We start from the raw sequence: 144,179 nt of genomic DNA, 5'->3' as shown, positions 1-144,179 counted from the left end.
GGTGTTTCTGTGTTATATGGGGAAAAAAAAAGGAAGTAAGACCATCCTGTATTAAAGATCAATATTTGGTCTTGATATTTGGTAAGATTCCGGAAGAGAGATTTTCCTTTTAAGCCATCAAATTTAGGAAGTGATCAGAAAGAATAAGATGGGCCAATCAATGGGTCAAGAGAAAATAAAGCAATGGGAAGGGAATAAAAAAGAGCTCTAATTATTGAAAGAAAGAAATAACATTTTAATGCAAAATAATGAACACATTTAGGAAAAACTGAAGAGGATGAAATGCTGTTTTTGACAAAAGTGAAGAACTTAAAGCATGAACTATGGAAATTTATTAATTTTTTTCTAGCACAACATAATTAGCATTCAAAAAGCGTAATGAAATGAGCACAAGGCAGTTAGCTCACTTAATTATGAGTTGGATTAATTCTGAATGGGAAAATGTTTTTTATTAGATAATTTAGAAACAAATAATTTACCATGTACTGATAAGTAAAAGATACACCAAGGACTTCTTGCTGTGATTTTAAAAACAAAAAGATTTCCTTTTGGAACCTGTATTTATGGGCTTTATGCTTCACAAACACTTTCAGAAATTTACATTTGAAGGGAAACGTAACAAACTGAAACAAAATGACGAGTGTTTTGGTTATCATTATTATCTTTTTCTTTCTATATACAACAGGGAGGCAATCTGACTCTTTGATGTAGCTTTACATTTAGAATAAGTGAATTTATCAAATGCATGTGGAATTAGCAACTTGAGACTTAGTCTTTTCAAAATATAATGTACAAAAGATACATAGATGTGTTTTAGTGAACATAGTGGACACTTAAAAATGCATTTTCTCAACTAGTTAGAAGGACTTATACTTGACGTCTCTAGTTTTTTTTTTAATAAATCATCCTAAAACATGAACAGCTACATGCCTCCCATCCCCATGTCAGGCCACAGTGAACTACCATGCTAATGATCATTTTTCAATCACACATTCATTTCATTAAATAATAGGCAGAAAGATTTCTGAGAATAAATTCTGTACATTCAATTTTTAAAAATAGTTCAAGTCAAAATATATAGAGAAAATAGAGCCTGGTCTCATTAAATTTAAAAATATATTTCTGGCAAGGGTTAGCTTACAACAATATTGGAAACTTGTTAAGGTAATTAAGAATAATTATATGACACTTTAAGTAGTTCCAAGGTAAGGGCCAGCAAGGATATTTTTTCTCTGAAAAATTTAAACCCATGCATATAAGGAATTTTGTTGTGTAGGTGTGTGTGCACACACAATTTTGTTTGTACATGCTTGGACATACCCTTGCTGGTACTGAAGAAGGAGAAAGGGAGTGATAAAAAGAAAGGTCATTACAGAAGAAACACAATAAAAAGTGAGGCAAAAATTAAAATGGAAAAATGTCAGAGGAAAGTTAGATACCATTTTGGGTATGTCATATACTTAAATTCAGATATAGATATATCATATTTGATTAAATCATTATTACTGCTATAAATTGTAGTTTTAGCCTCAACCACACAGTAGATTTTGCTTAAATTTTCTGTCTTATATGCATTTGCATTTTCTCTAGTTTCATAAAAGATTATTTTTTAACTTATCTTTGTGAAAGTTCCAAGTAGATTGTTTTTTCCAACTCTCTATCAGTCATAACATTCTTCCCAAAATGTTTAAAATTATCAGTCTGACAGGTTTTTCTTTGTATGTCGGTTTCCTGGTGATATGTATCCTGAAGTTATCTACCCTCCTGACTCAAACAATATCAAAAGCTGGGTAGGTCTGTTTCACAGATGTCTTTCTAGGGTTTTGTTTTTCCATTGTTCAAGAAAATTCCTTTGTCCTCTTTTCTACTGGAATTACTGAATCTATTTCCTGAATCTATTATGTTCCTATTTCTCATTTGTACTGTTTTAATGGAGTATATCCCCTGGGAGCTTCTGGGGAAAAGGTACCCGAAGTGGGTACCTCCTTTCTGCAGGCAGGTCAGCCTGACGAGTGTCCCACTCTCAGCAGAGAGGAGACCTGAAGTGAGTAGCTTCTTCCCACAGCTGGTTGTCCCTGTGTCTGTGACTGGCAGATTCCAGGGTTTTTATGGGCTCAAAAGGGAGGAAGTGTATGCTAATTGGGCCATGGGTGGTCATGGGTGAGGCCGGAAAAAGCACTCTAATATCTCACTCCTAGCTGCAGACTCCACTGGTACCTGGCAGCCCAGCCCCCAGGGTTCAGGCTGTCCCCAGCTTGAAGGTGAGGTTTCACCAGTGACTCACCCCTTTCTGCCCAGTGACCCACCCCTTTCTGCCCAGGGACCCATCCCTTTCTGTCCAGGAACATGTCTTCCTCTTGCCATTAACATGCCTTCCACAACACCCAGGCTGTTTGTGCTAAGGGGTGCCTCCATGTCTGGGATGAGCTGCCCTCAGCACCACCCCCCAAACACACACCCCTCCTCCTTCCCACGCTGGTCTGCACCCAAAGTCTGGAGGGAGCCAAGGTGGCAGGGAGCTGGAGTTTCAGTGCCGCCCCAAGCATGTGCACACCCAGCCATGTCATGACAGCACCCGGGCTCAGCCACTACTTTGCTTCACACAAGAACGGGTGCCGGAAGCAGGGAGAGGTCAGACAGTGGGAGCAGGCACTTATAAGCCTGCGGTGGCAGGGGCTTACTGGGCCCCCAAGAGCTCGGGGATGTCCAGGTCTGGAGCCATGGCTTGGCAGCTGCAGCTGTGCCCAAGAGTACAGGGCTCCCACCCCGTTAACTCAGTAGGAAGTGGGGCTCCCACTTGTTCCTGGCTTGCACCAGCCCTGCAGAGCATGCAATCCCAGCAGTACCTCCCTCACTTCCGCCAGTGTCTTCACAGCAGCTGTTCCAGATGGGCTGCTGCTGTCGTCACAGGAGCAATAGATTTAAATAACATCAAGGACATATATAACAGGAAAATGAATTAAAATAATTAGGAATTGATACGTTTGAATATATTTGCTGTTTTAAATATAATTTATTCAACAGTAACTTTATAATTTATTATTTAACCATAGCTCACAAAATTGCATGAAGTTTGAAGAAGTGGTTTTTATGAGCTAATATAGTTGGCTCCTACCCAATACTATCACCAATATTTCTTTTACTTTTATATATTTGTTAACAACATTTGAATTCCAAATGCTCTTAAATGTTTTCTAAATGTTTATTTAAATTAGTATTACTAGAAGTTTTATTATTATGTGTAATTTGTATGTTATAGTTGTTTTATCATTGAATTTTTGGTTCTGATTGATTTTGTTATTGTTTCATTGTGCCTGTTTCATTCTTGTCTCACATTAGAGATTTTTGCCAAGTAATTGGGGATTCTTGGGGGTTTGTTCAGGTAAAAAGTGCAACTTTATGAGAGAGACTGCCATCTCTGTGTGCATGTACTGTATAGGGATTGTTGTTTGAAAGGCAATGAAGTAGCAAGCTGCCTGTTTTATATAAAACAGCCTGTTTCTATATAAAGATCTACAAATGTCAGAATCTAAAGATTTTTTCATCTGGGCGGCTCAGTTAAAGTTTCAACATTATCCAGTATGCTAACACTTGTCAGTTTCCTTTTATTTACAATATTTTATTCCATTGTTATTTAATGCGTTCTTCACTTCGTCATTTGGAGTTTATGACTTTTTAAATACATTACTCTCATTTAGTTGTATTTTTTGGAGGAGTAAAAATAAATGTGTGCATTCCATCTGCCGTGTTTAGCAAAGATTGTCCAATTTATCTTCTGTTTACTTTACTCTAGATTTGTCAGCACTGCTCTACTGAAACGGATCTTTTTTGAGGTCAAATTGTCTGTTGCTAAATCCAGTGGATACCTCTTTGCCTCCAGTTTCCTTGATCTTTTGACAATATTTGGCACAATTTACTATTTTCATCCTCTTGAAATGTATAGATTATATGACACTGTTTTTGTTTTGTTTCTTAATTTTCTTGCTAATTCCTAAATTATGTCTGTTTTTCTCATTTAAGAAAATTCTGCTCCCACTTTTTTTCTCTATGGAAATCTAATTCACATCAGCATTTAAGAACATTACAGACAATTCTCAAATCTCCAGCCCTATACCTCTTCTGTGAACTCTACACTGCATGGTGTCTCCAAACTGTATCAGTTGATGGGCTTCACAACACTTTTATTTCCCATTCACCCTTAACCCACCCAATGAGATTCACCTTTCAAATTCGAAACCTGGCAATCAATCCTGATTCTTCTCTCTCCATAACTCCCATAACTGCAAGCCCCTTCTGTCTTCTAATATATAGATAGCACCCACTCATCTCTTACCCACACTCTTGCAACTAAACACTTCTTATTGTTCACTCTTGCTCCAATATCAATTTATTTCTTTTTCAATATCCTATATGATCATGAAATAGTCTTAAACATGACATAGAAGATTCAGCATTATTTATCTAAACTCTAGCCAGCTCCCCAAATTTCTCCTTTACATCTGCTCAATTCCTCAGAAAGATCAATTTTCATTTTTTTCTTAAATATGTTGTGCTATTTCTTTCAGGATTCTGTATATGAACTTTGTTAATTCTACTTTCTCTGCTTGTAATTCTCTTTTCCTCACTCTTAGAATGACTACAAACATTTTATCTTTCAAGATTCAGATCACTTAAGCACAGGGACTATTCTTAACCACCATCTTATTTTTTTTTCCTTCCTGGAATTTATTATTGCTGATAATTGTTTTATAAATTTCTTTTTAGTTAAAGGTCTAGGAGAGAAGGAACATTGTTTGCCTTCTATCTCTGATTCTTCAACAATTAGCACCCTGCATAACTCATAGTAAGTATTAATTAAATATTAGCCAATTTAATGCATAATATCAGAAACTGGTTTTTGATGAGTGGATGTAACATTTTATTATATCTTATTTTGTATTTTGTCTCTCAAAAAAGTAGATTTAATTCATGTGATTGTATCAAGTATTTATTCACAACGCTACTCTTTATCAAATAGCTTTTTAAGTAGAGAGAAGTGATAACTGATGATATCACGTTATACATTACCTGAGCTTTCAGTAATCTATGCTGTGTTAAACTTTTTACTGGTCTACATAGTCATATGTGGATACAACAGTAGTTCAGAACATATTTGTAATTGTATATAGTGTGTTTAGAAAGAGGAAGATAGAAAAAGAAGAAGGAGGAGGGGGGGAGGAGGAGGAAGAGGAGGGGAAGGAGGAGGAGGGGAGGAGGAGGAGGAGGGGGAGGAGGAGGAGGAAGGAGACGAGGAGGAGGAGGAGGAGAAGGAGGAGGAAGGAGAGGAGGACTAGGAATTAACCTAGCACACCCAATTCTATTGCATGTTGTTGCATAGTGTCTTTAGAGGCAGGAAGTTGTTATTGTTTCCTCTCTTTAAAAAAACTGTAATGATGTTCATAGATTTAACTCTTTCAATTGTCATCAGTCATTAGTGGACCCGAAAATTTAAGGTGGCACTATTTTGAGGCATCAATCTAAATCACATCCATCAATTTAGAATACATTTTATAGACTCTCTTAATAGTGAATGAATCAAATAATCTTTCAAGATTATCTTGTTATTTTTTTCTGATAATCCAGTCTCTGCACGTTATATGAGCTTAGTGGTTGCTTACACCTCAATAAGCATTTTATAATCCTTCAGAACATTCTCCAAAAGAATCACTTTCCCATGTTACAGGTGTCAAAGCATAAATGTAAGTTAGAAGAATAGTGTCTCAGAGTAGATGATGAACAGCTCTTAGAGCTGATTTCTGAGTTCTTGTCCCTTACTTTTATAGCTCACTACTTTACAAGTTTGGCAGGGGAAAAACTATGGCCCATGCACCTAATCCAGTTTATTGTCTATAAATAAAACTTTATTAAAAATATTCATCCTCATTTGTCTTCATATTCTCTGTGACTGTTTCTTTACTACAACAGTAAAGTTAAGTAGTTGCAACTGACATCAAAGGGCCCTAAACACGTAAAATATTTACTATATGGCCCTTTGCAGAAAATGTTTGCTGACCCCTGGTTTAAGATATTGACCTTGGCATCTTTCATGTGTGGGCTTCAGTTTCTCTGGCTTTAACAAAAGTGTTGGGTTATGTGAACCCTAAAACTGTTGCCGTCTCATATTCCTTTATCTTATATGCCTTTCTTTAGCTGTGTCTGGGTTTCTAGACCCAGACTACATTAACATTTACTATTTCATGTCAATAGTATAAATTTATGTTTCTGCTTTTCCCTTTCCTAGTTTGAAATATTAAATAAATATGTTATCATCAGTAGAGTAAATATTAACTGCATCAGGAATGAAGAATCAATATTTTCTGCCTCTGATTTATTTTTTATTCTACAGAGAAAGGTGAGGAGGGGCCATCAGGTGATAATAATCAATCAAAATTTGCGGCATATTATCAGAGCTATAGTTTTGGTTTATTTTACTTATCTTAAACATCTTTGGCAAAAAAATACTGCAATCAAGATGATACTAAATATCAATATGCACTTATTTCATTTCAATCTGCAACCAACTTTCCTAGTTTATAATGTGTAATATATTTTATTTACTTAAGTGCAGAAATAATTTTTGGTAAGCCTGTTTCTAAGAGGGAAGATATTTACATATACTAAATGAAAAATGAGTGAAGTTTACATGTAAAAAAATAGAAAGAACATTTGTAAGATTTCTATATTTGTAAATTTGTAGAATATTTGTAAATCAAGGCATCTTAAAATTTATGACAATGACAAAAATGGACCATGCTATTTATTTTCAGCCTTTTTCTTCCTTTGCACATTTTGTTTTCAACTTCAAAAAAATTAAAATCACACATAAAATTATAAAGTACAGAATATATTAAAATAATTTCTTCAAAACCTTATATTGGGCATATTCATCTAAATCAATTTTTAAAAGAATGTAGTGCTGAATGAATGGTCTCAACTCTGCCTTGCTTTGCCCTTGTAGCTGTGATGGCATTGCCTTGTGAAGACATGCCAAAACATGAGCCAATGGCTATATCCCAACAAGAATCCAAAGGCTGAACAATGACTTCTTAATGGAAGGCTTAAAAAAATAAAATCGGTTGCTTCATGCATAAGGAAAAAAGAAGTAACGTCCTTCATGGCAAACTGCTGTAGAGTGTCATCTTGATGCTATTGAAAATGAAGTTTTAACTTCATTCTTTATAGGGACGATGATAGAAATGTACCCTGAAAATTGTAATATAATATTCAGGAGCCAGAAGCCATGCCCTTAAATATTCAAGTTTTATATCAGTAAGATACTAACTTTAAAACAGAAATACTACTCAGATTTGCTTGATTCACAGGGTTTGTTTTTGCTTTTCTCAAACTTTTTAATCTTGTCTCTTAGCTTATTCTTGGTTGAACAATGTTTTCTTTGATAAGCTTTGGATGCCTCTAAGAGATTACAGTGATTTGCTGTCAAAGAGACATGTGCTGTGCTTCCCTTAAAAAGGAAGATGTAAATGTGAATGACATTAAAGGTCTTTATCCAAATCAGCTTCTTTCCTCCATCCTTCTCTTTCCGCAGGAGGAAAATCAGTCATGTCTGCACAAATCCCAATTCCATTAACCTTTCAGCTACTGCTGAGACATGGTTGTACTAAGGTCCCTAACATTATATATGTCAAAAATTGGCTGGCATGTCCTTTATAAGACTCTCTTGTAATATCGACTATTTCAGATAGTTCGTAGTTTTGTTACACAAGAATATTAAAGTGCAGTACAATTTTGACTTTTAGAATTAATACCTGAACTTGAAGTTCATTGGAGAGGTGAGGAGCAGCAAAGGCACACACACACACACACACACACACACACACACTTTTATTTCTCTTATGTTACGTTTTGTAAAACTTAAAATTTTCTACGTTTAAAGTTCATAGAAAGACAACAAACAGAAGAGTAGTGAACATTACTTCAAAACATATAAATGTATTCTCTCTCACACTCATTCTTGGAAATGATAGAAATATGTGTAAATTGAGCCCATGAGACAACACACTGTAGCAAATAAGAATGAGAACTCTACAACCTCATTGCTTAGTTCTCAATGTATTTTCACATTTTATAAAACATGTAGCTTGGGGAATATAACAACTTTTTTGTGTATCAGTTTTCTCAATTACAAATGGGTATAAAACTGACTAACACAGTTATTTCAATGATTGAATTAGTCAATATTTGCATAGAAAATAGCAAGCATTCACTCTATGGTAAATGTAATTATATTTACTCATAGATTCTAAAAAAAGTGATGGATAAAACTAATGTAACTTTTTTAATAATGAGCAATAAATATCTATTATAAAAGAACAAGCCTGGGCGTGGTGGCTCATGCCCGTAATTCCAGCACTTTGGGAGGCCAAGGTGGGTGGATCACTTGAGGTCAGGAGTTCAAGACCAGCCTGACCCACATGGTGAAACCATGTCTCTACTAAAAATGCAAAAACTAGCCAGGCATGGTGATGTGTGCCTATAGTCCCAGCTACTTGGGAGGCTGAGGCAGCAGAATCTCTTGAACCTGGGAGGCGGAGGTTGCAGTGAGCCAAGATCACACCACTGCACTCCAGCCTGGGCGACAGAGTGAAACTCCATCAGAAAGAAAGAAAGAAAGAGAGAGAGAAAGAGAGAAAGAAAGACAGAAAGAGAAAGAAAGAAAGAAGAAAGAAAGAAAGAGAGAGAAAGAGAGAGAAAGAAAGAGAGAAAGAAACTTATAATACAAAGTAAAAGGCAGGATTTTTGAGACCATTTTAGAATCAATAATAACTTTTCTCAAAATTATATTAACTCTTTTTGAATCTGATAATATTACCACCTTACGACTCAAATTACAGAACATCAAGCCACACTAGATTATGATATTTGCTTATCAGACACTCAAAAAATGAATGAATTATTTGCAGTGGAGAAAATGGAATGGATTCAGAAGGAAAGCAGAAGGAAAAGCAGATACAATGGTTCAGAGAAATACGAGTTTTGCAAATATCCTGTAATCCAATATGTGATCTTTTCTCTCTCCTGTATTTTTAGCCTTTTTATGCATAGGCTTCATCTTATTATCTAACATATTTGGTTAGAACAATTCCCTTGTTGAAAGAAAACTAAAACCTATCATCGTTTGTACTTCTTCATGCTACCAGTGTCTATTTGCTTTGAATACAAAATAATTTAAAATATGATTGACATCTACTTTTCCTCTTTAGATCCCAATAATTTTGTTTTCAATACAAAATTTTTTTTTTTTTTTTTTTATTATACTCTAAGTTTTAGGGTACATGTGCATATTGTGCAGGTTAGTTACATATGTATACATGTGCCATGCTGGTGCGCTGCACCCACAAATGAGTCATCTAGCATTAGGTATATCTCCCAATGCTATCCCTCCCCCCTCCCCCGACCCCACCACAGTCCCCAGAGTGTGATATTCCCCTTCCTGTGTCCATGTGATCTCATTGTTCAATTCCCACCTATGAGTGAGAATATGCGGTGTTTGGTTTTTTGTTCTTGCGATAGTTTACTGAGAATGATGGTTTCCAATTTCATCCATGTCCCTACAAAGGATATGAACTCATCATTTTTTATGGCTGCATAGTATTCCATGGTGTATATGTGCCACATTTTCTTAATCCAGTCTATCATTGTTGGACATTTGGGTTGGTTCCAAGTCTTTGCTATTGTGAATAGTGCCGCAATAAACATACGTGTGCATGTGTCTTTATAGCAGCATGATTTATAGTCATTTGGGTATATACCCAGTAATGGGATGGCTGGGTCAAATGGTATTTCTAGTTCTAGATCCCTGAGGAATCGCCACACTGACTTCCACAACGGTTGAACTAGTTTACAGTCCCACCAACAGTGTAAAAGTGTTCCTATTTCTCCACATCCTCTCCAGCACCTGTTGTGTCCTGACTTTTTAATGATTGCCATTCTAACTGGTGTGAGATGATATCTCATAGTGGTTTTGATTTGCATTTCTCTGATGGCCAGTGATGATGAGCATTTCTTCATGTGTTTTTTGGCTGCATAAATGTCTTCTTTTGAGAAGTGTCTGTTCATGTCCTTCGCCCACTTTTTGATGGGGTTGTTTGTTTTTTTCTTGTAAATTTGTTTGAGTTCATTGTAGATTCTGGATATTAGCCCTTTGTCAGATGAGTAGGTTGCGAAAATTTTCTCCCATGTTGTAGGTTGCCTGTTCACTCTGATGGTAGTTTCTTTTGCTGTGCAGAAGCTCTTTAGTTTAATTAGATCCCATTTGTCAATTTTGGCTTTTGTTGCCATTGCTTTTGGTGTTTTGGACATGAAGTCCTTGCCCACGCCTATGTCCTGAATGGTAATGCCTAGGTTTTCTTCTAGGGTTTTTATGGTTTTAGGTTTAACGTTTAAATCTTTAATCCATCTTGAATTGATTTTTGTATAAGGTGTAAGGAAGGGATCCAGTTTCAGCTTTCTACATATGGCTAGCCAGTTTTCCCAGCACCATTTATTAAATAGGGAATCCTTTCCCCATTGCTTGTTTTTCTCAGGTTTGTCAAAGATCAGATAGTTGTAGATATGCGGCATTATTTCTGAGGGCTCTGTTCTGTTCCATTGATCTATATCTCTGTTTTGGTACCAATACCATGCTGCTTTGGTTACTGTAGCCTTGTAGTATAGTTTGAAGTCAGGTAGTGTGATGCCTCCAGCTTTGTTCTTTTGGCTTAGGATTGACTTGGCAATGCGGGCTCTTTTTTGGTTCCATATGAACTTTAACGTAGTTTTTTCCAATTCTGTGAAGAAAGTCATTGGTAGCTTGATGGGGATGGCATTGAATCTGTAAATTACCTTGGGCAGTATGGCCATTTTCACGATATTGATTCTTCCTACCCATGAGCATGGAATGTTCTTCCAATTGTTTGTATCCTCTTTTATTTCCTTGAGCAGTGGTTTGTAGTTCTCCTTGAAGAGGTCCTTCACATCCCTTGTAAGTTGGATTCCTAGGTATTTTATTCTCTTTGAAGCAATTGTGAATGGGAGTTCACCCATGATTTGGCTCTCTGTTTGTCTGTTGTTGGTGTATAAGAATGCTTGTGATTTTTGTACATTGATTTTGTATCCTGAGACTTTGCTGAAGTTGCTTATCAGCTTAAGGAGATTTTGGGCTGAGACGATGGGGTTTTCTAGATAAACAATCATGTCGTCTGCAAACAGGGACAATTTGACTTCCTCTTTTCCTAATTGAATACCCTTTATTTCCTTCTCCTGCCTAATTGCCCTGGCCAGAACTTCCAACACTATGTTGAATAGGAGCGGTGAGAGAGGACATCCCTGTCTTGTGCCAGTTTTCAAAGGGAATGCTTCCAGTTTTTGCCCATTCAGTATGATATTGGCTGTGGGTTTGTCATAGATAGCTCTTATTATTTTGAAATACGTCCCATCAATACCTAATTTATTGAGAGTTTTTAGCATGAAGGGTTGTTGAATTTTGTCAAAGGCTTTTTCTGCATCTATTGAGATAATCATGTGGTTTTTGTCTTTGGCTCTGTTTATATGCTGGATTACATTTATTGATTTGCGTATATTGAACCAGCCTTGCATCCCAGGGATGAAGCCCACTTGATCATGGTGGATAAGCTTTTTGATGTGCTGCTGGATTCGGTTTGCCAGTATTTTATTGAGGATTTTTGCATCAATGTTCATCAAGGATATTGGTCTAAAATTCTCTTTTTTGGTTGTGTCTCTGCCTGGCTTTGGTATCAGAATGATGCTGGCCTCATAAAATGAGTTAGGGAGGATTCCCTCTTTTTCTATTGATTGGAATAGTTTCAGAAGGAATGGTACCAGTTCCTCCTTGTACCTCTGGTAGAATTCGGCTGTGAATCCATCTGGTCCTGGACTCTTTTTGGTTGGTAAACTATTGATTATTGCCACAATTTCAGATTCTGTTACTGGTCTATTCAGAGATTCAACTTCTTCCTGGTTTAGTCTTGGGAGAGTGTATGTGTCGAGGAATGTATCCATTTCTTCTAGATTTTCTAGTTTATTTGCGTAGAGGTGTTTGTAGTATTCTCTGATGGTAGTTTGTATTTCTGTGGGATCGGTGGTGATATCCCCTTTATCATTTTTTATTGTGTCTATTTGATTCTTCTCTCTTTTTTTCTTTATTAGTCTTGCTAGCGGTCTATCAATTTTGTTGATCCTTTCAAAAAACCAGCTCCTGGATTCATTAATTTTTTGAAGGGTTTTTTGTGTCTCTATTTCCTTCAGTTCTGCTCTGATTTTAGTTATTTCTTGCCTTCTGCTAGCTTTTGAATGTGTTTGCTCTTGCTTTTCTAGTTCTTTTAATTGTGATGTTAGGGTGTCAATTTTGGATCTTTCCTGCTTTCTCTTGTAGGCATTTAGTGCTATAAATTTCCCTCTACACACTGCTTTGAATGTGTCCCAGAGATTCTGGTATGTGGTGTCTTTGTTCTCGTTGGTTTCAAAGAACATCTTTATTTCTGCCTTCATTTCGTTATGTACCCAGTAGTCATTCAGGAGCAGGTTGTTCAGTTTCCATGTAGTTGAGCAGCTTTGAGTGAGATTCTTAATCCTGAGTTCTAGTTTGATTGCACTGTGGTCTGAGAGATAGTTTGTTATAATTTCTGTTCTTTTACATTTGCTGAGGAGAGCTTTACTTCCAACTATGTGGTCAATTTTGGAATAGGTGTGGTGTGGTGCTGAAAAAAATGTATATTCTGTTGATTTGGGGTGGAGAGTTCTGTAGATGTCTATTAGGTCTGCTTGGTGCAGAGCTGAGTTCAATTCCTGGGTATCCTTGTTGACTTTCTGTCTCATGGATCTGTCTAATGTTGACAGTGGGGTGTTAAAGTCTCCCATTATTAATGTGTGGGAGTCTAAGTCTCTTTGTAGGTCACTGAGGACTTGCTTTATGAATCTGGGTGCTCCTGTATTGGGTGCATAAATATTTAGGATAGTTAGCTCCTCTTGTTGAATTGATCCCTTTACCATTATGTAATGGCCTTCTTTGTCTCTTTTGATCTTTGTTGGTTTAAAGTCTGTTTTATCAGAGACTAGGATTGCAACCCCTGCCTTTTTTTGTTTTCCATTGGCTTGGTAGATCTTCCTCCATCCTTTTATTTTGAGCCTATGTGTGTCTCTGCACGTGAGATGGGTTTCCTGAATACAGCACACTGATGGGTCTTGACTCTTTATCCAACTTTCCAGTCTGTGTCTTTTAATTGCAGAATTTAGTCCATTTATATTTAAAGTTAATATTGTTATGTGTGAATTTGATCCTGTCATTATGATGTTAGCTGGTGATTTTGCTCATTAGTTGATGCAGTTTCTTCCTAGTCTCGATGGTCTTTACATTTTGGCATGATTTTGCAGCGGCTGGTACCGGTTGTTCCTTTCCATGTTTAGCGCTTCCTTCAGGAGCTCTTTTAGGGCAGGCCTGGTGGTGACAAAATCTCTCAGCATTTGCTTGTCTATAAAGTATTTTATTTCTCCTTCACTTATGAAGCTTAGTTTGGCTGGATATGAAATTCTGGGTTGAAAATTCTTTTCTTTAAGAATGTTGAATATTGGCCCCCACTCTCTTCTGGCTTGTAGGGTTTCTGCTGAGAGATCCGCTGTTAGTCTGATGGGCTTTCCTTTGAGGGTAACCCGACCTTTCTCTCTGGCTGCCCTTAACATTTTTTCCTTCATTTCAACTTTGGTGAATCTGACAATTATGTGTCTTGGAGTTGCTCTTCTCGAGGAGTATCTTTGTGGCGTTCTCTGTATTTCCTGAATCTGAACGTTGGCCTGCCTTGCTAGATTGGGGAAGTTCTCCTGGATAATATCCTGCAGAGTGTTTTCCAACTTGGTTCCATTCTCCACATCACTTTCAGGTACACCAATCAGACGTAGATTTGGTCTTTTCACATAGTCCCATATTTCTTGGAGGCTTTGCTCATTTCTTTTTATTCTTTTTTCTCTAAACTTCCCTTCTCGCTTCATTTCATTCATTTCATCTTCCATTGCTGATACCCTTTCTTCCAGTTGATCGCATCGGCTCCTGAGGCTTCTGCATTCTTCACGTAGTTCTCGAGCCTTGGTTTTTAGCTCCATCAGCTCCTTTAAGCACTTCTCTGTATTGGTTATTCTAGTTATACATTCTTCTAAATTTTTTTCAAAGTTTTCAACTTCTTTGCCTTTGGTTTGAATGTCCTCCTGTAGCTCAGAGTAATTTGATCGTCTGAAGCCTTCTTCTCTCAGCTCGTCAAAATCATTCTCCATCCAGCTTTGTTCTGTTGCTGGTGAGGAACTGCGTTCCTTTGGAGGAGGAGAGGCGCTCTGCGTTTTAGAGTTTCCAGTTTTTCTGTTCTGTTTTTTCCCCATCTTTGTGGTTTTATCTACTTTTGGTCTTTGATGATGGTGATGAACAGATGGGTTTTCGGTGTAGATGTCCTTTCTGTTTGTTAGTTTTCCTTCTAACAGACAGGACCCTCAGCTGCAGGTCTGTTGGAATACCCTGCCGTGTGAGGTGTCAGTGTGCCCCTGCTGGGGGGTGCCTCCCAGTTAGGCTGCTCCGGGGGTCAGGGGTCAGGGACCCACTTGAGGAGGCAGTCTGCCCGTTCTCAGATCTCCAGCTGCGTGCTGGGAGAACCACTGCTCTCTTCAAAGTTGTCAGACAGGGACACTTAAGTCTGCAGAGGTTACTGCTGTCTTTTTGTTTGTCTGTGCCCTGCCCCCAGAGGTGGAGCCTACAGAGGCAGGCAGGCCTCCTTGAGCTGTGGTGGGCTCCACCCAGTTCGAGCTTCCCGGCTGCTTTGTTTACCTAAGCAAGCCTGGGAAATGGCGGGCGCCCCTCCCCCAGCCTCGTTGCTGCCTTGCAGTTTGATCTCAGACTGCTGTGCTAGCAATCAGCAAGATTCCGTGGGCGTAGGACCCTCTGAGCCAGGTGTGGGATATAGTCTCGTGGTGCGCCGTTTCTTAAGCCGGTCTGAAAAGCGCAATGTTCGGGTGGGAGTGACCCGATTTTCCAGGTGCGTCCGTCACCCCTTTCTTTGACTCGGAAAGGGAACTCCCTGACCCCTTGCGCTTCCCAGGTGAGGCAATGCCTCGCCCTGCTTCGGCTCGCGCACGGTGCGCACACACACTGGCCTGCGCCCACTGTCTGGCACTCCCTAGTGAGATGAACCCGGTACCTCAGATGGAAATGCAGAAATCACCCGTCTTCTGCGTCGCTCACGCTGGGAGCTGTAGACCGGAGCTGTTCCTATTCGGCCATCTTGGCTCCTCCACAAAAATTTTATTGAAATTACTTTCTTCAAGATTACCAGTTATTTCCTCCAAATTGAATAAAAAGTTTTCCATTTTTATTGTTTGCTTGTGTTTTCCTCTCATCTTTTAGCTACCTGTAAGTGTTGGCTGGGAAACAGCTGATCTTGATCATCTGTGTTCCCAATATTGATAAGTATGGTTTGTCTCTTGTTCTGTGGTTACGATTACTCCTCTATCTCATTGTTCTAGACTCTGTGTTCTCTGGAGCCCTTAGTGCATGCAGCATCCACCAACATTACAGATATAGGACTCCATGTTTTGTTTAAAAAATTATTTTTTCTATGCATTGTATAGTATTATGACTTCATCTATCACATCTGTGCAAAGAATGAGAATGTCCTTGATATTTATTATGAGAACCAGTACATAGAATGATAGATGGAATGATTTAGTGGAGAAGAGACTGATGCTTTTTTGGTAAGAAAGGAGATACAGATGTAAACAACTTTTGTCCAAATCATCTCCTTTCTTCCTTCAGGAGGAAAATCAGTAAACAGAAATGACAAATAATGAGCCATTATTGCCTAAAATTGACCAGTTTCAAAATAGAATATATTATTCCCTTTTTCTGTAACTGGCTCTGTGTTTTTCCTAGAGACTCAGGCTTTAAGCTAGGAGTAACTTTCAGGTCTTCCCTTTTTCTGTCATATTTTATATATTCAATTGAAAATCAGTTTACCATTAATTCATACCCTACATTACCGAAAATTTAACTGTAGCTAATATGGGTTGAATTGTGTCCCTCAAAAGTTATGTTGAAGTCCTAACCTCTAGTACCTCACAATGTGACTTGTTTGGAAATGGGGTCATTGAAGATTTAATTAGTTAAGTCAAGATGAGTCCATACTTGAGTAGAAAATACTCCTAATCCAATGTGACTAATGTCCTTACAATAAGAGAAGAGACAGAAACACAGGGAGAATCCTGTGTGACAGCAAAAGGAAAGATTGGACTGATGTGGCTGCCAGTCAAAGGATGCCAAGGTTGTGTGGCCACCAACAGAAGTTAGGAAGAAACAATGAAGATTATCTTCTAGAGACTTCAAGACAACGTGATTCTACCAACACCATGACTTTGAGTTTCTGTTCTCCAGAACCGTGCAGCAATAAATTTCTGTGTTTAAGCTACCTAGTTTGCAATACTTTGCAGTGGCAGCCCTGGGAAAGTGATATAATGGCATTTCTCATTTCTCAATCACTAAACATATGTGAGCCCACATACTGTTCTTGGCTTTCTATTGAAAGTTATCTACTTGTTCAGATTCTAATTGTGGTTATGTTTATTTTTCTGTGCATTTTTCTCAGTTGTATCAGATACAGTGCATATATCATGAAGCTCTAATATTACATGCATACATGTTTAGGTCTTCTTGATGAATTGACTGCATTACTGTTATAAAATGATTTTTACATCCCTTGTGATATTCCTTTCTCTAGAACCAATGAAACATTCCAGTTTTTGTTTGATTAATGTATATTTATCCTGATATATTTTTATACCATGATATTAACATAGCATATTTCCTCCATTTTTATAATCTGTGTCTGTGATCTAGTCAACATATAGTGGTGTCACTTTTTTTTTTTATCAAATATGATAATACCTTCTTTTAATTGAGATGTCTAGATCATTTAAGTTATTGATGGTATAGTTCATTTTAAATAAATCACTTTGCTATGTATTTTCTTTTCTTTCTTTCTTTCTTTTTTTTTTTTTTTTTTTTTTTTTTTTTTTTTTTTTTGGAGACAGAGTCTGGCTCTGTCACCCAGGCTGGAGTGCAGTGGCGCAATCTCGGCTCACTGCAAGCTCCACCTCCCAGGTTCAGGCCATTCTCTTGCCTCAGCCTCCTGAGTAGCTGGCACTACAGGAGCCCACCGCCACACCCGGCTAATTTTTTGTATTTTTAGTAGAGATGGGGTTTCACCGTGTTAGCCAGGATGGTCTCAATCTCCTGACTTTACGATCTGCCCACCTCAGCCTCCCAAAGTGCTGGGATTACAGGTGTGAGCCACCGCACCCGGCCACTTTGCTATGTGTTTTCTATTAGTCATATCTGTTTTTTGTATACTTTTTGTTCTTTTTCTGTCTCTTGAAAATATATTGAGTGTACAATTTACTCTTGAACAACCTGGGTTTGAACTGCATATGTCTACATATATATGAATATTTTTCAGTAAATGCATTGGAAAATATTTGAAGATTTATGACAATTTGAAAACAATCCCAGACAAAACACATAGCCTGAAAATATAAAAAGTAAAAAAGATATGTCAGGAATGCATAAATTATATATATTAAGAGAATCAATGAGAAGAAAGAATATCTGCCTGACCAAGGTTTTCATACAGTGGAAAGTGCTCTATTCTGGAAAAATATCCCAAAAAGGACGTTTATGAATAAAGAAGAGAAGCTATTACCAGGACTTGAGGCAGAAAACTTTAAGCTAACTCTACTGTTTTGTGTAAATGCAGTTGGGTTAATGATAAAGGCTGTCCTCATTTATAAAGCTGCTAACCTCAAACCTTGAAGGGAAATGATAAACACTAGGTGCCAGTCTTTTCGTTATATAGCAAGAAGGCCTGACAAGAAGAACATTTCATCTGGATTGGTTCCATTGATGCCTAGCCCTTGAAGTCAGAAGTTCCTCAACAGTAAGGGATTGCCTTTGAAAATTCTTCTGGTATTGAACAATATCCCTAGCCACCCAGAACTCCATGACTACAATACTGAAAGTATTGAAGTGGTCTACTTGCTTCCAGATGCAATGTCTTTGATTCAGCCTCTAGATTAGGGGAGTCATAAGGCCCTTTAAGGTTCACTATAAATGATACAGTATGAAAGGATTGTCAACATTATAGAGAAGAACCTCGATAGAGAGAACATCATAAAAATGTGCAATGATTACACTATTGAAGATGCATTCTTGTTACAGAAAAAGCTGTGAAAGCTATCAAGCTCAAACCAATAAATTTCTGCAGGAGAACTGTGCCCAGATGTTGTGTGTGACTTCATCAGATTTACAACAGAGCCAGTCAAGAAATAATGAAAGAGACTGTGGATTTAGTTAAAAGAAAAAGAAAAGAAAATGAGTGTAAAGAGTTTTAAGATATGAATCTTAGAGAAATTCAAGATCTAGTAGACAACATACTACAGGAATTAGCAGAAGACAACCTGATTGAAGATGAGTGTGTCCAAACCAGTGCCAGATGGTGAGGATGTATAAGAAGCAATGTCAGAAAACAAATTGACATTAGACAATTTGGCAGGAACGTTCTGATTTTTCAAGACTTTTTACTTCTTTTACCACATGGACACTTCTGAGATGCAGGGAATGAAACTAAAGAAAATCATAGAAAAAGAATTGGTACCATATAGAAACATTTTTAGAGAAATGAAAAAGCAAAAACATCAGACAGAACTTATGATGTATTTATGTAAATTGACACAGCATGGACCTGCTTCCCCTTTTTACCATCACTCGTTACATCTCTGACAGCAAGATTAACAAATCTGGCTACCTAAGACAGCAAGATTAACCCCTTCCCTTCCTTCTTCTCCTTAGCATACTCAATGTGACAATGATGAGGATGAAGACCTTTATGATGATCTACCTCCACTTAATAAACAGTAAGTGTATTTTCTCTTTTCTTTGATTTTCTTATTTTTTCTTTACTCTAGCCTACTTTACTGTAAGAATAAAGTATATATATATATATGTATGTATATACACACACACACACACACACACAAAATATGCATTGTTCAATTGTTTTTGTTACCTGTAAGGCTTCTGGTCAACAGTAGGCTATTAGAAGTTAAGTTTTTGGGAAACTAAAAGTTATATATAAATTTTTGACTATTCAGGGGGCTGATGCAGCTAATCCTTGCATCATTCAAGGGTCAAATGTATTTTATTATTTTATTTTGTTTTTCTTTTTAGATTTTGGCAAATTTTTTGTTGTGTTACTTTATTGTTTATGTATTGTAGTGTACAAGTATAGCTTATCACAAGCTATATTCAAATGATATTTTACCTTTCTGTGTTTAAAATTAGAATTTATAACAGTCACCTTTCAGCAATTGTCATATGTTTTATTCTTACATATGTTGTAAAGAAGGATTAGTACACTGTATCCTGTGGGCCAAATTTAACAAACACCTGTTTTTTATAATCTCAGAACAGCAAAAAAAGTTTTTTTCTCCTCTAAAATGTTATGAAACAAACAGAATAATGTTCAACAGAGAAAAAACAGATTCTACGAAGCCTAAACCACTATCCTCTATCCCATTATAAATCCCTGCAATGCATTGCCATAGTTTTTCCCTTAAACGATAAATTAACTTTTAAAGAGCTTTGTTTTAAATGCCCATTGTATCAACATTTCTGATTTTCTTCACTCCTATGTGTAGATTCAGATTTTTATTCCGTATTTTTCCTTGCTACGTGAAGGACTCCTCATTATTTCTTGCAGTGAATATTTGCTGGTGATAAATTCTTTAAATTGTTTCAGCTTTTGTACATCTCAAATAGTCGAGTCTTCCCCCTAATTTCTGAAAATTATTTTCCCTGGTTTTAAAATTTTAGACAGTTAGTACTTTATTTTTTATTTCATTACTATATAGAGTTCTGCACTATCTTCCAGCTTACATTATTTCCAAACAAAAGTCAGCTGTCATTTTTATATTTGTTCATTTGTTCATTTTTTTATCTGACTGTTTTTGGAATTCTCCCTTTATAACAGACTTTCAATAATTTTATGGTAATTTGGTGTAGTTATCTTCTTGTTTCATGTGATTAATGTTCTTTAATTTGTGTATTTATAATTCTCTTCAATTTTGGACAGTAATTTTTTGAAATATTTCTTCCATCCTTGACCTCCTTTGAGGAAATCCAGTTACACATATATTAGGACACAAACATACATACCCAACACCTCACTTATGTTTGGTACTAATTAGGTGTGTTTGTTTTCTGGTCATTCTTTTCTGTCTTTCATGTTGGATTATTTTTATTACTTTGATCAGTAATACTTTTGGCTACAATAAATAACTTCTCTTAATTCTATCTAGTGTAGTTTTCATCTCCGTCATTGTGGTTTTCACTTTTAGAAGTTTCATTTGGGTCTCATTGTATTTTCCACGTCTCTAATTTACATGTTAAAGTTTTCCTCTAGCTTTGTGGACCTATGAAATACAGTTATATCAGTTTTCATGCCTCCTATGCTGATACCAACAGGTTTGTCATTTATGTCACTTTTGATTGATTAATATAATCCTTATGACAGGTTTTATCTTTCTGCTTCTTTTTATGCTTGGCCAATTTTGATTGGATTATAAACATTGAAAACTTTATGTAATTGATTGCTGGGCATGTTTTTATTCATACAAAAATGTTCCTGTAATCATACAGACAAAAATTATTTAGCTTTCTTCTGGGATGTGTTTAAGTTACTTAGAAAGAGTTTGATGCTTTTGTAACTTGAGGAGGTTTTTAAAATTTTTCGAGGGGGACAAGATAAAGATTTACTCTGTGTCCTTTTTCTCTGCTACTGAGGAAAGACTCTTCCGAGTGAGATAAGTAATGTGCTATAAATTATGAGGGTTTACCCTCTGCCTGGTAGGAACAGAAAATATTCCCAGACCTACAAAATCTTCAGATATTGTGCTCTCTAATCCTTGGGTGATTTTCCCCAGTCTTGAGTAGTTTCCTCACATCCATGCGCTGATCAGTACTCAGATGATTACTCAAAGTGTGTCCACTAAAGTAGGGGTTCCCAGCCCTAGGCTGCCTACCAGTACTGGTCTGTGGCCTGGTAGGAACTTGGCAGTGGAGCAGGAGGTGAGCAGTGGGTGAATGCGCATTACTACCTGAGCTCCGCCTCCAGCAGCGGCATTAGATTCTTACAGGAGTGTGAACCCTACTGTGAACTGCACAGGCAAGGGATCTAGGTTGCATGCTCCTTATGAGAATCTCATTCCTGGTATCTGAGACGGAACAGTTTCATCCCCAAACCATCTTCCTACCACATCTGTGGAAAAATTGTCTTCCATGAAACTGGTTCTTGATGCCAAAATGATTGGGGACTGCTGTTCTAAAGATCTCCGAGTTATCTCTCTGAGCAACTCTCTTTTCTGATACTAAGATCTGTTAATTGCAGCTTCCTTAGCTTCTCTAGACTGCCAGCTTCATCTCCTCATGTAAGGGAAACTCAGGCTGCATTTGTTTTCTTCCTTTTTGCAACAAAGCCTGAAAATATGGGGCAGTTGGAAGACTCTATTTGTTTTCAAAATCTCAGGTGCCATTGTCTTTTGTTGCTTTTTCCAATGTCTTAAGAACTATTGTTTCATTTTTTAAAAATTTTCTCAGTTGCTTCAAGCAGAAGTAAAAGGTTGGTGTCAATTTATCCGTCTTGAATGGACATACAATTTCTAATATTCTATTTTTAACTCAAATTATAGTGGATTATTAATATAATAATAGAATTATTCATGAAAAGAATTACTTTATCTGCAATCTATGTAAAATATATTACATTATGCTCCACTTCATCAAAAACACATTACTACCCCTAGAATATTTAGCTGAGTGCGAATAAGCCCACAAGTATGAGGAAACTACCAAAGGCTGAGAAAATTAAGATAACATTTAAGCATAATATACGTAAGTAAAAATATGACAGCTATATACTAGTCAATAACCAATAAGCTATTAGAATATATCTCAAGGCCTGAATATTTTCCTGTAGTTAGTGAAAGTCTCATTAAGAAAGTGACAATGGTTATCCACAATAGGAAAAACAACTTCCCTGATTATATAAAAGTCATTAATAAATACAGCTTTGAACAATAATTAATATATAAGGAATCTTTAAGACAATGAACATAAGATAATCATCATACATATTTTGGTGATAAGGCTTTTGTGTGACTCCTTCCTTTCATGCTTTTAGATTGCATGTAATAATGATGGAGTCAAGTAACATTCTCAAGTAACTAGAGAGGTTCTTTTCTGCATTCAATAAATATATACAGAAAAATAAATGGAAAAATTGTATTCAATCTTAGAATATTAAATAGAAGAAATGAGACTGTATCTACAATTAACTTCTTTAATATCATTCAAATACACTAAATACAGTAGATACACTAAATATAGTAAATGCACTTTTCTACAGACACTACTATCACCTTAGTTCATGGTATTCTCATCTCCTACTTTATCATTTTCATGGCTTACTTATTACTCTGCCTGGACCCAATCTTCATTCCAATTCATTCTGCACCTTCTTGCATAGTAATATTTTTAAATTCAAAGTAAAAAAGTATTTTTCTCACTGACGAATAACCTTCAATGAGTTCTCATTATCAGCAGGATAAAAACCAGCCTTTCTAAAATGATACTAAATACTCATCAAAATCCAGATCACAAATGAATGGATGAAAAAAAATGAATTAATCATATTAATTTTTTCATCCTCAAATGTTGGAATGGTGATTCACCCATAGTAGGTGCTCAAAATTATATATATGTCATGGTTGGATATTTAAAAGATAAGGACTTTTCTCTTTTTTAGTTTTTTTTTTTTTTTTTTAGCATATTGCTTTAATGAGGAAATACGTAAAAATTATTATTGTTCCAGAAGGTAGATGAAAAACAGCATTACTGAGCCAAGTACTGGGCCTGGCATAGCTTGCACCTAAGCAATGTTTATTGAACAAATGACTCTGCATTTATGTATTACTTGGATTAGTATTGCAAAAAATATGAAATTAAATAGTGTATACCCTGGACACTTAGCACCATTCACACAAATGTTGCCCAGGAGGTCTGCAGCATAGTTAACTCTAAATTTATTCAGCTCTTCTGCCTTCTTATATAAAATAGCACTTCTTTCAAGCTGAATTATCTTTTTGTGTCTTAATATGGTTCTTAACTTCTTTCATTACCTGCCATTATATTTATTATATAACATAATGTGAATGTAAGGATTTTATTATTTTATATACCACTACCTGTCCAATACCTAAAATAGCACCTAGAGTACAGTAAAGATTCACTAAATAACTGTTAAATGAGTGAATACATTAATGAAAGCTTTCAGAGACCTCCCTCTTTATTCTTCATTAACTTCCATCACTATTAGAGCAAGGACCCAATTTTGCAGTTAATAAATTAGATGAAATCTAGAAGACAGAATTGTGGGTGGAAGGGAAACATTCTCAATATCATTGCTGATCTTTGAAATTTTGAAGACATATCTTCACATATTTTAGAATGGCTATAAGTCTTTAATAAATGAAGTTCAAATACTATGTGCAAAAGTGTTTATCCTTCTGAAAGAATACCGGCATCATTAAATAAATTCTGCATCAAACTAAAGCCTATAGAATCTGTCACTTCTTGACACGGCGATTGTATTTACAAAAAAAAATTCTATTTTATATTTAAGTCTACTTGAAAGACTCTTGAATCTACTGGATCCAAGTCTGACCCTTTTCTATTTCTATTTTATAACTTATCTAATCACTAAAATGAAGAGTTCATGAGCGTAGATGGATAGCTAAAATGTGCCATATATTTGATCTCTCTTATTTGCACAGCTCAATATAATGGAAATAGATATACTAAAGAACCAAATAATGAAGTCACTCTGTCTGTCATAACACTGGCACTTGTATTTTCTTTGTTAAATACAAAACAAAAAGCAGAACATGAAAGGGTGAGAAACACTCATGTTAGTGTACTGACTTAACTGCCTTAAATTACAAAACACTCTACATTGTAGAAATTGTTTTCACATAGATGATCTCACACTTTTTAAAAAATAGATGGCTGGTGTCTGCTTTTAAATATGTAAAACTTAAGAAACAAGCTACTCAGTATATTTTATTCATTTAGCTGCCAAAGAATAATATTTTAATATGACAAGATTTAAAACACAAGAGTATATTTTTTACCTTTTCTTGTGATTAGAGATTTAATTGGTCTATATTGCTTTAAAATAGCCTGTGCTAGTTGCCCTATCCAATAATATTACTACTTGGGCAAAAGAGAGTAGGTTGAAATGAACTTTTATGATTTTCAAACATCATTTCGTCTTCATCACATTATTTGCAGCATTTGCTTGAAGTGAGTTCATTTGCCATCTTGTACCCTGCAGAGGCATCTTTATAAGGATGTCTTTTATTTAAAATAAGGAAATCACTTTCATGATAGGTTTTTATGTCAATTTCAAAATATCTTGTAATTGTCCAATGTGTTTAAACTTGTGTCTGCTTTAATTCTTACCCAGGATATAAATAAACACTTTCAATTAATGGATTAATGCAGAATTACTGTGAGTACTTCAGAGAGTTAAATTCCATTACATTTCCTAAGTGTTAATCAATTAGTCATTTCACTAGCTGTAGGTCATAAGATTGGAGTGCCCCTATGAATTGATTCCCTACTCTTTTCATGAACGAAAATATGCTTATTAATTCAATTCAATGAAATGTGTCACATCTGTGGCTAATTTTAGCTTTCCCTTTTCAATCTCACTGGAAAACTCCACCCCTCACCTTTGGACTGCACAAAAGCTAACCTCTACACATCCCCCCTGACATGTGATTAAACGTGCTTCAAACTGCTGGCATATGCTGTATACCAAATATTGTACCTATCAAGCTTTTACATGTTTTCATTTTGAAATTTCCATTTAAATGCAAATTCCGCCATTTAAATAGAGTCCTCCTGTTCTTTATTACACTATAATTACTACTTCCCATCTTCCTCGGACTGACTGCAAGAAAGGGCATAGGTCACTTTACGAGCCCTCTAAAAGTGCAGTTGAAATCAAGAAGTCATCATCGCCAGCATTTCTGAGTGACACCCATTTGTTCAGGGAGGCCTGAGGGACTGATTCAAACAGTGCCCTCAAACATGTCCTGTCCTATGATTTACAGGAACAAAAACAAACAAAGCCCACAGCTACCATTTCTTCAGGACCATGTGAGTTAAATAATGTAGTTAGGATTTGGCACAAGTAAATAGCAATTGAAACGCTGCCCTCATTTTGAAAGGAGACACATGCCAAGTGATACAAGCTAGTTCCAATGCCAAGAGATAAGCAAGAAATACAAATATATTTAGATATTCTCTATTCTGATTAAACAAAATGCAATCAATCATGAGTTAAACTGAATAAAAATATGTTAGAACTAATATTTTCCATAGGTCTGGTTAGTAATATCATTGGCAATAAAGTACAATGTATAAATTTAATACAAATTTGAAAGTCCTTAGGGTGTATGCGTATAAATAAAATTAATACTAGGAATTTTAGATGGTAAAACTACAGAGTAACAAAATCCATGAGATATAACATTTTGAATACTTAATTATTAGCATTTAATACAACCTTAAAATTATATATTTCACATATATATTTTGTGGCATTTTTTGGGGAAAGGTTGAAGGCGAGAAAGTGGGGTTGGGATGTTGTGAGTGTCAACCAGAAAAAAGCAAAATTCTATAAGCAGGTTATCTCCAAAAAGTTTACTTGAATCTCTGTTTTGATAGGCTGCATTATATAGTGGAAAAAAAAAGAATATTTGAATCAGATGAACATGGGCTCAAGAGGATTAAAATTATGAAATTGGTGTCCCTGAGCAAGATATTTAATCTTTTTCTGAAACTGGAAACTGAGATTATAAAACATCTCTGAGGGAAGCACATAGTAAGGGGAGAGAGAGAGATGGACAGATGGATTGCTTTAGGTAATAACATCATTGAACACAAGACAGCTAACTTCCACAGACATTGAAAATACCTATGCACTTAGTTCCACACTCATTGGAACATGTGTTAATATTTGATTACAGGAGAAAAACCCATCCCTTAACTCATAATTTCTTGATACTTAAGCCTCTCTATTAATTATGACAAGATTTGAAACACAATTGAATATATGTTTACCTTGTCTTGTGATCAGATAATTAATTGGTCTATATTAGCTTAAAATAGGCTATGTTGGTTGTCTTATGGGTAATATCACTGCTGTATTTTTATCCCAGTTCATTGGGTTACAAATTCTAGGACACTGAGTGAGAAACATTACACCAGCACTGAAGGAGCCAAACACAACCATTTATATACAGGATATCTTCAATTTGAGCCCTGTCATCTTTAACCATATCCTTTTAAAGTGCATTAAATCACCAACTAAAAATTTATTATTTGTTCTTCTGCTTGCTTTCAACTGGACTCCTTGTTATCTGTCTCTAAAATAGAGGTAAATCAGGCTTCATTTTCTAAGTAGAATCTGAATATCATACTTGCTATTAAGCCAACTTAAATGTTACTCACAAAGCTCTGATTTGGGTAGTCACTGGTCCATTCTGAACTTTGTAAAGTACGTCGTGCCAAAGTTGCTCTTTCTATCAATAATATTATTTATTCTCAGTTGTCATCTGGGATTATGTCCCATACCAATATTGAGTTCATATTTCCAAAATATTTAATGATCATTCAATTCTTTACAACTTCTCATTCAGGTAATTTATTATACTATAAAGTGCATGTATAAAAATATAAATATATTCTAAAACACAAAGCATTCCTCAGCATATGACATAGCTATTTAATAATGGGTATTCTTTTCTTTTTACAAAGTAATATAAAGATTTGGCTCTCTCTTTAGCCTAAAAGAGCAAATAACCAGATCCAATATTTGTAGCCATCTGGTTATACTTACATACCTGATAAGGCTGTGACTACAAGAGCCCATGGGGAACTTTTTGTCCAAACAGACCATAATGTTCAGTATTCTGACTCAGTGCATAGGTTTGGATTAATAAAATGTCACTCCTATTGAATGATTTAAATCCCATTTTAAATGTTGTTCACAATTGGTGAATCCTGTAAGTTTCAATTTTGCTTCTCAAACTGTTCATTACATTTTCTTCTAAGATTATGTTCTGGACGAATTTTTTACTTCTTACATTCATTTCTGGAAATTAATAGCATGGCCCAAGCACATTTTTTTCCATGTGAAAATATATATTCTTTAAGCCTTATGCTATGGATTTATCTTTACCCTTATTCTATTTTCCAGACAACAATATTTGAACTCCATAAATTGTTTCAAAATGTCAGCAGAACGCAATTGCTGTTGTCAAGATATTAACAATATCAATAATTGAATCTTTCTCCCTTCTCAATTCGTGGTGCTAGCTACATTATGACATCTCTCTAGTTTCTGGCAGTTCACCAAATTATTCCTTAACTTATTTCAACTTCAAAAAGTGGAGCACCTGTAGAAGATTGTAGTTACACCCACTTATATTTCATTCATTCATTTATTCTTTCACACAACACCATATCTCTTGAGTGCCCACTTTATGCCGGGTACTAATCAAGCACTAGGGATAGACATATAAGTGAGTCAGATAACTCTCTGCCCTCATTAATTCTTAATTTAGTGAGGAAAGGCATAGAATCATAACCAAATAAATATATTGCGTGATGTCAACCACTAGCACCACAAGCAAACTAGAGAGGACTAAAGTGAAAGAGAGTGGTGTGAGAGAGGAAGGAAAAGGCGTTAGAAATGGAGTGGGCCTGGCACAGTGGCACACACCTATAATCCCACTACTTTGGGAGGCCACGGTGGGTGGATTGCTTGAGTCCAGAAGTTCAAGAGGAGCCTGGGTAACATGGGGAAACCCCGTCTCTACAAAAACTAAAAAAAAAAAGTAGCCAGGCATGGTGGTGCACACCTGTAGTTCCAGCTACTTGGGAGGCTGAGGTGAGAGGATCCATTGAGCCTGGGAAATCATGGCTGCAGTGTGCTAACATTATACCATTGCATTCTAGTGTGGGTGACAGAGCCAGATCCAGTCTCAAACAAAAAAACAAACAACAACAACAACAACAACAAGGAATTTCAAAATATCTTTTACTAAGATATTAAGTTTGAGAAAAAACTAAAAACTTGACTAAGTGAATGAGAATCTTTGCAAAGATTTGGGGCAAAGGCTGTCCCAGGTAGAGAATAGCCCTGGAATAGGAACTATTTGTTGTGTTCAAAAAACAAAAATGCTGTTTGGTGCACATTGAGCAAAGGAGAAGATTGATTATAAATGAGGTTGGGAGGGGTCTCCCTGGGCTGCACCAAAGGGCATTTGAAATTCAAAGGAAGGGCTTTGAATTTTGATCTGTGTGATGAGAAATTTTGTTTTCAGAAAGATCCCTGTGCTATTATCTGGAAAATTGACTGTGAGTGGAAGAGTGGAAACAGTTTCACTATTGGAGGCAGTTTTAGTAGTTCTGGAGAGATGATGGTTACAAAGACCACGGTGGCAGCAGTAGGAGTGATTGCAATAGAGGGCCAAGTCACTACATCCGTATTTAAAGTTAGAGCTTATAGGGCATATTAGCCCCTTAGTTTCCTAGGATAAGACTGTGATCTTTGAATTTTTTCTGTCTCTCTTACTCCCCCTACACTATCTATCGGCAAAATATATTAGTTCATTATTCAAAATACAAACAGAATCTAACCATATCACTTGCTTCATTAGTATCAACTTGGTTCAAGCCCATGGTGTCTCTAGCCAGGATAAATATCTCCTAACAGGCTATGTCATTTTCCCTAACTCCATGTCATCTATTGTCAATACAGTAACCAGGAAGATACTGTTAAACTATAGGAAGGACCATTTACTTTTTCTGCTCAAACATTTGAAGTGGCTTTAATTGATGTGGTTTATTGCTACGCCTTTTATTCCCTCCTGTACTCTCTCATCTCACTCCCTTTCAATGCTAGACTCCTTGCTGTTGCAGCAGCACATGCCACAAATCTCTACCTCAGGAAATTTTTGCATTCTCTATCCTCTGCTAGAATTCTCTTCCCCCTCTGCCTTACCCTTCCACTTACTTCATATCTTAATGTAGTGTCAACATGTCAGCTAGACCTTCCCTAACTTGCTATTTTAAATTACAACTCCTGAAGCTAAGCTTTCTCTTCAATATTTCTGTTCTATTTTACCCCGTAACTCCTATATAGTCTATATATTCTATTTATTTTATTTCTTATTGTATGTTTAATTTGTGCTGCTCATGAAGAAGATCCAGCCCTCCATCTCCTGGGTACATGGAAGAATTACATCTTTGGCCCTTTTATGTTTGGGTGGGACCAGGTTACTAGTTCTGGTAAATGAGGTGTTGAGCAATAGAACTAGAAATATGTGTCATTTCTGTTCTGGAATATTTGACTACTGGTATGAGGCCCTCCATAGTCTCTATTCCACTTCATTTGTGATTGGTGGAAAAAACAATGGCTGTACCATAGGTCTTATAGAGCGGAGCCTCAAGCCAACCTTTAATAAACATTCAGCTTGTACAGTAAATAAACCTTAATTGTTTTAAGATTCTAAGAGTTGGGGGTTATTTAATAGGGCAGCATTTACTTAGTCTATATAAGCACATCTCTTTGTTTTGCTCATTGTTGTATCCTTAGAAACTGGAAGAATATCTTTCACATAGTAACTTACCAAAAAAATGTTGAATAAATGAATTAGACATTCAGTGACTACTAATTATGAGATTATAATTATTTCCCTGTTGTAGTCAAGAATGGCTCCTCACTGAACCCTACCATTAACCATTAAACCTCTTCGTCTCCATAACACATTATACTGGAATATCAATCTGATTCTAATACTGAATCACATTTATGAGTTGTAATGTTCATCAGCCATGAGAGATTATAGATGAGCCAAAGCCTTTCCTAGAACTTGATCTGTATGGTTGTATTGTCAATCATGGTGAATACTGACGGCAAGGAGGCTAGAGAAAACAAAATGAAATGAGAAATTAGGCATGTTTGCTGGGGGTTTCAGTTATCTGTGTTGCATCGCTGGCAAGAGAGAATACTTTGCTCAATACCATAATCCTTTAGGAGGAAAGACAGTCTTATAGAACAGCAACTCACTTCAAGTCAACGTGGGGTAGAGAAAAGGCTATGCCCTGCAGAGAGCAAAAATCCCATCTAAGAGTGCAAGAGTGCGAGGCTGCATACTGTTTATGCAGGCTTTATCATAGTATTACTCTAGGGTAATTTTTAATTTTTGTTTTTAAAATAATGAGCAGTAAATGCCAGCTCTAGTTAGAAATAAAGCATCGTTCGTGATTTAGCATGTCTGTGTAACTGATTCTAAATTTCCCACTCTGCTGCAACAAGCACAGCTTGAAGCAGCTGGACACATCAAGAGATGGCCATAGTTGATATTAGAGACCAGTAAATGAAAATAGAGAATTACTGAGTTGCTTGTGTCAAGTTATTAGTAGACTCAGCAATATTGTTATTATCTCTTTTCTATTCAGAGTGCTTAAGTTGCTTTAGTCATTAACATTTCATCAGATTTTAAGCAGCTGCCAAGAACTGCTCTTACAAAATGACAACAGATACCATCGCTAATAATGTCTACTGTGGGTAGCAGAGAGGATGTTTTTTTTTAGGAACACCACAAATCTCTGTCTTCCAAGCATGAGTCTCCTTGGTAAGACACATGACCTCACTCATCTAACTGCATAGCCAGGGTAAAGATAACATAAATTTTCAAAGAAAAATGATGGATTCACTATGAGTGGTGTTGCAGGGAGTACTGGAAACCCCAAACTGGAATTCATCCCTTTGGTATTTAGTAGCATGAAATCATCTGGAAAATAAGCACTTTGCAGTCTTGATCTTAATGATATGAAGTTTAGCATACTTTACACACACACACACACGCACACACACACACACAGAAAGAGAGACAGAAAGAGAGAGAATTGTTTTAAGATGAGGAGTTAGCTTTTCTGTGTCACTTGAGTTTTCCAGACAACTGAATTTTATCCACAGTTAACTTTCACAAAATATTTATTCAGTTAGCTAATAAGCCACAGCAAATTAAGTAAAATGTTTAGAGGATAGCTATAAAAGTGAAGCTAAATTTAACAATACACAATATGCTCAGATTACTCAAATTTTAAATATTCTGTTATGATTTAGAATTTAGGGAACAATAGTTGTAACATATGCACAAAGCTTAAATATACAAATTTAGTAAAATCATTTTACCCTAGTAATATTTGATTCATGATTTGATAAAAATATGAACAGTTATAAAATGAAACCCATCATCTACATTGGGTATTTGTCCTAAAATTTTTATATTAATTATTTTTCTATCTTCTATAGCTGGTATGGTTCATACCTGTTCATATGTTCATATGTCCATACATTTGTTTTCTATCATATAGATATTGTGTCTGATTATAGATAGCTACCTAGTAACCCATCCCACTCCTTGAAAACTTTTGTGAGCTTCTGAGATATTGAATAACCAGATAAATTACCAACTCCAGAAAGGTAATCGAACATTTCTTGATACTTAAAATATATTTGAATATTTAAAGTTTAATGCCCAGACTCTGAGCAACACATTCTAATTTCATGTTTTAGTAAAAATAATTCACATATAGAAAATCACAATTCTAGTCACATGAGCAAAACAGTGTAACAAATAAATGTTCTATGAATAATGTGAATTCAAACAAAATTAAGTGAGGCTCGGAAATATCTAGTGGAGTTCTGATCTCCTCACAGAGAGATCACAGATAAGGAAGCTGATAAGGACAAAGTGCTATTTTTTAAATGAGAAAAGGGGATGAACTCATTACAATAAAGCCTAGGTCCAAGACATTGCATGACACAGAGAAGCAGAAGTCACTTGGGATGAGAGATATGTGGAAGCGTCTTTTCTGATAAGCTAAATTGAAACCTACACAGGGCTTCACTAGGAGGGCAAGAATTATCCCTCAAGGCCAAGAAGGAATCCATAACATCTAGTACACTCATGCATCAATGTAGTTCTATGGTTTTGACCTGGATAGAATTCAGACTGAACTTCTTCCTCTTAATCTCAGTCAAGTTATTTTATTCTCCGTGTGTGTGTCTGTGTGTCTGTGTGTGTGTGTGTACATGTGTGTGTGTGTTTGTCTTAAGTATTAAATATGAAGACTACTATATTATGGATTCATTGTAGGAATTAAATAAAATATTCTGTGTAGATCATTTTAAATTATGGCTGTTATATAGAAAACTCAATAAATGGTAGACTATGGTAAGGATGTTACACTTAGGAAACAGCATTTAAACACACCCTCTTCATTGGATGGAGCTTAATGTGATTGTAGTATTAGTGTAATTTTATTACTTTTATTTTAATGTAACAAGATTTCAATACACTTCTTTCAAATTAAGTATACTTATTAAGTTTACCATTGACAGGCAAGCATCTTACTTACGCTGCATTCAAAGGAAGTTATTTTCCTGCTCTGATTACCTCTGTTACCATAAAAGTTTTAATTTTTCACGGCTCTGTGGTTCCTGTCTTTGGAATAGTCTAAATGTAATTTAGGTACTGCATCACACCAATATTTATAGAGTATATTGCATTTTATGATCGCATAATGAAATGCAAGCATATGTAATCTAATAAATTTAATTTAGAAGAAAAAGCACACAGAAGCAAATACACACACTGCTTTATATATTCCCTAAGGAAACGTTCTTGCTTGCAAACTAGCAGCCTAGCATTGGTGACAATCAACATATTATGAGACTATTGACTATCTTGTGAGTCACAAATGGAAAAATAGCCAACCTGATACAGCAGGAGGCAGTCAAATCCCTAAGCAGATGTAGGTGGGTCCCCAGTGAAACCCAGCCTTCAAGCCACAGACAGTTTAAACCCTGACAAGCAAGCTACAAGTCTCAAATAAATCCGTGGACCAGACTGAGAACCTCTCTTCTTGTTTGGTGCAGTTTCCTTTTATTGATCCCCTCTCTTCACTATTTTACATATACCTACCCTTATTTAATTAGTTTCTTACATTGTTGTGCCCATCTTTGAGTGCTGGCTTTTTTTAGCCTTTTTTTTTCATCTTTTTTTCATACTCACAAAACAATTATCACTCACTCCTCCATTTGGAGCCAATAAAAGCCCTGGACTCAGCCACACTTTGGGGAGCTACCTGACTTTGGGTAGGGGGCCGTCTCCTTCAGGTCCCCTCTCTGCAGAAAACTGTTCCATTGCTCAATACAACTCTCTGCTCTGCTCACCCTCCAGTTGTCAGCATAACCTCATTCTTCTTGGTCAGGGAACTAGAACTCGGGAACCACGGAATGCAGGTATGAAAAAGGTTGTAACATTGTAGCCCTCCTCCCTCTCTGCTACCACCAGGCGGTTGCCCCACATGATGGGAAACAGCCTCAGGACCCAGCCCAGGAGTCGCGGGCCAGGTCGGAGCAATGGAACTGAAAGAGTTGTTAACACACCCCCATCCACCAAGCAGATGGTGGGAATAACATGCACTCTGGGGCTCTGCGGTCACTGGTGTCTGAGTTTCTCCAGCACCACCCCATTCCCCTTGTCCAGACACCAGCGCCCAAGGTGGAAGCAGGTCACAGGATAACCAGCCCAGCTGCAGGCTGAGTGCAGATCCCAAGGTGAGCATGGGATCTGGGCCAGAAAACAAGCCATGTGCAGCCAGCCAGGCCAAGTGGGTGGAGTACCTCCTGCGGGGAGCCTGGGGCCAAGCAAGACCCCGGGCAGTGGCACCAGCAGCCACAGAAGTCTCCAGCTGGCAAAGTGGCACCAAAAAAATCCTGTGTCAAACCCAGGGTTGTGAATAATTAAGCTATCTCTAGACAATTAATGATGAAATAATATTACTAAGTAGTTTCGCTGAATGCAAATTAACATGATGGGCACACGCACAACTCTTGACACATTTGAAATTCCAAATAACTTACATAATTTCATACAGGGTTCAGAGATCCACCATTGGCAGAAGAGCAAGGACAACAGAGCACGTTACAATAGGGCCAGCCATCTTTCCTTTATGTAGCAATTGGGTAGCCAGATCACTAGTTACTATCTTGCTATTCACACATGAATCTGTTGGTTTTGGCAGACTGGACTGATCCTCAGATGAAGAGTTAATTTAACCCTCAAACATAGGGTTAAATTAGCTCTTTCTATACTAGTTAGCTAAAGGAGAAACACATGCCATCCTTGAGGATGGAAACTACTCTGGCCTTATAATGGGTTACAGAAATATTTCACACACATTATCTTCTTTACACTTTAATATAGTATTTTGGGCATAGAAAGCAAAACCTTCATTATTTCTACTTCAAAATTATGGAAACCAGATCTCAACAGATGAGGTTTAAGTCTTCAGTTTTTTCTCAAAAAGCAAATAATGTAATTGAAATATAAACCTCAATTCTGAGCCCATTCTAAATTCATTTTCTGTGTACTTCTTTGCCTTTACTATGGTTAACAAACACCATACAACTTTGCTATGTGACATCAGAGTGCATGTCACAAATGTCCTACTGCTATAACTGAAATTTCCATTATATTTACAGCTATTTCTTTGCCATCCATCTTATTTATATGGCCATCACAGATAAGCAGGCTCCTAATGAGACATCTAATGCAAAGAAGCTGTTAATAAAGAACATTCCCATATCTGAATGTGACAGCTATATCTCATACAGTTCTTGTTCTTTCAGATTATAATAGATGACACTCTATTTTGTTAACCTGTGATTTCAGAAAAAAGCATAATGCTGCAAAAGGCCAGCTACTTGTTTGCCTTGCAGATAAACTTCTAAGTTATTTCACCCATTATTTCTCTTAATAAACTATTTAATATTTTGATGCTAAAGATTAGTGGCAACTTTCAGTTCATTCTTTCTCTGATGAATCAGAATTATGTATAGGTTTCTCCTCCTGAAAAAATTCTCCCTGGGACTGAGACACACAGAAAATTGTAAGAACTACCTGTGTTTCTCCTTTAGCTAAATACTAACAAAACCAAAAAGAAAAGAAAAACAAAGGTCCTTTGTGTCTTATTTCTAGAGCCTTTAAACAAGCTATGCAATTCTAAAACTGCCTCCTAGATTCCTAATGAGGAATTGTGATGATCTCTAGGCACAAGCAATTTTTAACCAGGAGAGCTAAGTGCATGCCTGCACATGTGACCGAAGGCACTCTTTATCTCACAGGTTTGTGGCGGCTCTGAAGACCCTTCTCACTAAACAACAAAATAAATCTTTCTAGATTCTTGAATTTCATTAATTTCTTTCTTACCAAAGGCTCTGCTATTATTATGTGTTGTTTGAATATAAGGAAAAAAAGAATAAGATGTAGAGGGATGGTCAATACAAATATAGATATGTATTTCAAGAATAGGTGGTTGACTTTCTCACTTCTCAAAGGAATATAATTTTAATTGATTCTAATCTTATTGTGTCTTTATATTGGTTCTATGTATTCCAGCATTATTAACCGCATTTTGTATTTCTATGTAGTACTTCTTCTCTTATGTTTTATTTTACTACTTTTAAATCCCTCAGTAGGATGTAGAGTTTTAAATGGTATGACTTTATATTAAAAAGTTTTAACAATATATCTGATGCCACAAACTTCTCAATTAATAAGTTAATATTTTTAATTAATAATTAATATTTTTCTTATCCTTTATGGAAGAATGGCAAAGAGTACAGGAATAATTTCAACAGAAAAAAATGAAATGAAACAATATTTGCCAAGTTCCATTAAAACTACTTTACAAATATTGACTCATTTAAGCCTTAAAACATCTCTGCGAGATAGTCACTATTATTAACCCCATTGGACAAATGGGAAATGAAGGCACTCAGAGGTTGAAGAACTTGATTGCTCAAGTTTATGTAAACAATAAGTAATTCAAGAACAAACTTAGGCAAGCCCAGTCAGGGTCATACTCTAACCCATGATATCATACCTTACATGTCAAATGAGCCTGTTCCAGATTTAGCAACCTCTGGACTGGGCGATTTTCTAAATATCTGAAGAAGTAATTTCTAGTGAGATTATCACTGTCTTTCTGGTTTTATCCTATAGATTCAAATTAATCTGAACAAAAATCTCAGCAAGTTTTGTTTAATAAATTGGCAAGCTGTTGGCCGGGTGCGGTGGCTTGCGCCTGTAATCCCAGCACTTTGGGAGTCCAAGGTGGGTGGATCACGAGGTCAGAAAATTGAGACCATGCTGGCAAACACGGTGAAACCCCGTCTCTATTAAAAATGCAAAAAATTAGCCGGGCGTGTTGGCGGGCGTCTGTAGTCCCAGCTACTCAGGAGACTGAGGTAGGAGAATGGCGTGAACCCGGGAGGCGGAGCTTGCAGTGAACCTAGATCCCGCCATTGCACTCCAGCCTGGGCGACAGACTCCGTCTCAAAAAAAATAAATAAATAATGGCAAGCTGTTTCCAAAATTCATATGAGAATGCAAAGAAAACAGAGTAGTCAAAATGATGGAGTAAAGGATAAAGTTGAAGGACTACAATACCTGAATCGAAGTTTTATATAAAGGCACTGTAACCAAGACCTTGTGGCATTTGTGAGGATAGACATGTAGAAGAATGGAATAAAATAGAGAACCATAAACAGATGCACACATTCACTGTTACCTTATTTTCACCAAATAGTTGAGGAAATGTAATGTCTAAAAGGTAATCTCTTCAACAAATGCTGTTAAAGCAACTGAGCTTCTGTAGGGGAAAAAAGTATTACCCTCTTCCTTTCCTCAAACCATACCAACAATTAACTTGAAATTAATAATAAACCTAATGGAATAATTTGCTCTATAAAACACTTCTGCAAACAGAAAATCTTTGTGGCTTTGGCATAAGTAAAGGTTGCTTAACTCGCATAGAGTAAGCACTCATATGAAAAAAGAAAATTAATAAATTTGAATGTATTGAAATTAAAACATTCTGTTCTTTGTAGATATATTCAAGATAAAGGCAAGCCATATACTAGAATAAAATTTTATTTCTAAATTATTATATACATTGAAATTAGTTAAGATACCTATTATTGACATTATTTATAAATCATATATGACAAAAAACTTGTATCCAGCATATTAAGTATATATAAAGAAGCAAAGATATGCAAATAAGTAATGAGAACACAACATCAAATATAGAAAAAGAAATCTTTACAGCTGCATTACAAAACAAAAAATAAAATATCCATACACATAAATATTTCTTAACACTATTATTCATTAGGAGAATGCAAATTTAGGCTATTATATATCTACAAAATCAGCTAACATAAAAGGAATGACAGTCTTTACATCGACAAACATGTGGACTGACTAGAAGTCTCAAGCGTTACTGGTGGAACTATAAAATGATGCAACTACCTTGGAAAATAGTTTGGCACATTCTTTTTATTTAAAACTATCCTTGCCATTCCACCCAGCGAGTCTATTCTGTGGCTTTTTATTTTAAATAACTGAAAACATGTCTACACAAATACTTTTTCATGGATTTTTCTTGTAGCTTTATTAAAACTCCAGAACTCAGCACAGTCCAAATGTCCATCAACAGATAAATTGGTAAATAACTTATGGTATAGCAAAAGGATGTGATACTGCTCATTAACTTAAATAACAATATACCAATGCATGCAAAAATATCACTGAATTTCTAAAACATTATACTGAGTGAAATAAATTAACACATAAGAGTAAGACTTCTGTAGTTCCATTTATATCAAAGTATAGGACATACAAAACTAATTTATAGTGACAGAAAGAAAATCAGTGGTTGCCAGGGTCCAGAGTCAGGTAGAATTTATTGAATATATGGTGGTACAAATATTTTATATCTTGATTATTATTGAGACTACATTGTGGATTACAATTGTCAAAACTAGTTGAACTATATACTTAAAAATAGGTGCACTTATTGTATGCAAATTATCTCTCAATAAAGTTTATTAAAACTGTAAAATGAAGGACTGTGGAAGCAGTAACTGGAATAAAATAAGGAGCAAAAAGAAAGGAGCTCTCAATCTGAATTATCAAGTGGCTATATGTTGACTTAAAACACATCATTTATTTCAATGTATGTAATCAGATGCAGATTCGCCCAATTCCCATACAGTTGGCACCTGCATTGGGATAGCATGCTAGAAGAACTACTGGCAGAACAATCTAATACCTTTTGTTTTATGTAATTCCCAACCCTGAGAAAGAACACAAGCAATTGCATATCTCTGTTCTATATATCCATTAAGTAAAATATTGTACAACAAAAACTCTTTGATAATTACTCACCTGGAAACAGGTATTGAATATCTATTCTCCTAAAGAACACTAAGAAAATACCCCAAGCTTTGTTGAATTATTATGAGCCTATTTTTTATTTTTCAATTTTTCATACTTTTTATGCATTTGGTTATATCTAAGCTGGGATAATAATTTATCTAAATAAACAAACTTCAGTCAAATAAATTTTCCAAAGCTAGGGATGACATGTTTCTTCATGTAGAAGAAAATTGAAGAGACTCGGAATCACAGAAAGAGAAAATAGAAGGTTAACTGTAACTTCATTTAAATCAACATGTTCACTTTGCAAGTATGAAAAACAGCACTCTGAGAAAGAAACCAAAAAGAGTATGTTTGATAAAATTGATGATTTTCCTAATGACATATATTGTTACCAGACCTTATGTCAGAATTCCAACCTTCTCATTCTCAATTCAGTACTCTTTTTCTAATACCTAGATACATAGTACTAGGAAAATAGTTTGGGATTATTATTATAATAACTATTGATTATAATTATTACAATTAATTATAATTATTGATTATAATTATTACAATTAATTATAATTATAATTATTAATTATGTCACATATTCCTGTGACACATTATGTTACATATAATTATAATTATTAATTATGTCACATATTTCTGTGACATAATTAATTCACTGAATATTCCCATTCATATTGTCCTTATGTTGATATTATGGTTAACAACTTAAGTCTTTCATATTTCCCACTGGAGTATATAAAGTCTGTGAAGAATCTATGCATCTGGAATTTTTGTAATTCTCAATGTGATTTGCTTATACTTAGTAAAGTAAGGTTGAATGTGGTATAAATTTATAAACTAATTTAAAAATAATAAAGAAGTTACTTGGTAACTTCTCAGATTATACAGTATTATATTTGATTATTATAATCACTTTTTTTAAGAAATGAGGAAGATTAGACCCTGGAAGCTTAAAAGACTTTCTCAACATTAATTATTTAGGAAACAACCTTTATATTCTAGTGGAATGTTTTTATGAACTACACCGAGGGCTTTCCACTTTACCTAAGCTGTTGTCAACTCTCTTACACATGTTCAGTCAATATGAATAAAAAGAACTATCTGCTTTGTATTTGCCATTATTATTTCCTGCTCATTCTTGAAAAAAATGAAAGTATTCTTATCAGTGAATTGAAAAAAGCATCATTTATCAGTGGAATAGACATGGAGATTATAAAGCCTCTCTACTAAGCACAGAGAATAAACTCTTCTCCACTTTCCATTATTACATACATAATTTATGCTTGAGGGATTTTTGAATGAACGATAAAATTTGTAAGAAAAATGTCTATGACATTTGTAATAAGTTGTGCTTGCATCAACTGCAGTGTCTGTTTCATCTCAGTGACAAGCTAAGAAATGAAAGTTTTCTCATAGCATCTTTAAGTATTTCATTTTGAAAGAGACCAGGTGCTTCTATATTTCATAAGGGTGGGGTTGAATTGTTTTTTGCTACATAGTAGGAAAGACTCAACTTATTGTGGTGAAATTGATAATTCTGATGACTTATATGATAACTAGTCTTATTGTTTTCTAATACTATATTTAAATTTGCTTCTCTACCAGTATAATTGTATTTCATGGAGTTTTAAAAGCATCTTTAATGATCATTGCACAAGCAGTTGTGTGTGAGTGTGTATATATATGTATATATATTCTATTACTTTTTAAATTATCTCTTGTTGCAAAACTGAGGAAACAGAATGCCTTATAACTTCAAGTTTATACTTGGCCATTTTAAGGTCATCAAATGGTTAACTCTTCTAGAAACCCTGATATTTCTCAGCTAAAGGTATATTTTTATTTACTTATGTACCTATTTACTATCCATGTAACATTGCTGCAATGATAACTCTCTTGTTTGTTTATATTTCCCTATACTAACCCCCTTGAATAGCCCCTGACACAAGGACTTTCATAAACTAACACTTTTGCTTGCTTGGGCCAATAGGCTAGCAGGCAATATGAGATAAATAGTGACCTAGGAAGTGCTTTAACACTGATGCTTGCTCTGATGCTACTCTGGAAATCTTGACAACATGTAAATAAACAATTGCAGCCTAGCCTGCCATGTGCTTAGAGACTAGGTGAAGTGATGTCCATTTACCCCAGCCCTCCTAGGCAAGACCATCATTAACCAGCAGCCCCACCAGCTCAGAGGATCCATGAACAAACACAGTTGAGATTAGGTGAACCAGATCAAGAGCAGGATGAACAACTAGCTGGGCCTGAGCCAAATTGTCAACCTGGAGAACTATAAGCTAAATAATAGTTGACTTTTTAAGTCCTTAAATTTTGGAATGATTTCTTATGTAACCAATGCTATCAAATATATTACCTGTCTTCAGTAACTGCACACAATTTTTATTAGGCAAGTATTTTATCTTGTTCTTCTTATAGTTCTAGCACCAAGAACAGTGCCTGATACACCATAGTGTTTTGAAAATATTGGGTGAATAAATAGTGAAGAAAATAATAAGGGAATATTATTCTAGCTTCTCAAGGTTCTTATCTGTCACAATTGGATCAATATTTATTTGCTTCATATGCCTGTTTTTTTTTTTTTTAATTTGAGATGGAGTCTTGCTCTGGAGTGCAGTGGTGGGATCTTGGCTCACTGCAACACCCCCCGCCCCCGCCCCCGGGTTCAAGCGATTCTCCTGCTTCAGCCTCCTAAGTAGCTGGGACTACGCATGCGACACCAGGCCTGGCTAATTTTTGTATTTCTGGTAGAGACGGGGTTTCACCATGTTGGCCAGGCTGGTCTCAAACTCCTAACCTCAGGTAATACTTTCACCTCACCCCACAAAGTGCTGAGATTACAGGCCTGAGACACCATGCCCCACCTTCATAGGTCTTATTGCCCTTAAATTCTTTTTTCTCAATTACATTCAGAAATCTTACCAGAGAAAATTATGTCACTTTTCACAAGTGGGATAGCCTCTCTGTTTGCTCAGATCCCTCCTCTGTGGAGGATGGAGTGGGAGTGGAAAATGTGTTACAGATGTAAGGTTCTCTCTTACATTGAATAAAAATAAGAATACCTTTATCCAAGTACAGTATTAAGGATTACATGGAGTATGGGTGGATGCATAGTTTGTTTAGTGTAACATATTGTTAAATGTGTGTACAATCACTGTACGAATATAAAGTATCTTAATCATTGATATTCTCTGAGAGATATTTGCATTGTTGAAATTTTCCTGCATCTGTAAAAAGGTATAATGCCAATATTAACCTTCTGATTTTCTTTTCAGCTGAGTTTAGTTTCACATGCTATGGACTCTATCACAGATTACATGGAATAGTGGCAAGGGGACACTGGGAAAATGTTTTCTGTCTCTCTGACCCTGAGTTATTCATGTTTCTTTGCAATGATCTGTAACAACACTATGTTCTTGGTTTTATGAGTATGATTTTTTATAAAATGGCTGCTCTTATATTAGAATATGGCTAGTTTTCTATTTTATTTTAATTTAAGGTATGTAGGGTTCATTTTATCATAACCTTGCATATTCTGTTAACACTTCATGCTTTTTATAAAGAGATACTCATAAAAGAGAGGCTTGAATCAATTCAAATTTGAAGGATAAGAAACAACTCATTATAATGAAAGATTACAGGCTATAGTCACTGAAAGAATCCTCAACTCTTCCCATAAACTGAGATTTGTTATAATTGAGGCCAAGTGGAATAAGAATTTAGGGAGGGTACCTTTAAATACCCCATAGGTTACAAAAATGTAGATTACCTTTCCAGCAGAGGCTCTTCTTAGTGTGCCTCAAGATACTGTCTTCCTATGCAGTGACCAAAGACATGCACAAGAATGCCCATAATATTATTAACAATAGTCAAATAATTTGAAACCATAGCATTATTCATTAACATTAGAATAGAGAGGCAGCTGCATATTTAATAAATAAAATATTATATAACAATAAAATTATATAAACTATAACTGCATACAACAAAGTAGATGTATCCCACAAATTAATCTTGGGAAGAAAATGGCAGCAGTGTAAAAATGCATAATATATGGTCTCATTTATATAAAATTAAGCAAGAAAAGCAAAAATAACTTTGATGTTAAATATCAGGATAACCGTTGCCTTTGGGGAAGAAACAATGGGGAGTGATTAGAAGGCAAAACAAGGGGGATCTACAGCAATGTGGGCAACTTTCCATTTCTCATTACATTTTAAATTCAATGATTTTTAATTTCTGCAAATTACGTATGTATTTTTTGTTAAATTTTCTAGTCATTTTTCATAGTTTTGATGTTTACTGTTTTTAAAAATATGTATTTTATCCCTTTTATTTTTAATAGTTAAAAATATTTTGAACTTCTGTTGTGATTAAACAGACAAAAATAATTGCCATCATAGAGCTCACATGCTAGTCAACAAATAAAAACAAAATCAAAATAAGGAATTGTTTAGTGACAAACACAATAGAATAGAGCTAGAGGGATTATGTGCCTCTTGGGAGGGTGTTTGTACAATTAATAAGATGATTCCAAAAGACTTTACTGACATGTCTGGGCAAAGACCAGAAGTGATCAAGGGAATGAACTTACAGATATCTGGACAAGAGAGGCCAGGCAGATGGAACATCAACTGCAAAGCTGAGAACCAACGTGGAATGTGAGCATTTGAGGACCAGAAAGCAAGCCACTGTGGCTAAATGAGAATGACAAGGGGGATAATGTTAGATGGTGAAGTCAGAGTTATAATGGATGGCCAGTACAGGCAAGGCATTGAAGACTCTGGGTTTTTCTTTGGATGATGTGGAAAACCACTTGAGAGTTTTAAAGGCTGATATGATCTATCCATCATTGAAAAACATCACTCTTGCTCCCCTGCTGAGAATTGATTCAAGGATGAAAAAGGCAAGGACAGAAGCACGAAGTCCTGAGGACTATTACAATAATCCATAAGAGAGGGGATGCTGACTTAGACCAGGAAGATGGAAGGTGGATAGATACAAATAGTCAAATTCTGGGTTTATTTTGAAGGCCAAGCTGGAAATATTTGCCAAAAAATTGGATTTGGGGTGTGAAAGTAAAAGAAGAGTCAGGGATAAACCCATACATTAATACCTCATCAACTGGATTTGCTGTCATTAATGAAATAAGAGCCATATCAAAAAGAGAAAGTGGCCGGGCGCGGTGGCTCATGCCTGTAATCTCAGTCTTTTGGGAAGCCGAGGTGGGCATGTCACCTGAGGTCAGCAGTTCAAGACCAGCCTGACCACCATGGAGAAACCCCCTGTCTACTAAAAATACAAAAAATTAGCTGGGCGCGGTGGATCATGCCTGTAATCACAGTTACTCGGGAGGCTGGGGTAGGAGAATTCCTTGAACTCAGGAGGTGGAGGTTGTGGTGAGCTGAGATGGCGCCATTGCACTCCAGCCTGGGCAACAAGAGTGAAATTCTGCCTCAAAAAAAAAATAAATAAATAAAAAGAGAGAGAGAGAAAGTTCAAGGGGAGATATGAGATACATAGGGGTTTCAAGATGCCACTGATACACTCAAATCAAAGGACTGGCAGATGTGAAGCAGCTCACATAAGAGACTGAGTAATAGAATCAGTGAGCACAGGGAAAATTAGGCAGATAAAGTGTTTCAAGAAAGAATAATTGATAATCCCAATTATATGTTCCAAGTAGATCCATCATCGTTAATATTCTGTGCCAGGTATTGCTTACAAATGTTAAGATAAAATAGTCACCAACTTGTATGAGAATCCAGGACAACAATGTCTTCAAGGGAGAATCATATTTCCATAAGAGCAAGACAGTAAAAGGAATTTTCTGAGAAAGCATTGGGATATAAAACATTTGACAGTAACAGACCACACATTCTCAAAAAAAAAGGGCAGGGGATAAGGCCCAGAAGAAAGATAAGATTTAGTAATGCATATGAGAGTCACAGGCTTTTCTTGATGACTGACCCAGAAGGGATAAAGGGATTGCTGAAATGAAGCCTTCAGCTTCCTCTTCACTCTTGCCAATACTGATGCAAAAGCTGGAGGTTGGGGGTGGGAGACATATCAAAAGTGTATGGCTTTCTATTGCCTCATCTCCGCTGCTTATGCTCATGTAGATTTGTTTCTCATATTTGCATTGTTTCCTTTACCTCGGGATCTCTAATACTTTTGTTGCTTTTCCTTTTGTTCATCCTCTTCAACCCTGCTCAAATGTCTCTTCCGCTGGGAAAACTCCTCTCAATCCATCAGACTTACTCAATCAGAGCTGTTATTTTCTCTGCTTCTATATCATAAATCATAATAGTCAATTTCTCTTTCCCATGAGACCGTTATCTACTGGATATACTTTAAAAATTGTATGCTTCATCTTTACATTACTAATACTGGGTACATAATAGTTCACTTTTTGAATGAAAGACAAATAATTTGTAGTAGTCTAAATTTAAAAGAACATACTTGAATTTTTAATGAGACCATTGCAAATGCATAAGAGTGAATCTCTCTGTTTATGTATCTTTGCTATTAACCAGCACAAACATTGGGACATAAAGGCTTTCTAAGTAAGAATCAAGTATTTAAAAATATGTTTAAAAAAGTTTAAAATATCACAATGAAATGAGTGTTGCACATGGTATTCGTTTACATACAGATTTGAGGCTAAGATTAGCTAATAATGGCTCATCTTAAAGCTTTAGGCAAGGTTAGCAGGGAATTCAGAAAAGATAGAAAAAATCTATTCTTATGTATTTTCTATCATCAGTGGCAAGAAAGAGAGACAGGAGTTGGGAGAAGGAGAGAATCACCTTCAAACTGAAAAATTAAATCATTAAATAAAGGAAATTTGAGCCCAAGATAAATACAGACACTTAAAAAACCACTGACTCTAATAAAATAAGGCCAAAACATGGCCGGGCGCAGTGGCTTATGTCTGTAATCCAGGACTTTGGGAGGCTGAGGTGGGTGGATCACGAGGTCAGGAGTTCAAGACCAATCTGGCCAACATGGGGAAACCCCATCTCTACTAAAACTCTAAAAATTAGCTGGATGTAGTGGTGTGTGCCTATAGTCCCAGCTACTAGGGAGGCTAAGGCAGGAGAATTGCTTGAACCCAGGAGGTGGAGGTTTCAGTGAGCCAAGATTGTGTGCTACTGCCCTCCAGCCTGGGCAACAGAGTGAGACTCTGTCTCAAAATAATAATAATAATAATAATAAGATAAAATAAAACAATGCCAAAACACTTAGTCTAGACATTTGGTGTTCAAGGATACTAACAGATCCTCATTAACACAATGATTTACATATATATAGTGATTTACTATTATCCATATCCTGTATTTTTTTTCAAATACTATGCCATAGCCCAGACCTTTTTCCATATAACTGTTAAATAATTGTCTGAGAAATGTATTCTTATTTCCATTCTACAGATGAAAACAGCAACTGTACCTGACTTACCTAAAGACCTGGATGAGTTAAGAAGCAGACCCAGGACTTAAAGACAGATCTTTTGAATTCAGAGCTCTTTCTCCAGGAAAAGAGAACCTACAAGTATATTTTAAGAAACACTTTTGAGAAATAATAGCTCTTTGAGAAATAATAAAAAATGGGAGGGAGGCAAGTATACTTGAGTCAGTTTGTGTACTAATGTTCAAAAAGATAAACTGGTATGTGATGAAATTAAGCAACTGAAACTGGGAAGTTTGATGTCGAATCCTTCTAAAATTCAAAAAGCACGGGTAAATACTTGCTTGGAGGGCATTAGAAAAGAATGTTCAAGCAAAATTACCTAATGCTGGTGTAATATAAGTATAATATAACATAAACTCAATATTGTCTTTCATTTTTGTAATTTTATATACATATTTTTTTTCTGCATGGGGCAGGGATATCACAGATCACATGACTGTTGGAGGACATTTAATCATTTTACTCAAAATTTTGTGGATAATACGAAACAGGTTAAACATTCATTCCTAAGGTGTACTGAGCAATGAAACAAAGGCAATCTGTAGAAAGCGCTCATAGAAAATGCCTGAAGTATCAATTTCTGCACCTATTTCTTAAGTCTGGAACACATCAGAGCATAACTTACCTCCTTAATAAGATTCTGACATTTTTCTGAAGAGCAGAAACTGATTTTCATATGAATTTAATAGTTAGGATTGATTGATCTTTTACAATTAACAGTATTGGGGCAAACTCAAGTGACTGGGATAATCAACCTAAATTATATTAAAACTGAGTTGGACATAGCTGCATTTCTAGGCACACTATTATTCTTCCCCCATGTTATAATTAAATAATTAAAATTATTCCCTTTTTCATCAAAATGATAAATGACAAAAATAAGGGGAAAGAAAGGAAAAACAGCAGAAATCAACCTTCCATTTTTCAGCATGAAATATTCTTGACACAGGCACAGCTGCTGCTTCTGGCAAAGCCTATTACAAATGCAAGTAAACTCATTTTTCCCTACAAATAATATTTTCATTAATTTCACAGTGTTTCAGAAATAAATCACATTGCAGTAGATCCTTTGGAGCTTCAAAAAAATAAAACTGGCTTTCTTAAACATCAAGTTAAATTATTGACCACAGCAAAGGTATGTTGATCATTAGTTTTTATTTCATTATAAATTATTGCTTTTCCTTATTTCCCCATAAAAGTGATGTTATTATTACACTTGTCATAATCACTTATAATTATTATCTCATTTCTTACATTATAGTTTTTATCAGAGTAAGAAAATTGGGTGATGCAGCAAAATTAACCATTTTATATTCAATAATGTTGCCACATCTGCTCATGTAATATCTCTCTATAAAATTCAAAGTATTAATACGTCAGAGGAAAGAAAAAGGGTTCTGAAGGCAGAGAGGTGTTTTAATCAGCGTTCTCCAGAGAAACAGAATCAACAGGATGGATGGATGGATACATACATGCATACATACATATTTACCATGACAAACTGGCTCACATAATTATGAATGCAGTGAAGTCTCATGACCTGCTGTCTCCAAACTGACAGCACAGGAAAGCTGGAGGTATAGCTACAGTGCAGACCAGAAGGCCTGAGAACCAGGATCCTTATCATACGTCCCCATCCAGGTCTGAAGGTCCTAAAGCAACAGCACCAACATCTGAAAACAAGACAAAATGGACATCCCAGTTCAAGTAGGAAGCAATTTTGCACTATTCAGGCCCTCAAATGATTGTATTATGCCTGCCACCACTGGTGAGGGTAATCTTCTTTATTCAATCTATCAATTCAAATATTTCTCTCTTCCAAAAACACCCTCACAAACACACCTGGAATAATGTTTTACCAACTATCCAAGCATACTAAGCTCGGTCATGTTGACATACAAACTTCACCATCTCAAGGTCAAGTTCAAATTCCTATTCCACTATTTGTGTGACTTTTGGCAATTTACATAATCTGTATTAATCCTCCTACATTTTAACAGGAAGAAAAGAGAAGGAAGGATAAGACAAAAAATACAAATATCGATAGATTTGTGTTATATCTTTTGGATATTGAAATAGTTCACATCTATTTGTTTAGTTTTTATTTTTGCTTTTTACTGTGAAGTAGTATATAAAATCATTTTTTGAGAAAGAAATAAGATTTATTGGAGGTTTGATGATACTTTAGGAGGATTTAACACTTGCAAAAAGTGAAAAATAAAAACATTCAGGCAAATATACTTGTTCAGTGGGATCGACGGTCTAGTTAAGACTGTTAAGAATCTAGAGTTGTAAATATGCTCAATTAAGTATATAGATGTTAAATAATAATATATGTTAAATATTCTTACAGTATTTATATTATATCATAAATGCTCAGCCGGCCAATTGTGGGCAAGACAATGTAGATAGTTGGATTATCCAGGCTTAGCGTTTTGTTATGTAATGTAGTGAAAGGAAAAAAGGGCAAGTGAATTTGAAATTTTGGCAAGAGAGTGAGTGACAACATCATGGTGAGTGTATCAGAAGAACTGTGGGGACAGTAAAATAAATCGATAAAATACCGATCCACATAAATTTCATGTGATTTGGAATGGGCATAAGTTCAGCAAGAAATTCAGAAAAGAAGTAGAAATGTAAGGTCACAGGGCAAAAATAATTCAGGATTTTTTTTGTGGTGGGAAGTATAACAATGAGGCTCATGAATTCAGTTACAGGCTAAAGAGAAATTGCATCATAAATGGTAGATAGCAATTGGTCACAAGTCATGCAAGTGTTCACATATGGGTGAACTCTAGCAAAAAGCATCACTTTTAAGGAGCATTACTATAAGTTTTGAAAAAACAGACTTGAGTACTTTGTGTCCTGATTGAGTATAGGTTTCGAAGTCAAAAAAACCTAATTTGATGTATATCTCTGACACTTTCTTGCTTCGAAAACTTTAGGAAATTGCATGTTTTCTCTCAACCTCATTGTTCTTATCTCCAAAGTGAAGGTAGAGATGGGGGAAGATATAGACAGATTAGGTTATATCTCCTAGGTCATATATCACATAAGTGGGTAAAGACTATGAACCTAGATTTTCTAAATTCAGATTCATTGTGCTTTCCTTTATATCACAATAACCTATGTTTAAATATCTAGAAAAAGCAATAAAGAATTCACAATTCATTTACTGGGTTTGGGGAATTCAGACAAGATTTATGTTAGTGCTTATCTCTACCAGCTGTCTTTAAATCGCAAGGCTAAACACAGGCAACAGTTTGCTTGGATTTTCCATTTTGGTTACTTAAAACATATTGCAAGAAGATTCTGCACCTAGGTTTAAAGCACAGTTTAGCTGGTGGCAAAGACTAACTGTTCTCTGCAAAAAATCTAAACAAGCACTAGACATTTCTTCAGTTTTCAATCAACTGTGCTACATGTTTAAAATATAGTTAAAGCAACAGCAAAACTAGAAAGATGGCAGAATGCAAAGGAGCACATAGGCAGGGCCACTTTGCCGCCAGAAAAGGAAGCAGATGGAGAATCATATAAGTAGGAAAAATTAAAGTCAGGCAGGGAAGGCAGCAGAGCCGACATGGTGAGAGCAACACCAGTGAGGAACACAGGCAGATTGCTAAGCTTCACTGCTGCTGCAGCAGCAAGACATTAGACGCAAGTCATGTGGGAAGAATTACTATCTGGAAGTTTTAAACCACATAGATAGAGAAAGACTAAGAATATACTAATAAAAGAGTCACTGCACAACACCTGTTTTACATCTTCGGAACTGAAGTTTTTCCCTCCCTGGTACTCAATGAATAAAGCTCAAATGCCTCACTCTAACTCCTTGTTAAGTATCTAAAATAAATTTAGATGTTAGTAAAATAACATAACCCCGAAGATCTGCACCGTCCCTGTTTATCCCAATATCCCTTATACATACCTTCCGAATTGTTGTAGGAATTTTTTCACTATGCTCTGAGCAAAATATACACATCAACCATTTAAATTTTTCTTAAGATTAGTTAACAAAAGTCAAAGACAAAAACATCAATAGATATTTGCAGGTATATTAACTGAATTGTCATGTAAATAACTGCTTCTGTTGGTGAGATTAAAGCTTAGAAGATTATATTTAATCTTCTACAAGATTTAATCTTGTATTAATACAAGATTTAGTATAGTACTCTCAAGCTTTAAGTTCAACAACTGGAAAAATATCCAGTAAAATGAAAGTAACTCAAATCACACTGATTTGAAGGACTAAAGACAACATCATTATCATCATCTTCACCATCATCTAAAACAAATTCCAAATGCAAGTACAGATTCTGTCTCTACCTTACACACTGTAGAGCACATTGTTATATCTTTAATTTCCTTGTCAAAAATATAGATAGAAATTGATTCTCTCTTTACACAGAATATGACACCAAAAAAAAAGCCTTCTAAGATTTTCCAACTAAATTGGGTAATATGTGGAATGATTTCTTCTCTGATTCCATTGAATATAGAATTGAAGTTTCTACTTATCTAGTGAACACAAAAAACCAGAGCAAAATATTCCCTTGTGGCTTGTTATATTGTTCTACAGAGTCTATTCCACTATTGTGACATAAATGTTCATTTCTAGTAATATTGATTTTTCTAGCCCGTTTTGCTAATTACAGAGGGAATTAACTATGACAAAGCACAATTTTGCAATTGTCAACTGATAAGCAACCAAATTTGAACTTTGTTCAGGCCAAGAGAGAAAAATGAATATTATATATTGATTTTGGTTTTTTGCTAAACACTATAATACTTCCTTCTCTAAAGCCCAAATCACTATAAAACATCAATTTAATACTTCTTTAAATCTTGCTATTTTGATTGTTTACAACTAACAACAATTATTTTGCCTGATTTACACAGAAAGTGAGATAATCAAATTTAAAGTCTGAATTTTTTGTTATATGCATGTGTAAACATATATACACTTAAAACCATCTCTATGTCCTTTTTCCAACTTGTCTCAATGGAAGAGTCAGCCTTGTTCTAACAATTTTTAAACCTAATTTAATATTTTTTGATATAATTTATCCTCTCTCATGTATCTAAAATTTCTCTTTTCTTCATATATATTTCAGTTTATAAATATGACCAAAGCATCCTTATCTCAAATCAATATCCACCTTCTGAACTCACCTTGACATATAGTAAAATAAACAATAACCTCCAGTTGAGAAAAGAGTATGTTACTAGAATAGTAATGGACAACCAAGAAATAATCCCTAGTAAAATTTTTGCCTTTATATTTAAAATATAAAGAATCTTTAGCAATAATTGAAATCAAAAGCTAGGAAAAATTACTATTTAGAAAAATACATATTTTTATGTATGTATGAGTTTAACCATTTTTATGTATGTATGAGTTTTACATATGAGTTTAACCTCATAAAAAATACCAGGTGGATTCAGTTACACGGTTAGAGAAAAATGCGTATGTGAGTATATAGCTATAGTCTCTGGGGAATCTTAAAAATAGTAACAAAAATGATCCCATGTAAAAATAAGTTATATATTTTATAGTACAAATTTTACTGAAAAAATAGTATATTGAAAGTTAAAGTAAGAAGTAAAAACCAAACAAACAAAAAGATGTAGGTAGTACATTTTCTATGACTGATGGCTCATTTGTTAACTGACAGGATATGTTTGTGTTTATTTACAAATTAGTGATAAGATATTTTCAATGTATTGCTGAGCTTTTGATGATTAATCTTGAAATGAGTAAAGGTTTGCCACAAGGTGAATTGTCTAACTTATCATGACTTTACTCTGTATGTTACATATCATTAATATTTAATAAAAGAAATAATTCAAGAAAATAGAGTCACCTTGGAAAATCTCCATATCCAAAGTAGCTTATTATTTTATACATTTCTAATAGTGATATAAAACTGTACTATATTAACTCATGCTTATATAGAGTGAGGCTGATGAGAGAACTGTTATGTAGACTATGCAAATAAAGCTTTACACAAATATTAGACATAAAAGATATTTCATATATATGTGGTTTGCAAAAATTTGGATTAATTATATAGTTAAATTTTTGATTTTATGCAAACTTTTTAAAAATTTGTAGGACACTGAAAGACTATCATGTATCATTTTAGTTAGGATTTGTTTTTTACTGAATGAAATTTTTGAATTTTTCTGAGCCCTATTAAATAATCCATGATTCATTACTCAATAAATAACATAAATTCTAATATTATCTTCCTGAAACATCTGGGAATGTGGTCCTTTAGACAACAATTGTGCATAAATAAAAGTAATATTTTGAGAGTTGGTATTTGTACTGGTAATAATCTGTTTTACACATCAGAATAGCAACAAGAAAATACCTACTATATAATTCATAGGCCTATGTCTGTCCTCCCCCTTGACATGCTTTCTTTGAGAGAAAAGACTGTAAAAAAATGTGCTGCAGATTGAGTATTCCTGCTCCAAAATCTTAAACTTTTTGAGTGTTGACATGATGTCACAAGTGGAAAATTCTACACATGATGTCTTTGCTTTCTGATGGCTCAGGGTACAAAAACTTTGTCTCATGCACAAAATTATTAAAAATCTGTAATAAAGTTACCTCAGGCTATTTGTATAAGATGAATATAAAGCATAAATGAATTTTGTGTTAGAATCGCACCCCTTCCCCAAGATATTTCATCACATATATGCAAATATTCCACCCCCACCCCCCAAAAAATCTGAAATCTGAAACACTTTTGGTCCTAAACATTTTGGATAAGGGATACTCGCTTAACTCATCTTTCATAGATAAGTTACCAATTCATAAGCATAAGATTATAAGCCAAGAACTATGGCAAGAAAATTGACAAAAATCCATAACTTTGTGGTGTTTAAATTCTGTGAAACAGGCCCGGATATGAGACAGGTAAAATATGCAGTACATTAAGTTAGATGAGAATCGGGATGAGTATTCTGGAAAAGTTTGTGAGATTTTTTTGGATACATATATGTCTATGTTTATAAATTATTGTGAAGGACAGAGATGAAGACATTTAATTTGAAACTAAGAAGCACGTTTAATTTGATGTGACCCAAATATCAACAAAGTGATTTAACGTTTCTATTGTTATTTTCTGTTATCTCTGTTTCCCACCAGGCAGTTTACTTAGCAGTTGCTTTTTTTTTACTATATTTTCAGTGTTTCTTATCCATCTTGTCCCTTACTTTAATAATAGCTGATATAGTTAGAATTCATTTATATTATTTATTGATTTATATTAATTATTGATTATGCATTTCACTATTATCTACTGGTAACTACAGTCTGTCAAGTGCTATTTTAGGTCTTAGATAAGTAATAGTAAATGAAATAGAAAACACTCTTGCTATTTTGGAACTCACAATTTAGGTGAAACTGTATGAAGACAAGTAAAGTCATCTTCCAATAACCCTTAAAAACTTACAGGAACTGCCGCTGTTTAATGTTGATAGAGTGGGTTCTCAGCTCTGAAAGAATATTTATTAAAATGCGTTATCACTCTTAGTTTTTTATTTTAGCTAAAAATATTCACAAGATTTTAATCATTATAATTTGAGAAGAAATACTGACTATATTTCACAAGTTATAAGTAAGGTATCCTAATTTTAAACATAACTCTAATTATTTTAGATTACATTTTTGTATTTGAAATTGTTTCTCATAGCCCCAAGATTTTCTAAGCACCTATTTTATATGACTTGCCACATGCTAGGTCATTATTGTGCTGCGCTTTGGGTAGGAATTATAATTAGTAGCATAGGCTCTATAGACGAGTTCCGGAGTATGACTGAGTAAGAATCCAGGCTCTGCAGTTTTACCAGTTGTGTGAACATAGGCAACTTCTTTAAGTTCTATTGACTACACTTTTCCCATCTACAAAATACAGATACAATTAGTTAAATTAAAATAAAAAAAGAAGTTTTGGAGAATTAAGTGACATAATACAGGTGATGCAATTACAATTAGCTTGGTACTTGTCAAATCTTAAATGATTATTGGCAGTTCTTATCACTAGAAGATATAAAATTATTAAACTGTTTTTAATGGGTTTATAATATAATTGAGAAAATAATATGAATGACATGAAGCAATCAGCAAATGATAATTGCCAGAATATATTAAAGAGAAAAATTATGTGGTTAATATAGTACTGGATTGACAGAACTGTGCACTGGATTGACAGAACCGTGATTAATACTTGCACTTTTTTAGGTGTGGTTATTTTAGGTAAGGCTTAAGCATACACATTAATTTGCTAGGGCTGCCATGATAAACTACCACAGACTGGGCGGCTTAAACAACAGAAATTTATTTTCTCATACTTCTGGAGGCTAGGAAGTCCAAGATCAAGGTATTGGCATGTTTGGTTTCTTGAAGCCTCTCTCCTTAGTTGGAAGTGGCCACCTTATTAATGTGTTCACAGATGGAAAAAGGAATATTCATTTTCCTCTACTCTCAGTATTTCTCACACCAAATGTGTGGGTTTTCTACACATAGCAATTATCCAACTCTTTGTAGACACCAACTGAATGTCTTATAATTTAATTCAATTTTGACACTAAATAGTTGGAGTTAGTGCAAACCCCCAGGTTACAGGCTTAGCCTGAAAAGACCGCCCCCACTTCAGACACCAGTCATAAGTAGTAAGTCCCCACATTATCTGCACTTCTGTCTGACATGGATACAAATTAGGGGTTTCACAACTCCCTTCTTGTTTGGTAATTTGCCTTAACAGCTCACAGAATTCAAGGAAATGCTTGATTTACCCTAATCATATTATTTTATTTATTTTTATTTTATTTTATTTTATTTTATATTTATTTATTTTTTTATTTATTTAATTTTGAGATGGAGTGTTGCACTGTCCCCCAGGCTGGAGTGCAGCGGCATGGTCTCGGCTCACTGTAAACTCCGCCTTCCGGGTTCGAGGGATCCTGCCCCAGCCTCCCTAGTAACTTGGACTACAGGCATGTGTCACCACACCTGGATAATTTTTGTGTTTTTAGCAGAGACAGGATTTTACCTTGTTGGCCAGGCTGTTCTTGAACTCCTGACCTCAAGTGGTCTGCCCACCTCGGCCTCCCAAAGTGTTGTGATTACAGGCATGAGCCACTGTGCCCAGCCCCTAATCAGGTTACTACAAAAGATATAATTGAACAGTCAATTGCTGTGGATGCATTCACCAATACAAAAGCCCTCAAAATGCTATTTAAAGTTTTTTATAATCCTTTATGTAGGAACAATTAATAAAATTTTTTTATCAATTATTGGACTCCGTTTCCAATCCCTCTCCCTTCCCTGGAGGTGAAGTAGTAGGACCAAAAGTTCCAACCCTCTAATTATATGATTGATTGCTCTGGCAACCAGCCCCCATCCAGAAGGTAACTTGGGGCCCCAACCAGTGTTCAACTCATTAACATACAAAAAGACACTTATGACCTCAGAGATTCCAAGGGTGTTAGAAGTTTTTGTGTCAGAAACTGGAGACTAAGAACAAATATTATAACACAAGATGCTCCTATCACCATTATTATTTAGGAATTTACAAGTATTTTAGAACCTCTGTGCCAGAAACTTGGTGAAGAAACCAGACATATATTTCTTATTATGTCAGGTATGGCCATCCCTAAGTCTGTGCCGTTGTGTTTTAATCTCCTCTTCCTAGAAATACACCAGCCATATTGGATTAGGACTCACACATAGGACTTCATTTACCTAATTGTCTCATTAAAGACTGTCTTTAAATTTCTGTCATTCTGAGGCACTGGAGTTTAGAATTTACACATATGAAATTGGCAGGAGGACAGTTTGGTGTCTCAATTTTATCATCTCTAAAATGCAGTTGATATTATACAAGCTGCAAATGTTATTGCAAAGATTTATTTTAAAAAGGTATGTAATGCTTTTAGCACACTGAGTATGATTTAGTGCTCAAATGTAGCTGTGTCCGTCAGTATCACAAAAGGGAACAGAAGACACATTCAAATGTAAGTCAAGAAGGGTTTATTTACAAAGGGATAACTGCAAATAAGTGAGGGAAAGGGAATCCAGATTTCTAAGGGAAACCACAAGGAATGGTGTGTCCAATAGCTCCAGCACTGTTAGAATCCCAAGCCATTAAGGCATGAAAAAAGTGGAGGTTACTAAAACCTAGAATTGGTCAATGTCTTGCAAAGGAAGCTAACAACAGGAAAGGTAACTTTTGATGTCAGAAAACAGCCAGTTCAAAGCAACTTTGAGAGAGGAAGTAGGGGAATAATTATCCTCATGTAAAGTTTTGTATTCCTTCAGATTTCTTTACAGGTTCTATATTAGTAGAACATAAATGTAACCCAGACACTTAATGATCTGGTTTATACATGTCAGTCTCCTAGGGGAAGACAGTAGAATGGAGAAGAATAAAGAGTATTCCTGGAGTGTCAATTGGACATTAGGTAGTAAAAAATGTTAGGTGAAAGTTTGAGAGAAAAACATCTTTAGTATGTTTTTTTAAGGAAAACAGAATTGTTGCAGGTACCAGGATGATTTACCTTTAGTTACTCAGTTCTTAAAAGAAGGACGATAAGTTTAATCCTGGAAATTATGAATACAAAAATAGTAAATAAGAGGGCACCAATGTTAATTATATGATGATTGGTCCTATTGAATAAGACTAAATTTTAAAAAATAAAATAAAAATCTGTGGAAATCATACTCCATAATGATGCAAAGACTAGGACAATTTTTTAGCATAGCAAAAGTCCTCAAGTTCAAAATTGCACAGTGTTAAAATTTATCAGAAAAATCTACTAATACAGACCAACTCCAATTCTAAAATGGGAAATGCACACAAATAGCCTTCAAAGTTAATAACCATTTTAAATGTGAAAAAGAATACAACACATTCAAACTTACCTTATTATAATTCTTCAGATCTTATTATTTATTGTTATGAGATTATTAGACAGTAAAATATAAATCAGAATGTTACTGTCACTTGGGAATAAAAAACATACACATGGGTTTTTGATTTTGTAACGATTGTGTGTAACAATTTTGTCACACATATGTTTATGTTTTATTCCGAAATGGCGGTGACATTCTGAATCATATTCTACTGCGTACTAATCTGTCAATGGGAGCTAGTTAAGCTATAATATGCATAAATACTTAAAAGGAAGCTATACATGTTTTTACCAATTATTTTCTTATTATAGTTGTGTGTGAATTTATAACTAAGCACTAAAATTAGAAATAGCTCAGTAATCTTAGAAAACTGGAAACACCTAAGAAACCTTAATATATTAGTTCACATTTCAAAATGCTGATCTTTATGACTTATTTTCTTGACTACCTACCCCAGTCAAAATACAATTCTTTAATTAAGGCAAATATGCAAGGCCACCTCTGAATTTGTATTCCCCACTAACATGGTCTTACAGTTGTAGGGATATAAAAATTAAAGATGGTAGGGTTGATATGGGATCTTAGATAATGAAGAAATGTAGAGTTGCCTGTGTATTTCTCTATCCTTTATTAATCTGTCATTTCCCACAGTAATGTAAGAATCTAATTGTTTGTGCTTCCATAAATCACTCTTCTCTGGATATAACTAGAGAATTTTCTGTATTACTGTCTAAACTCTTACTGCTAAGGAAGTCATTAAATACATCTTAGAGCTATTATCTCCACACCTCTACAAATCAACACATTGATACATACTGATTCATAAATTAAATTGGTAGTTATCTGCCTAAAATAATATGTGACTCCAGTTAACACAGAAAGAAAAGGGAGAAGAAGACTAGAAAGAGCCTTAGCCAGTAGTAGAGTTTTGAAAAAGTTTCAGCCAGTCCAACAGAGAACTCCAGCATAGATTGCCCATGAAGAAGTCATTTATTGGACAGAAATTCTGTGAAAATGGGCCAGCCACAGGTGGAGGATATGGGCTACCTTCTTTCTTGCAGTAGGTTCACTAGAAGGAAGCTCTGAGATGTGCCCCTCCCAAAGACTGCCGCAAAAGCATAGTGATGGCTAAATATAGTATCTAAATTGTTTTTATTTACGTACTACATATCAAGCAAACATATCACAATGAAAACACGTATCTTTTTCTGAGAAACAACAATGAACACCGAGCTTTGTACCCACACACAATTTATGCATGCATCTTCTATCATTTTCCAAATCTTCTATTAATCCCACCAAACGCTGGTATATCAGCTTCCTGAAATTTGCAGAGATGTAATCAAGTATGGCACAACTCAGAGTAACACAACTAGTTTTCTCATTAAATGATCAGCAGTGGCAGTATTTAACTGTTTCAGGCTGCTCCTGTCCAAAACATTATATGCACTTATTTTATTTTAAATATTTTGTATCCAAAAAAAATTTTTTATTAATTTTAAATCATTTTGTATCCAGATTTCTGTTCTTGAATGGAGAGTGTAGATTAAATTGATTTTTTTTAAAAAAGATGTTTTAAAAATAAGCTAATTCTCTTTCTGATTTAACAGTTGGTTAAAAGTGAAACTCTTCAAAACAGACATGAACAAGGATCATCCTAGTCTGGGTAAGATTTTGTAACACTGGATAGTAAAGCTTATTTCATTTTCCGTAAATTGTGTATATTCTCTAAGTTCTAGGATGAATATAAAACCAGTGATAAGTCACGATATATATTTTCCAGTTAATTATGATTACAAAATATACTTTTCTTGGACTGTGTTTCCAAACTCCCAGCTTAAGAAAAACAATTATAAGCAGAATTCTCCAGCTACCTGTAGACACTCCTGTCCCTGTTGCTCATTATGTTCCATTTGTATAGGGAATCTTATCGTTCCTTAAAGTTCCTTTAAAAGACCTAGCTATTTTCCAAATTTGACTATGAAATTGCTCTTGTAGTCTCCTGGGATCTTTTTGAACAGGTGTCTCTTTCTTGCCATGTAGGGTGAACATTGCCTGTCATTTACTGAATGGGCTCTTAATAAAAATTTTGTATAATTTAGCAAAATACCACCCACACTGTAATATTATACATTTTATATTTTTCATATATTCATTAAATAACAAGTTTTAAGCTAGCTATTACTCAGAATAAGATGTGAAGATATTGAAAAGATTTACATGATTTGAAACACCTTTTCTTAATAAGAGTTTTACTTAAATAAAATCCACTTAGCAATAAAGTCACCATTTTAAAACATACAATTCACTGAGGGTTTTTTACTTTTGCTTTTTTAGTATATTTACATAGTTTGGAGCCATCACCGCTATTTAATTTTAGGACGTTTTCATGTTCACAAAAAGAAGCCCTGTACTCATTATCTCTCAATCTCCACTGCTTCCTTCTTCTAGTTCCTGGCTAGCACTAATCTACTTTCTGTTTCTAAGAATTTGCCCATTCTGGACATTTCATATAAATTAAATTATGTAATATGTTGCCTTTTGTGACTACCTTCCCTCATTAAGCATAATGTTTTCAAAGCAATATTAAAAGTTTTAATATTATTCACTAATGAGTAATATTTAATTTTATTAATGTTTGAAAACCACATTTGTTTATCCACTATTTAGTTGATGGTCTTTTAGGTTGTTTCCAACATGGGACAAGTGTGTTGCTATAGAATATGTGTATATTGTGTAAACATATGTTTTCATTTCTCTTGAGTATATATCTATGAATAGAATTGCTGAATCATATGGTCACTCCATATTTAACTTTTAAAGGAACAGCCAAACTGTTTCCCAAAGAATCTGTATCATTTTACAATGCCATGACCAATCATGGGGTTTTCATTTTCTCCATAAAACTTACTATTTTCTGTTTTGTTTCAGTATGAGTCATCTTTTGGATATCACGTGGCATCGCTTTTTTGGTTTCGATTTGTAGCTCCCTAATGATTAAACATAATTGAACACATTTCTCATGCACTTGTTAATTATTTTTGTGTCTTTTTTGGATAAATAACTACTTAAATTCTTTGCCACTTTTTACTTTTCTTTGGTTTTCAGTTATTTCATTGTAATTGTTTTTTATATACTGTGGATACAAGTCCCTTATCAGAACATATTGAATTTGCAAATATATTCTAATATGTGGGCTGTCTATTCACTTTCTTCATGATATTTTTCAAAGCATTTTTTAATTTTAAGTCCAATTTATTTATTGTTTGTTTGTTTGTTTGTATATTGGGTGTCACATGTAAAAGAAAAACAATGCCTAATTCAAAATCACAAAAACTTACTCCCAAGTTCTCTTCTGAGAGTTTTCTAACTTTAGGTCTTAAACTTAGATATGATCAATTTTAAATTACTTTTTCAATATAAAATGAGGGAGAGATATAGTTTCTAGTCCACTTTTTTTCACCATATACAAAAATCAATTCAAAATGGATTAAAGACTTAAATCTAAGACCACAAATTATGAAAGTCCTACGAAAAAACATTGGGGATGTTCTCCAGGATAATGGAGTGGGCAAAGATTTCTTGAGTAACACCCCAAAGCACAGGCAACCTAAGCAAAAATGGGCAAGTGGGACCACATCCTGTTAAAAGCTTCTGCACACAAATGAAACAATTAACAAAATGAAAATACAACCCATAGAATGAGAGAAAATATTTGCAAACTACCAATCTGTGAAAGGATTAATAACCAGAATATATAGCTCCAGCTACTCAATAGGAAAAATCTAATTATGCAATTTAAAAATGGGCAAAATATTTGCATAGATATTTCTCAACAAAAGATATACAAATGGCAAACAGGTATATGAAAAGGTGCTCAACATCATTGATAATCAGAGAAATGCAAATCAAAACTACAATGATATATTATCTTACCCCAGTTAAGATGGCTTTTATCCAAAAGGCAAGCAATAAGAATGCTGGAGAGGATTAAGAAAAAAGGAAACACTTGGTGGGAATTTAAATTAATGCAGGCATTATGGAGAACAGTATGGACATTCCTCAGAAAACTAAACATAGAATTACTATATTATCCAACATTTCCACTGCTACATATATAACCAGAAGAAAGGAAATTCATGTATCAAAGAGTATCAGCACTCCTATGTTTATTGCAGTGCTATTCACAATAGCCAAGATTTGGAAGCAGCGTAAGTGTTCATCAACAGACAAATCAATAAGGAAAATGTGATACATATACCTAATGGAATACTATTCAGCCATGAAAAAATAGAGATCCCGTCTTTTGCAACAACATGAATGGAACTAGAGGACACTATGTTAAGTGAAATAAGCCAGATTCAGAAAGACAAATTTTGCACGTTCTCACTCATTTGCGGGAGCTAAAATTTAAAACAATTGAACTCACGGAGATAGAAAGTAGAATGATGGTTACCAGAGGCTGAGAAAGATAGTGGGGGGACAGGGAAAGTGGAGATGGTTAGTGGGTACAAAAACATAGGTAGAATAAATAAGATATAGTATTTGCTAGCACAATAGGGTGACTACAGTAAAAAAAAATTATTGTGTATTTAAAAATAATTAAAAGAGTATTTTTAATTAGAATGTTTCTATAACAAAGAAATGATAAATGTTTGAGGTGATGGATACTCCATTTACCTTCATGTGATTATTACACATTGCATACCTAAATAAAAATGTCTAAGTATCCCATATGAATATATACTTACCATGTACCCATGAAAATTAAAATTTTAAAATAAATGAATTAACCATACGTATAACTTTTTATTAACAAACTTTCAATTTTCTTCCATTGAACCATAGGTATCTCCTATGCCAGTACCAAGCTCTATTAATTATGATGACTCTGAAGTATTGGTTTGCCTGTTAAAATATTGTATTTTTCTCCTGTGTTGGAAATAGACTCTAGAGGACTGAGGGCAGAAGCAGGATATCACTTTAAATATTATATTTTTAAAGAATAGATAACAAATGGTAGCAGCTTGGTTGAGTATGGTAGTGATAGAGATGAAGATAATTGGACAAATTCTGGATATATTTTGAATTTATATCCAATAATATTTGATAATTGATTAAATGTAAGGCATAAGAGAGCAGACTCAAGGATGAAGTTAATGTTTTTCTTAAGCAACTGGGAAGGAAATGGATATCGTTTACTGGGATAGGGTTGAAAAGGAGAAGCAAAATTTTGGATTAAATAAATAATTCAATTTTTGATATGTTAAGTTTCAAGTATTTCTTATATAGTCAGGTGGAAATGTAGAGCTATATATAAATCTAGCAATCAGGAGTGGGTGAAGATGTGAATTTGGCTTATAGCAAATTTTAACAACATGGAATTGCATCAGAGACTTAGATGTGAGAATAAATAAAGAACAGACAATGTTAGAGGGATAACTTCTTTGATATTTCTGCAGTTAGAAGCTGAGCTAGGAAGAGGGATTTTTGCAAAAAAACTGCATGAGGGGGAGTAGCCAATGATGTGGGCAGAACACCAGACACCTGTGGTGTACAAGAAAGCAAGCAAAGCTTTAGCAGGAGGGAATAGCGACTCTTTAAAGAACTGCAGAAGGGTATGGTAAAATGAGAATATGGTAATTAGGCACTGGATTTAACAAAATACAGATGACATTGATGGCATTGAAAAGAGCGGATTTGGTAGAGTGGTAAAGATAAAACATTATTTGGAATAGGGTTAAGAGAAAATGGCATAACAGAAAACCAAGTATGTAGGAATAGTGTAAATAAGAAGATCAATAGTGGGGGGAAGGGTACTAACTCTACCAGATATTACTACATACTAAAATTCTAAAGAATGTGGTATTTGTATATTAAAAATTTGAAAGGCCAATGGAACTGAATATAGGAAAAAAATCTGTCATCTACAATCAACTGAGAAAAAAATGGAAGTGGTAAAATTGGATCATTTTTCATACCATATGGCAAATCTTCCAAGTAGATTCAAAATTAAAATGTAAGGATAAAAACACATGTATTAGGAGAAAACATGACTTTCTTTATATTATCTAAAAAGAAAAATGTATTCTCTTACAAAAATCCAAAAGTTTTATGAAAATATATACTTTTTTAAAAATGGCAAACTGGTAATACACACATACAGCCATATACACATAAGGCAACAAAAGGTAAATTTAAATAATATTTAAAAAGCTTCAAAAATAGAGAAGAGATAAAGTGATAACAATAAAAATGGACTAGAATATGTAGAAAAATAATTAAAATGATACTATTTGAATAAATAATTGTAAACATAATAAGTTGAATTCAAATTACATATGGATACAGACACTATTTATTATCAATTGGCAAAAAAATTCAATAGTTTGAAGAACTGCTGTTGTCGAAGTAGAGAAACAGATTCTCTCAAAATTTTTTGCTGAAAATGCAAAATGGCACAACACCTGCAGAAGGTAAATTAGCAATATCTAGCAAAATTGCATATACATTTATACTTTTAAGATGACTTCTAAGAATCATTCTCAAAGAATTAATGATAAAATACAAAAACACATGTTTATCAGGTTATATATATTTTGCCAGTATATATATTTCATATATATATATATGTACATATATATACACACACACACATATACACACACACATATACACACACATACATACACACACTACTGGTATGTGTGTATATATATACACACACACACACATATATACACATACATACACACACACACTATATATATGTATATATACATATTCACGGAATCACTGAAACTATTACAGTTTAGAAATATATATTGAATTCAATTAATTATTAATTATAATTAGTAGAAAACAAATACATAAGAAAATTTGGAAATAATTTAAATTCCCATGAATAAGGTACTGATTTTATAAACTGATAAACCTACATGATAACTACATAGCTGTAAAAGTGAATGAGGAAGAATTCTCTGTTACTGGTGTAATACCAGAATATATTTTTAAATAAAAAGCAAGCTTTGTGTGTATATTTATATGTGTGTAATTGTAAATGACATATATGTAAGTATAAGTACATATTATATATTTATATATAATCAAATATACTATATAAATATTAATTCAATATATAAATTATAAAAATTAAAAAAAACTGTTTTAAGGGGGAAATGAAGGCAAAGGGTAGAACAGACTGGGATAAATCAAAGCTAAACTTCCTTGAATAAATTTGCTTTTAAAGTTTTGACTTCAGAACCATAGATATATTTCACATTAATTTAAAGAATTATTTAAAACCATCCTGAAAGATCAAAAACAGAATGAAACATATGTTCCTGGCTGTATATGGGTTAATGACAGAACCACAAAAACAATTTGTTTTTACTATTCATTATAAAATAACTTCAACTTGTAGAAGAATTTCAAGAATAAAAAAAAAAAAATCTCCTATAAACTCTTAACCAACATACAAGTGGTGAGATTTTTGCTTTATAATTCTCTCTTTCTTCCCCCATATGCTCTCTCTCTATATATAGATATAGAAAGATATAGAGAGATATATAGATATAATACATGTATAGGAATTGATATAAATGTTGATATAGGTAGATTTACATAATCATAGTGATATGGTTTTGCATCTACATATAGGTATGTAATCCTTATTAGTCTTTTTCTAAACTTGAAAGTACGTTGTAGACATCATGCTTCTGTATCCCTAAATATTTCAGTGTATAATTCTTAAGAACAAAAATATTCTTACATAATTACACTACAGCTAGCTACTTCAGACAAATTAACATTGATATAATATTATTATCTATTACAGGCTATAGGTTATTTTTTGCCAGTTGTTTAAATAATGTCCTTTGTATTAATTTGTCCCTCTGATCCAGCACCCTATCACAACTGCACATCAAATGTAATTGCCCTGTCTGTATAATATATACGTCTTTACTTTGGAGTAGATGTCTTGATTTTAGTTTTGCAGATGGATTTATGCGTCAATACGCTACTCTGCAATTTAGCAATGAGCATTCTATCTCATGCAGAAATATTTCCAGTTTTCACAAATTAGAAAACCATCCTAGGTTTCCATTGTTGATGTACATGTCTCTTTAGTTTATATTATTTATATCTTTTTATTTAGAAATGAGAAGTTGGGAGAAGGTCCTACGTCCATTTTTTTTTAATTATGTCACCTCCATGTCTTCCTATGATAAACTCACATGACATTTTACAAAACGGATGATTAAAAGAAGGAAATGTGCAATGGATAAAAGTGCAGAAAAGAAATAAAAAGGAGTAATGCTGGATGTGAAATTAGATACAATAAGAAGACAGCTGACCATGGGATATTGACACAGCTGTCATTTGAGTCTCTAGGTATGAGGCCACGGAAACTTACTGGAAGAGAACTTAGCATAAATGAGAAAGGTAGTTGTGATGAACAGAATGAACATGTCCTAGAGGAAGTAATGCTGGCAGAAAATTTTCACATTAGAAAAAAACCCTTGAAGGTGCTTCAAGACACTGAAAGAATAAAGAACACAATGCAGGAAGCCGATCCAAACTTTAAAAAGCATATGACAATTCACCAGTGCGTAAAAAAAGATAGTGCTCCACATTGTTAGGTGACAAGTAGGCAAGGATGGTTTAAACTACTTTTGATAAGTTTTCATGAAAAGTAAAACACTTTAGTTTTATGTTTTTTTCTAATTTTAGGTTTTTTTTTTAATTAATTGAACTTTTTACTATAACCAAAATTGCTTAGCATTTGAAATACTTATTTTATTATTATTATATTTTAAGTTCTGGGACACACATGCAGAATGTGCAGGTTTGTTACATAGGTATACAAGCGCTGTGGTGGTTTGCTGCAGCCATCAACCTGTCATCTACATTAGGTATTTCTCCTAATGCTTCCTTCCCCTAAACCCCCAACTCCCGACAGGCCCTGGAGTGTGATGTTCCCCTCCTGTGTCCATGTGTTCTCATTGTTCAACTCCCACTTATGAGTAAGAACATGTGGTATTTGGTTTTCTGTTCCTGTATTAGTTTGCAGAGAATAATGGTTTCCAGCTTTATCCCTGTCCCTGAAAAGGACATTAACTCATCCTTTTTATAGCTGCATAGTATTCCATGGTGTATATGTGCCACATTTTCTTTATCTAGTCTATCATTGATAGGCATTTGGGTTGGTTCCAAGTCTGCTATTATGAATACTGCTGCAATAAACATATGTGTGCATGTGTCTTTATAGTAGAATGATTTATAATCCTTTGGGTATATACCCAGTAATGGGATTGCTGGGTCAAATGGTATTTCTGGTTCTAGATCCTTGAGGAATAGCTACAAATGGGATCTAACTAAACTAAAGAGCTTCTGCACCACAAAAGAAACTATCATCAGAGTGAACAGGAAACCTACAGAATGGAAGAAAAATTTTGGAATCTATCTATCTGACAAAGGGCTAATATCCAGAATCTACAAGTAACCAAAACAAATTTACAAGAAAAAAACAACCGTATCAAAATGTGTGAAGAATATGAACAGACAGTTCTCAAAAGAAGACATTTATGTGGCCAACAAATATATGAAAAAAAGCTCATCATCACTGGTCATTAGAGAAATGCAAATCAAAACCACAATGAGATACCATCTCATGCCAGTTAGAATGGTGATCATTAAAAAGTCAGGAAACAACAGAGGCTAGAGAGGATTTGGAGAAATAGGAACATTTTTACACTATTGGTGGAAGTGTAAATTAGTTCAACCATTGTACATCCATTTTCTAAACATCACATTGCTTGAAAATGATCATCAAGGATTCAAAATTTAAAAAGTGGTAATTTATAATTTTATATAAATATCAATTAATCATGATCAATCAAATATTTTGACAACTCTGTTAAGAGAAGTGCCAATTAGTTGCAATGAATAGTTATTATAGAAGTCAAGTCTCCACATTTTTTCTCTAAATGTATATATTGTATTACAACTTCTTTAGGATATACCTTAACATGTAGGAAAATACTGTTAAAACCTCATCTAACATGGAAATCATACTTCTCTCATATACAGTGTGAAATAATTGTTCTTGGTTCATGGTATTTTAAAAAGCAAATAATTTTTCTTTATAAGTGTTGTTTACAGGCTCAACTGCAATGAAAAAATAAAATTTTAGTAGAATAGCGAGTCACATTTAAAAGCCTGAAAAAAAGGGCTGTTTAAAGTTAGAATTTTCTTAAACTACTAAGGTCAGATTTCAGAGAAAAGCAGTTAAGATGCCCTGAAGTCTGAAAAAGCAGGCTTATAGACTTACATTTCCTGTTTTTCCCTTAAAGAACTACTACCTTGCTGAGCATATGCACACACACACACACACACACACACACACACACACTACAAAATATAATGGACTTATTTTTGTCTCTGGTACATTGAGCTAGATGAGAAAGATACTTAGATATGGGCATTAATGTTCCATTAAGACTCAATAAAAGGACTTTTAGAGCAAAATCTAAATATATTGTTTTCTAAATCAAAACTCTATCAAATGAATACTCTTTAAAGCCCCCCATCAAAATCATTTTCTTTATCAATATGGTAATATATTCATTTTGAAACAGTGTAAGTAGGACATCCATTTTCAGAAATGAGCAAACGTCTAATTAGAATAAAGATGTACACATGTAAAATTAGTCTACTTCATTTATAGCTATAACTGTTATATTTAAATGATACTTATGGTTAATCAATGTTTATCAAACGTTTATATTTCATTTTTTTCAGAATTCAAGTAGATAAAAATGAGACGAATGATAGAAATTGGTGTGAAAAAAGGATTAATGGCACACAATTTAATGTATTGTAAGGATCAAGTTAATTGGCTTACTTTCATAAGCAAGACAAAGAATCTACTTTTGCTCTAAATTCCATTAGTATAAACTATTGGAAGAAACACGATTATCAGCAGGTGTATTATTCTTCTACGTTGTAAGAGCCCATCATGCTGATGAATAGTTATTCAGTAAATTCTCTATTACCTGGGAAAAAAGAAAAACCCTCAGTCATAGTTGCAAATACTATGTCTCAGCTGAGATAAGGATAAGAATCTAAGAGATTTTCTTATCATCCACATAGAACAATTGCCTAAATTGGAGATTAGAGTTTAGAAGGAGAGAAAGAATAAGAGGATCTTCAATATCACTCGAAAGCTGTTTTCTTAATTTTGAGCATCTTAAAAACAGAGTATGCATTGATTACTTTAAACCTGTGAAAACAAATTACAAGGTGTTAACAGATTTACAGACATATATAAAAATCTCTAAAACATATATGTGATTTTATATAAGAATCTCTAAAATAGCAAACTTGACTCTAAAAATTTGTATAGCTCATTTTGTCTGTCACTTATAAGATCGGCTGATTTACTGAAAGCTTAAAGTATCAGCAACAGTCCGAATATCAACACCAATTAAACTTACATTTTACTACTATTTAATCAAAATTTAAAATGTGTTTTTATATGTTCATAGTATACTACACATGGAATATCACACTTTAGTATTCACAGTAGGGATTACTATACTTAAACAGTCAAATAAAGTTTTTATATTCAAAATTTTAATTATTTGAGAATTTTACATTGATGTAGTCTACTATTTACAGATGTGATCCTTAAGAAAAAAAAAATTTGAGCAGTAATTTTAAAGGCATCCAGCAGCATTTTGGTCAACAATGACATTGATCACAGTTGGTGTTATACGTCTTTCACGTTGGGGTTTTCAACCAATAGGAAGCTACTTTTCTAATGGTAATCTCACATAGATTCTGTCAGAGAAACAGGCACAGAACAAGGCATTGAATTTTTTTCTAAAAATTCCATTAGTTTTTGTTGTTGTTCTCCTCTGTGAGATCTTTACAAACATGAAGCTGAATTTGTCAGTTTAGTTTTACTTTAATATGCATACTAAACACAACCCGGCAATATTTTTACTAGACCAGATCCTAAGTAAGCTTTTCAAATCAAACAAGGAAAAATAGCTATTGTAATAAATGAATTACCTTTAGTAGACTGAGCATTAGTCCTATTTACTGATAACTAGAGATATACTCCATTTTTAAAAAAGAAAAAGAACAACTCTTATTTCTATAAATAATTACATTTACAAATATTTATAAGGTTCTATGAGTCATAATATTGTACTTATCTTTAATTTGCTCCATCGTTAATATTCTATAGAACAATAATTAATAATAAATAAGGGAGATATTCTTGCAAGATTTTTATGCAAATAGCTGTCTCACGATGGCTTTTTCAATAGCCTGGAATTGCTTACCCAAAGGCTATATGTGGCATTGTTTAATATCTGATGGCCTCAATTTAGGTTCTTTTTTCAATCTAAAGGTAAAGTTTTAATCAGATTTATTTTCTTGACTTCCATTAGCAATTACTATGTGTTTATCCTTATCATTAATTCAAATATTTCTTCTTCAATACATATCCCTTTATAAAACTGCCATAATTTATGTCTCAAATCATTTAAACAATTTCCCATTGTTAAAAAATTTCATGATCACCCTTCTAAACTTACACTTCTTTCCTAAATTTCTGTTTCATTGAAAATGAATTATTATCTCCAAAACTCTTTATTTAATTGATCAACACATTTTTCTTGATCCTCTTTAGAAAATGCTGACTCTCTCTTTTCTAATTGCCCCTCCATTGCCATGATTTCCAGCCATTATCCTTACTAGTAAGGTGATGGTTAATTTTACATGTCAGCTTGACTGGACCATGAGATACCTAGATATTTCTTGCAACATTATCCAGTGTGTGTCTATGAGAGTATTTTAGATGAGGTTAACATGTGAATGGGTAGACTGAGTGAAGCAGACTCTTTTCACAAATATGAGTGAGCCTCATCTAACCAGTTGAAGGTCTGACCAGAGCATAAAGGCTAATCCTCCCTCACATAAAATGGAATTTCTCCTGCCTGATTATCTTGGCCTGGGACATCAGTCTTTTCCTCACATTGGACTTGAACTTAAATATTAACTCTTTTAAGGTCTTGTGACTGCTGGCCATGGGACTGGAACTTACACCATTGACTCTCCTGATTCTCAAGACTTTGAATCAGACTGGAGCTAAACCACCAGATCTCCTGGGTCTCCAATGTGCTAATTACAGAACTTGGTACTTAGCCTCCAAAATCATGTGATCCAGTTCCTTTTAATAAATAGTTCTCTGTATACATGGACATCCTATTGGTCCTATTTTTCTGGGAGATCTTGACTGAAATAACTAACATTCTTTATAACCACTTAACTTTGGTCCCTGACTATCCCTTCTTCCCAAATGTTTTCTCTGAATTGTTGCCTGAATTGTTTTTCTAACTGATACATCTGAATATTTTATTCCTTTGTTTGTATTTTATGCTTTTTTATTATCATATATTGATATTGTAACAGTAGTATTTAAATATTAATTATATGGATATTGTATCAGGATAGTATCTCCTCTTTAATTAATTGATTCCCCATTGAGCTCACATGTGGGGAAATAAACAATAAACTGCTTACCAAATAACATGCATACTATAATTTCTAGTACTAATTAATACTGAGAAGAAAAAGAACATTTATGAGGGGATTCTTACTAATAGAAGATTGCCATTTTGAATAAAGTGGCTAAGGAAGACCTGCATGAGGAAATGTTAACTGGACAAAGATAAGAGATAGTCCTAAATATCTAAGGAAACTTTATTGTTTATCTTTTCACATGCAAACTCAATGAGGAAAGAAATTTTTCCAGGTGCATTATTATTACCTATTTGCCTAGCACAATGCATGGTACATTTTTAATATACAATCAATATTAATTGAATGAATGACTAAATTAAGAAGTGATATAGTTAATTAAATGAGATATTATTTTCTCAGTTACTCACATGACTAAATCTCAGCAGAGGTACAACTAGTAAAATGTATTTTAGATTTATTATGATGATAATGCTAAAGAACAGTGGGAAACATGTATATTACAATACATGGAAAAGAGTCTTTGGGAATTCTATGGGAAATCAAAATGAAAGTCAATCATATTATACTCCATAACTCTGAGTCAATTTCATGTATATGAAACATCTAAGTTTGCAAGGGCATAGTTAACAGAAAATACAGTCGATTTTCTTTATGATGTCAGTATGGCAAACGTTTTCTTAAACATAACAGAAAAGGCACTAATTATAAAGTCAGTCAGTGATTGACAAGTTTGACTCAGTTAAAATTAAATACTTGTATTCATCAAGAGACCACTAAAATAATGGATATGTAAGGTGGTGAGTCTGATAATTGTGAAGCATAAACCAACAAAGGCTCATATTTAGAACAGGCAAACACTACTGCAAATTAATTAGAAAATGGCAGTCACCCAGTAGAAAAATGGGAAAAAATACTTAAATAAGCACTTCACAATAGAGAAAATCCAAATATCCAAGAATGTATTAAAAATGCTTAACTTTATGATTAACTAGGGGAATAAAAATTGAGGGCATTAAAACTTTGCTACTAATTGAGGGAATCATAATGTTAGGTACCACTTCATACTCACAAACACTAAATGTCTGACAAAACTAAATATTGAAGGGAATGTGTAGTAATATAGTGCTGTTGGAGTAGAAATTGATAATATTTATTTGCAAAATAGTGTGGCCTGTCTGCTGAAGTTGAATATCGTGTTCTACTAATTTTACACTGTTATGCAACTTACAGAATTTTGTGCTTATGTGTGTCAGTTTAAACGTACAGAATTTTTATAATAGCCTTATTCATAATTATCCCAACTGTAAACAAAGCAAGTGTTTAGAAGAAGTGTGGACCAATAAATTGTGTTATATCTATACAATGTTATGGTGAGAAAAATGAAAAATATATATGTATATCCAAAAAGTATGGGTAAAATTTCACATAATGTTGGCACCAAAAGCCAGAAACAAAGAAACACAAAACTGTACGTAGTATGAACTATTTACATACACTTCTGAAAAACAACACTAAACTTTATTGTTTATTTATGCATCATTACGCATGTGCAAAAAGTATCAAGAAAAGTGAGGAAGTGATTATCATAAATTCTAGAATAGTTGTGATCTCCAGGAAAGAGTAAAGAAATTGTCACCAGTAAAACACCTGTAGGCCTCTTAAGAGTGTTGACCATAATATAATACAAATGTAAATTATAGTTTGCTACAAGATTCAAGATAGAGATAAAAGGGAATAAATATAAGCTGGGAGTTGCAGTTTTAAATGGGATAATTAGGAAGAGGCTCATTGAGTGGACAATGTTTGAGCAAATACTTGAAAGAAATGAGGGAATTAGCCATGTTGTGTTGGGAGAAAGGTGGTATGGTAAGGGAGTGTTCAGTAGTAGAATACCCAGAGCAGAGACACTAATGCAGTGAGTAGAATAGTGGCTCCAAAAAACTATGTCAAAATCCTAACTCCCAGTACCAATAAATGTGACATTATTTGAAAACAGGGTCTTTACAGATGTAACTGAGAATCTCTAAGTGAGATTATTTGGATTTAGAGTAGGCCCTAATTTAACAACTAGTGTTCTTGTAAGAGAAAGCAAAAGGAGAGTTGGGACTCAGAGACATGCAGGGAACAAAGCCATGAGAAGATAGAGGCAGAGACAGAAGTCATGTAGCCCCAAACCAAAAAGTATGCCTAGAGTCACCAGACGCTGAAAAAGGCAAGGCAGGATTTTTCTCTACAGCCTTGAGTGATCAAAGTTCTGCTGACACCTCGCTATTTAATTTCCACCTCTAACACTGGGAGAGAATTCCTACTGATCTAAGTCACCAAATTTGTGGTAATTTGTTACAGCAGCCCCAGGAAACTAATATAAGGAGTATACTGAGACTGTTAATGTTGTTCTTCCCTAGTTTTCTTGATTTTTACTATTTGCTTAAGTAAATATTAAGGGTGAAAAAGTTTTTGGCCTGTGAAAATCCACAAATTTGCTTATTAGATTAATATTATATGTTATATGTCTATGTAACTCAGTAAAATATGAATCTAAGAGCCCAGGGATAGTTATGTTTTTATATATGACATATATTTCATATATAATTTGAATAATTAGGCATGATTTCATATAAAATTTAAAATTACAGAAAACATACTGAAAATTATAATTTTTTAAAATAGTCATAAACTAACCCTGCAGGGATAATCATTTGATAGATTATCTTCCAAATGTTATATCCATACTTGTTAGTATGATGGTAGTAAATATAAACTTTTAGTATTCTCCTTTTTAATTTAACTTTAAACATTTTGCCACATAATTAAGCATTCTACAAAACACAATTTTATTGGAAGCATAGAGTTTTATTCTTTGAATATAACATAAATTATTTAGCTAATCCTCCAGTACTGAAATTTAGTCTTGTCTAGTAGTTGACTGTTACAAATAATACTGTAGCAACATCCTAAGGATGACCCTGGAGCAAGTTCAAATCCTGGTTTGTTACATATTTTAATTTTGGAAAATAATTGGCTACTAAATATCCATATGTATAAACTGGCAAATGTATTAGTCCATTCTCACATTGCTATAATGAAATACCTGAGACTTGGTAATTTATAAAGAAAATAGGTTTCATTGACTCACAGTTCTGCAGGCTGTACAGGAAGCATAGCAGCCTCTGCTTCTGAGGAGATCTCAGGAAGCTTCCAATCAAGGAAGTAAAGAGGGAGCACCCACCTCACATAGCATAGCAGAAGCAAAAGAGCAATGTGGGAGGTGCAACACACTTTTAAATGACTGAGATATTATAAGAATTCACTATCACAAGGGTAGTACCACTGGGATGGCACTAAACCATTCATTAAAAACCTCCCCTATGATGCAGTCACCTCCCACAAGGTTGCACCTCCAACATTGGGGGTATCATTTCAACATGAGATTTGGGCAGGAATAATATCCAAACTATATCAGTGAAATAGTATAATAGATCTTATAAGACAGTTTTAATGCTTAAGTTAATTCATCAAGACATTTTAACTCAATTCCCAGAATATGAGCAATCTCTCAAAAGGAAATTCCAGTGTATGCCTAAAATATTATTGATCTGAAGTGGTTGTCAGTGGTTTTGGGAAAAGGAAGGGATGAATAGACAGAACACAGAGAAATTTTAAGTTACTGAAAATGTTCTATACAATATGATAATGGTCAATACATGTTCTTTATACATTTCAACAAATTCATAGAATGTGCATTAACAATATAACAGTGGAACAACAAAGTAACTAACATAAATGACTTCATTTTTATTTAAAGTGTCTTTATCTATTCCTGTATGTAGACTAGGATACATTGAGAGCGGGGGAGGGGGGAGGGATAGCATTAGGAGATATACCTAGTGTAAATGAGGAGTTAATGGGTGCAGCACACCAACATGGCACATGTATACATATGTAACAAACCTGCACGTTGTGCACCTGTACCCTAGAACTTAAAGTATAATAAAAACAGCAATCATATAATTTTTGAAACTAAATCTGGGATTGAAGTGTAAGTAGGTAAACACCTAAGTTTTGTTACATAAGTATAAGAAGCAAGGAGGAGGTGGGGCAAGATGGCAAAATAGAATCCTCCAGCAATCATTCACATCCCCTGTAGACACACCAAACTGAACATATTCACACAAGAAAGCATCTTTAAAAGAACCAAAAATCAGTTGCGTGATCACAGTACATAATTTTAACATCATGTCAAGGAACGAGGCACTGTGTAAGGAAGAAAAGGCAATCTTGAATTGTTGTTACACCTCTTCTCCATGCTCTGACATTAGCAGTGGCCATAAGACACACAGAGAGAATCTGTGTGCTTGGGGGAGAGAAAGCACAGTGATTGTCGGAGTTTGCTTTGAAATTCAGTGCTACCCTGCAAAGCAAAAAGCAACACAGTAGAGAAATCACCCAGTACCCATTCGGGGCACATTTAGACCAGCTGTAGCCATAGGTAAATTGTCCATCTCACCGGTTGGAATTTGAGTTCTGGCAAGCTGCACCTATGTGTGCCAAACTGCTCTGGGGGCCTAAATAAACTTGAAAGGTAGTCTAGGCCACAAGAACTTCAATTATTCAGCAGGTCCTGGTTCTGTGCTGGGCTCAGAGCCAGTGAACTTAGCATGCACATGACTTAGCAAGATACCAACTGGGGTGGCCGAGGGAGTAATTGCATCACTCCTTCCCCAACCACAGGCAGCACAGCTCACAGCTCTAGGAGCAACTCCTCTCTTCCACTTGGGGAAGGTATACGGGAGAAGAAAGAAGACTTTCTCTGGTATCTTGACTATCAGCTCAGCCACAGTAGAATAGGAAAACAGACAGAGTCATGAGGCCCTCATTTATGGTACTAGCTCCCCAAGGACATTTCTAGACACACCCTGGGCCAGAAGGTAACCCATTGTCTTGAAGGAAAATACCCAGTCCTGGTAGGATTCATTGCCTTCTGACTAAAGATCTCTTAGGCCTTGAATAAATACCAGCACTTGCCATGGGGTTTGGGTGAGACCCAGTGCCACAGTGGCTTCAGGTGTGACCCAGCACATTCTCAGCTGTGGTGGCCATGAGGAGAGACTCCTTCTGCTTGAAGAAAGGAGAGGGAAGGGTAAAGGAAGCTCTGTCTTGCAGCTTGGGTACCACCTAGACCATAGTGAAGTAGAGCACCAAACAGGCTCCAGGAGCTCCATTCCAGACAATGGCTCTTAGATGGTATTTTTGGGCCTGCCCTGGGCCAGGAGGGAGCCTTCTGCCCTCAATGGCAAGACCTAGGGCTAGCAGCATTCACCACAAGCTGACTGAAGAGCCCTTGGATCTTGAGTGAATGCTGGTGACAGCCAGGTAGTACACAACATGGACTCAGGGAAAGGGAGGCTGTCATGAAAGACTCCATCTGCTTGACCAAAAAAGAGAGAAGAGTGAGAAGAACTTTCTTTTGCAGCTTGGGTGCCAGCTCAGCAACAATAGAACAGAGCACAAAGTACATTCCTAAGGTTTCTAATTCCAGGCCCTGGATCCCAGATGGCATCTCTGGACTCACCTTGGCTATTAAGGGAAGGCCACAACCCTGTATTGATTCTTCACCTGATGATTGTAGGGTCCTTGATCCTTGAGGAAACAGCAGCAGTAACCAAGTAGTGGTCACCATGGGCTTTGGGCAAGAACCAGTGTTGTGCTGGCTTTGGATCTGACCCAGTGCAGCCCCAGTCATGGATGACACAAAGCTGCTTGTGTCACTTTCCCACCAATTCCAGACAACTTAAAAAGAAGAGTTTCTGTTTATTTGGGGGTAAGTAACACAAAAGAACAAGAGTCTCTGCCTGATAATTTAGGTACTTCTCCCAGATCTTACGGTGGTAGCTCTATAATTCTGCAAAAATCATAGCATTATTATGCTTAGGATACCACCTAATGCAGATATGGCTGCAGTGAGCAAACACTTAGATCACAACATTCAATTCTCTTTGAATACTTGGAAAGTCTTCCCAAGAAAGACAGAAACTAACAAGCCCACCTTGTGAATACTACAATAAATTCCTAACTCTTCAAGGCCTGGACATTAATAAACATATATCAGCATCAAGATCATTTAAAAAAACATGACCTCACCAAACAAGCTAAATATGGTACCAGCGACCAGTCCTAGAGAAACAGAGATATGTGACATTTCAGAAAGAGAATTCAAAATAGCCATTTTGAGGAAACTCAAACAAATTTAAGATAACATAGAGAAGAAATTCAGAATCCTATCAGATACATTTCACAAAAAGATTGAAATAGTTAAAAATAATCAAGGAAAAATTATGAAGCTGAAAAATTTAGTTGACATAATGAATAAAGCATCAATCAGAGTCCCTCGATAGAAGAACTGATCAAGCAGAAGAAAGAATTAGTGAGTTTGGAGATAGGCTATTTGAAAATACATAGTCAGAGAAGACAAACAAAAATCTTAAAAAAGAATAAAGCATGCATACAAGATTTAAAAAATAGCCCCCAAAAGGCAAATGTAAGTGTTCTTGGCCTTACTGGAGATGTGAGAAAAATAGCAGCAGGAAGTTTATTCGAAGTGATAACTATAGAGAATTTTCCAAACCTAGAAAGACAACAATATCTAAGTATGAGAGAGTTATAGGACACCAAGACTTAGCCAAAGGAGGAGTATCTTAAGACCTTTAATAATTAAACTCCTAAAGGTCAAGGATAAAAAAAAAAAAAAAAAGAAAGTAAAGAAAAGGAAAGAAAAAAGGATCCAGAAGCAGTAAGAGAAAAGAAACAAATAACATGCAAATCAGCTCCAATACATCTGACAGCTGACTTTTCAGTAGAAACCTTACAGGTCAGGAGAGAGTGGCATGAAATATTTAAAGTGCCGCAGGAAAAAACAAACAAACAAACAAAAACAACTTCTAAACTTTAATAGTATATATAGTGAAAATATATTTAATCGTGAAAAAAATAAACACTTTCTTAGACAAACAAATGCTGAGGGAATTCATCAGCACCAGACTTGTTCTATAGGAAATGCTAAAGAGAGTTCCTCAATCTGAAAGAAAAGGACGTTAGTGAGCAAGAAGAAATCATCTGAAGGTATAAAACTGACTGGTAAGCCAGGCACAGTGGCTCAAACTTGTAATCCCAGCACTTTGGGAGGCCGAGGCAGTGGATCACCTGAGGTCAGGAGTTCAAGACCAGCCAGGCCAACATGGCGAAACCCCGTCTCCATTAAAAATACAAAAATTAGCTGGGTATGGTGGCGAACACCTGTAATCCCAGCTACTTGGGAGCCTGAGGCAGGAGAATCACTTGAACCCAGGAGGAAGAGGTTGCAATGAGCCAAGATCATGCCACTGCACTCCAGCCAGGGCAACAGAATGAGACTTCATCTCAAAACAAACAAACAAACAAACAAACAAACAAACAAACAAATCAAAAAACCTCACTGGTTCCACTGGTAATAATAAAGACACAGACAAAATATTATAACAGTGCAATCAATTGTGGTGTGTAAGATACCTGTATCTTTAGTAGAAAGACTAAAAGACAAACCTACCAAAAATAATAACTATAACAACTTCTCAAGAAATAAACAGTATAACATTAATAGAAACAACAAAAAGTTAAGGAGATGTATTTAAAGTGCAGAGTGTTTTATTAGTTTTCTCTTTGCTTGTTAGTTTTTGCATTCAGTGTTAAGTTGTAATCAGCTTAAAACAATAAGTATAAGATGTTATTATAAAAATTCATGGTAATTTCAAACTAAAAAAACCTACAACACATGAACAAAAAATAAAAAGCAGGAAATTAAAACACAGCAGCAGAGAAAATCCTCTTAACAAAATAGAAGATAGAAAGGAGAAAAAAAGTAAGAGAAGACTGTAAAACAACCAGAAAATAAATAACAAAATACCAGTAGTTAGTCTTTACTTTCAATAATAACACTGAATATAAATGCACTAAACTCTCCAAAAAACAGAGTGTCTGAATGGATTTAAAAAATGAAAACAAGACACAATGATTTATTGCCTGCAAAAAAGCATGATTTCCATATAAAGATATACATCTTTATTTAATAAAATAAAAGGATGAAAAAATATATTTTATGAAAATGGAAATAAAATAGAGCAGGAATAGCCACATTTATATCTGATAAAATAGATTTCAAGATTAAACTATAAAAAGAGACAAAGAAGATCATTATATAATGATAAAGAGGTCAATTCAGGAAGAGAATATAAAAATTGTAAATATATATGCACCCAACACTGGAGCACCCAGATAGAAAAGCAAATATTAAAGAGAGAGATAGACCCTAATAAAATAATAACTGGATATTTCAACTCCCCACTTTCAGCATTAAATAGATCATCCAGACAGAAAATCAACAAAGAAACATAGGAATAATGTGCACTATAGACAAATGGACCTAATGGATATTTACAGCACATTTCTTCCAGTGGCTGTAATACACAGTCTTCTCTTCAGTAGATGGAACATTCTCAGAGATAGACCCTATATTGGATCACAAAACATGTCTTAAAACATTCAAAAAATTAAAATCATATCAAGCATCTTTTCTGACTAAAATAGGATAAAACTAGAAATGCACAATGTGAGGAACTTTGGAAATAACAGAAACACATGGAAATTAACCAATATGTTTCTCAATGGCCAGTGAGGTCAATGAAGAAATTCACAAGAATGTTTTTAAAATCCTGGAAACAAGTGAAAATGCAAATACAGCATATCAAATCCTACGTGACACACCAAAAGCAGTACTAAGAGAAAAATTTCTAGCAATAAGTGCTCCCTCTGTCTCTCTCTCTCTCTCTCTCTATATATATATATATATGAGGAAAAATTTAAATAAACAAACTAATGATGCATCCTAAATAACTAGAAAAGCAAAACAAATCAAACTCCAAATTAGAAGAAAAGAAACAACAATGATAAGAGCAGAAATAAATGTATTAATCCCCCCAAAATAACAAAACAAAAATGAAATAAGAAGTCGACTTTCCGAAAAAATAAACAAAATCAACCAACATTTAGCGAGACTAGCTAATAATAAACAGAAGATTAAAATAAAAAGAGTCAGAGATAAAAAAGGATACATTACAACTGATACCACAGAAATTCAAAGGATCATTAGAGATTGTATTAGGCAGGGTTCTCTTACAAGAACAGAACTAATACATATATTCCATTTACATATATAAATACATATATAACTTATATATATACATATATAACATATATATATATACACATACATACATATGCATATGTACACACTTATATACAGGTGAGTTTATTAAGTTTTAACCCAAACAATCACAGGGTCCCACAATAGACCATCTGTAGGCTGAGGAGCAAGGAGAGCCAGTCTGAGTTCCAAAACTGAAGAACTTTGAGTCCAATTTTGAGAGCAGGAAGCACCCAGCATGGGAGAAAGATGTAGGTTGGGAGGCTAGGCCAGTTCCTCTTTCCACATTTTTCTGCCTGCTTATATTCTAGACATGCTGGCAGCTGATTAGATTGTGCCCACCCAGATTAAGTATGGGTCTGTCTTTCCCAGCCCACTGACTTAAATGTTAATCTCCTTTGGCAGCACCCTCACAGACACACCCAGGATCTATACTTTGTATCCTTCAATCGTTCAATCCAATCAAGTTGACACTCAATATTAACTATCGCAGAGACTACAATAAGCAACTATACACCAATAAATAGGAAAAGCTAGAAGAAATGACTAAATTACTAGACAAATAAAACCTACCAAGATTAAACCTAGAACAAATTCAAAACCTAAATAGACCAGTAATAAGTAATGAGATCAAAGCCATAAATATATATATATATATGTGTGTCTCCCAACAAAGAAGACCTGAGATGCATTGGTTTCACTGATGAATATTGCCAAACATTTTTTAAAAAATAATACCAATCCTACTCACACTTTTCTGAAAAATGCAGGAGAAAATACTTCCAAAATCTTTCTATGAGGCCAATAGTACCCTGATACCTAAATCAGAAAAAAAAAAATTTTAAAAAACTATAGGTCAATATCCCTGATGAATATCAATGCACAAATTCTCAACAAAATACTAGCAAATTGAATTTAACAATACATTAAAGACATCATTCATCACGACCAAGTGGAATCCATCCCAGTAATTCAAGAATGGTTTAATATATGCAAATCAATCTATATGATACAGCATTATCAACAGAATGATAGGCAAAAATTATATATCATTTTAATTGATACTTAAGAAAATAAAATTTAACAACTCATCCTAATAAACACCCTAAAAAAACTGGATGTAGGAGAAACATATCTCAACATAATAAAAGACAAGTATAATAGGCATACAACTAATATCATACTTAATTTGAAAAAACTGAAAGACTTTCTTCTAAGATTTGAAACACAACAAGTCTGTCCACTTTCATCATTGTTCCTCAACACAGTACTGGATGTGCTAGCCCTTGTAATTGCACAAGATAAAGAAATAAATAGCATCCAAACTTAAAAGGGAGAAGTCAAATCATCCTTGTTTTCAGATGATATAATATTATTTGGAAAAACCAAAAGACTCCACACATACAAAAACTAGTAGAACTCATAAAGAAACTCAGTAAAATTGCAGAATATAAAGTCAAAATACAAAAATCAGTAACATCTCTATATACAAACAGTGAACAATTTGAAAAAAAATCAAGAACATAATCCCATTTACAATAGCAACAAGTAAAATAAAATACCTAGGTTTAATCTTAACCAAAGAAGAGAAAGATCTCTACAATGTAAACTATGAAACAAAAACACTTATGCAAGAAACTAAAGAAGACATAATAAAATGGGAAGATATTTCATGTTCATGAGTTAGAATAATCAATATTGTTAAAATGCCCAAAATAAGAATTGTTTAATACAATTCTTATCAAAATACCAATGACATTCTTCACAGAAATGAAGAAAGTAAACCTAAAATATGTAAGGAACCACTAAAGACCCACAATAGCCAAAGCCATGTTGAGCAAAAGAACAAAACTTGAGGAATCACATTACCAGAGTTCAAATTATACTACAGAGCTACTGTAATCAAAACAGCATGGTTCTGGCATAAAAACAGGCATATAGACTAATGGAAAAAATAGAGAACCCAGAAATAAATCCATACATCTACAGTAGGCTCAGCACAGGTGGCAAGAACATATACTGGAGAAAGAAGAGTCTCTCCAAAAAAAAAAAATTGTGCTGGGAAAGTTGAATATCCGTATGCAAAAGAGTAAAATTAGACCCTTATCTCTCAACATATTCTAAAATCAAATCAAAATGGGTTAAAGATTTAAATTGAAGACCTAAAGCTACTCCCTAAGGGAAAACATCGGGAAAACCTGCCAGTACGTTGTTTTGGGCAACAATTTCTTGAGTAATACTCCAAAAGCACAGGAAACCAAAGCAAAAAATGGACAAGTGGAATCACATCAAGTCAAAAAGCTTTGCCACACCAAATGAAACAATACATAAAGTGAAGATACAACCCACAGAAAGGAAGAAAATACTTGCAAACTCCCTATTTGACAAGGGTTTAATAACTAAAATATATAAGGAGCTCAAACTAACAAATAGGAACACATCTAATAATACTACTATGTACCCTTAATAATTAAAAATTAATAAAAGAAAAAATTTATAGGGAAATTTTGACCCGACCACAGTCAAAATGTTCCCAACCTCCTACAACTCTTGTTAGTACTCTTAATGTTTGTGTTTGTTGGTCACCTCTTCATCCCAACCCCTGCTTCTTCACCCCACCTTCAATATAAAAAGAAGCTGAAATTTGTTCTGACTTGAGATGGTCTTGGTAATACTTGTTCACCATCCTCTTGAGTGCCTGGCTCCTGTATAAACCTGCTTTTCCTCTTCACTCTTGTCCCTTGAGTTTGGTTTTCAAAGAGCAAGCAGCCAAACCTAGGTTCCATTACACCAGTGTGTTCCTTCATGTAAATTATGAACTTTGGGTGATAAGAACGTGTCAGTGTAGACTCATCAATTGTAACAAATGTATTGCTCTTGTGTGAGGTGTTGATAATGGGGGAGTCTATGTATGTGTACAGGTAGGGAGTATATGAGAAGCCACTGTACCTTCCAATCAATTTTGTTGTGAACCTAAAATGTTCTAAAACTAAAGTTTATTAAAAGAACGCTTTTGATATTTGTCACTTATTACTGCATGCGCTTTGTTCCCTGGCTGTCTCATGTTCATCCTTTTTTTCTAGGCCACATTCTTCCATAGTATACATCGACAGTGACATTGTGCTAGCAACATTTCCTATTAACACCCAGATACTTCTACTCTTTCTCAGTTGTTATATTTTTCCCTTGAGATTATTCCACCTATACAATATCAACAGAAATTATTTCAATCTTGGAAATAAAGATTGCAAGCTTGCCTACATTACAGAATCACAGCAAATTTCATATCCATATTCCTTGTTCCCATATGATATCAATTTCCAGAAAAGTACTCTCATTCAACATACACACTCTCCCACCCCCAAACAAACACAAGTGAATGTATTAGATTTATATGTGGAAACAATAAAAAGCTTAGGAGAAAGAGGCTCAGAAGTCAGTCATTCTCCCTTGACCCAGATATTAAAAGCTGTACACAGATGATGTACATATCCATAAAGCAAATAGCACTTCAGTACCAAAATTTGCCTCCTCAGTTGTGTGCCCAATTTTTTGGCATGCTTTGAATATTTCTTCTTGAATACTTCTACACATGTCAGTCTGCCTCAATTCTACCTGTTTTTTAAAGCCATTCTCACGTGTGATTTCCCTCATTTCGTCACTGGATATTAACACTAGTTCTTTGATTAGCATATTTTTAGAATATTTATCTTATTCAGCCCTGTATTGCAAGCATTGGGTCATCCACTTATTCAACAAATGTTTATGAAACCTTGACATCTGATGAGAATTAAGCCAGACTATGGGGATGAAGAGTAAGCAAAAGAGCTTCAGTTCATCATGGAGCTTACAGACTAACAGAGAAATAGACATCACTTATTATACACTGTATGCAAATTTTGAATAAGCAATATAAATTTCTATATGAGAGCAAATTTATATTTTACATAATTAGCTTCTTATCAAGGGCTCTGTTCAGTCCTTCAACATTAACATCGAACAACTATCATACTGTCATGCATATAATATGTCATTTGTAAATATTTGTTGAAATAAAAGTAGTCGAAGAGGTAAGGAACTTGTTGCGCATAAAGATATTTTTTTCTTTATTCCCATCAGTAGAAAAATGTAGGCAGTTTTGGTTTGTCACTGTGTTTTTGCTGTGCTGAGATTTCACTTTCAGCTGAGGTAGTATAGCACAGTTTTTCTATTGTGAAGTTATGCTTAGGTCTTAATGAGCATTTTGTGTGTGTGCCACACTTCAAATTTATTATAGATTTTGTCATTGATTTTTGAGAAATGGGCCATAGGAATTTCTATTTAAAAAGCTAAACCACATGTGTAATTTAAAGTGTTGCAAAGCCTCTACTGCATTCCTCATTAGATCTCCCTTTGAATTAAAATTGAGTTTTTAGGACTAGGTCAATACCTCCCATAGAGTAATTAGACTGTTTGGGCACTAGGTCAGAGTTCTAGACTCCAGCTGATACCATATATCAAAATTATGTATTAAATTATCTTTATGTGTTGCTAGAAATATGAAAACCAAATTTTATACTGAGATTTACATATATTAAAAATGAACAGAAAATTATTATACTAGAAGACATATTCTCCCAAGGCTACTTTTGTTTGGTGTTTTGTTTGATACTTTCCAAGCTACAACCTTCAGAACTGAACAAAAGTAATATATTTTTTTCTTAGCAGATAGAGCCAGGTCATATGTCTATTGCTATAGCACAATCACACAGTGGAAAGATACTGAACTAATTGGCAATACTGGGAAATAAAAAGAAGATCTGGATTAGAGTGATAATGTGAGAAAAGGCTCCATAAAATGTGTGGGCTTGTAAGGAGGCTCGTAAGCCTGAGAGAAATGAAGCTAGCAGTAAATGACCTTGGATGTCTTAGACAATGATAATATGCAATATTGGTATAAATAAATAAGGGGGAAAAGGTAGAAAATACTGATTATAAACTTAGCAACATGGAAAGCCAATTTACCAATAAATAATGCAATGTCCATATTATTATTTTTTATTTTTTTAATTATACTTTTTTAGGGTACATGTGCACAACATGCAGGTTTGTTACATATGTATACATGTGCCATGTTGGTGTGCTGCACCCATTAATTCGTCATTTAACATTAGGTATATCTCCTAATGCTATCCCTCCCCCCTCCCCCCACCCCACAATAAAAAATGATGAGTTCATGTCCTTTGTAGGGACATGGATGAAGCTGGAAACCATCATGCTCAGCAAACTATCGCAAGGACAAAAAACCAAACACCGCATGTTCTCACTCATAGGTGGGAATTGAACAATGAGAACACATGGACACCGGAAGGGGAACATCACACACTGGGGCCTGCAATGTCCATATTATTTTGAAATGTGTGGGGAACTCACTGGTGAGAAGTAGGGATAATACCCTTGTGTTATTTTTCTGAGAATAGCAAACAGAATGGGACACATATGGTAATAAAAATAGTAAAACAGTCATAATTTGATTTCATATATGTCCTAAACTGAGAGTTCTTGAATAAAGGCAAACTGATATCTAAAGTAAATTTTTGAAATATAGTAATAATATCAAGGCAGAATTTAAGTAGTTTTTTTCTGAAAATGTCCTATTTATGATAAAAATTGACTTAGAATTTTAGTCTGGTTATGAGGTCAGTAAGTTAAAGTTTAATACACTGATTAATTTCTCCAAAATAAAAGATGAATAAATATTATCTTTAGATTCAAAATGTATTTTTTCAATTTAGTACCTCATTATATGTCTAGTACTTTAATGTAAAACTATGAAAAATTTAAAAATTCCAAGGTATTGAGAATGACATTGTCCAGTTTTTAGACCATTCTCTAGGCATGAATTCAATAAATTTAGAGGAATAAATGTATATTTTATGAATGTCAACATGATGATGTCCTAGACTGCAGAAAGTTGCAACAGTTTTTTATGACTGCACGTGAACGTTCATATAAATGCACTGAATAGAAATATATATTTCATTAATTTTAACCAAAACATGGTTTGTTTTTTTTAAATTGACTTTTTAAGAACCAACTGAATATTTTCTAAATTTTGCAGAATATATTTATATTAAATTTATAATGCAATAAAATAACCAATGTGACAATAAATATCACTTAAATATCTCAAAAGATAGAAAACAGTGTCATGGAAGAAAATACAGCTAGCATATTCCAAGATATTTGTGACATATGAATTATTTTAGTAAGTCTTGGGCTAAAATTACTATTTTATGCATTTTATTTATATTACATATAAATTATGAGTAAAGCTAATGAAAAAACTTCTATGAGATAGCGAGCTCTTTTAGCAATTCTCATTGATTTTACCTTCTCTATATATATCAAATATGTATTTCATTCATTTTATAAACTAAGTTTAATAAAATATAATTTAAAAATTTCCTCAAACCCCTCAGCTCTGTTATAATATATACTACCATCTATAAAATTTCTAAAATGACTGTTAATATGTAGTACAGAAACATATTCTTTTCAAAGAAAATTAAATTCTAATAATGAGTGGTCAAACTTATTTCTCTCTATTCTTTTTCTTTTAGTGAATTGCCTATAAATAACAAAAGTGACACCCATAAAAAGCCGTTGTGATGTCCATATTGGTATTATGCCTAAAATTAACTACTAATTTATTTGTATGAAATAGTTCCTTTTATAGTTCATTAAAAAGTAGTTCTTTGTTGAACATCAGAAACATATAACAACCAGTAACCTTGTTACGTCATCATGTAGCTCTGCCACGATTAACAAGCTTCATACGGGGATTGCTTCTTATTTGTACCCAATTATGCGGGCATCAATTCGTAAAAGCATCATATGACTTATGTTTTACTACTTTTGTGTGAGTAAATTACCTTTCAATGAGTTGGTTGTAATGGTAACATAAAATCAATAACATGAACTCTTCAATTAATTAACTACTTAGGCAAATATTAAAATATCTTTAAATGCCTTCTTTTGTAAAAGGCAATAGCAAAACATCTAAGATGTTAAAAATGCAAAGAAGTTAACACCCTATTCGTACACTCCCTCCCCTTTTGAAAATCACTAATAAAACTTGCTGGTTTTACGGCTCGGGTGGCATCAGGGAACCTGCCGACATGTGATGTCTCCCCCAGACACCCAGCTTTAAGATTTCAAAAAAAAAAACAAACGAACAAAAAAACAGTAAAAAAATTTTCTGCTGTCCTTTATCTACACACACTTAAGACCTGTCTTTCTAGAGGCAGTGGCTGCCATGGCCAATTTATTGTAGATCTCAGCAGGGACAGTCTGTACATTGACACAATTATACATATATCTATATTTGCAGTTATATCTATATGAAAGATTGTATATATGTGTATATTTAGATAAACGTATATACTTATATACATATATATAGATATATATTTATTTAGGGACAGAGTGTAACACTGTCACCTGGGCTGAGTGCAGTGGCACAATCACAACTCACTGTAATCACAAACTTCTGGACTCAAGAGATCCTCCTGCCTCAGCCTCCCAAGTAGCTGGAAGTACAGGTACGTGCCACTATGTACAGCTAATTTTTAAATATTTCATAGAGACTGAATCTTCATATGTTGTCCCGGCTAGTGTTGAACTCTTGGCCCCAAATAATCCTCCTGACCTGGACTCCCAAAGTGCTGGGATTACAGGCATGAGCCACCATGCCTGGCCTTATATATTTACAAATTGCAATACTCTATATGCTTGCTCTGTACTGTTTTTTTCATTTAAGATTTTTCTAAATACATCTATATTAGCACAAATAGAGCTGCATTTTTCATTTTCACAACTGAATATATTTTTGTATGGACCTTTTAACTATGATTTTCTTTTACCTTAGATACCATAGGACCTCCTATATTTTAGAGAGACTTTCCAAAATAAAAATAATTACTATCATATTATGTATATTTCCTCAAATTCCGCATGTTGTTCAGTGCTTAATACATTTTTTCTTTGAAAATGCACTTTTGAAAACATTTTACTTTTTATTCTTTACATGTCTCTCATTTGAGATGGATGGGATCAAAATACCCTCATAATATTTCCAGAGTAAAAATGCAATTATTACTACAAATTTGCCTTTTATTTATTAAGCAATAAAATTGATAATACATGATATTGTCAAAATAAATCTGTGTCATTATTTGATGCGAAGAGGTGAAGACTGATATAATGAGTTTTAAAAATATGCTAAGAGTAGCAAAACAGATACGTTGAACTAAATGCACTTTCATATATATTAAATTTTCAGACATGGAAGAATAAGAAGAAATGTAGAATATAAAAAATAAAGAAAGGAGTAGGAAGGACAAACACAAGGAAGGAAGGAAGGGAGGGATAAGATCAGTTTTCAAACATAAAAATGTAGCATGCTAAGCTATTCAACTTACATTATTTTATTTTACTTTAACAATTTCCTGAGAAGTAAAGACAGTCACAAGTGAAAAACCCTTGGGCCAAGACTTTTCCATCTCTTGCTTTTTTATAAATAAGGTTTTATTGAAACAGCTATTGTCATTTATTTACTTACTATTTATGGCTGTTTTTTCCTGCTACATTGGCAACACTGAACAGCAGCATCGGTAACAGAAGCCATATGATCCACAAAGCTTAACATGGTTATTATCTGATCTGATACACACACACACAAACACACACACGCTTAACATTTTGGGAGAATAGTTCAAGCGTTTATTATATAACAACTATGTGTGTACTTTTCAATGATTATACTGTGTAATAAAATATTTGAATATACTTATTAAATCAGAGTATTTCTGAAAAAAATCCAAAATTTTAATGTAGACGTTAGTGTCCAAAGAAGCAAAACTAGAAATTTCAATTATCTCACTTGTTACCTCCAACTATTTTTGTTTTTGTTGTTGATTTTTGGTTCATTTCCTCACCCAGATATCTTGATTACACAAACTCAGTCTCATCAGGACCTACAGTCTGTTGATCCTACTCTTCTCTATCTTTCAGGGCTTCTATTCTTTGTTTTTTTTTTTTTTTTTTTTTTTTTTGAGATGGAGTCTCACTCTGTCGCCCAGGTTGGAGTGCAGTGGCGCTTCTTTCTGTTCTTACTCACTTAAATGCGATAGGTCTTTCCTACAATTTTGCCCTTACCTAAGCCCTCAGCTCCTTTATTCCTCTCTTGCCTCTTCATATTTTCTTAGCAAACTAAATCTGCTTAAATTCATGCTTTTGTGCCTGTCTTCAACACTCCTAAACAGTGCTGAACTAAAAGAAAGAACTAAATTTCTACCACCTAACTTTACCTGTGTTCATCTACTGTATCTTATATGCACTATCTTCTCTTTTGTTACTACAGCAATTTTCATGCTTCTAATAAAGATCATCCCCTCTAACTAGGCACCCTCTCCTTCCACTTCCAGAAATTCTTCTCTTTCTCTTGCATCCCAGTGTTCTCCTCCTCAAATTCCCAATGACATAAACACATATCATTTTTCTTATTTTGAGATAAAAGAATTATTGCTTTTGTAGTCACATATAGGTGCCTTTCCATTTTGTTCCTTCCCAGGACAGAAAAATGCTTTATATGCATCAGTGTCAACATTTTTATCTCATTCTATTCCAATAGAGTTTAACCTCCTCTCAAAATTGTCCTGTCAAAATTACCAGTGTTTGCATTTTGTTAATCTGGCAGTTATTTCTAATCCTGATTTTAATCAACCAAACAGCAAGATTTGCTCACTCATTTTTGCTTAAAAAACTTTTCTAGTTTGTTTTTTAGGGTGTGTACTTTTCTGCTTTTTCTTTGACCTAGTGGCTTTATGCTCCAGCTCTTTATTTATCTCTTCATCTCCCTGAAATCTTTATTTTATACTCTGAGTTTTGTTTTGTTTTGTTTTGTTCTTTGGATAAGTTCTTTTCCCTCTGAACATGCACTTTCTTGGTGATCTCAATCAATTATAAACATGTAAATGCAATCTATATGTTGAGGTCACAGATATTTATATTTTCAATTGAGCCATCTTTCCTGAACTCCAAATTTATATACCCAACTCCCTAATTCACATCTTTCCTCATTGTCCATACATCCAAAAACATCTCTTGAGTTCTTACACACCTCAGTCTTAAAATGTTCAAAACAAATCTCTTGATTTCTACTTTTTATCCAAACTTGCTTTTTCCATAACCATCCCAATTCTCAATACTACTAACTTCTTTTTGTCTAGCTACTTTAACCAAAGACCTTAGAAATATTCTTGAACTCTCTGTTTCTCCCAGGTCCCCATCTGATCTACCAGAAAATCCTGTCAATAGTCTTTTCAAACTTTACTAAAATATAACCACTACCACTACTTCTACTGCATGTATATGGGACATGGTCTTTCATTTAAAAAAAATATTTTTTTTTAGAGATGATGTCTCACTATGTTGCTCATCCTGGAGTGCAGTGGATATTCACAGACACTATCATAGTTCACTGCAGTCTAGAACTCCTGGGTTGAAGCCATCCTTCCACCTCTCAAATAGCTAGGACTACAGGTGCACACCATAACATCTGCTGGGCCAAGATCTTTCTAGGAATACGTAAGATTATTAACTGATACTCTTGTTTTAGCAACTGTCTTAAGCGTAAATCAGAGAGAGTAATCCATGCTCTCTAAGTCAGTATTGAAGAATAGGATAAAGCATTGTGACTGGTGTAATCACACAGTGAAGTGGCTTTGTTGCGTGGGGAAATACCTGAGATTCATCATTTGGCGGTGAGAAAATTAACTACATGGACACACGCCCATGGAGTGGGTTAAGGAGCGAAAAGTTTAATAGGTGGGAAAGAAGAGAACAGCTCCCCCATGCAGAGGGAGGAGGGCTTGGAATGGAATCTCCACTCATGGCTGGAAGCAGCAGGTAATATAAAGAAGCTTGAGGAGAAGGTGTTTGATTTACATAAAGCCCAAGGGATTGGTTTGACTAGGTGTGCCATTTACATAGTCCATGAAGAAACTGGCCATCCCACCTTAATCTTTTATTTGGTAAATGGGGTTGTTTACCTGGCTGGCCCCATGACACCTGCACAGGTGGCAACCAAGAGAAGGGCGGGGGAGTCACCATATTGGGTGTACCTGGCTTTTAGTATAGCTGCTGGCATTCCCCTCTGCAAGCTTCCAGCTTGTTTATCTATACTTGCAGCTTGGCTTTTCAGGCTGCTTTCTGTTAGAAAAGAAGTAGTTTGGGGGATGCTTTTTATTAAAAGAAAAGCTTTACCGAGGACTCCTGTACCCTCACTATCTGCCTAAATAAGTCCTTTTTAACTCCTTTATTAACGGGGCTATAAACTCAGATTCCCTAATTGTTGGGACTTGATGCTCTGTGGTTGCTGTTTTAAAATTCTTGATTGTATCTTCATTTCTGCTTTGTAAGTAACTGCAATAAGAAAATGAAGAATATGCTTCCACTATCTCTCTTCTTCTTGGGATGGATTCTCATCTCCTGGCTTCCTATATCTTGCTCGATTGCCCTTTTCTTGTCCCCATCATGCAAATCAAACACTGCCGTATTGTGCCTGGGTAGATGACTGGGTAGCACAGGCAACAGTGGACCCATGTTTCACTGTTGCTTGAAAAACAGGGGAGAGAGGATGGAAGGGCAGAGAGCAGGTATTGTCAGACTCACCATGAGGGTCCCACAATGCCTGGGGTATGACTATTCTTGCTCCCGATTACAAAAGAAGGTGTTCTCAATTTGGAGTGGGAGGATGGGTGTAAAACCACAAATCTGAAAATTAAATGAAGCCTTAAGTAGAAAAAAAAAATGGAGAAAAACCATCCTTTTGTTAGCTTGAAGTTGTGATCCTAGTTAAAGCAAGAGGTGATCCAGCAAGAAATCCAGCAGGTGTCAAAGCAAAAATTTTATCAAAGTTAAACAGGCAGGGCAGACCCTATTCAAGGCCATTATAATGAGGGAGTGTGTTAATTTGCTAGGGCTGCCATGCCAAGATATCACAGATGAGGTGGCTTAAAGAACAGGCACTTATTTTCTCAGTCTGGAGGCTAGAAATCCAAGATAAAGGTGTTGGTTTGTTTTACTTTTTCTGACGCATCTCTCCCTGGCTTGCAGGTGGCTGCTTTCTTGTGTTTTCAGTTTTTCCTGCTCCCCATGTGTCTCTTTTTCTATCCAAATGTCCTCTCTTTGTAAGGACAATAGTGAGATTTTGTTAGGACTCACAGAAATGGCCTTATTTTAACCTAATTATTTTTGAAGACCTTATCTCCAAATACAGTCATATTCTTTGGTTCTGGGAGGTCAGGGTTTTATCATATAAATTTGAGGAGACTACAATTCAGCCCATAACCAACAGAGAGGCCAAAACTCAATCTGAACTCAACTCTGCTGAAACAAAGTGTTAGAGAGATTTTATGAGCTGGCATGTGGAGATTGTAGGCCATCTGTGTTTGCTAATTAAATTTGTAAAAAGAAAAACTAAACTTCTCATAACTTTACGACATGAAGAAGATTTACAACTTGGAGCAAGGTGCCTACTCCAAATTAGGCTTCCATTCCTGCACAGAAATTGGGATATAGGAGCATTATCTTCCTTGGTGCTTACATTTTTAACGGATAGCTCCCCAAGTCTTTGAGAAGACAATCCTGGTTTTTAAGAGCTGGAAGAGGCTTTTTAAAATATTTACATCTCAAAGGAACAAAAAAAAATTATAATGAAAAGTTTTCTGAAATAAATACTCTATGAGAAAAAGAGGTCAAAAGCCTGGAATCAGGAAGAAGCTGAAGTTTAGTCAAGCCGAAGGGAAAGTTAAGCCACTCTTGTGACAGGAAAATCCTGGAAATTAGAGGCAGATGTATGGTTAGGTAATTCTCCACATATATTTTCCCAGGTGGAAAACTATGTCAAGTGTAGGGAATGCCAGTGAGAGCCTGGTAGAAAGTAAAAACCGGTGGAGAATTGAGAGTAAGAATCGAGTATGCTTCCCAACCTATATGCTGGTCCATGGGCAAAGGGAAAACCTTATGGCTTGAGAAATTTGATACAAACTCAAACTAAAATCATTTACTTAAAGAATTGTTTTATGAAAATGAAGGCATAGATTTTCTCCAACATCACAGAAGTTAGTGCTGTGAATCTATTTGTCCTTGCCAGAGACTGCAGAGAGCATCTGTATTTTCCACGGACATTTCAGTTCTCATTAGATCAGCTGGATCATAAGGGCCAAGTTGAAGAGTGGTTTTTTACTACATCCTGAACATGCTGCAGACCTTCTTCTGATCTGTCTCCATTTGAAACTTTAAGCCTTATTGGTGACTCTGTAGATTGGTCAGAGTAACACACTCAGATGTAGTATCTCCAAAATCCAAAAAGGCCAACTACAGGCACTATGCTAATTTGTTTTTTCTGGCAGGTCATGTGAGCTATAGAAACTTGTTTTTCACCATGAACAGACTATGTTGATATGCTCCAGAGAAATGAACCATCAGAAAATTTACTGAGATGACAGGTCTATAAATTTGTATGGATTTTAAAATCTCTTACCTTCAAGTTTTCATTTAAAATATGTGCCCATTCCTGATTATCATATACAGTCTGCCCAATGTTACTGTAGTAAATTTTGTGATGTCTTAAGGAATTTCAAGACAAATCAATATTTCTTCAGATCATATTATGGCAAAGAGCAGGAAAATTAGCATTTTCCTGAAGTAATACTGTGAAGATATACTATTGACCAAAATGTCCATGAAAAATATCAAATGTTCTCTGCCATCTTTTAGCAAGCAAAAACAAGAGATTCAGCTCACCTCATACTGTCTCTACAGATGCTTAAAGAATATTTCCTTTTCAACCTCTTAGTAACCACTTCATTTCACCATTTTATTTAACTCTTATCTACCCTAGTGTGATCTGCAATCTCCAGTTTCTATGAATTCTCTGCATTAATCCCATCTTTTATCTTTAACTTCTACTCATCTCTTATTTTTTCCCTACTTGTTTATTTTACTTTTTGTAATTTTAAAAAATATTTCTGTATTTTTTTGCATTTGTGCTTAAATTAGTCAATATTCAAAGAGAGTGAAATACCAAAAAAAAAAAAGAGGTTTTTTTACCATCAATATCATATTTTCTTATGTCTGGGAGCATTTTGTATTAAGTTTAAATTCATGTTCAAAGTATTCGTATGTAGACAATTGTGCTATAAAATAGGGACAGAATAGATATTTAAATTATTTATATTCCAAACAGTAATTATCAAAATAGCATCTTTCTTATAAAGATTTGTTCCTCTAGAAACAGAGAAAGGCATCTGTTATACAATATTTTTTGTTGTAATCATAAAAACAGATTATCTTATTATGAGGTACTAGCCAGGATATTGAAGTATATTTAATGGCATTGCCGGATAAGAGTACACTTATAAAACATTGCATTCTATGAAAAGTAACACATGTATTTTTGCCATTTTTTTTGCTTTCTTCTAAGCTGCATTTCTTTTCAATTATATTCATCAGGTAATCGGAGAAGAGGAAAACACAATGCTTTAGATCACCTGTACAGAAAATACTGCCACCTAAAGAATACTCTTTGGGTAAAATTCTGATAAGGTGATTGACTTTTTATTTTTTTAACAGAAAACATGAACAGTTATGTGTATATGGGGTTGCCAAAAGACAAAATTACCACAAATTTTGATTAAAGATCTAATTGGATTTTATTTGAAATTCTAGAATCCAGCACTATCTTGTTTTATAAAAGAGAATGAGTGTTCCAATGAGTTGAGCATAATATTTTGGCTTTACAAATAAAAAAGGGCTGAACAAAGCAGAAATAGAAAACAAGAAACAGATTCATCTTTTCAAAGCTGCTTTCCTTATAAGGTTAAAGTAGAGGGACATTCTTTCATGCTGGTTTGGATAAACTGGAGGCACCTTCTGATTGGTTGCTGTGAGTCTCCAGCTTTTGGAAAACTGGCAAATTTCTGAATTCAGTTTGATTTCACGGCACCTAGCATTAGTTACTCCATTCTAGTTTGGTCTCTTCAGCTGGATCCTAGTTTAGGAGCCTCATTCAAAACAATAGCCCCCCAAAACTTCATGTAACAGGGCCATATTTCTAAAATGAGAACACTTACTTATTCCTGTTTTGTAGACTTTACTAGTTTTAATTAAGGAAGAACTACAAAAATTGCACACAAAAAGGTTTATATTTCAAATACAAGATATGAGATCTAATGAATCAACACAGGCAAAAATACAATATTAAGAAGTGTTACTTAAATGTTATTAATTTTTATTGACACTTTGTGACCTAAAGAAAATCACCCACTTTTATAAGATGAGTTAAAATTGTAAATATTTACCATTGAAGAAAGAACTTGAATTTCTTCTTTTCTTTTAGGAAAACAAAAACTATAAAGATATGAATGCATTTTAGGAGGTATAAAAATGGGCTTTACTTTCAAATATGCAAGGCAATAATAAATATAATGTACCTACAATATTTATAATATCTCAGGTATGTCTTATTAATTAATCTTATCAGATATCCAATGAGATGCCATTTACTTAGAAAGAAACTTCATGTTAGGCAGGTTAAGTGATTTATCCATACTTACATATCTTAAGTAGAAGCCAGATTCATGTTTTTTTAAAAAATATATTTACCACAATAAGTCACAATAGAATTGTAAATGTCATGCTGAGAAACAAAAATATGTCAATATGCTAATGACTATAATTTGACAACAGTTGTCCATATTTATCTTTAATCATAATATAGTAATGATGGGGATCGTTTTAAAAATAGAGAAGGGAGTTGCCAATTCAGCAAAATTGGTAGAGTATTCCATCTCCAAATAGCCCCCTAAAATGATTTCTCATGATCTGCTATTCCATTGTTAGTGTATTATTCTTCACTCAGGAAGACCTTCTAGAAGACGTATTTTCCTTGTAGGGCATTCTATGAAGTCTCTAACACTTAGTTATGGTATAATTTATAAGTCATTGTTTTTCATACTCATTAACCCTTTCCTTGTAATAAAATATATACTAAGACACTAATTTTTAGTCCTAGCATTTATCAAAATACCAAAACAGTAGCAGCAGATGGCTAACATTAAAATAGCAGTACTTTATGGACCAAAAGGGATACACTAGTTTCCCTATTTAGTGACAGTCGCTTTTTACTGGTGCGGGATATTTGCTCCTTATTTCAGATCAAACCAAGTTCTTGTCACTTGACCAAGAAAGATTAGGCACGTGGACATATTAAAAGGTGAGGAGAGCAGAATTTATTAAAAGAAAGCTCTCAGTGAAAAAAGGAGGGGTCCCAACAGGCTCCCACTTCACAGATTGAATACCAGCTCATCACAAAGGAGCTGAAGAGGTCAGGCTCCTCCTCCCTTCACAAGGCACAAACTTCCCGTTAGCTCCACCCAATCTCCCAGCTGCTGGCATGAGCAGACAAAACCCTGGGCAGGTTCCCTTATCTGCACAAAAGCATCTGATGTAAACACTTGTAGGATGGGTTGGAGATTCTCCCAGGACCACCCCTCCCTCCTTATCTGCCTCCTGCATCTATCACAACAATCAGTTTATCTGGTTAACCTCTTATAACCTCTAACACATCTTCATTAAGGAGAACAAGGCTGCCATAGGTTGGGGAACAAATAAAGACAAAAAGTTCAGGACCCCATGAGTCCTTTAGATGCTTACAGAAAATATTACTTGCAAAATTACTATAAAGTATTCCACCTAACCATCCCTCAAGAAGGTTTTTCTCAATTTATCTTCATAGCTCATAAACTGTGCCTTTTTTTGTGGCAAAATGTCCTGAAGAATTGTGTAAGAACACTGCAAAGTTGTGTACTACTTGCTTAAGGTATACCTTAGAAGCTAGGCTCAAAAGAGAGTCCCATGCTAGAAAGATACAGAGGCCAGATAAAGGGGTGAGGACAGAGCTGGTATGAGTAGGCAGAAAGATGTTGTAAAGCATTTGGCAGCTAGTAACCAAGGTATCAGTGACCATTCTAGATCATTATTCATGGAAAAACCTTCCCAGATCCTGGATAACACAGCATTTTAGTACTTTGGAGAGCAAATTCTTTCACTGTACTCAAATCTGAAGAACAAATGTAAGGAATGTATAATAAGATTATTTCATCCTGAGGCACATAAAACCAGATATTAACCAGTAATCTAGAAACACATATGGTTCCAAATATTATAGAGACCTTAGAGAAAGCAAATTTGGGCCAACTCCAGCAAAACCATAAACCCAAGAAAATGCATTTAAATGTGATTCTACCTAATTTAAGATCCTCGGAAGACGTGAAAAAGAATGAGTATAATAAATAACCCAATTTTCCCATTCTATGCAATTCAAACCAACAGCCTCTTCTCTCATCTCTAATAAAATTGGAGGTGATTGGATGGGAGATGAGAAGTAAAAAATCAAGGGATATGGTTAATAATAAACCCAAACCTATTAACTCATCTTAAATTTGAAGGCCAGAGTAGCTAATTTTGATATTATTGCCACTTTTTTTTCCCCAATTTTACAAATCCTTATGCTTCCTGTATATCTTCAACTTGCTTATTTACTTTTTAAAGATAATTTGAAACAAAATGTATTATCTTCACAATGTCTGTGGGACAGGAATTTTGGAATGACTAAGCTAGGTGATTTTGGTTCAGGGTCTCTCATAGAGTTCAGACAAAGTATCATCCAAGGCTACAGTCGTCAGAAACTTGATTGGAGCAGGAGCTACTTCCAAGGTTACTCACAGGCTGGGAAGTTGATACTGACTGTTAGTGGATGTCTTCAGTTACACTCTCTGTCCCCTGCCCTGATATGGCCCATCTGCTGCTAAAATGGTAGCATACTCATGATATTACATAATTGACCTTCAACTGGTCTCCCAAATGAAAGAAAATTCTACCCAACAAGAAGCCAATTCAATAGCTTATTTAGATTCGACACATCTTCTGACAGTTTCATAGAAATATCACCAGTTTTCTTGGGCTTCAATGTTGACCAAGAGATGATAAAACATTCCTATACATTTATAGCAATGTAAATTTGTTAATGGAAATTGTAAAAAAGAAATCCCTTATAGACTTTTATTACATCTCTATAATACATTTGAGATATATATTATTTCCCTCATTTTACAATGGAAGTAAAGCCTTTAAAGCACCGTCCATAATCACAGGAAATTTACTAACCTGAAGTCCAACAAAAATACCAGTATTTCAACATTTATGTTTCTTTTCGTTTCCCAGTGAATATAATGGATATAAATTGAAAAAAAGGTGAGAACCCATATAGCCAAAAAACTGTTAGCAAAATATTCATTTTAAAACATGATTTCTGGCTGAGCATAGTGGCTCCTGCCTGTAATTCTAGCATTTTGGGAGGCCGAGGTGGGTAGGTTGCTTGAGGACAGGAGTTCAAGACCAGCCTGGAAAACATTGTGAGACCTTGTATAAATTAATAAATAAAAATTTAAAAAATCAGCTGGGCATGGTGGCACATGCCTGTAGTCCCAGCTACTTGGGAGCCTGATGCAGGAGGATTGCTTGAGCCCAGGAATTAGCGGTTACAGTGAACTATGATCATGCCACTTTAGCCTGTACAGAAGAAACCCTGCCTCTGAATACAAAACAAAAGAAAACAATTTTTTTTCTGACTAGTTGAAGAAAACATTCCAAACTACAGCTTGCACTCTATCTTTATGTATTTTCAAAAACTATTAACATTTCAAACTTGTATAATGCAAATGTAACAATGCTTATCATCTTAAGCACCAATGGATTTCAACACTTGATAAAATTTAGCTCAAGCTTATCTCTGAACAGTCTGCCAGAGGAGTTAAAAATATAGTCAAGCAGTAAAATAGCAACAGAGATTAAGTGAGGATTGACTTGAAGAGTAGGATGGTAAATTGTACTGATTCTACTGAATTAATCATTTCTCATTGATTTTTAAAATCCTTAGTGGCCCATTACAACGATCTCTATCTCCAGCTGCTTAGATGAAAAGTTTTATTTTTTTTTCTCCACAAAGATGAAGATGTTTCCATGGAAATGGGCCAATTTATCATAGCAAAATTAGATTATATTTCGGTTTTTAAGAATTTTGTATAACTGATTAAATCTTTTCATTTGGGATATGTGAAGATTATTACATTATCTCCATGTCACTTCCCATTCAGTGATGTTTATATGAGGGCAATCTCACTTACATGTGCCCAAAATATAATGTGACCCGGTGACTTCAAATGCCAAAACAGATAAAAAACAAATGGCATCTTCATTCATCATTTGCATATCTCTATTAGAACCTGCATTTGTAGGTTTCCAGGCAATGTCAATATGTCAGAACACACACAAAGCTTTAGTTCATCTTAAAGAAAGTGCCTAGAATTATGAAAGGTAATAACAAAATTAGCAAAAACTACTTGCTGTATTTTTCTTTTGGATTCCTCACTTAGAATTTTTTAAACTTGTATTTATCAGAATAAGAAAGAATGCTACTCGTATGAAATTGAGGAGTGTCCTTTTTAGATTAATAGAATTCTAGTCTGGTTTATGGTTCAAACAGGCTCAGGAGTCATCAACTTATAAAATATCCTAAAAATAACAAATAACTATGTTGACAAGCCTAACATTAAAGACGAAGCAATTAATGGCAGCATATTTTATGCCATAGACAGTTGAAAAACAATTTTTCTTTACAAATATGACAATTTTTGTTTTCATTTTTATGGTTGGCATAAGGCCAATTATTGTTTATACTTTAATGTGTAAATAATTGGATTAAAGTGTGACAATTACAAATTGAATAATATTTGCAAAATATCCTTTTAATTCTCTCTTGTCAAGAAACTATTTTAATTTGATATAATTAATGTCAGAGACTAGAAAAAATAAAGCATTCCGATAGTTTACTGACCACTGCCCTTTTTCAGAATTTTAAATAGAAACCAACTTATAACTGTTCCTTAATGGATTCAATCATATACCCATTTGTTCTTCACGTATGCTGGGCCACGTAAGAATGTTTTAGTGATTATAACACATGGGTGCTCAGCATCTGGTAGCTTAAAACCTAGAGAAACCTATCACACAAAATTGTAAGTAATTTATCAGTTTTTTATACTAATGTAAAAACTTCAGCTAAAGTACCTTTGATAAAAATTTAAAATATTTTAATACAAGTATCAACATAAGAAAAAAATTAACAGAATTTAACCACAATAAAAAAACATAAACTTCCATTTTTAACCATGACATTTTAAATAACATCATTCTGAAGTCTACACTGTGATAAATATATTAGCTACTGCAGCAAGTTCTGAAATAAATAAATCACAAATTCTTTACAAATAGGTCCCCATCATTAGCTTTACAACTTCCTTGACAAGAGGCTTGGTGTGATTACGAGGTAATGTAAAACATCTGTAGTTTTATCTAAATATTCTAAGTTTTTTTTGAACATAGTCTTAATCTTTATTTAATAAGCACTTTACATAGTGCTTATGATGTGTCAGGTACACTTTTTTTTTTACTTGGTATTCCATGGTGTATATGTACCACATTTTTTTAATCCAGTCTATCACTGACGGGTATTTGGGTTGATTCCAAGTCTTTGCTATTGGGAATAGTGCTGCACTGAACATACGCATTCATGTTTCTTTATAATAGAATGACATATTCATTTGGGTACATACCCAGTAATGAGATTGCTGGGTCGAGTGGTATGGCTGTCTTTAGGTCTTTGAGGAATCGCCCAGGTCTTCCACAATGGTTGAACTAATTAACACTCCCACCAGCAGTGTGTAAGTGACCCTTTTCTCCACAACTTCGCCAGCATCTGTTATTTTTTAACTTTTTGATAATAGCCATTCTGACTGGTGTGAGATGGTATTTCATTGTAGTTTTGATTTCCATTTCTCTAAGGATCAGTGATGAGCTTTCTTTCATATTCTTGTTGGCCACATGTATGTCTTTTTTTGAAGACTATTTGTTCACGTCCTTTGCCCACTTTTTAATGGTGTTTTTTTTTTTCTTGTAAATTTAAGTTCATTAAAAATGCTGAATATTTCACCTTAGTCAGATGCATAGTTTGCCAAACTTTCTACCATTCTGTAGGTTGTCTGGTTACTCCGTTGATAGTTTATTTTGCTGTGCAGAAGCTCTTTAGTTCAATTAGATCCTATTTGTCAATTTTTGCTTTTGTTAATATTGCTTTTGACATCTTCGTCATGAAATCTTTCCCTGTGCTTTTATGTCCTAAATGGGATTGTCTAAATTGTTTTCCAGGCTTTTTTAGTTTTGAGTTTTACATTTAAGTGTTTAATCCATCTTGAGTTAATTTTTGTATATGATGTAAGGAAGGGGTCCAGTTTCAGTTTTCTGCATGTGGCTAGCCAGTTATCCCAGCACCATTTATTGAATAGGCAATTGTTTCCCCGTTGCTTGTTTTTGCCAGGTTTTTTGAAGATCAGTTATTTGTAGGTGTGCAGTCTTATTTCTGGGTTCTCTATTCTGTTCCATTGGTCCATGTGTCTGTTTCTGTACCAGTACCATGCTGTTTGGTTACTGTAGCACTGTAGTATAGTTTGAAGCCAGATAGCATGATGCCTCCAAATTTGTGTTTTGCTTAGGATTGCACTGGCTGTTTAGACTCTTTTTGTGTTCCATATGAATTTAAATTTTTTTTTCTAGTTCTGTGAAGAATGTCAGTGGTAGTTTAATGGGAGTAGCATTGAATCTATAAATTGTTTTGCATATTGTGGCCATTTTAATGACATTGATTCTTCCTACCAATAAGCATAAAATGTTTTTCAATTTGTTTGTGTCAGCTCTGATTTCTTTGAGTGGTGGTTTGTTCTCCTTGTGGAGATCTTTCAGTTCCCTTGTTAGCTGTATTCCTAGGTGTTTTATTTATTCATTTATTTTTTTTTTTGTGGTAATTGTGCATGAGCGTTCGTTTGTGATTTGGCTCACAGCTTGACTATTGTTGGTGTATAGAAATGTTAGTGATTTTTGCACATTGATTTTGTATCTTGAGTTGTTGCTGAAGTTGTTTATCAGCTTAAGAAGATATTGGGCTGAGACTATGGAGTTTTCTAGATATAAGTTTATGTCATCTGCAAAGAAGGATACCTTGACTTTCTCTTTTCCTATTTGAATTCTTTCTTTCTTTCTTTCTTTCTTTCTTTCTTTCTTTCTTTCTTTCTTTCTTCCTTCCTTCCTTCCTTCATTCTTTCCTTCCTTCCTCCTTTTCTCCCTTTCTTTCTTTCTTTCTCTTTCTTTCTTTTCTTCTTTCTCACTCTCCCTTCTTTCTTTCCTTCCTTTCTTTTATTTTTTCTTTATTGCCTTTCTTTCTTTTCTTTTTTCTTTATTGCCTTTCTTTCTTTCTTTCTTTCTTTCTTTCTTTCTTTCTTTCTTTCCTTCATTCCTTTTCCTTCTTTCTTTCTTTCCTTCTTTCTTCCTACCTTCCTTCATTCCTTCTTTCCTTCTTTCTTTCTTTCTTTCCTTCTTTCTTCCTTCCTTCATTCTTTCCTTCCTTCTCTTTCTTTCTTCTTTCTTTCTCACTCTCCCTTCTTTCTTTCCTTCCTTTCTTTTCTTTTTTTCTTTATTGCCTTTCTTTCTTTTCTTTTTTCTTTATTGCCTTTCTTTCTTTCTTTCTTTCTTTCTTTCTTTCCTTCTTTCCTTCTTTCCTGATTTCTTGCTTTCTTGTTTTTCTTTCTTTCTTTCTTCCCTTTGCCTGATTGCTCTGGCCAGAACTTCCAATACTATCTTTAACAGAAGTGGTGGAAGAGGGCATCCTTGTCTTATGCCAGTTTTCAAGGAGAATGCTTCCAGCTTTCACCCATTCATTACGATGTTGACTGTGGGTTTGTCATAGATGGCTGTTATTATTTGGAGGTATGTTCCTTCAATACCTAGTTTATTGAGAGATTTTAACGTAAGTTGATGTTGAGTTTTATTGAAATATTTTTCTAAATATATTGAGATAATTATGAGGTTTTTGCCTTTATTTATGTTTATGTGAATAACCACATTTATGAATTTTCATATTTTGAACCAACATGGAATCCCAGGGGTAAAACCTACTGGATTGTGGAGGATTAGCTTTTTAATGTGCTGCTGGATTTGATTTGCCAGTATTTTATTGAGGATTTTGACATTGATGTTCATCAAGAATATTGGCCTAAAATTTTCTTTTTTGTTGTTGTTGTATCAGCCAGGTTTTGGTATCAGGATAATGCTGATACCAGTTAGTTAGTAGGCTATTTATTACTGACTCAATTTCAAAAGTAATCAGGAGGGGAAAGAGAGAGGGTATGGTAATCCACATGTTGTAAGAGAAAAGGAGCAGGTAGGAGAATAATCAATTATATTTTTGTCTTGTTCTCAGCAAATTGGCACTTTATATAAGAGCATGTGAACATGGCATAGCTGCCTATGGAGATATTTTACCTTTCATCTGTAGTTGTCTGCTTAAGAACAGAAGGAAAGTAATTTCTTGCATGACTCAGCTTTCAGCTTATTATTATTATTTTTCTTTGGCATAGTGAATTGAGTTCTCAAGTTTTCATTTCCTTGTCACCTATCTTTTGGAGTATTTTTCAAAATTGTAATTTTAAAACACGCACCCTGAAGATTCTGATAGGAAAAAAGTCCCTCCTCCTTGAATTTTTGAAATAGTTTCATCAGGAATGGTACCAGCTCTTCTTTGTTCATCTGGTAGAATCAACTATGAATCCATCTGGTCCTGTGCTTTTTTTAGTTAGTAGGCTATTTATTACTGACTCTATTTCAGAACTCATTATTGGTCTAGAGATTCAATTCCTTGCTGGTTCAATTGTGGGAAAGTGTATGTGACTAGGAATTTATTTATTTCTTCTATATTTTCTAGTTTATGTGCATAGAGGTGTTCGTAATCTCTGAGTTTTGTTTGTAGTTCTGTGGGGTCAGTGGCAATATCCTCATTGTTTCTAACTGTGTTTTTTTTTTTAATTTTCTCTCTCTTTTTTCTTTATTAGTCTAGTTAGAGTCTATCTTTTTATTATTTTTTAAAATAAAGCCAACTCCTGAATTAGTTCATCTTTTGAATTTTTTTTTTTTCTGTCTCCAATTCCTTCAATTCAGCTCTAATTTTAGTCATTTCCTATCTTCTACTAGCTTTGGGATTTGTTTGCTCTTGGTTTTCTAGTCCTTTTGGTTATGATGTTAGTATGTTGACTTAAGATATTTCTGACTTTTTGTTATGGGCATTTAGTGCTATAACCTTTTATATAAACATTGCCTTAGCTGGGTCCCAGAGCTTCTGCTATGTTTTATCTTTGTTCTCATTAGTTTCAAAGAACTTCCAAATATATGTCTTAATATCATTATTTACCCAAAAGTCATTTAGAAGTCATTCAATTTCTGTGTAATTGTATGGTTTTGAGTGAATTTCTTAGTCTTGATTTTTAATTTGATTGTGCTGTGGTTTGAGAGGTTCTTTGTTATGATTTCAGTTATTTTTCATTTTCTCAGGAGTGTTTTATTTCCAATTATGTAATTAATTTTAGAGTAAGTGCCATGTGAAAATGAGAAGAGTGTATATGCTGTTGCTTTTGAGTGAAGAGTTCTGTAGTTATCTAACAGGTCCATTTGATCAAGTGCTGACTTCAGGTCTTGAATATTTTTGCTAATTTTCTGTTTCAATGACCTGTCTAATATTGTCAGTGGGGTATTAAAATCTCCCACTATTATTGAGTGGGAGTCTAAGTCTCTTTGAAGGTCTCTAACAACTTGCTTTATAAATCTGTGTCCTACTATGTTGGGTACATATATATTTAAGATAGTTAGCGCTTCTTGTTGAATTGAACCTTTTACCATTATGTAATGCCCTTTTTTGTCTTTTTTGATCTTTGGTGGTTTAAAGTCTTTTTTGTCAGAAACTAAGATTGCAACCCCATCTTTTTCATGTTTTCTATTGTCTTGGTAAATTTTCCTCCATCCCTGTATTTTGAGCCTATCTGTTCATTGCATATGATTTGGGTCTCTTAAAGACAGCATAGCAAGGCCTTGGTTCTTTATCCAGCTTGTCACTCTGTATTTTAGCTGGGGCTTTTAGCGCTTTTACATTTAAAGTTAGTGTTGATATGTGTGGATTTGATTCTGTTATCATGATGTTGGCTGGTTATTTTGCAAACTTAGTTTATGTGGTTGCTTTATAATGTCACTGGTCTGTATACTTCAGTGTGTTTTTGTAGTGGTTGGTAATAGTCTTTCCTTTCCACATTTAATCCTTGTTTCAGGAGCTCTTTTAAGGCACGTCTGGTGGTAAGAAATTCCCTCAGCATTTGCTTGTCTGATAAATAACTTATTTCTTCTTTGCTTATAAAGCTTGGTTTGGCTGGATTTGAAATTTTTGGTTGGAATTCTTTTCTTTATAAAATATTGAATATTGGCCACTAATCTCTTCTTGCTTGTGGGGTTTCAGCTGAGAGATTCGCTGTTAGTCTGATGTGCTTCCCTTTGTAGGTGGCCTGGCCTTTCTCTCTAGTTGCCTTTAACATTTTTTCTTTCGTTTTGACTTTGAAGAATCTTATAATTATGTGTCTTGGGGATGTTTTTCTCATGGTGTACCTTACTGGAGTTTTTTGCATTTCCTGAATTTGAATGTTTGTCTTTGTAACTGGGTTTGGGAAGTTCTCATAAATGATATCCTAAAATATGTTTTCCAAATTGTTTCCAATGTCCCCATATCATTCAGGAACACAGTCAGTCACAGATTTGGTCTCATTACATAATCCCATATTTTGTGGAGGTTTTGTTCATTCCTTTTCTTTTTTTTTTTTTCCTGTTTTTGTCTCATTGTCTTATTTCAGAAATCTAGACTTCAAGCTCAGTGATTCTTTTCTCCACTTGGTCTCTTCTGCTATTAATACTTGTGTTCACATTATGAAATTATGTAGTGTGTTTTTGAGCTCTATCAGGTTGGTTACGCTCTTTTCTCTATTGACTATTTTGTCTGACAGCTCCTGCAATGTTTTATTATGACTTTTAGCTTTCTTGCATTGGTTTACAGTGCACTCCTTTAGCTCAGTGTACTTCATTTCTATCCAAATTCTGAATTCTAATTCTGTCAGTTTAACTGCCTCAGCCTCAGCCCGGTTCCAAACCCTTGCTGGAGAGGTGATACAGTCATTTGGAGGAAAGAGGTTACTCTTGCTTTTTGAGTTTTCAGCATTCTTGTGCTGATTCTTTCTCATCTTGGTGGGCTTATTTAACTTCAGTATTTGAAGTTGCTGACTTTTGTTGACTTTTGTATGTTTTTCTTCCTTTAACAGTCTGTGCATTTTTCTGTAGGGTTGCTGTGGTATGCTGGGGTTCCGCTTCAATGCCTAGTCACCTCAGATTTTCCTGTACCTGCAGGTATCACCAGTGAAGCCTGCGAAGCAGCAAAGATGGCAGTCTGCCCCGTCTTCTAGGAGCTCTGTCACAGGGAGGTATGGACATATTGCTGGCTCAAATGCACTGTAGGAGGTGGCTGGAGACCCTGGTTGGGAGGTCTTGCCCTTGTCAGGAGGAATGAGACCAGGAACCTGCTTTAAAAAGTGCTTTGACCGTGTTTTCATAGACAAGCCGTGCTGTGCTGGCGGACCACTTCAGCTCATGGTCACCTCAGACACTCTGAAGCCTGAAGGCTGGAACAACTAAATTGCCCAAACAGCAAATATGACAGCATCTACAGAAATCATTTTATTTGAGTTATGTAGCAAGAACCCAACTTAAGCAAATATAAAATTTACAACTAAGTCACTATTTGGATATTAATGTGTATGCTAAACTGATTTGTTCATGGGCTAGTCAGCTATTCATATGATCTTTACAATTTTCTGAATTCCATTTTTTGGTTAAAAAAAGAAAACAAGCTGATACTTTTATCACTTTCTAAGAAACATTTGATTTAAATTCTTATGCCTTCAATATCTCATGTAAAATGCTAGTTTCATTACTACTGTAAGTAAATATGTGTAAAACAGAAAGTATCTGAGACAAGTCTCAATCAGTTTTGAAGTTTATTTGGCCAAGGTTAAGGATATGCCCAGAAGAAATAAACATGCAATCACAGAAACAGTCCCTGGTCTGTGCATTTCTCCAAAGATGATTTTGAGGACTCCAGTATTTAAAGGGGAAAAGTAATCTGGAGGGGAAAGAGAGGGTACGGTAATCCACATGTTGTAAGACAAAAGGAGCAGGTAGGAGAATAATCAATTATATTTTTGTCTTGTTCTCAGTAAATTGGCACTTTACATAAGATCATGTGAACATGGCATAGCTGCCTATGGAGATATTTTACCTTTCATCTGTAGCTGTCTGCTTAAGAACAGCAGGAAAGGTAGTTTCTTGCATGACTCAGCTTTCAGCTTATTATTATTATTTTTCTTTGACATAGTGAATTGAGTTCTCAAGTTTTTATTTCCCTGTCACCTATCTTTTGGGGTATTTTTCAAAATTGTAATTTTAAAACATGCACCCTGAAGATTCTGATAGTGATAGCAAAAGATGTGAGACAAAATCTGTACTTTTTAAAAGTCTCTAGGTGATTTTCTTAGCAGTCCAATTAGGGAAAAACTGATTAAGGACTCTATACTAAAACAGACTTGCAAAAGAGAGATGCTAAAGCATTTGAAGACTCTATAATAACAAAATTAAAAATATATATTTATTTCAAGTATCCAATACTGACTACAGAAGATAATAGACTTATTTCTAGAACTCATGAGTATACTCTTAGAAATCTTATAGAAGACTTTTATGTTTTGGTGTCCAGGCTGTGTCATCTGGTCACAGTTAGCCGGTATAAAAAATATGTAGACTTATAGGTTCTTTTTTTTGTTTTTATTTGTTTACTTTTTTGAGACAGAGTCTCGCTCTGTTGCCCAGGTTGAAGTGCAGTGGTGGGATCTCGGCTCACTGCAAGCTCCGCCTCCCGGGTGCACGCCATTCTCCTGCTTCAGCCTCCTGAGTAGCTCGCCACCATGCCTGGCTAATTTTTTGTATTCTTTTGGTACAGACGGGGTTTCACCGTGTTAGCCAGGATGGTCTCAATCTCCTGACCTCGTGATCCGCCCGCCTTGGCCTCCCAAAGTGCTGGGATTACAGGCGTGAGCCACCGCGCCCGGCTAGACCTATAGGTTCTTTAAAAAAATTCCAAAGAAGTGGGTGGGCAGAGAGTAGTAAGTTATTCACTGATAATATCTCTACTAATGCCCACTCGTGATGGCTAAAGATACATAGAATTTAAACTTACACACACACACATATAAGACACACACACACACACACACACACACACACAAAGACACAGCACCCTTCTCCCACAGTATCTTCTGCTGAATATTCTCTGTATCTTCATTGGTACTTTGATTATAAGCTGATTTTCCTGAACTTTCCAGAATATCTTTAGGATTTCGTTTTCCTGAATTATCCATATATCTACTAAACATACCCTTACTGGCTTTTTTTTTTTTTTTTTTTTTTTTTACATAACTCTAACATCTTATTTTACCCCACAGTTCCCTACAGATATTCCTATAATTTTACTTTACCAGAATTATTTGGTCTTCTTTTCCCTCGAAATATCTCAACAACTCTTTCATCAATAGATTCTTTGAGTTCACAACTCTCTTTAATCACTACCAGTTACTTCACCCAACTTCTCAGTCTTACTAAAGAAAAATAAATTACGCTGGAAAACATTAATGGTTGCTGCCACACTATTACTTACATGTCTGCCACACAAGGTAAATAAAAAGAGTTATAAATATTCTGAAACCAAATATGTTAGAAGTTTGGGGTGTACTTTGGTTTTACACAGTGCCTAATAAAAATGATGTTTCTATTTCTATGAAATGAATATACTTTTCAATTATCTACCTCATTGTCATTTACTTAACCAACATTCTAATTTTCAATGTAGGAAAGAATAGAGAGATTTTTGAAGAATAGAGCTGCCTATCAAAGAGGAAGTGCCACCCAAATCTACTTACTTTACAAAAATAGCTTAATTGAAATTGACATAAGCTCAAAACAAATATTCAATTGAAAGAATTTTAAAAAACAAACTAAGTAAAAAAATTATTGTACTTCTATAGGAAATATCTCAGGCCACAGTTCTTTGTCTGAATACATTATAAGAGAAATAAACTGAAAAATCCAGATATTTTATTTCATTTTACAATACTCATGCAGTTATTTGTTACTTTTATTGACATAGATGACATTCTAAATTATAAATGACCATTAACTTAAGCTACACTTAATGTCATGAGAATTCTACTTATCTAGTTAAAAGATAATTCCTGATGTAAGAGTATTCTGAACTAGTTTTGAAAACTTCAATAAATAAGAAATAATCTCTAGATAATTCTTGTAAAATTATCAAATTTCTTTCCTTAGCTCCCTAAGAAAAACATACATTCCAAGGACTTGGTAAATTAAATTAAAAATAACTTTTTCTGGGACTGTTTCTTTAAGTTTCACTGGTCAACAATGTTGCCATTCTTTATATTTTACTTTATTTTATTAGGCAGAGTCTTGGTCTGTCACCCAGGCTGGAGTGCAATGGCTCCATCTCGGCTCACTGCAACCTCCGTCTCCCACGTTCAAGTGATTCTCATGCCTCAGCCTCCCAAGTAGCTGAGACTACTGGCACGTGCCACCACACCTGACTAATTTTTGCATTTTTTTAAGTAGAGGCGGGGTTTCACGATGTTGGCCAGGCTGGTCTCAAACTCCTGACTTAATGTGATCCACCCTTCTCGGCCTCCCAGAGTGCTGGGATTACAAGCGTGAGACACAATGCGTGCTGGGCCTAACAGTGTTCCCATTCTCAACTCATAGATCTGGTTTATAAAAGTCAGTCAGATATTTTCTAGACCATATAAATGTCAGTCACAATATTTATCAAAATGATCACTCACTTTAAATTTAGCTGTGGTACAGACTGTGAACCACTTACGCTTAGTTTGACAGAGCAGATGTGAGGATCAATGTTTATCTTCATAATTATGTCATAAAGTTCTTACATCTCAAAGACTGTGTGCTTACATTCACAAAATTCTAGAACTCGACATGTATAATTCGACAGATTTTCTCTTCCAACTGATGTGATGTAGCAAGATGAGCAACAAAAGAAGAATCCCAAGATAATCACGTAATTATGTTAGGAGAGATTCTCAGTTCAATCTAATCCTGTCTAAACAGGCTGAAAGAAATTAGTCACTCAGAATTATATAAAAGGCTCTATTGAGGTATGTAAAACAATCTGCACAGATTTTTTCAACCTCTTGTTGTGCCACCTAGGATATATGAATAGAGTTAAATTAGAATGTTGCTGTGAACTATTTCTTCAACTTTATCTTCTTAGGAAGTTTTGTAGTTGTTTAGGACTGGGGAGAGAACTTAAAGAAATAACAGGAACTTGAGAAGAAATCACTTATACAGGGGCACCTCACTTAAAATTGCTGAGCAATTTAAGCATAAATATAGGGCATAGATATAGACAGATAGGAAGACCAATAAATTGATCAAATCAATTATATATATATTTATACATATATATATATATACATAAGTAGATTTACAATGTCTTTCACATTACATGCAGATATTAACCATCAAATCCTTGTTATGTAGAAAGAGTGACCACAAAAGATGCACCGATTTATTTAATGTCTAATTCAGTAAATAAATACTCATCAGCTTCCATGCATGTGCCAGGTCTTCAGCTAGATTTTAAAAAAATACAATGTTGATTCAAATAATTAAAATTCATTCTCTTATATAATATAATATAAAAAAAATTAAAAAATACATTTATTTCAATTATCCAATACTGACTACAGAAGATAATAGACTTATTTCTAGAACTCATTGCATTTATGTCTAGAAAACTGCATTTTCAAGACAAAGGACTTAGAGAAATAGCACAAGTGTGTGCCTGTGCAGACGTGCATTAATTGGTGAAATAAAAATATTAAATATATAATATACTAGGCATACTAGGGTGTGAACTAAATAATTGTATTAAGTATATGTAATGTATATTCTGTGTGTGTATGTGTTTGAGCATATGTCTGTCTGTATGCATGTATAAATATTTAATATATATGTACAGTACATGGTATTTTCTACCTATGTCATGGTTTCTATCAGATAGTGACAATTCCAGTGAAGAAAAATAATACCAGAGGGCCAGGCATGGTGGCTCACGCCTGTCATTTCAGCACTTTGGGAGGCCGAAGTGGGTGGATCACCTGAGGTTAGGAGTTCGAGACCAGCCTGACCAACATGGTGAAACCCTGTCTCTACTAAACATACAAAAATTAGCCAGACGTGTTGGCAGGCGCCTGTAGTCCCAGCTCCTCGGGAGGCTGAGATAGGAGAATTGCTTGAACCCGGATAGTGAGGAATAAGTTGCTGTGGGTTGAGGGTTTGCTAGGTTTATTTAGAATAGACAGATAAATCTTGATATGACATAATCTGATACCAAAATTTGGTAGATGTTTCACGTCCATTAGGGCAGTGTGGACAGTTAGGTGCTTTGACTTTTGCCTTGAATGATACAGAAAACCATTGTAGAGTTTGAGAAGAAACAGGCAATTCATCTTATGTATAATGAAAAGCCTTCTGCTGCAATGAAGAGAAAAGATTATAGAGGTAAATGAGCAAACGGAGAAAGCAGTTGGGGACCCCTGTAATAAATGCACTAGCCCAGGGATGCCAGTGGCTTGGGGAAGGTGGCAGCTTTATGAATTTTTCATATCTTTATAAAAGTCTCAATTCTTCATGGCACAGTCTTGTGCTGTAAGCTGTTATTTCACATCATGCGTGTTTCCTCAATTCCCCATTTTAAATCCATATATTAAGATATTTTTGTTTCTCTTAAATATATGATATTGAGGTACATTATCTTTATGAACTACTTTATATATCAATATATATTTAGACTATATTTTTAATTATATTTCTAAGTGTTCGATTATTATATAATAATTATAGAATATTTAGAGATGAGGGCAAATGAAGATCACCTTTAAGTCTACCATTTGAACCTTTGCATTCTTTTGTTTTGAATACATACATGTATATATGTGTATGATTATGGTCACTATAAAAGTAGATTGTTGTCTGATTTTTGCACACACAGGAAAATTTATATATGCTTAAATATGCCTAAATACTCATTATGTTTTAAAACGTAATTTTATTATTTAATAAATAATAAAATACATATATAATAATAATATTATTAATTATTTTAATCACCAATTATTTACTGAGTACTTAATATAGACAGGGCCTCTTCTTTGCACTTAGAATACATCAGTTAACACAACTAGGAAAAGAATGGCTGCACACATAAAACTTATGTTCTGTGGCAGGAAGTAACTGATAAATGATAATAAATAATAATAAATAATTGTAACATTATGATAGAAGGTGATAATTTTCATGGGAAAATATAGAACTACACAAAAAGGATTTAAAAAGAAGCTGAAATAAGCCCCTAAGTTGGCCTCATTGAGAAGAGATTGCAGTTAAATTTTTTTCATTATTATAAAGAGCTATATGTATCTTTGTTCATAATTTTTGTCTAAACCTCTGAAATTTTTCTTGGATGCATTCCTAGAAAGGGAATTAATGGGTTTAAGATAATATTTTAAAGCATTGTCATCCTATAGCCAAATAGCTATACAGAACTATATTTTAAAGCAATTTATGCACATACCAGCAGAATTCAAGTTATTATTTCAATGTTCCATGCTATTAATATTTAACAAAATCAAAAAATAAATTGTCCAATTTTTTTGTTTTTTCATTATTGTTATTTTTGTTTGTATTTCTTGAATTGTTTGATGCACCACCCCCCTTTAAATATGTTAAATCATTTACTGTTTCAATTTATTATTTGTGTAAAAGGCTATTGATATTCTTTGTTTGGCTTGTCTATTTTATTTTTCTACTTTTTGTGTTCAACTGTATGCATGTTTTAAAAATGATATTCTAGGTTTGATACACATGATAAAATATTTTTTCTCATTTTTACATTCCTTTTTAAGATAAATTTTGGGAAGCTGATCATACATATTTTTGTATTTTATCAAGTCTCTAAATTCTTCTCATTGAATTTATTATATTGCTTGTGTAGGAATCTGTTTATAGACTAAAGTCAAACAATCACATGTATTTTCACCTAGAATTTATTGTTTCTCTTCCTCCTGCTTTATCTCCTTTTTTTATTACTGTTCAACTCTTTAATATACTTTCTATTTAATTGAGACAATAAGTTAGGCACTGATCTAGCATTATGTTTCCCCAGATAGGACTTCAAATGTCCCATAAACATATTATCTCCAGTGATTTATTATAATTTTATGTTGATAAACCGTCTTGTGAAACAATTGTTTCTCTACCATATATCCTGTTTCATTAATAGATGGAATCATCCTTGAGCATTCTAGAATATTAAGACAAGCAAATAATACATTATTAAAATGTTGCATGTGTATAATATGTTTTGATATAACAGTAAATAATCCAAATCCCCAAAGATAAAGAATTTTTACTTTTCTGAAATTTTATATAACGTAGTATAATCAGATTTTTAATTTTAACTAATATTTTAGGTAGGTAGGGGTATATGATTGCCAATTTAATTTGAATTTTTTTACTTTTTAACCATTTTTCTTATATATTTATGTTCTTATTTATCATTCATGTATCTTTGTTAAAGGGTTCAAACATTTATTTTATTGTTGAGTTTTCTTCTTCACTGAGTTTTAAGTGTAACTTAGAAGTTCTGTACACAATTTCTTTACCCATTTATATTTGAAAACATCCTCTCACAGTTTTGCTTGGTTCTTCAATGCATTGAGCCTCTTTTGAAAATGAATTTTTAAAAAATATTTATACATTGAATTTATCTTCATTCTAAATTACAGCTCATGCCCTTTGAGCATTATTTTAAGCTTTCCTGATTCAATGTCACAACATTCGTTGGTCCATTTTGTGCCTGTGTTCTTCCTCAACTTTTGAAGTTGACCACTTACATTTGGGTTTATGATTTAACTTTTAAGACGTAAAACTTTTTCTGTTTTTGATGTGGACTCCAATTACTTCAATATTATTTGTAGAAAACTATCATTTTCTCATTCATTTCCTTGGGATCTTTGGCAAAAATCAATTGACTGTATATGTGTTTATTAATTTTTGTACTTTCTATTTCGTCCCATGCTTCTGTATGTCTGTCCTCCAATACCACACTGTCTTTATGACTATACTTTATAGTGAGTCTTGAAGCAGGAAAAGTAAGTCCTCTATGTACTTCTCTTTAGTAAATAAAAAATAAATTAAAAGCTTTTCTACTTTCTTTATAGTTTCAAAATCAGTTTAGAATACCCCTGCCAAGTATAATTGGAGTAATTTACAATCTCACCAACAGTCTGATTTGGTTTTCTTCACATTCTCATCAACACTTTTTATCTTTCATCATTTTGGATAGTAGCCGTTCTGACTTGTGTGACTATCTCATTGTAGTTTAATTTGTATTTCACCAATATTTAGTGATGTTGATTATTTTTTCATATATCTGTTTGCCGTTTGCATTTAGGAGCAGTTTCTTTTGAGAAACATCTATTTAGGTGCATTGACTACTTTTAATTGAGTCATTTGTTGTCTTGCTCTTGATTTGTTCCACAGAAAACTGTAGGGAGGTTCCTTAAAAACCTAAAAATAGAATTACTATATGATCTAGCAACTCTACTTCGGGGTCTATATCCGATGTATTTTATAAACATAAATACGTTGAAGAGCTATCTGCACTTCTATATTCATTGCAGGATAGGTTACAATAGCCAAGTTATGGAATCAAACCAAGTGTCCATAAACAAATCAATGGATAAACAAAATGTGATACACACTCACACACTCTTTATATGTAGTATATATATATATATATACACACACGTGCACACACACGCACACACACAACACACCCAATGGAATACCATTAAATCTTTAAAAAGAGGGAAATCCTATCATTTGTGACAACATTGATGAACCTGAGGACATTATGCTAAGTGAAATAAGCCAGGCACAGAAAGACAAATAGTACCTGTTTTTACTTATATGAGGAATCTTAAACAATTGAACTCATAAAGGCAGTGACTAGAATGATTATGATCAGAGGCTGGGGACTGGGGAGAATTGGGAGATATCAAAGGGTACAGTGTTTTAGTTAGATAGGAGAAATAAGTGATAAGTATTTGAGGTGATGATGTAGCAATTACCAATATTATTTCATATTATACATGTATCTGTTTTAAAAACTTAAAAATATGTAGCATAGTGAGACATCATTGGAATTTAATAAAGCTAGCTACTAATCTTTTTAATAAGGCTTTAGTTAAACATGTATAAATTTCTGGATAATTGAAATCTTAACATTATTGTATCTTTAGTTTCCTTAACATATATTTCCATTTATATAGGCCTTCTTTAGCTGTCAATAATGTTTCATAGAATATCTCAACAATCTATATTTTGGTAAATTTAGCCATACATACTACATGTGTTGGATGTTATCATAAATGATACAATTTCCAAATGCTTATTGCTAGTATAAGCAAATATCATTGATTTTCTTTAATAATCTTGTGTCCTGTAGTTTTATTAAATTTATTTATTTGTTCCAATAGCCATTTTGTATATTCTTCAACATTGCCTGTACACTCAGTTGTGTCATAATTTATCTGTAAAGAGAGTATTATTTCATCTCTCCTTATCTGCGTGCTTTTTGTATCTTTTTTTCAGCTTTATTACACTGGCTGGGGGCTCTAGTAAAATGTTACAGGTGGTAAGAATAAACGTTCTTGCTTTTTCCAGGTATTACAGGAAACTTATTCAGTTTTTCACCATTAAGTTTAATGATAATTGCTGGTTGTGTGCAAATCCCTGTATTGGTTTGCTAAGGTTGCTGCCAAAAAGTATCACAGAAATTTATTTCCTCACAGTTCTGGAGGCGAAGAAGCTGAACTCTAGATGTCACCACATTTGGTTACAGCTGTGAGGGAAGGATCAGTTCCAGGCTTCTCTCTTTGGTTTCCAAGTGGCTTTATCCTCTTTGTGTCTTCACAAGGTTTTCCTTCTGTACGTGTCTGTGTTTCAATTTTCTCTTCTCATGAGGACATAAATCATATTGGAATATGGCCCACTTGAATGAACTCATTATAGCTTAATTATCTCTGTAAAGACCCGATCTCCAAATATGATTACATTTGGGGGCACTGAGGATTTGAATTTCAACATATGGAATTCAGGAGAGGGAAGCAATTTAGCCCATAATGACACCTTTATTAAGTTAATACAATTATAAGACTATGTTTATGAATGATTGCTGCATTTTTGTCAAATGCTTTTTCTCTGTATCTATTGAAATGATTCTTTGGATTTTCTTTAGTAGCCTATCTGCACACTGAATTATATTAAGTGATTTTCTAATATTTAAACAAAGCTCACTTTTTGTAATTTACTACCTATATTTAATATTGCTGTATATGACTAGCTAAGATTTTGTTGAAGATTTTGGTGTATATTTCCTTAGGGATATTATCCTTTAGGTTTCTTTCCTTTTATGTATTTTTTCTGGTTTGGTAACAGAGTAATGCCGACCCTGTAAAATGAGCTGCAAAGTGCATCTTCTTAACTTGTATAGAATTGATATTATTTCTTTCTTACATATGTAGTAGATTTTTAGCAGTGATAGATAGATTTTGGCAGTAGTAAATTTTTATCTTGCCTTGGAAATTTTTAAGGAAGCATTTTAACTATAAGTAAATTTTATTAATCCATAAATAACCCTTCTGTTTATCTATATTTTTCTTAAATTAGCTATGGTAGTTTTACTGTGTGTCAAAAATGGAAAAGTAAGTCAACAGATGTTCTAGAAAAAAAAGGAAAGTCTGTCCTTCAGGCTTTCTGTGGACTAAATATTTGTATATCCCCAAAATTCATATGTTGAAAGGCTAATTCCCAATGTGATGATATTTAAAGGTGAGGTCTTGCAAAGTAGTAGTTCATAATTAATATTCTTATAAAAAAAGGAGTAGACATGGGCTAACTCTCTCTGCACCCTACGATAAGGACACAGAAAGAAGAGGCCCATCTGTAAACCAGGAAAAGGACCCTCATCAAACTGAGCTCTGCCAACACACTGATCTTGGACTTCCCAGCCTCCAGAATTGTGAGAAATAAATGTGTGTGTGTGTGTGTGTGTGTGTGTGTGTGTGTGTGTGTTTAATATCCAGTATATGATAATCTGTTGTTGCAGGCTGATCTGTGGAGTTGAAGGCTGGGGAAGCATTTGTTGAGATAGTTTTGTCCTTTCATTTCCTCTCCAAGCCATATTCCCACATATCTAAGAATGTTAAAAGAATTCCTAGAGCTGAGATATTTTGCCCCACTTCATTTTGAGGTTATGCAAAGGATTCCTCAAAGTTACCCTTGAAGTATCCTAGTACTGTCCAATACATAAGCAAAGACAGAAAGCCTGTGTTATTTTCTTCAGACATCTTCCTACCAAAGAGGTTTTGTTTGACTTCAGGACATATGAGAGATATCTAGTCACTTGCTCTCCTTCTTAAATACTAAGGTAATAACCACAGGTTCACATTTTGTCTCCCTAGAAAGTATTAGAGATGCCAAAGTTTTCCTCTTAGCTAGAAAATGCATTTTCATTTTCTGAACTTACTATCTATGATCCCATAAAAGTAAACAGTTAAATAATTTAGTTCAAAAGGTACAAATTATGAATTCCGTGTGGTAATTATACATTCTTTACCTTTAATGAGGTGTGTGTATGTAACTGGCTATGGTGAAACAAATTTCAGAGGCATGGGCCAAAAATAAATATCATTGTATGTTTTTTCATGAAACCTAGTATTGAGTTTTTATACCTAAGTCACAGTTTTTCTAAACTTTTATAGCATAGTAGTATGTGCACAAAATATTTTTAGCTAAAGCTTAATATTTTAATTTTCAAAATCATTATTTGAATTTTAAATAGATTGCATCATTAAAATCAATAATTACATTTTAAACAGATAAATGTAAACAAAATTTGAACTCTATTTGTGTGTGTTTAATAGTATACAAGAAAATAAGGCCGGGTGCGGTGGTTCACGCTTGTAATCCCAGCACTTTGGGAGGCCGAGGTGTGCGGATCACGAAGCCAGGAGATCGAGACCATGGTGAAACCCCGTCTCTACTAAAAACACAAAAAATTAGCCGAGCGTGGTGGTGGGCGCCTGTAGTCCCAGCTACTAGGGAGGCTGAAGCAGGAGTACGGCGTGAACCCAGGAGGCGGAGCTTGCAGTGAGTCGAGATCGCACCACTGCACTCCAGCTTGGGTGACAGAGCGAGACATCGTTTCAAAAAAGAAAAGAAAAGAAAAGAAAATATCACCTGTACATCTACAAAAAGCATTTTTTAACCAATAGAATATAATGTTGCTCTCAAGATATATATTTAGTGTAATTCTAGAGTCATATAAACAAATCATTCTTTGAAGCTTGAAAACATGACTACTACTTGCTTTTGGTTTTACATTTTCAAGTTGGAACTTCCAAAATACTTTTAACACAACCAAAATTCTCTCCATAAAGTAGTAAAGAGTTTATGTTATAGGCTGTAAATAACAATTTTAGAAAAGACTCTAGCAGAGATACAGCATGAAGAATTATCCTTAAGAATGATATTTATGCTTTATCTGTATTCTCTGATTCTCAACATGTTTTAATTCATTTCACTTTATTTTAGACACAATCTGATAAACTTCCACAGATGTATTTGACAGTCTCCAAAGCAATTACTGAGATTGCTTTTGGACTCTTTAAAACATGTTTAGTAAACAGAATAATGGAGTATTTCTGGTCTTTCTTTTTAGGTGTCCTATATTTAATTGCATTTCTAATTTCTTATCAAAGTTCATTTTTCTTTATTTTTTTATACAGGCCTTATATATAATTTTTATTTTACATTTTATGTTATTTTCTTAATGATTGATAATGAGAATAATTGACATTATCAATAGTGTCAATAAATGTTATTGATAATGTCAATTTTTGACATTATCAATCATTAAAGAAATAACATAGAAATACAATCAAACAAAGAGTAGTGGGATTTTAACTCACAAATAATAATCCTGCTCTGATATTCTTTTTTTTTAAATAATTTACCCATAAAATTTTAACTAACTTAACCTAAATTTGTTTTGTGAAATACTGATATCTGCATAAATATATAAAAATATTAAATAATACTTGATAAAATAATAAACTCCTATTGATGTATTTCAGCTGTAGTTTTTATCTATGAAAATGTAAAGATATTTATTTTTACTCATATTTCATGCTTCTATAAATAAGAGCCATCTTATAATCAATGTGTAATTATTTTTTACCTGAATATATTTTATTAAACAAAACCATGCTTCAGAATTAACATTATCTTAGAATTAAAGTAATATGTCCCTAAAATATCGAATACCATTAACAGAGTTATATTTTCAAATATTTAGCATCCATCACTGTACATTAAGCAGATGTTTTCATTTAGCTGTAGGATGGCCATATGATCACATTTTCCTAGTTGTGAATACAAAGGCAATATGAGATATCATGTTGATTTAGTGTAGTGGCTGTGGAGACAGATTGGTAGGCAAATCAAGTTCTAAACTCTCTGGCTTGATTTCTTTATATGTAAAGTGAGGATAACTATATAATAGAGTTCTTATGAGTATGAAATGACCCAACACCTCTCCTAGTCAACATAGTGTTGGAAGTCCTGGCTAGAGCAATGAGGCAAGAGAGAGAAATAAAGTGCATTGAAATAGGAAGAGAGGAAGTCAAACTATCCCTATTGGCGGATGACGTTATTCTACATGTAGAAAAACCCGTAGTCTTGGCCAAAAGCTCCTTCAGCTGATGCATAACTGAAGCAATCTTTCAGGATATAAATATACAAAATCACTAGCATTCGTATACACCAACAACAGCTAAGCTGAGAGCCAAATCAGGAATGCAATGACATTCACAATTGCCAAAGAGTGAACAAAATACATAGGAACATACCAAACAGGGAAATGAAAGATCTCTGCAATGAGAATTACAAAACACTGCTCCAAGAAATTAGAGACAACAGAAAAGGGGAAAAGCATTCCATGCTCATGGATAGGAAGAATCAATATCATTAAAATGTCCATAATGCCCAAAGTAATTTATAGATTCAGTGCTATTCCTACTAAACTACCAATGACATACTTCTCAGAACTAGACAACTATTGTAAAATTCATATGTAACCCAGAAAGAGCCCAAATAGACAAAGCAATCCTAAGCAAAAAGAACAAAGCTGAAGGCATCATGTTACCTGACTTAAAACTATATACTACAGGGCTACAGTAACCAAAACAGCATAGTACTGGTACAAAAAAAGACACATACCCCAGTGGAGGAGAATAGAGATCCCAGAAATAAGACCAAACACCTACAACCATCTGAGGTTCAACAAAGTTTACAAAAACAAGCCAGAGGGAAAAGACTCCTTATTAAATAAATGGTGCTGGGCTAACTGGCTAGCCACATACAGAAGATTTAAACTGGCCTACTTCCTTGCACCACATACAAAAATCAACTCAAGATAGTTTATGACTTAAAACATAAAACCTAAAACTATAAAATCTCTGAAAGACAACAAAGGCAATACCATCCTGGGCACAGGAACAGGGAAAGATTTCATGATGACGATGCCAAAAGCAATCTCCACAAAAGCAAAAATTGACAAATGACATCTAAAAAGTGACTGCACTGCAAAATACTCTATCAACAAAGTAAACAGACAAACTACAGAATGGGAGAAAATGGCTATTATTAAAAAGATGAAAAGTAAGAGATGCTGGTGAGGCTGCAGAGAAAAGGAAACACTTATACACTGTTTTGGGGAGTGTAAATTAGTTTAACCATCACAGAAAGCAATGTGGTGATTCCTCAAATGGCTAAAAACAGAACTACTATGTGACCCAGCAATCTCATTACTGGGTATATACCCAGAAGAATATAAATCATTGTACCATGAAGACACATGCACATGAATGTTCATTGCAGAACTATTCACAAAAGCAAAAACATTGAATCAACCTAAATGCCCATTAACAACAGATTGGATAAAGAAAATATGGTACATATACATCATGAAATACCATGCAGCCATAAAAAAGAAGGAGATCATGTACTTTGCAGTAACATAGATAGAGCTGGAGGTCATTACCCTTTGCAAACTAACACAGGAAGAGAAAATCAAATACCACACGTTCTGACTTATAAGTGGGAGCTAAATGATGAGAACTCATTAACACAAAAAAGGAAATGACAGACACTGGGGCCTAATTGAGGGTGGAGAGTGGGAGGAGCAACAAGAGCAAAAAAATTAACTGTTGGGTATTAGGCTAGGACCAGAGACACAAGTTTACCTATGTAACACAACTTGACATGTACCCCGGACCTAAAATACACGTTTTTAAAAAAATGACTAAATTCATGTAAATATGAATACAAACTTAAATCACTGTAAATATGTACCCTCTATAAAACATAAGATTTGATCATTTCTGATTAATTCCTATTATGACTTTGAAGTTTCCAAGAGTGTTATTTAAAGGCAGATAATACTTTGGCAGCTTTGTATGTGTACTCATTTCAAATGTCAGTACTGACTTTCTAACCCGAAAGGCATTGTCAAATAGGTTTTGCTTTGATTGACTAAACTTAAGAACAGCTTCATTTAAATTAAAGTGAATGTAATAAGTTAAATTTACTAAATAAGCCAATCACACACATTAAAAAATGTTGCAGAAAATTAAAATGTGCTCCCTCTGCTTACTCTTGATTCTAAGGAAAAGTATCAAATGGTTGTCCCAATATTTGCTTGCATGTACATTAAATCATATATATCTATAATCTACATAAATATCTCTCTATATGACTATTGTTTAATAAATATGTAATTTTATTAATAATATTAAACTAGAGTTTAATAAATATGTATTAAATTGATGAGGAATTTTGAAAGAATAGGTTATCATTTACCCAAACAGTAGGCACCACTTGATACCTTAAAGGAAACTGAAGAATATGATACTTTTAATTCTGGAAGATTGAAAATTAGCATATAAACATAAATTGGATATTTCAAAAACTACTGAAGTCCCATTTTGTTGAGCTGAATATGTCAAGTCATATTAGATTTTCCAATTCATCACAAGGACAGGAATAGCAAAAGCCTTAAGCCACCAAAGTGAATTTATAAGCAAATACTGAGTGCTTAATACAATACACTGGGCTGTATATTATCTGTATGCTAAAAGAAAATGTAACACTCCAGGGGGAAAAAATCATGTACACATTAAACCTTTTGAGAAGAATGCATGGCTATATATAAACAAGGGGTAAATTACAGTTCTGGTTATCTATTACATTTAAAAAATTAGTGACTATAAATAAAATGTTTTATTAGTTTCTTTTTATGATGATATTGCCTACTAATACTTGTAATACTTATGACTACAAAGATGATTCATCTCAGTAAAATCAAATAAATTTTCAGAATGACATAAAGTATTATTGAGATTTTTTTAATATGCTAATATTTAGGTAGGTGATTAAGTTTTACTTCTAGACTGAGCAATGAGTCTTTGGCTATCTACGAGATTGTTATCTAACATCTCTGATAAATTAAAACAATATTATCTTCTGTATATTTTACTTTATTTTCAAATAGAATATACATTCTGTGTGCTTGTAGTGGAAAGCCAAATACTCTGGATATCAAGAGACTAGATTTTTCTCACCACAGTTCTGATATTTTCTTTAGAAAAGTTGTTTTTTTTCTGGAACTCATTAGAATTATTTTTAAAATAAGGTTTCAGAGTAGATGAGCTCAAGAAGCTTTTTTTTTCTTTAAGTAAACGTAAACGTGACAGTGAATATTGAGTGTCAACTTGATTAAATTGAAGGATGCAAAGTATTGTTCCTGGGTGTGTCTGTGAGGGTGTTGCCAAAGGAGATTAACATTTGAGTCAGTAGACTGAGAAAGGCAGACCCACCCTCAATCTAGGTGGATACAATCTAATTAGCTGCCAGCACAGCCAGATTAAAAGCAGACAGAAGAACGTGAAAAGGCTAGACTGGCTAAGCATCCCAGCCTACCTCTTTCTCCCATGCTAGATGCTTCCTGCCCTCAAATATCAGAATCCAAGTTCTTCAGCTTTGGGACTCAGAGTGCCCTCCTTGCTCCTCAGCTTGCAAACAGCCTTTTGTGGGACCTTACCCTGTGACTGTGTGATCAATACTCCTTAATGAATGCCCCTTTATATATACATCTATCCTATTAGTTCTGTCCCTCCAGAGAACCCAGACTAATACAGTAAACGGTCAGATATGTGAAATAGATTTTTTTAAGTTACTAGATGTAAAAGAATACTTTAAAAAAACATATTGTTTTGCTTTATACCATAAATATTTAGAAAATGAAATTTTAAAGAAATTATTTGTAGTAGCATTGAATATATCAAATACTTGGAAATGAATCTAATAAAAGATGTTTAGAACCTACAACACACATATACACACAAAACATCTATAACTAGAAATTAAACAATAACTAAGCAAATTGAGGAAAATATTTTCATAGATTAAAAGATTAAATTTTGTTAATAGTTTTTCTTAAGTGCCTCTACAGAGTAAATTTAATTCCTTTTATAATTGCTTGTTTTTATTTGAAACTGATAAACTGATTCTCAAATATGCATGGAATAAAATGGGCAAAATAGCCAAGGCAATTATGTAAAACAACAAATCTAAGGAATGTATATTACCAGATTTAAAAAAAATGAGAATGTGCTATTGCTATAAGAATATGCAAAGAGACCAATGGAAAATTATTTGTAGATTAGGGACAGATGACATATAAATGATTTCATGATTATGATAAAAAGGATAGTACTATATAAAGAAAAGGTAAGTGTTTTCAAATTTGATGCTGATTGAATAAATTTTTGAAAATTGCTGGGTGTGGTGGCTCATGCATGTAATCCCAACACTTTGGGAGACCAAGGTGGGTGGATCACTTGAGGTCAGGAGTTGGAGACCAGCCTGACTAACATGGTGAAACCCCATCTCTACTAAAAATACAAAGTTAGCTGGGCATGGTGGTGCATGCCTGTAATCCCAGCTACTTGGGAGGCTGAGTTAGGAGAATCCCTTGAACCCAGGAAGCAGAGGTTGCAGTGAGCCAAGATAGTGCCATTACACTCCAGCCTGGGCAACAGAGCAATACTCTGTCTCAAAAAAAAAAAAAAGGAAGAAAGAAAAAGAAAATATTTATCTTTACCCCTACCTCACACTGTAGATACAAATCAATGATATAAATATATAAATGTAGAATTAAATCTTTATGAATCTGGCAGGAACAGATTTTTAACAAGGACTCCATAAGTGAAAATCATCAAGGCATAAAATCAATAATTAGACTACAATCTAACTATAGTTTAAAAAAACTATTAAAAGAAATATGCATTTAGACTTTCCCACTATTTTTCAGTTTGCCTCCCCCCAGTGGCATGGGTTTGCTCTGAACCTGCTTTTGGGGTGTGTCTGCTTTGTCCTCTCTGTCAGATGAGGCTCAGAGAGGTGAAGGCACTTGAGCTGGGGAGTGACAGTCAGATCTCAAGTCCCTGCTTTTTCTAAAACATGTTGCCTTCAGAAAAGAAGAGCTAGAAGGATGAAAATTACTTAGAAAGATGAATACCAACTTTGAAAAAATGAAACATGAAGAGGAATTGAAGGAGTTGAGGCACAAACTTGAACAGGGCTGCATGTTTGGCCCGTGATTATAAACACTTATCGCCGCACCTGCTCCTCTTACTTGAAGAGTTGCAGCAGAAGGAGCAGAGGCCTGAGATTCCAGAGAGCTGGGTTCCCTCTCCATCTCTGCGGGGACACCACTTCTTGTGGGCCCTTGGGCAAGTCACTGCACTCTCTGAGTCTCAGTTTCCCCATTTGCAGGATAACTACCTGCAATAACTACCCCTTTCTGCCAAGTTAGAATTGCTTTGCGGATCTGATAAGGTGGTGTGGATGATGCTGTTTTGGGGGCTTTAAAGTATAAACCTGGGCTTATTTACTCCAGAAGTGGGCAGGACAGAATTCTGATGAGAGTTCTTTTCTTTTTCCCCTTTTTTCCTTTCCAATCTCTTAGTTTTATTTCTGTTATTTTACAATGTCCCTATAAGATGAAACAAGTGATGCTGAATTTTTTTTTTCAACTTTTATTTTAGAATCAGGATACATGTGCAGGTTTGTTACATAGGTATATTGTTGGATGCTGAGGTTTGGATTATGAGTGAATTAATCACAGAAGGGTGAGAATAATGTCCAATAAGTAGTTTTTTTCAGCTCTTAGTCCCTTTCCTACCCCTTCTTATATTCACCAGTGTCTGTTGTTCCCATTTTTATGACCATGTGTACTTGCTGTTTAGCTCCCACTTATAAGTGGGAAAGTGCAGGATTTGGTTTCCTGTTTCTGTGTTAGTTTGCTTGAAGTGGTGGCCTCCGGCTGCAACCATATTGCTGCAAAGGACATGATTTCATTCTTTTGTGTGGCTGCATGGTGTTCTATGGTGTGTATGTACCATATTTTCTTTATCAAATCCACTGTAGTTGGCCACCTGGGTTGATTCCATGTCTGGTGCTATTGTGAATAATGCTGCAGTGAATATGCGGCTGCATGTGTCTTGTGGTAGAACGGTTTATTTTCCTTTGAGTATGTACCCATTATTGAGATGATGCTGAAATATTTAAAATAGAAATGAAAATCTTCCTGTGCTCCCCCAAGCCCCTCCATCCTACACTGCAGAGACAGCCATTGTTTGTGGTTTAGTACGCTTCCTTCCAGGCTTTAAATAAACAAAACCCATGCATTAAAAAAAAAAGAATTTGCAGTAGGCTTATTAATTAATCTTATGAATAATTAATCAGGATAAAAAGCAGGTAAGGAAAAAAATGAGAAACCAAAAGAAAACTGGTTCAATGACTTGAATAGATAGAAGTTGTACATAAAAAGAATAACCAATAGCCAATACACACATGTAGAGGTCCTCAACATCATTAGACATCAAGAAAATGAAAATTAAAATTATGTAAGATATCTCTACACATGCACTAGCATTAATAACATAAAACATATAATTGCAAAGTTTTTATAAAACAGAGGAGCAACTGGAATGTTAACACACTTCTGATAGTAGTACAAATTGGATTCAACCCTTTAGAAAAATGCTTGGAATTATCTACTATAAACAAGTAATTCCAATCCTGTGCAAATACCCAAATAAATATTTAAATTCATTAAAATACATGCACAAGAATGGCATAGCAGTATAATGTGTAACAGCCCCAAACTGGAAAATTTATAAATACTAATTTACAACAAAATGATAAAGTAATTGTGGTATTATTATACCATATAAATACATTGTTATAAAGTATTGAGGATAAACAGTTTTAATACTGTGTGTACAACATTTATAAATATATTCATTAAAAGATAAGGACATGAGTACTGTTTCGTTTCATTTATATAAAATTAAAAAACCGAATAATATAATATTTGACTATGGATGTAAAAATAGGGGTTTCCTTTGGGGAGACTAGCGACTAGGGAAGTAAACAATGGCCACCTCTGAAATGCCAGTGATTTCATGTTCTCTCTCTCTCCTTTTCTCTCTCTGTCTCTGTGTGTGTGTGTGTGTGTGTGTGTGTGTGTGTGTGTGTGTATCCTAATCCCAGTGGTTTCACGGGCATATTCACTTTTGAAACTCATTAAACTGTGACATTATAATTTGTGCACAATCATTTATTCATATTTTATAATAAAATTATCTGAGTAAGAAAACTCCGAGTCAATCTAATACTGACAAACTATACAAGAAGAGAAGTTAAGATAAAAATAAAGCATTATTTGATAAAAAAATAGAAATGATAGTGTAATCCAGCTGTCATTTGTAAATTTTTAAAAACCATATAAAATAAAATTAATTACCCACTTTAAAATTCAAATGGTAGAGAGTTGAATACTTATGAGGTGTCTCCTAACCATATTTGAAATTAAGCAATTTAGGGAAAACAAAACATATAGAAGAATGGAATTATTTTAATAATTACGATATATTTTTATGACTTTGTAATTAAGTTGCCCCATAATCATGGGATATAGGTGTATCATAAACTTAGATATGATTTAAGGACTTTTCTAAATACTACCCTATTCTGTAATCTTGTGAAAAAAATGATAAGCTGAAGATTTTCTGAATATTATAATGACCAATTATTTTTGTTTCCTCAAATTGTCCTATATCTATATGGACTTACCTTTACTTAGCAGAACACAGCATTTATCAATTCAAGGAAAGTTAGTCTTTGCCATTTTCCATGTAGTTAGTTTTGCCATTGGTAGTTTTACCAAATGGTAGTTTTACCATTAACCATGTAGTTAATCATACACCTAATCTAAGACCTAAAATTATAAAACTTCTGAAAGATAATATAGAAGAAAATATTCAGGATCTTGGTTTGGGAAAAAATTTCATAAATTGATATGAAAATTATGAAGCATAAAAGAGGTAAACTATACTTTATCAAATGAAAATGTCTCCTTTTTAAATGCTTCTTAACAAAATAAAATAATAAAAACCATTTTCACTTAAAAAATATAAAAATATTATGTAACCAGAGTAAAAGAACAGCTTTGTATGTTTCAGACAATACGTACGTGCCCATTTAACCTGTGAGGTCTTGGGCAGTAAGATGTAGACCGTAGTTACTACGAATTTTACAATTATACAGCATTCTGGGTCTTGAAGTTACAGAACAAACATAAACAATCATTTTACTAAACTCTAATACCCAGACTTCCTTTGAATTTTCATTCTCTACCATATTTCAAAAACATCCATTCAAATACTTAGTGCTGTTTTTGTTAGTTAAGTGTCTTCCCAGTATTCATGAAATGAGTTTTATAGTGGGATAAAATACAATGTATAAGTTAGTTTGTTACTTATGTCAACCACAAAATAGCAAATGTTTTCTAAATTAGGCCACTATTCTCTAATGCAAACATAAAAATGTTGAACAAACCTGTATTTTATTCAGTATTCTGAAAAGAACATTGTTACTATATTTTGTATATCTTGCTATGACTCAAGAAATAGATAATTCCTTAGAAAAAGATGCCACCTGAAGCTATAGTAAATTATGATTCTAATTTATTATATCAATTAAGCATGGTCATATATGCCAATCTTGCTTGAAATAGAGTAGAATTTATTGTAGCAAAGTAGAAGTACATGTTTAGCTGAAAAACTGAGCTCTGATTTTCCTTTTCATGAATTCATAATGTGGATGTTACCACCACAAACACTGTAGCTAATCTTTTTTCTATTAAATTATCCTGAACAGAGGATAAAGAGGTAATATATATGAAGTGTTTTCTAATTTACTAGGTGTTGGAACACACTTTATATAATCAAATGTTATTTATTTCATACAACAATCTTACAATAAGTAATTGGTCTTAAGAGAAGAAAAGTTACAATTTGAACATCACTCAGAGAGGAATTGATAGATTGGAGGTGCTAAACCATTGTCTTTCTGGCCACAAATTTCACTTTTTTTCCCCCAATACACAATGTGAATTTTCCCCATCAAGAACACACTAATCTGGCCTACGGTTAGACATCAGTGTATTGATCTAAGGGTGGACAGATAGATCAATATACTAGAAAGAAGAGTTCAGAAATAAATTGCATATATGGTCTATTCATTTAAACAAAGCAGTCAATTTAAGAGGAAAAGATTGTCGTTGCAACAATGAGTGCTGAAAAATTTGGTATCTATGAGCAATAAAATGGACACTTTTTAAAAATAAATTATACTGTATATATTTAAGATATAAGCTATGAAGTTATGTGATACATATGTATAAAAAGGTTACTACAATGAAGCAAATTAACACATCTATCATCTCACATATTTACCCAATTTTGTTTTTGTTTTTGTGACAAGAAAAGCTAAAATCTATTCATTTAGCATGAATCGCAAATATAGGACAACTATTACCTATAGTCCTCCTGTTGTACATTATACCTCTAGATTTGTTCATCCTACATAAATACCACTTTGTATCTTCTGACCTACATCTACTCACACCACAAATGTCTTAAAGTTAATCATACATCTAATCCAAGAGCCTAAATTATAAAACTTCTGAAAGATAATACAGGAGAAAATATTCAAGATCTTAGATTGGAAGAAAATTTCATAGATTAATATGAAAATTATGAAGCATAAAAATGTTAAACTAGACTTTATCAAATGAAAACATTTCCTTCTTAAATGTTCCTTAACAAAATAAAAAAATAAAGACACAAATTAAGAGAGAATATTTGCAAAACATAAATGATAAATGATTCTTCCCAGTTATAAAAGAAGCATTTTAATACTAATGCACAGATAAACCATCAAATAAATACAGTGGACAAAATAATTGCATACAAACTTTACCTTACGTATGCAAAAAGACAATAAGCATATGGAAAGATGCTTTACATCAATTGCCATTAGAAACATGCAAACTAAAACCATATGGGTTACTACTTCATATCTACTATGGTGATTTTTTTTTATTGACAATACCAAGTATTAAACAGAAGGTGGAGCTTCTGGAACTCTTACATATTTCTTTTAAGAATTCAAAATTGTACAGCTACTTTTGGAAAATAATGTAGCAGTTTCCTATAAAGTGAAATGATATGGTTTGACTCTGTTTCCCCACCCAAATTCCATGTTGAATTGTGATCTTCAATGTTGGAGAAGAGGTGTAGTGGGAGGTGATTGGATCACAAAGGCAGATTTCCTCCTTGCTGTTCTCGTGATAGTGAGTTCTCACAAGATCTGGTTGTTTGAAAGTGTGTTGCACTTTCCACTTCATAATCTCTCTCTCTTGCTGCCATGTGAAGAGATGCTTACTTCCCCTTGGTGTTCTGCCGTAATTGTAAGTTTCCTGAGGCCTCCCAGCCATGCTCCCTGTACAGCCTGTGGAACTGTGAGCCAATTAAACCTCTTTTCTTTATAAATTACCCAGTATCAGGTAGTTCTTTATAGCAGTGCCATTAGGTTGGTGCAAAAGTAATTTGCCATTAAAAGTAATGGCAAAACACCAATTACTTTTGCACCAACTTAATAGAACCGACCAATACACTAAACATATTTCAATCCAGTAATCTCAAAAATCCTTTCAATAGAAAAGAAAGCATATGATCACACAAAGATTTGCACATTATTGTATATAGCGTCTTTATTTACAATAGCCAAATCCTGGAATCAACCAAATGTCTATCAACTTATGAACAGATAGTTGGTTCTATAGAGTAATACGTATTAAAAAAGGAAGATACCACTGAAACATACATGAACTTGAAAAACACAATTTCAGAAGTTGAACACATAAGACTGCATTTATATGATTCATTTATATAACATTTTTAAAGACACTAAAGTTATTTTGAAATAATGCAGAACTGTAGTTGGGATCTGAATATGTGGGGAGAGAATTGACTGTAAGTGGACATGAGAAAACTTCATGGTGGGGAGGATGTGTTCTACCTCATGAATCAAAGGGTGTTTATACAACAGCATGCATACATTTGTCAAAACTCATTCAATTATGTACTTGAAATTAGTAAATTTTACTGTTTGGAAAAGTATGCCTCTGTAATCCTGATTAAAACACCTAAGAGTGAGAATGATTGTTGTTCATAGCTAAACATAGGGTCAGTCAGAAAACGCTGGATAAATTCAACTTGCCATTGATACCTGGAAAGTCTAAGTGCTGTAAATAAGAAAAAAATAGTTTATTTTTGTTTATTAAAGACTGTCATATTAATTACTTTTGTATATAAAATAACCACACACATAGGGAAAGCCACATAAAGAAAAACAACCACTTCAAGTAAAGTCTGAAGAGAGATTTAAAATTTCGATATCTAAATCGATGTTAAAAATGACAAGAGTAAAGGATATGTCTAATCTAAGAAACTGTTGCTATAAAGTTTGTTTCAAAATGAAAGAAGAAGTTCTAAAGTTGCAGAGGATGTTACCACAGCTTGAGTTTCTTGTGATTTTTAAATCATGTATCATATTTTAATGAGCAATGACTTCATATTTTTAATTACACTTCTGGCAGGAGGCTGTACAAGATATTATATCAAGGTCTCCTGTTGCAATGCAATTAGAATGTGGTCATCCCACAACACACTTAGATACTGTTGTGACATAGAAAAGTGCAAAATGTTTTCAAGAAAAAAGAAGGAGGGTGAGATGAAAGAAGAGGCAGAAAATAAATACAGAAAGAAGAAAAAGAAGCAAAACTAGGGCAAGGAGGAGGGGAGGAAAGAGGGTGGAAGAGAAAAGGGTTGAATAGGAGGAGAACTAATGAGTCAAACTGAGAGTGGGGTGAGCAGCAAACACTCCATTTGGGACTTCACCCAGGTGCAAATGCTGAAATCTGTAACAAGAGCTTCAGAGTAGTACAGGTGGCCTGAAATTGGTAACTCACATAAAACTAGGAATCTAAAACAATATGACATGCCTAGGGGCAGTATTAAATATATGATAAAAGGAGAGGTGTTCAGTCCTCCCTCTCACTTTATTGAGTTCACTAATTAGGCTTATGCAGAAATTGGATAGCCTTGGTCAACGACAGTACATTGTCATAAACAGGGGGTGACTCCAATTACAGCTGCTGTTCCAAATTTTGTCTCTTTTATAGAGCAAGTTAACACAGCCCCAGAATATGGTATGAAACTAATGAGCTGTCATTGCTTTTGCCTCCATGTCATTTAGCAAAGACCACCAGAAGCAATTTCAATGGACAGCAGAAACATATCACTGTCTTTCTCAGGCCCATGGCAATTCTTCCTAAAAGGAAGTGATACTGATTGTTTTATGCTCTCGCAGGACATCTTGGTTTAATGGCTAGCATCACGGCTAATGGACCTAGAAAGGAGGAAGTAGCAAAAGGCCATCATATACCATAAACATGGCAGAAAATGAAGTACACCTCACCAAATTCAGAGACTTCCATCTTGGTAAAATTTCTAAAGACTCAGTGGTCTAAGTTGTATTGAAATATGTGATATCTGCTTGTGATAAAAATGATAGTAGTAGTTGCAGAACTCAGTAAACTTACTAAAATTCATTTATTTTTGCTCTGTCAGACATTGTTAAAAAGAATGAAAGGGCAAGCCACAAAGAGAAAATATTTGCAAAACATTAATATAGTATAGGTCTTGATTGAAAAATATACAAATAGCTCTTAAAATTCAAAAACAAGATAGCAACCCAATTTAGAAAATGGGCCCTTTAGCCCACACAATCAAGGAATAATTCTCTTTAGTATTTACCCAAATAATTTGAACTTATTTCCATACAAAGACCTTCTCATGAGTGTTTGTGACAGCTTTATATACTTCTGTATTTTTCTTTGTATCCTTCTCTGGGACCCAGATTTTCATAACAGACATGATAGTATGGGCTTTACTGTGCTAGGCAATAAGAGATCACTTACCCAAAGAAGAAAGCCAAAAACATGTACGGAGTGAGACCAACAAATTCTAGAAATGAAGTCATAATGTGGAAGTGAGAAGATTTACTTCTCACAATGCTTTATAATGTATATTTTCTCATAGTATTGACCAGCTTACAGTGCTATGGGAGGGCTGGAGGGAGAGAAAGTTTTAGGTCTAAGTGCTAAAAAATAACAGGCCCTACACCGTTCACATTCCTTTTCTGGGATTACTGATGTTTTTATAACAAAAAAGAGAGGTATCCAAAATAAAAGGAAACTTCAGGGACCAGATTTTCCCTGTCCTCACTTGGAGATTCTTCTATAGAATTAACTGGAGGGAACAGCATTTTATTTCTTAAAAATTTGTTTGTGATTTATAAAGAAGGGAAGAGTGTTCTAGTGTGACACATTTTCCAGAGTATAATTTAAAATCCAGCCCCTAATGGATACATTTCCTAAAAGAAGCCTTTGTTACCCATAAGAGTTTACATATTCAAGAGATCCTAACCACCAATGAGGGACTTACTTTATTGTGGAATCTATACACAAATAGCTTGCCAGTTTGATTCACAATATGGAGTGGATCTGAATTTCTGGTTTGAAATTTTGTCCACAGTCTTCTACTAGACAACCCAGATTCTTTGACTCCCATAATTTCCCCAGAATTTTTTCCTACTGCATGCAGAAATATTAGGTAATTAAATATATTGTCTCTCATTCTTTGATTTGCAGATTGGTATTTGAGTAATTATGTGAAGCTCTCAGCTTTATGCTTCTGACTCAAAATAACAATACATCCTAAAAAATTGGGGTTATTTATGTGTGGGTCTAAGTAAGTATGCTTTCTTGGCAGTACTGATCTCCACATCTATTACACATACCATTTATAGTACCAAATACCTGGACAAATATTGGCTAATATCAATTAAAACTTTGAACTTTTTCAAATACCAAGTATTTGGTACTATTGGAAGATAAAACATAGAAAGAATAATTGGTGTTTGCATAAAATTTTAAAACATAAAATGCATTGAGATGCCCCATTAATACACAGAATATAAAATGGTGAATTGTATTAGAGTTTCTATCCATTCTGTATATTCTTATGAAAAATCATGAACATGTGAAAAACAGGTGAAATAATCTTGATTAGTTTTCTCAGTTGATGGATGTGATCCTTTTCCAATTTGGAGTTTCAAAAATTAAAATAATATTCTCTTTTCAAAGCACAAGGACACAGGATTCTAATAACATTGTTTAATGATTACCTTCAAGATAATTTAATATGTAATTCATTAATAATTTGCTTTTTTCAATATCTAGTTTTTTGTGTGTGTGCATTCCTGTTTTGATTGTTAATTTGCTAAGCTAGCAAAAAGTAGGAGGAAATTGGTTGGTTTGTCTTCTTCTTTTGAATGAGGTTTCTACAGGTTTTTAAGGGAATACTTGACATATCTATTACATACACATTTAAGACATAATCACATAGCAGAGATTATATTTGTATATTTGGCTCATACACATACACAAATGAACACACATACATTTTTCTTTTTTTCATGTGAAATAATTTCAAGTGTTTTTGAAAGTGAACAGATCTGATTGAAATAACCTTACATTGGAACAAAATCTCAAATACCTAGCAAGCCATTGTTTATTGAATATTTGCTTTGGGAAAGGTGTAGTAAGTTTCTAGGAAATAGAGACGAATAATGTATAGTTACTGCTCTTTATAAAAGGAATGCCTAATGGGGAAGACATGTATGTTGGTAAGTGATTACAATAGACTGTAGTCAGAACTACCCTGCATTTGTGTTATAATAACCATCCTTCACCAAGAAGTTGTTGCTTGTGTTCTTTATAAAGTGTGAGTACACTTTCATAAAAATAGAATATCAATCCAAGCAAAGAATATATGCTATGCACTAATGCGTGGGTTCATATTTAAGCTCCATTACTTCATAGATGTAGCTGCAAGATTATTTCCAGATAAGAAAACAATGGTGTTCTTTAGTGTTCTTATTTCAAAACTAAGGATAATAATGATGCCTGTCTCACATAAGATAGCTAACATGTGTAGACAAGCTTCTGACATATGGTTTAGTCTCAGTAAATGTTAACTTATTTATTTGTTTTATATTATTATCAAATAAAAATATCATTTTGCTAAAGGTTGCAATTGTTAGCTCCTATCTAGCGTCCTAGACAGGCAGTTCAGCCATCTTTCTGCCAGTTTTGTTGTGCCCTTCTCTCCGTTAGTTATTGGTAACACAATTCTGATCCTATATCCAAAAGTTTGACTTGTACTCTGTCCTAATAAGTTTTTCTCTGGTGGTCCTTTTGTCTTGAGTTTTTACCGTTATGAACCCAGATGAGCCATATATTGTACTAGGTTCTGAAGATACAATAATAAGCAAAGATCTACAGTGTCCCTCCCAATGAGTTTAACACGTAGTTCATGATGTCAATAATTTGGTAATATATATTAAAAAGCAATGCAGATAATATTACAATCTATAACAGGTGGACATGGTTTGCTAGGTAAAGGGAAGAGGGAGTATGAAAAGGTCAAAGATTTAAACCAAAGTCATTGTACCTGGAGTTAGCAAACCACGGAGAGACTACCATTAGATAAGGTGGAAGAGGTCGGTCAGGGCCTTGTCAGAAATGTTAAGATTTTTAGATTTTATTTATTATTGTTTTTTCTTTTTTAAAACTACGAGAGTTCTAAAGAATTATTGAAATACAGCGTGTGTGTGTGTGTATATATATATATGTATGTATATATATGTATATATGTGTGTGTGTATATATATACATATATATATATATATATATATATATATACACTTACGGATGTCTGGAGTGGAATCAATAACAAAATCAAATTTAAATTTTGAAGAGCTCAATATCCAATTCCTACAATATTACAGCCTTCTATTTTTCTTGTCAGATCTCTCCAAGAACATTAAGGACTTCCACCTGCTAATATTCCTCTTTGGCATCTTTTACTTCTCTGAATGAAAAGAGTGCCATGAAATTCCTAAATGTATTATTTATCCCTACATAGCAGACATACCTTCTCATGCTGGATGTCCATGACAGCATCTTTGAAAGTGTTTTCACTTAGCCTTTGCTATTATTCATTCCAGAAACATGCCAGTTGCTGTCTCCTCATACTTTTTCTAATCATTTTATTGGGTCCTGGCCCAAATGAATTGGTTTAACTTTTTATGTTCATATTTCTGATTTCAACCCAGCTATCCCACCACTCACTTAGCTTCTTAGATTCATTTTGGCATATTGAAAAGTCAACTAAATCTGAGCTCAAATTTAAGTGCCTACTTTCCTATATAAATTTTATCTCAGATTTAGTTCCTATATAAGGATTTAGTTCCTGTATAAGGATTTTTTTTCAATGTATACTATATGGAAATAGACATTTTAACTTATTTTACTGTATCTTTTCTAATCATTTGAAAGCAGAAATTGGAACGAGAACAACTACTGGGAATTAGCCTGAATTCTTGGAAACACTTAAATTTTCTGTATCTGATTTTAACCCGAGGGCAATGCTTTTGACAGCATTCCGTTTAGATTTGGCAGAAGAATGGAAGCATGCTGAAATCACTGCCTAGGGATTCACAGCCCTTTAATACAGAAGTGTTCCAGTTAGATTTGGTCAGAGATCACAGAAGTACATTTCCAGAGAATGCTACGAGGCATGAAATATCCTAATGAATACAGCAATGCAACCCCACAACCACTATTCAGCAAACATTATAGGTAGCCTACTATATTTCAGCTAATTCACTACACATTTGGGACATAAGGATTTTGAGGTTTTAGTCTCCTATTACAATTACAACTTTGACCTAGTTCTTTCCTCAAACACTTCATGTTTTAAAGGTACAAGAGGTACCTAATAATAGAATGTGAAAGTACCAGCCTAGCAATTTTACTAAAAAGTCTATGAGAATCTAGGGAAATAAGCTATTTGCCCAGGCAATGTGGGAGAGGGAAGGTATTACAGAGTAGGCACCATTTAATCTGGGTTGTAAAACATGAGCATGTACAGGAGTGGGAAATGCCATTTCAGTTAAAGGGAGCAGTACATGCCATAGCAGAGAGATATGAAATTGCATGGTGAAGCAACATCATCCAGGAGGACTAAAAATTATATGGAAGCCTAATTATATAAATAGCTACAGAATTAAAGATTTTGGAGTTAAAAAGACAGATTCGTGTCAGTTCACAGGTGATGCATCATTAGAATTGATGGCTTTGTTTCAAAATATTTCAGGCTTTGATTACATAAAGGTGGTTTTGGTTTGCAAATGACCTATTTTATAATCACAAAAATACATTCTTGAAAAATATAACAATATCCTAGGCCTCAAGTTATCTCTATTTTATGCCTTGTCAGGCCACATTTCAAAATAAACATGAATAATTAAAGGCATGGTATCATAATTGATGTGGAGAGGAAGAATAAACAGAGTTATCAGGTGCGGGTTCTAAAAAATAGTATGCTTGCTATCTTAGAGATTACTAACGACAAGATAGTGTATTCTTACAGCTCTATGCAAACTACAAAATTTTTTCATGAAAATTATAGATTTGAAAAATTTATAGGTGAAAGTACACTTTTAATGAATGGGTTTAACAAAGATTAAACACAACAGAAAAGATAGTCTGGCAACTAAAAAATAAGTAAAAAAGTACACAAAATACAGGAAAGCAAAAGTTTGACAAAGAGAGAAAAGTGAAAGAGATGCAGGAAATACAATTCATAATATATTATAGCATACTGATAATCTGAGTTCTCAAAGTACAGCAAGGAGAAAAAAATGTAAAGTACAGTATATAAAGATATGATGGCTCAGATTTCTCAAGAAACACATACACACACAAATAAAATCAAGAATTATTGCACACCCAAGAAGTATAAATAACAATAAAACCATATTTAGATATGTTACAGTAAAAAAATTTTAAATAAAAAGAAAAAAATCTTAAATACAGCCAGAGGAAAATATGTTCTACAGAGAAGATACAATAAGACTGACAGCTAGCTTCACAAGAAATAATGCAATTTCAGGAGATTTTTTTAAAAGGGCTATCTTCACAAGAGGAAAAAAACTGCTATCCTAGGATGCCATGCCCAGTGGAAATATATATATATATATATATATATATATATATATATATATATATGACATATTTTTATGAAAACTTGAATTCTGCTTCCAGCTAAAATGGAGTAACATGACCTGGAATTTCTCTTTCATTTGAAACAAGCAAAAATCAAACCAAATATATGAAACAACAGAGCTTTCAAGTTATTGGACATCAAGCAACAAAGGAAAGTGATCCCAGAGAGACAGGAAACCAATAAGTTCACCCCTGTGATTGTCCCAGCTCACTGCTTTGAGGAAATCTCCATGCTGCCGTGTGTGGAGGGGAGCACATGGCAGAGTTAGCAGAAGACAGAGCTGAATGTTCAGAGAAACCAAGGTAACCAGAGGTTGCTGCACAGAGTACAAGAAAAGAGAAAGTTCACAGATAAAGAACGTGAAAGATTTGCCGAGGATCCTCCTCAGGTATTCAGTGGAAAATTTATTAGCGTGTGCATGTCACAGTATCAAAAAAATAAAAATAAAAAAGAAGAGTCAGAAAGGATGACAAGAGAGATATCAGGCACTCATACGGTGTGGGTGTCCATTTTCCTCAGTCAGATGGGAAAAAATCTCATAATTCATTAGACATAGGGTAGAAAACAGAGAAGGGCCTTAAGTTGTGGGGAAGAATTAGGTCAAGACCAAACATGGCTTTACTTCTGCCAAACAAATCTTAAAAGCAAGACCTGAAAGGATCAAACTAATTAAGTAAACTGATTGTGTCCCAGAACCAGACACAAGAATATAAAAATGTTTAAAACCCAACAGGGTAAAATTTACAATATAATCAAAGATTACTAGGCTATAGAGGAAACAACACAATGATATCCTAAATTAGAAGAAAAATAAATCAATCAAGGTTGACCAAGAACTGATGCAGATGGTGGACTCTAGCAAGCAAGGATATTTGAACAGATATCATAACCATATTCAGCACATGAAAAAGTTAAGCAGAGAGCATGAAAACGTTTTTAAAAACACAAAAGAAAACTTTTAAAGATAAAATCTGTGATGACTAAGAAGAAAAAAATACACTGAATGAATTAAATTCAGATAATTTCAGAAGAAAAAAATAGTGAACTTGATGAAAAAGCCATAGAGACTATTGAAATGATACAGAGAGCAAACAAATGTAAAACGAAGAGTATCAGTGAACTGTAGGACAACTTCAGTTGGTCTAAAACATGGGTGGTTGGATTCCTAAGGAGAGGATAGAGAAAGGAGACATAAAAATTTAATGAAAAATAAATTATGATTATCCAATGATTAGCCAAATTTGATGAAAATAATAATTCAGGAGATCCTAAGCACAATGAAACTGAAAGCCCATCACTTGAGATGATGTGGTAAGTTAGCGGTATACAATGACTGCTAAAGTAATCAATAGCATTTTTGTTAAAAAAGGCATTTATACTTTATAAATCAAAAATTGAGATCAATTGGAATTATTTGCAAAAAATACCTCAATCTAAAGTAAAAAAAAAAAAAAAGGAAAAAGGGAACAAGAAACACGGGGCAAAAAGAAAACAAATAGCAAGATAAAATACTTCAACCTAACTTTATCAATAATCGCATGAATTCTAAATGATCTGAACAACAGAATCAAAAGTCAGGTTGTGTACAAATACAGCACCCATCTCTATACTCTGCATATAAGAAACACATTTGAAATATGAAGACACATATAGGTTATAGTAAAATGATAAAATATAATGTGTCCCATGATTCCTGTAATCATATTAAAGCTGGGATAGCTATAAATAATATCAAAAAACCCCACACACTAGATTTTAAAGGAAATAATATTGCCAAATTTTTAAAGCAAATAATATTCCAGAGATAGAGAGATATTTAATAATAACAAAGGGGTTTATTCATCATTTCTACCACAACTACAAGTATCAGACTGTTATTGTATTGCACATACCTGTAGTCTTACATATTGTGATACATATGTTTCTTTATATAAATTAATTTTATTTCTTTTGAGGTACTGAGTCTGAAAACGCTGAGCTACTGTCTTGAATCTTCAAACTCTCATCAGTTTATTGAGGTCATTTCTTTCTCATCTATGTTCACCTCTTTCTTTCATCACCAGAAGTTGGTGGAAATATGAAATTCTTCCTTTCTTTTTTATAACATAATTCATTTTATGGTCTACCAAGCTAGGATCAAACAACTAAAATGGCATATCAGCATGTTTTGGTAAACAAACACAATCTCTGGGCTAAGAAAAACTGCCATATGGCTTAAAATTGATATATTTTTCCAACGATGACATACATTATAAAATTATAAAAAAGAAAGAATCACAGTTGCCTTGAGAAATCTTGTATTCTATCTCCTTATATATACAGAGAGATATAAATGTTTTTTGACTGCCATTTATAGGTGATGGCATAATGCCAATAAAGTACAAGATTCAAGGAGTTTTCTGCCATAATAGCATGAGAAGATTTACTTTTTTCTCCCTCTTCTCTGTCATCAACAACCCTTGTATTCAAAATGGTTATCAGAATAAGAAGGAAACATAGCAAGTGCAGAAAGCTCTACACGTGTTTAGCAGAGGTCTTTATTCACTCACAGGCACTTTCAGCTCGGCAGTGTTCTATCCTAGACTGAGCATCTCAAGGAGATAATTATCAAATCAGAGAAAGATGCCCCAGGTTTTCAGTCAGGCATTTACAAGAATGGTTGAATATCTATGATTTAAAATAATTGCAAAATATATCAGAGTGATTGCTGAGTCAAACTGTGCTGTAGTTGTCACCAAGTTAGCACACATGCCAGATTAGTTTATACTTAGACTTTACTCAAATTATGCATGTGGGGAATAGATTTTTTATGTGATTAATGCTCTCATGAGTGAAAATTCTGAAATTCCAAATCAAATGCAACGTTTTGATAATAGTGTGAAATATTAGCCACAATTTTTGCAAACACTTGATAGGTCAGGATGAATGAACTGATTCCAAAGGAATCTAATTTTAGCCCACAATCTAATTCATCTGGATACGCTGGATACGCTGTCTGTGGAGGCTAACATTGTTTTGGATACACCTTCTGCTTGGAGGATAGAACATCTCCACTTTTCATCTTTTAATGAAAAACTACTTCAGAGCAGGAATTAAGAGACCTTGATATGCAATTCTGGTATTAAAGGAAATTAACATCATCAGCCAACTGATTTATATTTTATTGTGTTGTAACATAGACCACTGAACAGAAACAAAAATATTTAACATTTGTGTGCTGAAATCCTTATATGGTGATAGTAACATGGAACATATAATGCACATGAATGCTCAAGTCTGTGATATAGATCTATTATATGGAATTACATTTCACAGTGTCTATTGATACCTGATCCTTCTGAGGTAGATACTTAATATTAAATACAAAATACATTGTAGAAGTTTCTAAATTCTTAAAAGTTTGATTTAGGGACAAATTTTAATAAAAGCTATCAAGAATAGAAAACTAAGATTTATTTACTTTAAATATATGAGTGGCCACAATTAATCCTTCAATAATATAGGGAAGTAGGTAATAAAGCAACATTTTGCAGGTAAAGAAACCAAGGATCATAAAATGACAGTTAATAGGTAGAGTAGAAGGCTTCACACATATGCCCACTGAATTCTATAATTTCTGAGCTGTGCAAGTCCAAATAAAGTACAGCATATTGGTTAAATAAGCTTGTCATCCAAGTCAAATGTTCAGTTTTTATAAGTTTTCAACAATTGAAGTTATCATACCACTTCTTTCAATACTGAGATTTCAGGACTAATAAAGTTTAATCGGGATGTTCATACAGCTAAGTATTTATTTATAAAAATAAAATGTACCAACACCAGGAGCTGTGATAACAAGGTCAAATGACAACCTAGAATTGGATACTACAAGATGTTGCCATTCTAGTGAAATTAGGAGGAATAAAAACAACAAAAACTAAAACAACAAAAAGCAAAAACTAAACATCTACATATATAATTTCAATAAACAATTAAAAATAAATTACTCCTTTAATTGACTAGTGTAATTTATATAAGAAACACATATAGGCTATCCCTGTAATAATATTAGTATTGAAAAATCAAAGAGTGATCCCTTTAATTAATTAATTGTTTTGATGTTTTAATGATATTCATTGTTGTTCTTGAATACTCAAAAAGCCTCTGATATACTTCTCAATTATATCTTATTCTCTCAGGAGGTATCAGTAGAATCATACAGCCCTTGTTCTTTTCAAAATAACTAATCTAATGTGCTGTACCTGAGAATGTCCTGACTAGAAAAGCCATCTAGCAGATAATAGAACGAACGTTCTATAGTTTTTATTATCTGTCGCTACTGGAAGTTACTTCAATTCCACATATAATGATTTCAGAGGCTAAGCCTCATAGTCTGATACTTTACCAGATTTAGGAAAATAGGTCCACTATGATAGTCATACTTTTTTTACCCTAAAAGATGAACTAACATGCAATCTATCTCAGGTTATGTCTTTGTGTCCATAAAAGTCTATTTGTCGTGAAGTCATCATGATATGACATTGTTTCCCTTATGATTATATATCAAAGATTATATAGTCAATTCTAAATAGAAGTATGGAGCATATGGCAATAAACTAAGGCAAGTAGTCCTTAAAATATACACACTCAATACATACACATATGCACAGCTATTTTCTTCATTTTATTGCTTTTATGGGGCTCAGTGTTAGTTGTAGAAATGTTATGAAATTGTTTTTGTCAGATTTTCTTAGCTTGTGGCTAAGAGAACTTGTAAAAGTGTTGATATCTTTAGCAAATAGGAACTGTAAAACTTGACAAATAAATATAAATGTATTTTGTATATTAGTCAACCAATATTGTTATTAATGTGTAGGAATGGAATTGGGTTGTCTACCTTTGGAGATACATTTTCAAAGTATTCTAATACTTGTATGATTATTTTTTCAAATTTTAACACTTTTCTGGCAATAACAGTGAAAGTTGGGAGAAAGCTGGCTTACATTGTGTCATATAGTAAGATAATGCAATATTTGTGCTTTATCTTTTTGTACTTTAATATAAATATTGATTTACTTAACCTTATCATTGGTATCTCAGTGTTTAGTGATACAGTGTTAATGTCAGAACACTTAGCCTCTGGCTAGTCACTTTTAAATGTAATACATATGGAATAAGAAAACTTTTATATAAACCCTTTGAGTTTTGAATGTTCTGCTAATACAGGACAATGACAGTTAGAGACCATATATGCATGACCATGAATTAATTTGGGGTGGAATAATTATCTCAGTATAATATGCAATCTTTGGAGGATAAGGGAGCTTATACAATCCCATCCTTTTAAAATTGTACTCAGGGAGAACCCTAGTGTAGATGTCTTATAAATCCTGGACCTCCTGAGGGTGAGGATAAAATATTTTATTTTAACAATATCTGAGGCTAAAATATCTGAACACTGATTTAATTGTATTATTAAATTACTCATATCACTTATTACTATAAGTGATAGATTAGTAATTCTCACTTCTTAAGCTCTTTTCAAATACCAAGCAGTACACATTACCAATGTACTCTAATTGTGTCACAACCCTGAAAACAAATATTATTCTTTCAGTTTTACTAATGAAAAATAAAGAGTATTAGAAAGGTTCAATATCTTGCTAAACATATCACAGGTAAATATTCCAAGCTAAATATTCCAAGCATAGCTGTGATTCCAACACAAGTCTAATTCTGTTTTCTGAGAATTGACTATTCTCCTATTATATACCATTCAATTAATTACATAACTGAACAGAACGTACGGTCATGAATGACCATCTAATCATGGAATAGAAAATTCATAGTAATACATAGTAGATTTATATGACAGGAAACTCAAAGACTAACAACTACTAATTACAGAATAAAAGTGCCAAGCCTAGTGGCTTTGGCTAAGAGAATGGGCTGTGGAACTCACCTGCCTAAGTTTGAAATCCAGCTTTGACACTTAAAGCTGTATCCTAAGTTAATATATGTAACACCCTTAAAAAGCAATTGCTTCATGATAAGTGTTCCAATTATTCTTCCTAGCATAAGCAATTCTTAGTAAAAAAAAAAAATCTAGGGACAATACTTGAAAATGTACTATTTGGAATATAAGAAAATTTATGCTTACCGGTTTTCTATAATCTATGGAATTATAATTTCCACATCAGTGAAAGTAACACTTGATGAATTTCTAAAGATCTTGAATCAGCTATGTTTAGATTTGGGATGAGAGGTGAAGGAAAATAGGGATGAATCAGGTTATGTGTTATTCATCTGAACAGCTGCTAAAGCTCTCAGG

General features: G+C 34.0%; 3 long non-coding RNA genes across 5 annotated transcripts, besides 1 other annotated feature; 2 read left to right on the top strand and 1 right to left on the bottom strand.

Annotated features, from left to right (window-relative positions):
• Positions 33,839-34,361: an enhancer, noted in NCBI's record as "H3K4me1 hESC enhancer chr4:59925530-59926052 (GRCh37/hg19 assembly coordinates)". NCBI's record gives its function as "activates a minimal SCP1, AML or CMV promoter by ChIP-STARR-seq in primed H9 embryonic stem cells {active_cell/tissue: H9 hESC(primed)}" and the evidence as "EXISTENCE:reporter gene assay evidence [ECO:0000049][PMID:30033119]".
• On the bottom strand, positions 47,214-109,891 carry LINC02429 (long intergenic non-protein coding RNA 2429). Of its 2 annotated transcripts, NR_133941.1 has the most exons (3): positions 109,838-109,891; positions 53,482-53,586; positions 47,214-47,750 (listed from the first exon to the last, which is right to left on the bottom strand). It is a non-coding gene; the product is annotated as a long intergenic non-protein coding RNA 2429 (long non-coding RNA). The 2 variants fall into 2 exon arrangements; NR_133942.1 differs by lacking the exons at positions 53,482-53,586; positions 109,838-109,891 and adding an exon at positions 80,548-80,600.
• On the top strand, positions 106,019-106,986 carry LINC02619 (long intergenic non-protein coding RNA 2619). 2 transcript variants are annotated; one of them, NR_133940.1, is made up of 3 exons: positions 106,019-106,069; positions 106,284-106,357; positions 106,489-106,986. It is a non-coding gene; the product is annotated as a long intergenic non-protein coding RNA 2619 (long non-coding RNA). The 2 variants fall into 2 exon arrangements; NR_133939.1 differs by having other exon boundaries at positions 106,218-106,357.
• A 114-nt stretch (positions 109,892-110,005) lies between the features above and the next one.
• Positions 110,006-118,102, top strand: LOC105377246 (uncharacterized). Its single transcript, XR_938805.2, has 3 exons — positions 110,006-110,167; positions 117,060-117,159; positions 118,064-118,102. It is a non-coding gene; the product is annotated as an uncharacterized LOC105377246 (long non-coding RNA).
• Positions 118,103-144,179: the final 26,077 nt, after the last annotated feature.

This window comes from Homo sapiens, chromosome 4, assembly GCF_000001405.40.
Source record: "Homo sapiens chromosome 4, GRCh38.p14 Primary Assembly".
NCBI lineage: Eukaryota > Metazoa > Chordata > Mammalia > Primates > Hominidae > Homo > Homo sapiens.
This window is presented reverse-complemented; position numbering and strand designations above follow the sequence as displayed.